This window comes from Erpetoichthys calabaricus, chromosome 1 (genome assembly GCF_900747795.2).
Source record: "Erpetoichthys calabaricus chromosome 1, fErpCal1.3, whole genome shotgun sequence".
NCBI lineage: Eukaryota > Metazoa > Chordata > Cladistia > Polypteriformes > Polypteridae > Erpetoichthys > Erpetoichthys calabaricus.
The window spans coordinates 126464651-126608829 of record NC_041394.2 but is presented as its reverse complement, the minus strand read 5'-3'; the positions used below and the strand labels follow the sequence as shown (position 1 = coordinate 126608829).

Sequence of the window (144179 nt, the reverse complement as noted above, 5' to 3'; positions counted from 1 at the left end):
TACGTTGTCTTTTGAAATGGAGCAGGTGTAACTGATTCCTGCTGTCCTCCAACCCCCAACTTCTTTCCTACTTTTAAAAATTAGCAAATGCCTGTTTTGTGCTTTGGAAACAGATGAACGGTGAGTTAAATGACAAATATAATTTATCAACACACAGACCTCAATTGAGCTCCTTCACCAGGTCATGATGGCAGTTTACCCTGATGGCTAAACAACCACAGTTGACCCAGAAGGCTGCTGGTTCAGTCCCACATCTGACCTACCATCTGACTGTGAGCCAATCACTTACCCTTTCTTGAGCTTCATTTGTAAAATATCCCGTGCCTTTAAAAAGTATTCATCTACTTTGCGCGTTTTCACATTTTATTGTTATACAATATTGAATCACAGTCGACTTGATTTGGCTTTTTTGACACTGATCAACAGAAAACAATCCTTTAATATAAAAGTGATCTAAATCAATTACAATAAATTGATATTTATTAATATAAAACACAAAATAATTAATCACATAAGTATTCACCCTTTCTAGTATGACGCACCTAAATCATCATCACTTTTCCCACATGTTGTTATGTTACAGCCTTATTCCAAAATGGATTAAATTCATTTTTTTCCTCAGAATTCTACACACAACACCCCATAATGACAATGTGAAAAAGTTTACTTGAGGATTTTGCAAATTTATTAAAAATAAAAAAACTGAGAAAGCACGTGTACATAAGTATTCACAGCCTTTCCCATGAAGCTCAAAATTGAGCTCAGGTGCATCCTGTTTCCCCTGATCATCCTTAAGATGTTTCTGCAGCTTAATTGGAGTCCACCTGTGGTGAATTCAGTTGATTGGACATGATTTGGAAAGGCACACACCTGTCTATATAAGGTCCCACCGTTGACAGTTCATGTCAGAGCACAAACCAAGCATGAAGTCAAAGGAATTGTCTGTAGACCTCCGAGACAGGATTGTCTCAAGGCACAAATCTGGGGAATGTTAACAGAAAAATTTCTGCTGCTTTGAAGGTCCCAATGAGCACAATGGACTCCATCATCCGTAAGTGGAAGAAGTTCGAAACCACCAGGACTCTTCCTAGAGCTGGCCGGCCATCTAAACTGAGCGATCGAGGGAGAAGGGCCCTTAGTCAGGGAGGTGACCAAGAACCCAATGGTCACTCTATCAGAGCTCCAGAGGTCCTCTGTGGAGAGAGGAGAACCTTCCAGAAGGACAACCATCTCTGCAGCAATTCACCAATCAGGCCTGTATGGTACAGTGCCAGACGGAAGCCACTCCTTAGTAAAAGGCACATGGCAGCCCGCCTGGAGTTTGCCAAAAGGCACCTGAAGGACTCTCAGACCATGAGAAGAAAATTGTCTGCTCTGATGAGACAAAGATTGAACTCTTTGGTGTGAATGCCAGGCGTCACTTTGGAGGAAATCAGGCACCACTCATCACCAGGCCAATACCATCCCTACAGTGAAGCATGGTGGTGGCAGCATCATGCTGTGGGGATGTTTTTCAGCGGCAGGGATTGGGAGACTAGTCAGGATAAAAGGAAAGATGACTGCAGCAATGTACAGAGACATCCTGGGTGAAAACCTGCTCCAGAGCGCTCTTGACCTCAGACCGGGGCGACGGTTCATCTTTCAGCAGGACAACGACCATAGCACACAGCCAAGATATCAAAGGAGTGGCTTCAGGACAACTCTGTGAATGTCCTTGAGTGGCCCAGCCAGAGACGCTTCCCATCCAACCTGATGGAGTTTGAGAGGTGCTGCAAAGAGGAATGGGCAAAACTGGCCAAGGATAGGTGTGCCAAGCTTGAGGCATCATATTCAACAAGACTTGAGGCTGTAATTGCTGCTAAAGGTGCATCGACAAAGTATTGAGCAAAGGCTGTGAATACTTATGTACATGTGATTTCTCAGTTTTTTTATTTTTAATAAATTTGCAAAAACCTCAAGTAAACTTTTTTCATGTTGTCATTATGGGGTGTTGTGTGTAGAATTCTGAGGAAAAAAATGAATTTAATTCATTTTGGAATAAGGCTGTAACATAACAAAATGTGGAAAAAGTGATGCGCTGTGAATACTTTCCGGATGCACTGTATATAAAGGTTATTTGGAAAGTAGTAATTCTCTTCACATTCACATTGGTTTTCCAATTTTCTCCCACTTCACAAAATCCATAATGCTGGGTTATTTGTCCCCTCTACAGTAGATTGTGTGAGTGTGCCCTGTTTGAGCCTGAAATGAAGAAGGTAGAGGAATGATAAATGGCTTAATGTGTTGGGGTGGAATAATGGTTTAATCCCAAACCGCATAACCGGGTGACCCTGACCAAGTCATAAACAGTGCTTTCAAGCACTATGGTGTTGTGATTCACTAGAGAGCAGTAGATGGGAGCTGGTGTGGAGTTTGCGGTAGCTCTATGTTTGTGTGTTTTTTTTTTGTTCCCCACACCGGAGTTTAACTGCTATCTCAAAATTAGAGCGCTTACCATTCCAGGACTGGCACCTACCTGCCTTGTGTTCGGTGCTGCTGTAGTTGGCTCTTGTTGACAATGACTCCCACTTACAAGATGGATGGATTGTCTGGATGCTGATCATCACACATTAATTAGCCTAAAGACAAAGCCCACAGGGCCACTTGTGTGTTGGACAAATGAAAGATACACTGGCATTGTCGTAAAAAGCACTAAGCTGTTTATCATGTCTGTTGGCATGTTATTATGGATGCTATACTCTCCTCCTAAATCAGCAGTCCAGATTCTTTGGACATTTATTTTACATCACTTGCACGGAGTTCAGACTTCCTGAAATGTTGATATTGAAGTATATTTCTCTGTGGACATTTTTTATCTGGTTTAATTAAATCACTATGTATAGAAGTTCGGGGGAAGCAGCAGATACCACACTAAGTGTGGTTGAATCGTTAAATCGCATATCTTTACAGCCTTGGGCCATGCACTGAACTTGCTGATAAGGGCAAAATGAGGAGGCTTGGTACAGGCCAGCATAACCTTCCACTGGAGCTCAATTTGCTTTCATCTCAGTGGGGATCCACTTGAGAACAGCACCGTGGAAGTATTAAATCAGCAGAGACCTGATTGAACACTGACAAAATGAGATGGTTGGTATCAAAACGAGAAAGATGGAATTAAGAGTAAGGTTGCATTCAGGAAGGCCACTATTCTAATACAAAACTTTCAATTAGTAACAGTGCTTCAGCTCCTTCAGAGGAGCTTAAAATAATTCAGAAATTGGCAAAATGTAATTTTATTCATCAAGTGACTCCATCTAAGGATGGCAGTTTGAACATTATGCTTTTCAGTCAGTGGAACTGTTTTTTTATGAAAATATAAAGTACTAACCTGGAATGCAATGGACATATTTTGTTGTGTAAACATTCTATCGATGCGTCATAGTAATCTTCTGATTGGTACTCTGAAAGCCTTTAAAGACTTGTGAGGAAAGATCTGTCATTTTAACTCAAACGGGCCCTGATGCTTGTGATATTGTGAAATGAAAGACTCTGAGAGATTGCTGGAAGTCAAGCCAACCTGGAGGAGGCAGGCATACTAGAAAATGATACAAACAATGTGTGGCCATGATGATGTCTGGTACTGAGATTGTTGTCTGATGAAGAATCCCAGTTTGATCAATCCCTACACTGAGCTTTGGCACTTACTACTGTTTATTGTGTTTCTTCCTCTGTTTTAGAGATGTACCATCTTCAAATTGTGAGGCCAACACAGAAGAAATGTGAAATAATGGAACAGAGAAAAGAGAATGAATATATTATTCGGATTTAAACTTTAACTTGGAGACTTGTAGATCGTCTAATTCGTGTTGCCATCAGGAAAAAGTAGTGTTTCTTCTTAATGAAGTGGCATATCCACAAGAATTAAAAGATTTGTTGTTTGGTGAAAGTGAAATCCGCGAGACAAAATTTTAAGTGGGCCCTGATGCTTGTGATATTGTGAAATGAGAGACTCTAAGAAATTGTCAGAAGTCAAGCCAACCTGGAGAAGGCAGGCATACCAGAAAATGATACAAACAATGTGTGGCCATGATGATGTCTGGTACTGAGATTGTTGTCTGATGAAGAATCCCAGTTTGATTGATTTTCTCTCTGTTTATTGCCAGTCAGGAGTGATACTAGCGTAGAGAGAGAGTTAGGATAATCTAAATGAAAGGAATGAAAATATGAATTACACCATTAAAAAAGAGAAAAGTCTTAATTGTAATAATTGCCCTGAACTTGCTTAAGTCTTCTGAGAGTCTGGCCTTTTCCCATTAAACTTTTCCTATAGTCAATGAACTTTCTTTATGTCAATTCCTGTGACTAGCTCTCTTCATTATCTGGGTACTGACATCTTCCCAACATTACTAAATAATAGAATTATAAGATTTGCTCACTACACGGCCACCTTTCCTGCTGTCTTTCCATTTCAGGCTGCCCAATGTTAAAATAAGTGTGGTCCCTTGTTCTGATGTTATAAATGCTATAGATGACTTGTCTTAAAGATGACTTAGGTAGCCTCCATTAAAATCTCCATCAAAGATGTGGTAAATCAGAGGGTAGAGTCTCATCAAATGTTGAATTGTAACATTTGGCTTGTGTTCTGCACCTGTTTTAGAGCTGGTTGATGCCCCCTGTTAAAAACATTCCCCCTGGGATTGCCATCTTCTCTAGTATACCTGTCCCTAGATTCCTCTCTCTCTCTCGGTCTCTTCACAGTTCTATAATTTAAATTTTTTGCTACCAATTTGAGATCCTTAGTATCCTATATGTTGACTTTAAGGTGCAAGGTTGAAAAACTTCTACATTATTGTTCACAAATAGCACTTGAACACTCATATTGTAGGTGTGTGTGAGGGATCTCTGTTTCACCTTCTAGCTAGGATGCCAGGCCTATGTTGAGATCTATACAATTTGTGGTTCATAAATCGCAAACAGAATTTCATCTAGTGCAGCAAAGGTGAGCAGTCCTTTAAAGCAGTGCTCCGCAACCTTTTCTCACCTACGACACACCAAAGTTCTTCCTAGAATTTCCGCGGCACGTCAAAAGCTAAAATATATAGCAGTGGCATAGCTATGGGGGCGGTCCGCTCCGAGCGCCAGCTATTTAGGGGCGTCCAAACTACGGTAGTTTCCTTTTTTTTTTTGTTCCTTGAGGAGGCGCAAAAGAAAAAAATTCTTTCAGCTTTGGGGCGTCAAATTTTTCACCGCCCCGGGCAACATGATCTCCAGCTACGCCACTGATATATAGATATTAATTTAATACACAAATTTTACAATAAATTTTCATTTTTTATTATATGTATACATTTATTATAAGTATACATACATAAAAACTATACTATATTTACTTTTATGCAATCTTAATAATTATTATAACATAATGACTGATTAATGTGATACCTGCGCTTGTTTCAATGAACACAAAAGTTTTATATTCAGCTCAATATTTGACAGCGCAACCCGAAGTTCTTGGTCAAGATCTTTTAAGCATGACCGCTTATCATTTTTAATTAACACAAGAGTTGCTTGTCTTTTTTGGCGTAATTGGGATGGTTTGAATTTAGATGGCGATTTAGTTTACTGGGTGCCATTGTCTCGTTTGATAGCTGATCGCCGCAAATGATGCATTGTGGCTTTGGAGCCGTTTCGTCACCACACCACGAGAATCCATATCGAATGTAGTCTTCTTTGGTTTTTTTTGCAACACTTGTGCTGGGTTCTTCATTATCTGTACGTGAAGACGAATCTTTTCCATGTAAAAATGTATCCATATTTAAAGGGGTATAAAACTAAATATGAATCACACGAAGAATGTTAACCATACACAATTCAGCAACACAACTAATAGTAATGAATGATAAATACTGTCGCAAGACGAGTGAATGCGACGTAGCACGACTAATACGTCGGCTTGAATTGAATCTAGGTGAGGGAGGGCACGGAGCGCTCTGGCTATCAAAGCATACTACGGAGTTGTCTGGCGAAGACGTAGGGCCTACGTCTTAGGCGACAGGCGCCAGGCGGTGGGATTTATTATTTCAGAGAAATGACACATAAAATTATTAAACCTTTAAAAGGCTATTTACGCGAATATTTCATTGCATGTATTCCCGTTATTGTGTTTCTAAGGAGGACCGTTGAAATATTATTTAGTTAGAAAATTGTCTTATTTGACCGCGTCACACCTGCATCGGCTCAAGGCACACCAATGTGCCGTGGCACACTGGTTGCGGAGCACTGCTTTAAAGGATAGTAAGTCAATTCAAAGAGCCATATACAGAGCAAAGAATCCATATTTCGGCACATATTGTATGTATTGCACATGATTTTACCTTTTACTGCTTTTGTTTTATGGACGACAAAGCCATGCAGCGAGACCTGGTTCGGGTGACTTCAGTTTTTAATGTGTGTGGTTTGTTTTAATTAGTACAGTATCTCTAAATTGTCTGTGTGCGGATATGTCAGACAGTTATAAATGGAAGCTTATTTCTGTCACACAAAAAAAAAATATATTGAGTTATTTTGCAAAAGTATTGTGTTGTTTCTGAAAAGATACTGTCAGCTGTAGTTGGTATCATTGAGCACATGCATGCTCCAGATGTTGTGTGAAGGACAGCTTAAGGATGTGACCAGAACTGAACAAAAGTCATAGGCATACATTTAATCCTGCATGAGCTGAGGGTTAAACTTAATCCAACGAGTTTAGAAGTATCTACGTCTGCAACTGTTCAAACATTTAAACAGAAAAATAATGGGAAACATTTATTTTAGCCCCTTCCTGATAATTTTTCCTCGTTTTGTTTCTGTGACAATTTAAGGTATTGTTTTCCTGTTTTGGCATCCAGGAATGCTGTCAGCACAGCCATGAGGAGGTGTTGGTTGCAGTATTAGATAAAGGGTAAGTTCGGTATTTTTCAAGGTGAAGTTATTTCTTTGCAAACATGGTATATATGCATTTGCCATGCAAAATTGTGTTCTAAAGTTAAGTGTTTTTTATAAATTAAAAAAAATTATCATGCCTTGGCACTTTACATTGAAGGCTATGGGGCATGGATGAAAAATTTAAACTTACCAAATATGTTCATTTTTCCAAGACAAGGCTATTGCTGAGTATTGATCAACGTCTTATGATTACATTTACATTATAAAATAGTTTATACGTGCCATTTTTGAACTGAAAACACCAATTTTGTGGGATTCAGCCATTTTTAAAGAAGCTGAAGGGTTGCAGGCGTCCACAACAATCTTTCACACCAACAGTGAGTGGTTTCCTTTTGAAAGACGCAATCGCAGTAAACCTTTCATGTCATCTGGTTAGTCTTATTTTAATTTGTTTCTGTATATAAGTGAGAACTCACAAAAGCAAACTGAAAACGTATCCTTACCACAATAAATACATAGTAGCAGGAATAGGCGATAAAACGATTATTTCCAGATTCTTTCTGGAAACACGGAAGGCACTGATCAATGCTCAACAACTGTATTGGCTTGCAAAAAATAGACATATTTGGTAAGTGTTTATGCTTTTCCTCTCTGCCTCATAACAGTGCAGGGAAGATATTTTTTTTAATTTATAGAAAGTGCTTAACTTTACAGTGCTATTGTGTGTGGTAAATGCATATAGAGGACATTTGTGAAGAAATAACTTTTACTTGAAAAATACCAAACTTATCCTTTAAGTCCAGAGGACAGCAGCAATCCTATCTGTATGTTAATTTTACAAATCATGCAAAGAATCTCAACAAAAAGGTTTAAAACGCTAGGTTACTGACTTCACCTTTAATTTCAATTTTTGGATTACCCTTTTATGAAAGTTTGCCTGATCAACTGGGTCCAACTTGTGTTTTCTGTTCAACATGTTTTACTGTGTGCTACTTAAGAAAAAAAAATATTATCAACAGTTTGCTCTTTTGATAAAAAGATGCCCTCACCAATCATAACTTTTGGAATGTGGCAAAACTAGAGGAGTGTTACAGTAATTAAAAAAGAATTTAATGAAAAATCAACTGGCTGGCTGATAAGGACTAGAGACAAAGAAAAACTCAAAAGAAAACGCACTGTTCTAATTTCATGTTACTTTCCTTGCTTATTTTCATATCATCTGTGAAAAGATAAATGAAAAAGATTTGAGCTGACCCTGTATAATATAAATGCCAAGTTTAAATGCTTTTTAGCAATAAAATATAGTATGTCCTTCAGGACGTGAGTCCAAGACCAGAGATGGCAAAGGCGACACTTCCTGTTAAGTGCAGGCCAGGCTAGAAGAGGCGGGTTCAGGGGGATGGACACTGAAAGTGATGTTAGAGGTGGCCAGCCTGTCAGTCATCCGGTCTGCAGAGGGAGGAAGAGAAGAGGCGTTAGGATACACTGCCACCTTGTGGATTGGCATTGAACTACCACCACCAGAGCCTTTAAATTATCTCAAAGGTGCACATACTGTATGTGACAAACCCTATTAGAATAAACATAATGTAACATGATGTCTTTTTCTAACAAAAGCTCCTCATTTCTGAACATTCTTGCTATAGATCAGATAGAGGCTAGAAGTAAATAGAGTATTGCGCTGTAAAAGAATAACAACAACATTTATTTATATAGCACATTTTCATACAAAAAGTAGCTCAAAGTGCTTTACATAATGAAGAAAAGAAAAACAAAAGACAAAATAAGAAAGTAAAATAAGACAACATTAATTAACATAGAAAAGAGTAAGGTTCGATGGCCAGGGGGGACAGAAAAAACAAAAAAAAAACTCCAGACTGCTGGAGAAAAAAATAAAATCTGCAGGGGTTCCAGGCCACAAGACCGCCCAGTCCCCTCTGGGCATTCTACCTAACAAAAATGAAATAGTCCTCTTTGAAGTTAGGGTTCTCATGGAAGGACTTGATGACGGCCATGCAGACTTCTGGCTTTTAATCCATCATTGTTGGAACATCATGGTACTTTGAGTAGATGGTGGTGGCGCAAGCCACCACCAAAAGGACACTGGAAAAGGAAACAGAAGAGAGAGTAGGGGTTAGTACAGATTTTAGATCCACCATGAATAGTTATTATAATGAATTGGATATACAGAGTATCAGGATTAAGTTAAAGTGAAGTTATGAGAAAGCCATGTTAAAATAATGTGTTTTTAGCAGTTTTTTAAAATGCTCCACTGTATTAACCTGGCGAATTCCTACTGGCAGGCTATTCCAGATTTTAGGTGCATAACAGCAGAAGGCCGCCTCACCACTTCTTTTAAGTTTTGCTCTTGGAATTCTAAGGAGACACTCAGTTGAGGATCTGAGGTTGCGATTTGGAATATAAGATGTCAGACATTCCGATATATAAGATGGGGTGAAATTATTTAAGGCTTTATAAACCATAAGCAGAATTTTAAAGTCAATCCTGAATGACACAGGTAACCAGTGTAGTGACATCAAAACTAGAGAGATGTGCTCGGATTTTCTTTTCCTAGTTAGGATTCTAGCAGCTGCATTCTGCACTAGTTGCAAACAATTTATGTATTTTTTGGGTAGTCCTGAGAGGAGTGTGTTACAGTAATCTAGCCAACTGAAAACAAACGTGTGAACTAATTTCTCAGCATCTTTCAATGATATAAGAGGTCTAACTTTTGCTATGTTTCTTCAGTGAAAAAATGCTGTCCTAGTGATCTGATTAATATGCGATTTAAAATTCAGATTACAGTCAACAGTTACCCCTAAGCTTTTTACCTCCATCTTGACTTTTAATCCTAATGCATCCAGTTTATTTCTAATAGCCTCATTGTATCCATTATTGCCAATCACTAAGATTTCAGTTTTCTCTTTGTTTAGCTTGAGAAAATGACTATTCATCCATTCTGAGATACAAGTAAGACATTGTGTTAGTGAATCAAGAGAATCAGGGTCATCAGGTGCTATTGATAAATACAGCTGTGTGTCATCAGCATAGCTGTAGTAGCTCACGTTGTGCCCTGAGATAATCTGACCTAATGGAAGCATGTAGATTGAGAAGAGCAGCGGACCCAGGATAGAGCCTTGTGGAACACCATATAGGATATCATGTGTCTTTCAGTTGTAATTACCACAACTAACAAAGAATTTTCTCCCTGCCAGGTAGGATTCAAACCAATTTAAGACACTGCCAGAGAGGCCCACCCATTGACTAAGGCGATTTCTAAGAATATTATGATCAATGGTGTCAAATGCGGCACTCAGATCTAAGAGGATGAGAACAGATAAATGGCCTCTGTCTGCATTTACCCGCAAATCATTTACTACTTTAACGAGTGCAGTTTCTGTGCTGTGATTTGTTCTAAAACCTGACTGAAATTTATCAAGAATAGCATGTTTATTGAGGTGCTCATTTAACTGCATAATGACTTCCTTCTCTAGAATTTTGCTTAAGAAAGGCAGGTTGGAGAGGGGTCTAAAATTTTCAAGAGCAGAGGGGTCGAGATTATTTTTCTTAAGTAGGGGTTTAACTACAGCAGTCTTAAGACAGTCTGGGAAGACCCCCGTATCTAATGACGAATTTACTATGTCACGAACATTATCAATTAGCATGCCTGATACTTCTTTGAAAAAATTTATTGGTATTGGGTCAAGGACGCAGGTAGAGGGTTTCAGTTGAGAAATTATTTTATGTAAATCAGGTAAATCTATCCTAGTGAAAGAGTTTCATTTGTTTATAACTCAATACTGGGGTTTAGGAGGATCCTTAGTGTTGGGGAGATATACAGTACTATGTTATTTCTAATATCATTAATTTTTTGTTTGAAAAATACAGCAATAGCCTCACAGGTTTTACTGGAAGTACTTAGGAGGCATTCCTTTGAGTTACCTGGGTTTAACAGACGATCAATCGTCGAGAATAAGACTCTGGGATTACTAGCATTGTTATTTATAATCTTAGAGAAATAACAGCGCCTCTCAAGACGGACTGTGTTATTGTATTCTGTTATTTTAACTTTTAATATTTCATAGTGGATAGTTAGTTTAGTCCTCCTCCATTTACGCTCAGCTCTACGGCATGTTCTCTTTAAATCAGACACTCTTTGGGCCTTCCATGGTATAACAATGCTAGATTTTTTAACTGTCTTTACAGGTGCAACTATGTCAACAGCAGCTCTCACTTTAGTATTAAATCTTTCCACCTTACTATTTACATTATCCTCGCTATTATAGTTAGCACTATAAACGGACTGATTGCTTAGAATGTTTGTAAGTTTTAAGGCTGCTGATGAGTCAAAGAAGCGTTTTTTTTAACAATATGCTTCTCATGAATGTTTCTATCATTATTTCTATATTAAAAAGTAGAAGAAAATGGTCTGATAGACCAATATCAATGACCTGCTTTATATCAACTTTTACTCCTTTAGTAATCACCAAGTCTAACGTATGACCTGCTTTATGTGTAAGCTGATTAACGAGCTGTCTCAAATCAAGAGTCCAGGAGGTTCATAAATTCTTTTACTTTTTGGTCACACTGATTATCTATATGAAAATTAAAGTCACCAACTATTAAGAGTGTGTCATAGTTCGTAATTAAAATTGACATTAAGTCAGAGAATTCCTCAAAGAAAGACGTGTTGAATTTAGGAGGTCTATCCACGGATAATACTAGAACGTGAGAATCTCCATGAATAACAATGGCGAGATACTCAAAGGACTTGAATTTACCAAAACTGACATCTTTAATAAGACATCATTTTAACCGGTTTGAGTAAATGTTTGCCAAGCCACCGCCTTTCTTTCCTTGGCGATCCGCACAAGTAAAACTGTAAACCGGAGGCGCAGATTCGATTAAAACAGCTGCGCCATCTGAGCTAAGCTACGTTTCATTTGGTGCAATAAAATCTATTTTTCTATCACTAATAAGATCGTTGATAAAAAACGTCTTGTTAGTTAAAGCTCTAACATTTAATAGTGCCATATTTAATGTTTCGGAGGGGCAGAGATGAATACTATGTGCGTTATTGATATTTGGAACAGGAACGAAGTTATTTTTATTAGCGCCGCTCTGTGTGTATTTGTTTGTTTAATCTATAGTCTGTTTTTATAGTTTTAATACATTGTTCATTTAAAGTAGTAATTTTAATTAAATTATTGGTGTTTATGCCATATTGCCTAGATTTTCTATGTGCATTGAGATTGGTTATTAGAGTATTAATGTTGTGCACTTTTACGGAAGATTTTATTAAACAATTATCATGTCCTAGCACAGCAGTAGCATTTCAGAAGGGGTTAAGAGTAGAGATAGATAGTCAAGATAATTGATGAATTATCTTAGATATGTTTTCGGAGAGGACCCGGGCGCCAAAACTGTTCGGATGCAGGCCATCTCACTTGAAGAAAACGAGGTCTTTCCCAAAAGAGGTCCCAGTTGTTGATGAATCTGATGTCTTGATTCTTGCAGAAGCCCTGCAGCCAGTTGTTTAATCCTAGCAGACGAATGTAGTACTCGTTTGATCGTCTGACGAGAGGTAGTGGACCCGAAATGAAGATCTTTGCCGATGGGGTCCTCTCCTTCGTGTCTTTAATTAGTGCTGCGAAGTCAGCCTTGAGGATTTCCGACTGTCGGTGCCTTATGCCATTCACGCCGACACGCAAAACAATCGCTCCAACTGCCCTATTCTTGTGCTTCTCGTAGATTGCCGGCGCACGTCTCATCACATCTCAGACATGAGCACCGGGAAAACAAGAAACAAACGATTTTCAATTTGGGCATGCGATATTGAGGTTTCTAACAATAGAATCACCTACCACTATTACATCACCAGGGGCTGAAGGCAAACTGGGGATGCAGAGAGGGTCGAACTGGTTCTGAGTCGAGATGCTCGCCTCTGCCGATGGAGGTGTTCTGGCCTTGAACCCCCACCTGCATAGCTGAAATCGGTGTCGCTCCTACGAGGCTCGGGGGTAAAGTTCACTTGAGCGGCACAACACGGGGTTGATGTTACACCAATTACAGATGGCGAGGACGGTTTATCCAGCAGCCGAGCCTTCAGATCCCTAAGGTATCTTCGTCTGGACAGGAGTTTCTGAATCTGTTCGTCGAGTGCCTGGAGTTCTTCTACGACGACGGCAACGTGATTCATCTCACTGTCGGCCATTGTCTGCTTCTGCTTCCGCTTCCACTTCGTGCCCTAGGAAGAATGAGAGAGAGAGATTGGTTAGGATGGCTATTTTGGTAACAGTGGGAAGAGCATAATCTGTTGACCTTTGCTCATAACTAGAATAATTCCAAATTGTTAAACAATAAAACAGAAGACAAATAAAATCCCATTTCCCTACAGGACCTGAAAGTCCATCAGAAAGGTGAGTGGCCCCGTCCCCTTGCCCACCTCACCAGCACCACCAAAACACTCACATGTCACCTCCAGTCTCTCACTCGTAGTGATTGTTACTTTGCTCTCCTACCAGGCAGTCTTCCCTCCAGAGGGTCCTTCCAACACCATACTTAAGTGCGCTCTGTGGCCTGAAGAGGTCTTAAACCTCATGTTGATATCACTTCCAGAGACACTAGGCTATTGTATCTTGTAGGACCTCTAGATTTAACACTTCCCTGGAGACCTGGGTGTTCCTTAAAGAGCTACATCTCCATGTCCATTCCCCAGCTATCCATTCACTTAAAAGTCGAAATATGTTCTTACTGTCAGGAAATGTGTGCTACATCCCTAGCAAACTGGTGTTAGCTAATTTGGAATTGCCAATTATAATAACCATAAAGTGTTTTGGGATGGTGGAGGTAAACGGGAGTACCTGAAAGAAACCTTACAAAGACACGAATAGAACTGTGCACACTGATAACTTGAAAATGAAGCTTTCCTTTTCCCTAAATTAATACGCTTACGATGTGTAAAATTAGACATAAAGTGCATCCTGACTCACGTCACTTCATCACCTTGAATGTCAAAGAACTGATTCACAAAGTAAAACAAAATAAAGTTCTAGCTCATCTCACTAGTATGTTTTAAAAGAATACCTGTTTGGTCTTTATAAAACAGGATAAATGAGATAGCTGTTAGGTTCAAATTTCCACAACAAAAGTAGAGGATCAAGGAAATGGAAATACAAGGCAGTCCCTTTTATAACATTCCAGAAAACTCCAGATCTAGGAGCTTGCTATTTAAATGTACTTGATAAACTATACAGATCTCAGCTAATTCTGGCCAGCCATCACACGGGGGTCACACTGAGTGATTTTGTTTTTTCTCTCTCCAGCTTTTGCTGCCAAGAACTTCTATGGGTAATTGATTTTAATTATATGTACCATAGAGAGGATTTGTTGTTCTGTAAAATAATTGTGCACCTTGTCCCTGTTTCCATTGATTTAAATATATATTTTACTTTTTTTTTTAATTGGAAGAGTTAGAATCCTTCAACTTGCAACATTTGTCAGGTTTATTTTGGTAAATATTTTATTAAAAGATTAAATAAAAGATTAAGATTATTAAAATGACGCCTCTGCAACATCACATGGACATCAGGGACAGTGCCTCTGGATTGGCAGACCGGGGTGGTGGTCCCCCTCTTTAAGAAAGGGGACCAGAGGGTGTGTTCCAACTACAGAGGGATCACACTCCTCAGCCTCCCTGGAAAAGTCTATTCGGGGGTCCAGGAGAGGAGGGTCCATCGGATAGTTGAACCTCTGATTCAGGAGGAACAGTGTGGTTTTCGTTCTGGTCGTGGAACAGTGGATCAGCTCTACACCCTTAGCAGGGTCTTGGAGGGTGCATGGGAGTTTGCCCAACCAGTCTACATGTGTTTTGTGGACTTGGAAAAGGCATTTGACCGTGTCCCTTGGGGAATCCTGTGGGGGGTAATCTGAGAGTATGGGGTACCGGACCCCCTGATAAGGGCTGTTCGGTCCCTGTATGATCGGTGTCAGAGCTTGGTCCGCATTGCTGGCAGCAAGTCGAACCCGTTTCCAGTGAGAGCTGGACTCCGCCAGGGCTGCCCTTTGTCACTGATTCTGTTCATAACTTTTATGGACATAATTTCTAGGCGCAGCCAGGGCGCTGAGGGGGTCCAGTTTGGTGGACTCAGGATTGGATCACAGCTTTTTGCAGATGATGTTGTCCTGTTTGCTACATCAGGCCGTGATCTTCAGCTCTCTCTGGATCGGTTCGCAGCTGAGTGTGAAGCGGCTGGGATGGGAATCAGCACTTCCAAATCTGAGACCATGGTCCTCAGCCGGAAAAGGGTGGAGTGCCCTCTCGGGGTTGGGAGCGAGATCCTGCCCCAAGTGGAGGAGTTCAAGTTTCTTGGGATCTTGTTCACGAGTGGGGGAAGAATGGAGCAGGAGATCAACAGGTAGATCGGTGCGGCATCCACAATGATGCGGGCTCTGCATAGGTCTGTCGTGGTGAAAAAGGAGCTGAGCCACAAGGCAAAGCTCTCAATTTACCAGTTGATCTATGTTCCTACCCTCACCTATGGTCATGAGCTATGGGTAGTGACCGAAAGAACGAGATCACGAATACAAGCGGCTGAAATGAGTTTCCTCCATAGGGTGTCTGTGCTTTCCCTTAAAGATAGGGTGAGAAGGTCAGTCATCCTGGAGAGGCTCAGAGTAGAGCCGCTGCTCCTCCGCATCGAGAGGAGTCAGATGAGGTGGCTCGGGCATCTGATCAGGATGCTTCCAGGACGCCTCCCTGGTGAGGTGTTCCGGGCATGTCTAACCGGGAGGAGGCCCCGGGGAAGACCCAGGACACGCTGGAGGGGCTATGTCTCCCGGCTGGCCTGGGAACGCCTTGGGATTCTTCTGGAAGCGCTAGAAGAAGTGGCCGGGGAGAGGGAAGTCTGGGCATCTCTGCTCAAGCTGCTGCCCCCGTGACCCAATCTCGGATAAGCGGAAGAGGATGGATATTTTATTAAAAGAGCTACTTAACTTGGGTTAAAGTAGCTGCCAATTGACAGGCTAGCTGTTGGCTACCTGCTTTTTTGCGCTGCCTTATTTATTTCCAATTAACAATTTAAGATTTCCAATAAACAAATTAATTGAAATAAAAATAGAAACTAAAAAGACTCCAGTGCAGTATAAGACAGCAATAAAGAACAATATTTCTGCATTTCAAAGACAACTTAAAGAGAACAATTTTTAATTTTGGAGAGCTCAGTCAAGTCATGGGGATTGACATCATATTAAGAAACTGGTTGGAATGAAGAGCTGCAGTACCTGAAACATGTCAAACTAGGGCTGAACATTGCTGTTTTGAAATATAAACTTCTTAAATACTGATGGTAAAGTGTTGCTAAAATAACTTTTTGGTTAGAATATGTGCAAATTTTTACCATTTTACAGTTATGCAGTGGTTACAAGTGGCTGATATTTTATTTGCATTGCAAGATCAATGCCATTTATTGTCTCTTTTATTATTGCATCACTGAAAGCAATAAGAAGTGCTGTTGTCTGTGTTCTTTTACTCTACCTCATGGTATAAAGGAGTGTTGCCTTTTTGCCATTGTTATTTAATTATCTTTTTTCTGTCTGCACAGCAATCGCATTACCCTTTGAGAATTAAGTTATGTAAGATCTTTCACATTTGTCAAATAACCACCTTGACCCGAACTGGCGGGTATCCCAGTCTATTCCTACCTACAGTGGATTCAGAAAGTATTCAGGCCCCTTTCTACACACTTTATTATGTTATAGACTTAATTTTATACAGATATATTTGACATTTTTGCCCACCACTCTGCACACAATAACTTATAATGACAAAGTGAAAACTTGCTTTCAGAAAGGTTTGCAAATTTATGAAAGATCAAAAACTGGAATCTCTCATTCATATTAGTATTCTGATACTGAATCCAGTACTTTGTAGAAGCCCCTCTGGCAGCAATTACAGCTTTGATTATTCTTGGATAAGTCTATTACAGGCTTTGCACAACTAGATTTCTGCAGTTTATCTGATTCTTCCTGGCAGAGCCTCTCAAGTTCTGTTAAATTGGGATGGAAACATTTGCTAACTGCCATCTTCAGGTTTCTCTGCAGGTGTTCTCTGGGGTTTAATTCTGGACTTTGGCTGGGCCATTCAAGGACAGTCAACCATTCCAATTGTATTGACTTAAAACGAGACAGTGAAAATTTAAGAATGGGATCAGGAGAAAAGACATGGTCAAGGGCAGGCAGATGTCAATACCAAAAAGATCGAAATCCAAAAAAAGTGAATAAATTTAGCAAAAAAACAGTAAGTCAGTCAGTGAAAACAGCTAAGTGAAATGAAATAGTGAATCCTAATATTGGATGCTCTGGAAACGTATGAGCTGACCTTTATGCTGGTGCTCTAGATGACGGGTGGCAGAGACCATAATGGCAATGCCCAAAGCTAACTCAGCAATAGATGGCCCTCAATAAACAAACAAAACAGCATTGTGATTGGATTCTGTAAAACGTTTTAACCATTGCCAGTTTTACAAAACCAATTTGAAATTTAATTCCTCAGGGTTCAGACCCCCAGAATCCATGTAAGACATCTACCCGACAACCATAGAGAAGGCAGGAACAATCAAAGAAAGTAACACATTATAAGACCAGTGTGGTCTTGACTGTATGCCTCAGATCATCATCATGCTAAGAGGTGAATCGTTGCCCACCCATCCCCAGAATTGTTTGGTTATATGCACCCTGCAGAAGGTTTTCTTCATGGACCTCTCTGTATTTGAATGCATTCATCTTCCATTAACTCTGACCAGTCTCCCTGTCCCTTCCACTAAGAAACACCACATAGCATGATGCTACCTCCAACTGGCTCCACTGCAGGAATGGTGATAGGAAGGTGATAAGCAGTGTGTGGTCTTCACCAGACATAATGCTCAGACATTTCGTGTTTGAGTTTCCTCTCATCAGACCAGAGAATATTTTTCCACAGTTATCCACTTCACCATAAATGCCTGATAAATGAAGTGCTGTTGAGACGGTCATCCTTCTGACAGGTTGTCTCATCTTGGCAGAGGACTTCTACAGCTCTGTTCGAGTGATTGTTGGGTCCTTGCTAACCTCCCTGACTAAGACCCTTCTTACCTAGTTACTCAATTTGACCACATTGTCATCTTTTGGAAGCGTCCTGATGGTTCCAGCTTCTTCAAATTCCACAATTATTGAGGCCACTGTGCTCCTGGGAATGCTTAAAGCTTTAATAACGGTTTTATAATTTTGCTCTGATCTACGCCTCATCATAATTTGATCATGGAGGGCTACAGTGTGGTCCTCGGATGTCAAGGCTGGGTTCAATGTCCTGACATGCAGAGTGTATTATGGGACCGGGTGTGTACTTTTCTAATGATCCTTTGGCACAGATGGACTCCAATCAAATTCTAGACACATCTCAAAAATAATTAATGTAAACAGGGTGCACCTGAGCACAATTTAGAATGCATTGCAAAGGGTCTGAATACATCTATGAATGAGAAATTTCAGTTTGGGTTTTTTAATAAATTTACAAACCTTTTTGAAAAATTGCTTTTGTCATTGAGCATTATTGAGTGTAGATGATGGACAAAAATGGCAACTTTATCAATTTAAAATGAAATCTGCAACATAGTAAATTGTGCAGAAGGTGAAGGGGTCTGAATATGTTCTTAATCCGCTGTATTTAAATTTTATTAACCCTCATTTAGTTAGAATGTAAAATGACCCTGCCAGAAAAGTAACTTATTCACCGGTCAAAGACTCTGCCAAGCTCAGCTTTCCTGCAGCAGGCTGATTGCTCAGCCTCTGGGCTCCTGGATTGTGTCATAAATTATTCAGTTAGAATTACTCTGGGATTTGAGTCTTTCACTGCATAAACTCCCCTGCGAGCTCCGTTATTTCTGCACCGCAGTCTTTATCCATTGGTTTGAATCTCCTTGTTTACTGTACTTTGATTCATGCTATTACTTTACATGTCCTCCCCTAATTGAAAACCACACCTGTAATGTCTATCACAGCGCAGCACTGATATCCTTAGGGACTTACCATGCATATTGATGACGCTTCTGCATCATTTGAACAAGTCTCTGAAAAATACAGTGCTGTTCAGAAACCACACAAGAAAAAAATAGCTTTCTGGGCAGTAAGTGTTTATTTACTTGTGAAAGCACTAAATATCACTCAAACAAATGGAAACAGGCATTCATACAATCAAAAGTAGCAACAACAACTGCTTTCCAACACCCCATCCACATTCTGTGACATGATGAGAAGAGCCCAGATGTGATTTCAAAAACCTCTCCTTAGGGCTTCCCAGCCATTCTCTTGTGTTCTTCTTTTAATAAACTCCTTGAAGTCACTTCAGTTATTTCTGTCCAGTGTCTCTGGACTCACTAGTATGAGGAAAACCCCCACATATGAACGCGTATTGATGTCTAGTTATGCAACACTTTGAGCTTTTTGGGGTTTCCCCCAATTTTTCTCCCCCTTGTCCCAAGAGGTCTTCATGTTTAGGCCTAGTGATAAGGAGTAATCCAAATAGGTATCTTCAACTAAAATGATAAGAATGTATCATGTATGTATAATGAACATCAGTATGCCTCATCCATTGGATTCACTAAAGAGATCGGTGGTCTCTCAATGAACTTGCTGTAAAGAAGTTAGTACTTTTAGCTGTCGACTACCCATTTTATCGCTAATCCTTCCTTCTCTAACTTAGCGAACTTCTTCACTCGGTCAAACAGCTTCTTACTGATGAATAAGATTGGCCTCTTTTCATCACCCTACCCCTGCATCAAGGCTGTTTCCGAACCTTCCCCTGAGGCGTCAACCTGCAAAATAAAAGGTTTTGTAAAGTCAGGACATTGCAATTTAACATTTTCACAAAATATCTCTTTCAGTGTTTCATGGTGTAGATCCTTTGAACAGATCAGTAAGTGGTGCTACAATATCAGAAAAATCGGTGATGGTCTTCCTGTACCACCCCACCAAACCAAGGAATGCCCGGACCTGCTACTTTTTTCCATGACACGGACGATTCTTGATTGCTGCCATTTTGTCAGTTTGGGGTCGGATCAGATTGCCCCCTATGGTATACCCAAAGTATTGCATTTCTTCTTAGGCAATCACTGTTTTTTCAGAGTTAACCACAAGCTCAACTGTTTTTAGCCTCCTCCCAGGTCGTGCTCTATACAACAACATCATCTATGTACTCTCTGGCACATGTCTGCTCACTGCAGTACCTTTTCCATGAGGTGCTGGAGGTTCACTGCTGCTCCATGCAACCCAAACTGCATGACTGTGAATTGGTACAGACCTCTGGGAGCCTTGAAAGCAGTGAGTGGTTTTGCCCCTTCTGTGAGCAGAACCTGCCAATAACCTTTGCAAAGATGAATCGTCGTTAAATATTTTGCAGGACCTAGCTGCTTTACTAGTTCATCCACTCTAGGCATTGGGTAGGTACTGAATGCTGATATGACATTCAACTTACTGTAGTCCATGCAGAACCGCATCTGTCCATTCTTTTTAGGAATGAGTACTACAGGACTACACCAGTCACTCATCGAAGGTTCGATGATTCCTAAACCTTTCATCTGTTCCAGCTACCCTCAAAGGACCTCTTTTAGGCATGCAGGGGTCCTACAGTGTGCTGTTCTCACTGGACCTGGGGAGGTAAGGCAAATATCATGTTGTATTATTGAAATCTCACCAGGCAATGATCCAAACAGACCCTTGGGAATCAACTGTTGCACTTCTGCTCTTTAAGTTCCTTCTAGATGTTCCAGTGACGGCCCTTCTTTGGTTTCTCTGCATGATGGTAAGTACTTCTCCTCTGTTCCCTCTTCCACCGGAACTCTACAAATTAAAAACTGACTAGAATGGTTAGTATACTCCTGTCATGGCTTCAGTATATTGATATGGAAAATCTGCCTTGGTTCCTTAGGGTGGTCAGACATGTCAATCTCGTAAGTGACAGGACCTTTGTGAGCCACTATTGTGTATGGCCTTTGGCTAAAAGACTACTCTCTGAAGTAGGCAACAATAACGGTACCTTCTATCCAACTGTGAGTTTTCAGTCTCTGACCGCTTTGTCATATCATGCTGTCTGCTTGGCCTGTGCATTCTTCATGTTTTACTTCACAAACTATGACAGGTTGGCAAATTCCTCCTGTAACTTAAGAACAAATGTTAACACATTTTCTGTCTCTACTTCCCTCTAGGGTTTCCTTTAGTATGGAAAAGAGTCCTTGCACATGATGGCCATACCATTCATTATACCACGACTTTATTTCAAAGCTAACAGTGTCAGATCAGGGGGAGCATGAACATTACTGAGAGAATAAAACTTTACACAGGCTGTTAGGACTCTAACTTATGTGTGATTTTTTTAATTTGGTTTTTATACAGTTTCAGTTTATTCAGATATCTCACTCTCAGGTAAACAGACAACTCTGAGAATTTTGTTTCTGACTTCAGCTGCCTCGGTGGAGAATGGGATAGCAGGTTGCCTGCCTGCAGCCGACTGACACATTTGCAAAATAAAGTCAGTCATTATCCAACCCACTATATCCTAACACAGGGTCATGGGGATCTGCTGGAGCCAATCCCAGCCAACATAGGGCACAAGGCAGGAACAAACCCCGGGCAGGGTGCCAGCCCACCGCAGGGCACACACCCACACACCAAGCACACACTAGGGACAATTTAGGATCGCCAATGCACCTAACCTGCATGTCTTTGGACTGTGGGAGGAAACCAGAGTACCCGGAGGAAACCTACGCAGACACGGGCAGAACATGCAAACTCCATGCAGGGAAGACCCAGGAAGCGAACCCGGGTCTTCTTACTTTGAGGCAGCAGTGCCACCGTGCAGCCCTACAATGTCAACTGCAATGCTAGAAAGAGGTTCTTCCACTACAGGCAAAGATATTAGTGGATCATTGTCTTCTCTCTTCACATGTCCAGCTTTCTGACAATTTTCACAGGCTTTCATGTAATTCACCACATCTTTACACTATCCCAGCCAATAGAAATGTCATGCCAACCGTTCAAATGTCTTTACTTGCCCCAAGTGTCCTGACTAGGGAATGCTGTGACTAATGTGTAGTATTTTCTCCCTCAGATTAGATGGCAACACCAGTCTCTGTCCATAGTCACCTTGATGATACAGGAGGTCATCTTTAATAAACTTTTCTCCAGTCTTAGACTGCGAACCCTTTGTGGCCTTCCCACAGCAGCCACGTAGACTGGGGTCGTCCTGTAAGTCACAAATATTTCCCATGAGACCCAAAGGCAATATGGGCTCACCTTGCTTCTGGGAAATGCCCCAGAGCTTCTCACACCTTTTCACACCTTCTCTGTCTATGGGCTTTATGGACCATGCCTCTCCTGTCAGCTTCCCCAAATGGCAGCACATCCCAGCCATCCTGGGCGTTTTGCTTTTGTCTTGCCAATTAAGACTGTTGTAAATTTTCTAAATATTGTGGTGATCTAATACCAGCTAAGTAGATTTGTGCCATGCTTGTGTTTCCACGATTAGCATAGTTGTGCCCTTTCTGGCACACTGGCTGCTAGAATCCAGTGCTTTAGTGGAGGTCACACTTGATGACATTTGGGTTTATTTTACATTAGCATCAATGGTCTAAATCTATTAATAACAGTTGCTTGGATTTTTAATTACCGTATATACTCGCGGATAAGTTGGGACTTGATTTTACAGCATAATTTCTAGTATTTTATAATGTCGATCGTATAAGTTGAATGCGGAAAACTCATGCTATTGGTCCAACGGATTATGCTATGCTAACACCCTCCTGTGAGAGAAACCACGGAGCACACTGACTTTTTTCTATGTGGGTGCGGCAATGCACTGTATCAGCGGGTGCTCCTAACCTCTCTTTCTCTCTCTCTCTCTCTCTCTCTATTGTGCCTACGTGACCACACGGTAATACTTAATAATTACACTGATTTGTGTTTTTTGTATCTCACATCCTCATACACCTTTATCGTAAGAGCATCCCTTATCTACGATGGAATGTTCGATCAAAAGAAAATATGAAGCTGGTCTTAAATTAAACGTCGTTGAAGTAGCGAAAGAAACTGGAAACTGCGCTGCTGCAACAAAATTCGATGCGTCTGAGAAACTGATGTGAGATTGGAGGAGGCAAGAAGATGTAAAAACATAAAATTAAGTGTCGCATTTTTGAACGGGCATATAAGTCGGGGACTAATTTTATGATCGCTTTTTCGGGTTTCAAGACCCAAATTATAAGTTAGTATATACGGTAAATTTATTTTTCAATGAAAAACTTTTCATTTGCCTAAAGTACTTAGAACTAGAGGTAAATAACTATTTATCAACAATGCTATGATCCTCAGGATTACATAAAAATGTTTTAAATGTCAATATAAGGTACATATTATACTACATTAATGCACCTGACTAGTATGTATTTATCAATGCCATTTCATTAAGTACTTTTGGCCTCAACCATTATTATTAGCAGAAAGACTCTGTTAGCCTCTGTTAGTGATAATAATAATAATTTGGGATTTGCCAATAAGAAATTACTGTACAACATTTGAAGTGAAATATTAAATTGAAAAAAAAAAACAAAATGACACTATAAAGAAAAGAGTTTCCATAAACCTGAAGAACAAAATTATATAAATGATGTCTCAGGTTACTATAAATTCCATAAGATAAAAATAGCTATCTAATTTAAAGAAATGAAATGTGTGAAGAATTCTGTATTAGAACAATTTTAACAACAACGGGCCTTTCATCCCAGCAAAGCTTGTCATTCCTCTTTATCTAATTTCTCCAAAACATCAAATCGAGTATTGAAGGGCAGTAATTTTCTTCTGTCTGCTGCATTACTTGGTAATTTACTCCATATGTCTACAGTAATTTAACTTTCTGTAGCAATAATAATAATTTCAGGTGCATACAGTTAAGTAGAAAGTCTGTTTGTGGCATGTTTGACTGAGACATATTTGTAAATGTCTTAAATTATTAATAATCAGTAATTATTTGGGAATATTTTATGATACAAGCATACTGGACTAAAATCCAGATATCCATCTTCTAATGTGCCTTGTTGGCTTGTGTGCCGTTTGATAGCATCATGTTTTGCACGCTGTGATTGATTATAGTGACAATCCTTATTTAAAAGATAATGAATCGGAATGAGTGACAAGATACTTTGCCTGCAGGATATATACAGCTGGTGAAGAAATTTTACAGAGTGAATGTATTATATCGCAAAATGCGATATCACAAAAAGTCTTTACTGAAAGATGCATTGTGAATGCTATTTTTTATTGTTAAGCTTCCAAACATCACAAATACAGTATAGAATTTTTCACAAAATGATAAAAAAGAAAGGTTATCAAATACATTGTGATATTTTTTGAAGTCAAAAACTCTGGATTTTGTTTTGTTTTTACTGTTTTCCAATGAGTAGCCATACCATCAAGAAGCCTTATTAAAAACACGTTCCCTATATCTAAATGATGGCCGCACATTACCCTACCAGAATATATATGTCTGGTTATGGAATTATTTTGTGTATATATTTTATTTGCAATGACTATACAAATAAAATAAAAGTCAGGGTTTAACAATGATTAATGTTATTAGCCTTGATTTAACATTGATCCTTGTAATGGCCTATTTTCCGAATTGGTAGAAATGAAAGATATTATGTCTTAGGAAAAGGAAAAACATGCACAACAAAATTCAAGAAAAACGAATTGATTTATTATGAACATTTTCCAAGTCTTGACAGTCCAATTACAAAACATTGAACAATATGAACTATTTTCAAAGATTTCTGCATAAAATCATGAGCCTTATATCAGAAGTTCTTCCCTTCTTGCACTGCTGATGCTGTTGTTATTGTGAAGTATGCTGATAGTCAGCAGACATGTTGTGAGATCAATTCTGTTAGAATAAGCAGTAGGAGAATAACGTACACATAAATGTTTGTGACTAAAAAGCACGAAAAATATTTATTTTATAGTCATATGTGCAAGTACAAGGAAGTGATGTATATACTAGTAGTAACATCTATTTTAACAAAAATCTCTTAGCTGCTAGCCTTGAAGATGGGTTTGGTTTCTAAATCTCGTGATCTGGAAAAACATGAGGATATCAAGCAAGGTTTTATGTTCTATCTAATAGGCTGAGAAATAATGAAATGTGACTGGAGAAAAAATTGGCCTCCATTTTGATATGCAATCAAGTTAGCAAATTGGTGACAAGATTTCAAAGCAAATCAAGTTGTTATTGGATAAAAACCTTTCCATCAGTAATGATCATAGTTATACAAAAGCACTCAGGGAACTCTTAGAACTTGTAGTTGCACGGAAACTAAATTAATGATTTTAAGAAAACTTCTTCCAACCTTTCATCTCGATACAATGCCAGTCTAAATCAAATGTTACACTCATGTTTCCACTGTCATAATGATTATAGTGCACATTATTCCTTGTTAGAGTCAGTGTTGTGGCATATTGCATGGCTAAACTAGGTTTACCTGAAAATAAACATCAAACAAGTGAGAAACATTCAGTCAGTTGTCGTGATATGTGATGTCTGCAGTCCACAATTAGCATTTGGAGATATGGTGCTTCTGTCCTGGGCCAGCAGAGAAGAATATCCATCTAAGTGTAAAGTACCAATTCAAAAATATTTTCATGACACAAATTACATTCTATAACTAACATGCACATAATAAATAGCTGATAGATAGATAGATAGATAGATAGATAGATAGATAGATAGATAGATAGATAGATAGATAGATACTTTATTAATCCCAAGGGATAATTCACATACTCCAGCAGATTAGATATCCATAAATCATAAGCCACACTGTCAAAATACATTAGCAACAGCAGGTATTGTATTTTACAAAATAGCGTTTTTTTCACTACTTAAAATAGAGCAACATAACTTAATGACAAGCACGTTTGAAACGTTCAAAATGCTTATTCATCACTAAGTTGACAGTTGTCAGAAAAAAAGTACAAAATAACAAAAAGTCTTGTATTGCACAGATGGCTTTGTAAATAGGTGTAACCCTCCAAGTTGATTCACGATCTCTGGCACAAAGGCCTTTTTGAGCTCAGCAAGTGTGGCTTTGCTCCTCTAAGTTATACTTGCATATTCGGTAGATTTTGTCACAAATACACAGAATCCTAACATTATGAATATTGTCCTTGTGATGTGTAGTGGTGCTGTCCCACTATGTAACAAGTTGAATTGTTTGTCATTTTTAGGTCTGCAGATCTGTTTGTCCTCACAGGTGGCGCAGTGGTAGTGCTGCTGCTTTGCAGTAAGGAGACTGTGTAAGATTGTGGGTTCGGTTTCCAGTTCCTCCCTGTGTGGATAGCGCTTTGAGTACAGAGAAAAGCGCCATATAAATGTAATGAATTATTATTAATATTGATTTTATTTTTAATTTCTGCATCATATTCTTATTAATGGGGAATTAAACCATATTTGACAACTTAGCAATATCAATTAGAATCTACTCAGATACTTTCTCGGCTGCAAAACCTCCCTGTTTTCGTGTAATTTGCTAATGTGATTTCCTTCATGGACAGGCTTCTTACATGGTGATTCAGGATACACATTTAAAGACTGTTTATTCATACAGAGAACTTAGCATATTTCCAAATGTTTCCAATTTTTATAATAGATCTAAAACTCTTTTTTTTTGTTCATATTTGTGGATTTTGACATTCAAATCTGCAACAAGAAAAATTGCACAATTTGGTGACTAACCTTGACCCTCCCCAATAACTGAATGTTGTTCTTTTATAATTTGTTAATACCTATCTACCATTGCTTATAAGGATATATTTTTCTTAAAATAATAATGAAATAATACATTTTATTTACATAGCACCTTTCCCATGCTTAAAGTGCTTCACAAATATTCAAAGGAATACAAAATAAATAAAAGTGAAGATGACACAGAACACATTAACACAGCACACAAACTAATATCAAACAAACATTAAACAACAAATAATTAGATTAATACATGAAAGTCAAAGCTCTGAATTAGAATAAACAATATAACAGAAAAAAGGGAAAATATGAAAAAATAACACAATTTGTGCATGCTTACATGTGTGAGTATAAATGTAGTTGATTTAATGACCAACCTCGACAAAGAACAATAGATAGGATAAGAGAAGATTTTATTATAAGTTTTCGAGCCAGCTGCTGAAGGGGCCCTGGCCATTCAACGGCAGTTCAGATGTAACAATTCCAATCAGACGACCACCCTGACTTGAGCTGTGTGCTGCTGTAAAGTAAACACCCAGATGAAGTCGTCTCATTCAGAGGGGTAAACTCCTCATGTTTTTTTTTTTCTGTTTTTGCGTGACATTTCAAGATTGCAATCCATAATGCATCAAATAGTTTTGGTGTTTTACCACTGATGAGCCATATGTTAAACTCTGGTGCACACAGAGCCAGTGCCGGAGTTCATCAATACAGAGCAGATTTGATACATTACTTCTGCGATCATAAACCACAAACGGGATGGTGTAATTCAGAATTAAAAGCACTGCCTGGTGATGTCACAATCCTGTGTGAAAACCTTTGACATACTGTGGCATTTGAAATATATTAAGATTATTCCAGTTTGACCATTTGCTATCGGTGGCGCTTTTTCACACAGAAAAGTCCATCACAATAGTATTTTAGCATAGTTGAAATTCCAAAAAAGAGTCAATGTGACAAAAGACAGAGCATCCATGTGGAGGGTCTTTTTATGCTATACAAGATTGCTGAATATGATAACAGAGCGGCGCAGCAGGAAAAGAAAGGCTGAACACAGATGAGCGCTGACAGTGACCCAAAGAGTCTCCAGGGGAAATGCACACTGATGCTCTTTCAGGTTTTGAACCTGCAGATCATGTTTCATGATATTGTACGATACATGCAAATGAAATTACTAGATAAGGGCAGACTTGAGTGTAAATCACCCCAAAGCAATTGTCCCAGTATTCTTGATCTGCACGGGAAAGCTCATGTCAGTGAGGTTTGCATAGCACTACAGTTGAGTGTCCAAAAAAAATAACATGACCACACTTTAAGTTGGCAGGTCTAGTTAATAACTGAAAGAATCCACGTGAGAGCAGGCATTAGCCCAGCAGCACTGGCTGGAAGCCGGAGCAGATGGAGCTTCAATCCAATATGTCCAGAAGATATGATTTTAATTGAATCGCAATCCAAAGAAAAATCAAAAATCTAGTGAAAGAACCTGAGAAATAGTGATAATATGTAAAGATGTTTGACGCAGAAAGAAGCAGCGGCAAGCATGCATCCACAAACCCTCCCTGCAGCAGAAATCATACTTTCTGTTTACTGAGGGCTTGATGAAAGAATGAGAAGTCAAACTCAGGCCAAGTAGTGTGACTTAGCAATACCAATATTTTCCAAAAACACATTTTCACCGTTTGTTCAAAATATAATAAACATTCCTTTGGCTCCACAAGATAAGTTTGTAATCATTTTTTTTATATAATTTCTTTGTACAGAATCCTTTGTATATTATTTGTATTTCTTATATCACTTCATATAGTCCAAAAGTTCATACATCAAATAGCATGATCACCTTCGAGGTGGGTGCCAACAAAAGTTCATATAAAGGGTAGAAGAAGGGCATCAACTAAAGTCAACATAAGAAGAAGAGCGCTAAACTTTGAGAAAAGTCACCTAGAACATATCATTTAATTTTATTTTTCAGATGGTGGCATAGACGGCAAGATAAAATTGAATGCCATTCATGTTACTTACAGTACAGTCTCAAATACTAGCAGCTGCTTTTGTCATACAAAATCCTTTGTAGAAGTTGTTTTGCACATTATTGATGATTCATATTATGCAACGTAGGATGAAGATTTTGTGCTGTCAGAAGAAAGTGACAAAACAGTGTCAAAACCGGAAATGAATTTAAGGCTTTGAGAACTTCCTTTAAAATCCGTAAACTTGGACAATCAAGAGATTCAAAATGGTGATTATTAAACACCTTGATGCAAATTGGACACGTCTGACGTTACCATGAAAAAATAAAAATGGCATTGTAATTGGATGAAAAATAATTATAATGATTATGTATAAATCAATCAGATACAAAAAAATAGCACAAGGATTAGATTACCTGACCCCAAAACACATAAGAAAATACAAGACTTAAAAATTACATTAAGATAACAGAAAAATAAATAACTATGAAAGTCAGCATTGCAACACGTATTGTTAACAGTGTGATTAGCAGTGCTTTATTTGTCTGTTTTCCACAATTTGAGCAATTTAAAAGAGTGAGTTTTTCTGAAAAAAAAAAAATCAGCATACAGTCAAGATGATGAAAGAACAAAACAATTCAGCCTGAAAAGATTTATAAAATAACGGCTTACAAACATTTGTAATTTCTGAGATGATTTTCCCAAGATACGAACTTAGTGATATGTGGTGGCGAATTTCAGTTTTGCATCATTTTACTTTAGTCAATGGAATCATCTATTATATTTTTAGCACTCTTGAGAGAGAAGTAAAATTTAGTTAGCCTTTCATTTTAAACACATTTCAGATTCTTTCCTAATTTTTTGTATGGTCACGTGTCCATTCTGTTCTTGGCTAGCTGTACTCAGAATTTTAGTAAACACAGCAGTAGTTTAAAAAGTCCTGTATGGACCATCATCAAAGGAGCACTGCTTTAATTTCTATCTCACTTCTTATGAATAAATTCCTCCATCCATTTTCAAAGTGGAAACATCACTTATTTTGCATTTCTTGGGTGACTTTGTAGTACTCAGTAAAGAACTTTTCTGTTGACGAATAATGAAGGCATAAAATTCTTTTTGGCTCTGACAGCCTGACATAAACATTTACCTTCTCGCCTTGAGTTTCAGAATCAACAGTTAGGTTTTTACAAAGAATCCAAAGGCTTAAAGCTCAAAAGACATCCGTGTGATTCAATGAGTGAAAGTCATTCAGGTATTTTGGCTGCAGAAGTACAATTTCTGTGTCTTGATTGTCTTATCATACACTGAGGATCTGCATACAGTAAAGGATCACAACCAAATTATCTTCTAAAATACAAAGCCAGGATTGTTCTTTGTATTATTAAATGTCAAGAATGAGTTGATCTCAGACAGAAATGCTCCATCTCTTTCTTTCTCTTTCCTGAGCCTGGCAGACATCCCAGTCTGACGCAATGTATTGTGGCTTGATGACATATCCAATGAATTGATTTCACAGATAGAAACCAAGACATCACTTAAAAGCCAACAATAATCAGGTAAAACAAGGATGGATCTCTTTTACTTGACTTCACTTTCATGATTCGTGGGTGGGAGGCATGAGGGGGTCAGTGACACTCAGTAATAAGGGGTCACTGTGTTGCTTATTCACAGCTCTGAAGAGGTGCACCTGGGGGAAGGAGCTGGAGGCATGCGGTTCAAGTTCCCAGGCGATTCGGCTAGTGTGTCGGCCCATTCCTAACAGGCTCTGCTCTGTAGGCTCCCCAAGGTGCTGTGATTCCACCGTCGAGATGCCCACTCTCACTCCCCGGCTGCCAAAGCAGTGGCCTCTCCGGCAGATGATCCCTTGCATGAGCAAACACAAGAGGTGTTTCTTGAAGTTCTCATTGAGTGCTGCGTACACCACCGGATTACAGACAGAATTGCTGAAGCCAATGACTTGCACTGCTGCATAAAGAAGGAACTCTTGCTCTTCATTCATGTGCAAGTGTCCTGAATGCAAAAACACAGAATTACTCCTTAGGCATAAAATAAAATATGTATTGCTATATATCTACATTGCAAAAAATGAAATCTAGGCAAGTGGAAAAGTATTTATATCATGACATTAAATCTTTCCTTATGGGAAGAGTTTTTTCCTTGTATTTATTTAGCTTACTTTAAGAAATCTTGTCAAGTAAATTCAGTTTACCCCTTTGGCAGATTGGCAAAACAACTCTCATGTAAAGTTTTTTTGTCTAGATATTGCATATGCATTTTTTGCAGTGTATAAGGGATGTGATGCTGCCAGACATTCTTGCTCTGAATCTACTCAATCACTTAGACTGGCAAGGCAATTGTTTCCATGCTAATTATTGATAAATTGACTGAAACTTTGGAGTTTAAGATTTAGAGCTTCACTTGTTGTTAAAACATATAAGCATAATTTAGCATTATTTGGCATAACGGCTTCAATCCAAACCTTAACTCAAAGTTGGTTAATGGATGTCACACAATACAGGAAACTCTGCTTGGGTCATGTTGGCTACTTTATTAATATAAGTTCATTTGTGAAGATGGTGTAGATGACTGTTTATTCTGTAGTTCTCCTTCTCAAGTCTTTACCATTTCCGTACTTATTGACAACTAGTTATGCTTTCCTTATTTGTCTCTTAAATGTTTTGTATAAATTATATCCACCACAACTAAATTGTAACATTAAGTAAAAACGACCAACCTGATGCGCTTAATTTACTAAAAAAAAAGTCCAATGCTGAGGATGAGTCTCCCTGGGAGTTAAAGGAACTAACACCAGCACTAAATGATAACATGAAAACCAGGCCATCTACAGTAAAACTGACACACTAAAGGCTAACCAAGGTACACCAAGAAAAGATTTATCTCTTGCACAAGGCACCAACTCAGCTCTGAATACGGCAAAGCAACTTAACATTTAGAGACATCTCTGAAGGATTTTTAAATAGCTGAAAATGCACTTGGGATATCTCTAAACAGCTTCCTGTCCATTTTCAGGTATCTGAAATGCATTTCAATATTCATGAAATGAACTTCCTTCTTATTTCTAGATATACTAAATGCATTTTAACATATCTTAAAAAAGATTGCAAGTCTTCTTGAAGGAACAGGAGATGTTACAGCAAGTGAGTTTGAGATTTCTCAAAATGAATTTTAGACATCTTAAAATGCATACAAGGTCAACATGAGTTATCTCAAAATGCACTGAAGACATCTTAAAATGTAAAGGATATCTCTTATTTTGAAATCCTGAATTGAGTTGCAGATAATTTTATTTTAAGATATTTGTTTTGCTGTTATGTTCATAAGAATTACTTCTGAATTCTTTGAAATGGCTTCAGTTTTTTGTTGTCTGTCACCTTCTCACTCACCGGTATGAGAAAACCCCCACAGTTAATATGCACAATGACTTGGCTTGATTTCTTGTTGAGGTTTTTGGGGTTCCCTCCTTTTTTTGGCCATCTGGTACCAGGAAGCCCTCATTTTGTTGGCCAGTTCTGACTATGTGTTATGCAGAAAATTACACCCTTAAAATAAAGAGTGAAGCAAAAGTGTCTTCAGCAAAAATGATCAGAAAGACGAAGCTGTCCAAGGGTTTGCCCCCAGTGAAATACGAGGGGTCAAAGTTACTCCAAAACCTTGAAAAAAAATAGAAATTGGTAATATGGGCCTTTTTCTACTATTTCAAGTTTGCTGATCCTAAATATAATATTTTTTGATATTTACAAGTGGTACTAGCCTTCCAAGATCCACTTCCAGAAGGTTACAGATGACACATTTCAAACATAACCTTGTGGGATGTTGTTTAAGACTACAACGAATATGATGTTACTTTTTTATTTTCGTTCTTTTACTAAGGATCTAGCCCTCTGTGGTCTTCTATCAGAGGGTGAAAAATGAGAAATTTCAATCACAATTGAGAATATTTAGACTTTACAAATTTCAATTGAAGCACGCATTTTAATATTATAAATATATGACACAACTATTCTTGTTTATAATGTACTTCTACTTCATGAAACAAATCAATACATTTCTTATGAACACCCTTATGCTAATTAAGACTTTCTTTCTACATTTTAAACTGGCTTGCCATACTGATATAGTTCACTTGAAGTTACAAGTTGCATCACTGTGCATGTACAAGGGTGAATTGCAAGGACATTCCACAGGCTAATGAAACCGAAATTACTGGCCAGAGTGAAGGTGCTGAATTTGATGACATGGAAGGATTCTTTGGCTGCTACTCCTAACCCTTTCAGAACTTGACCCAGAAGAAAAAGATTTTAACCAAGTCAGGCCAGATGCCACTATCTGCTATCTATGTTCTTCATCTACTCTGGTTGTTTAAAAATTTTCTTTGTTAAGTTCAGGAAACACTTAACTATATTTATCGTAATTGATATGGATGATTTCAACATAGTGATTAATTCCTCAACTTTGTTATTTATGTGAGGTGCTGTATCCTGATGGTCAGCAGACATAGTTTACCTTTATCTGAAGTAACACTACTCTGCATCAATAAAAATAATTTTATTCCTGTACTTTTTAGAGTAAGGATGGTTCATATTGCAGTTTTGCTGAGCTGTTTATTAAACCTGTTAAAAGTCTTTGTTGTTTTGTAGGGAAGAGAGGCAGGGATCTTTAGCAAGGTAAGTTTATTCTTCCTAATATTTGCATTGGTTAATCACAAGGTGGACCTCTACTCAAGTTATAGTCAGAATAATATAATAATCTTCATAGCATAATTTTATTCTTATATTCATAATGTAGCCTTGACTCTTAATAAGATAATTTTATTCTTATAGTAATAATAATATAGTACTGTCCTGATCTCAGCCAATGTGTAGTTCTTAAATGTGAGAGATAAGCAGGATCAGAATATAAGGGAATGGAAAGTGGAAAATAACTAATTTGAAATTGGTTGAACTTGAAACTAAACTTTATTACATATATTACCTTCAGAATTGTCTGTAGACAATTTTTAAAAATCAATAGTATTTCAAACATGATGTGTCAATGGTGAGTTGCTCCCGTGCTAACCATAAGCAAAGAGGCTTATACTCTAAAAGGCAGAATACTGTAGTTCCTTCAAGTTTTATATGGCCGAATTCATGTAACCTTAAGTAACTGATATGTGCAAGTGGCCATATCTGTCAAATAATTATAACATTACTCAGTAACAGCACAGAGATACTAAGCACAATTTTGTGTTTAAAGAATTGGCAAGTGGCCTTGGCCACTGAAGCTTCATTGGTTGCTAAAGAATGGACAGTCCCACAATCACTCAGTTATCTAACATTCGGTGAAATTATAGTATATGTCTAAGGTGAAGACCTACAGAGAAGATATTGGACTTTTGTTTGGAGAATTTTGTAACCTTATTCATGTTCCATCTTCTGCTTGGAACCTATAATGTATCTATGAAAATGCATATTATACTGTACAATAATATACTTTAACAAGTAACATACCAAAGTCTGAGAGCACCGACACCAAGTGGAAAGGTAGCCAGCAGATCACAAATAGCAGCACCACCACAACCATCATTTTCACTGCACGTTTTCTCTTCCTATATCAGTGGGAGGAATGAGAGGACTGTATTACTTGATGGAGTTACTTGCCCATATTCTTGTCTCTAACCTAGTCAACGTAGACCCTTCTGACCTGGAACAGGAATTCATTATTCCAATCAACACTCATGCCTAAACATTGCAAAGTGGTGCCGGTAAATGTGGTAAAATAAATTCAAAATAACATATTTCAAAACATTCCTAGATTAATAAATAATAACCAAAGTATAATTCTAAGCCTGGAAATATGTTCTTGACATCGAGAAGTAAACAGTATTAATGAAACCCTCACACATCTCCATCTCTTTAGACTGCTATTCTAGATGTATCTCTTGAGAGAGATACTCTAACCTGAATTGTGGGTGCTGGGCAGTGCCTTGTCCTCCATAAAAGCTTTGGTTCATGATAAATCCCTTAAGGTGACTGAAAGTCAGCGTGGAATGTGGGGCTTCAGGATCTCCAAAGTTTACATCCCAGACATCCTCTCTGCATGTAGTACTGACAGCATCACTTGTACTTTATGAAAGTTGTGAATTTGGGAAATCAAAGTACACCTTAGAATGTAAGGTCAGTTATAAAGTGCTGTAGTCCAGAGGGGTGGCAACTGGAGCACTTCAATTTGATAGGCATTATTCAATAATATAGCATCCATACTTTGGTTTTGCCTATTAGCTTCAAGGACAAAAATATACATAAACAACAGGTGATGCTATAACTTGGCTATTGGTTTCTTATTGTTGAGTAACTCCGTTCTTGCCCTCCTCCTAAACTGACTGCAGCAAAACAGACAGTGGTAAATTCTAAATATTTTATTTTAAATCAAAAACTGGCACCAAAATACCTCTTTACCTATAAAATATTATTTGTGCCAAAACTAAATACAATCTCGTTAACTATACTGAAACACAATATATATGTTAGTGAGCTGTTTAGTTTTGTCACGGTTTTATCATGTCATAATTAAAAACATATTAACCAAATGATCAATTGCTTTTCACTATGACACACAATTTCTGTGGCAGTTTGCAATGCAAAAGTGCAATGCATTTTAATTCATGTTCATAGATCGCATGTCATAACTAAAAGAAAAGCAGACGTATTGCATTTCACTTAGCGGTAGCTCCCCATGTATTGCATTTTGATTCACGCTTTAATTGTAAGTATTACTATGCTTCTGTGCTCAGGTAGTTTTTTGTTATCACCCCAGCCATGCCAGGAGATGAAACAATACAATTTAAAATATCTCAGTACATTTATACATTTTTATAAATCCTTCTCCCAGCTTTTCAACCATCATGGATTTTAGAGATACTGTTACTGTATCTCATCTTCTCTCTATCTATCTATCTATCTATCTATCTATCTATCTATCTATCTATCTATCTATCTATCTATCTATCTATCTATCTATCTATCTATCTATCTATCTATCTATCTATCTATCTATCTATCTAAAAGGTCCAACATCAGTCTGTCTGTCTGTATATCTGTCTGCTTTTCACAAGAAAGCTACTTAACAGATTTAGATCTAGTTTTTTTCTACAATTTGCTTGAACATTTGGTTGATTTTGTGACTTCTCTCATCGCTCTAAGAATCATAGTTCTCTTGCAGGAGCAATATATTCACGCTAATCCGAGGCAGAGGCTGCGGGCCAAAAGGAGGGGGAAGTGTGGCGTCATGAGTGGGGAGCCGGGCGGGGGCTCCTCGCTGACGTGCCAGCCTCCAATCGAGTTGGTGTTTTGGAATGTACCTTGCCTCTGCTTAGCTGGTAATACCTGTTTGTTTATTGACTTTTAAAGTTTGTCCTGTTTCACTACTACGCGGGCTGAGCTGCGGGGGACAGCTAGTAGTAAATAAAATGAACTGGGCTCTTTTGCTGGCTGTATCTCTACCATCGTGTTGTCTGAAAGAATAAATTTCAATACATTGTTTTAGAGGTATTTCCTAAAAACATATCAGGACGATAGTTTCCCGTTTTATTTTACTTGCATTTCTATATAATAGTTATATGGTAAAATACACCCAGAATGATATACCATCCCATTTGAGGACAAGTGTGCAACAGCATTTTAGTTTCACCATTCAACACATGAAGGATGCACATGAACAAGACAAAACATTTGTTAACAAATTTTATCTCCAGTCCAGAATCACACCTGTTCCGGAGATGCTGTCAGATGGACACCTCACCTGTTGTTTTAATCTTATTTTTTTAGCCTGTACACATTTTGTTTTGGCTAGAAGTCCCAAGGCATGTAAGACCCAAAAAGTTGCACAAGCACTACCATTAATTCCCACTAGACCACAAACTCCTGGTTAGATATACAGGCAAACACAGAAAGCTCATAAAAATAAAAAGGTTTTATTCTTCACAAAAAAAGCTCATCCACACAGTTGAGCTCTGTAGAGCACAATGGCAACATGGAGTTGCCTAAAAACACAAGCCAATTCAAGGTGAACACGGTCCTAATACAGAAATACTGAAGGCAAAGTGAAAAAACAGAACACAGAGGTCAAAAGTCCAGAGAACTGTTGGGAGACCCCCCGCATTGATAGGATGGAGGGCAGTTACTGGCAGTGATTGGCAGGTAGACCCACCAAACACACAGAAAATAACCCAGAGAGCTTAAATACATAGACACAACAAAGAACAATGCAAACAATCAACAACAAAATTGAACAAAACAGTTTTAAGACATGATTGTGCACCTCAGCCAGGGGAGGAGCTCCGGCTGAACTACAACATATTTATAATGAATGTTGTTCATTTTTATTGATGTCATGGCAATGCCATTTTGGTGAAGGCGCTATCATCTCTGTACATTTTTGACATGACTACAGTCATACTGTTGTTAAGAGCGTCACCCCATTGATACCATTTAATCAATTTAAAATTGCAGCACACTACTTCAGAGCGTGCAAGTTTTTGGATTCTATTAAAAACAACCATTTCCGAGTAAGAATAGTTAGGTAAAAAGTTTCAATTGGGTACTAAGATCACTTTGCATACTTTTTAACTTTTATTAATGTATTGGGTTTTGAAGGTTAGGTTTCTAAGTTTTTTTTTTTTGTTATTTGACCCACTCCCTGTTTAAACAACCATTCTTCATGCCTGCTCTAGAAATATTTAGTCTTCATTTATCCATTCATTCTGATGTAAGCCTCCATTCTCTTTATATAAGTCATTATAAGCTCAATTTCTGGCCCATACTGGTGTCAATACAGTCAATTAAACGGGTGTAATAGTTGACCGTCGATATTCACCTGAAAAATAATTTCTGAAAAAGAACTTAGCATGGCATCCTAGATCATTTTTTGAAATATGACATAGTATGCAAGAAAAGCTTCTGGGGCAAGAAGTAATATAGTAATATTGTTCCCTTACAGTGTTCGGACCTACTGTATCTTCAGTTCCTAACTGTGGCGCTTCCTGTGATTTATTTCTGAAGCTGTGTGCAGACACAGCAGTATGTTCCCACCATCTAAAACAATACAATTAGGTTGACTGGCCAACGAGTGAATATGAATATGAATATGCCCCCTAGAGCAGAGCTTCTTAATCTTAATCCTGAGGTCCCTCCATGGCTGCAGGCTTTCGTTCCAACCAGATTCACAATCAGTGATAATAATGGATGTCATTTAATTTGCTGGTCATTTTTTTCTCTTCTTTTATTCTACATTCAGAGAAGCACAATTGTATCACTTTTACATGTAAAAAATATTTAGGCATTATAAAGAATCTAGGGGTATAATTGTGCCCAAAGCACCACAGCCACAATATCACAGGTGAGAAACACAATCAATAGAAATATCACTCTTTATCTTCTCCTCCACACCTCCCAGCAAGCTTTGTCCTCCTCCACCCGACTCTGGCTTGCTTGCTGGTTCTTCAGCAGTCTATTATATAGCTCTTGACCTGGAAGCACTGGCAAATTACGTGGGAGGAAGAACAGAAGCAGACGGAGAACTCGAGTTTTTCATCAGCCCAGAAGTACAGTAATCCCTCCTCCATCGTGGGGGTTGCATTCCAGAGCAACCCGCGAAGTAGAAACCATATGTTTATATGGTTATTTTTATATTGTCATGCTTGGGTCACAGATTTGCGCAGAAACACAGGAGGTTGTAGAGAGACAGGAACGTTATTCAAACACTGCAAACAAACATTTGTCTCTTTTTCAAAAGTTTAAACTGTGCTCCATGACAAGACAGAGATGACAGTTCCGTCTCACAATTAAAAGAATGCAAACATATCTTCCTCTTCAAAGGAGTGCGTGTCAGGAGCAGTGACTGTCACAGAGATAGAGAGAAAAGCAAACAATAATAAATCAATAGGGCTGTTTGGCTTTTAAGTATGCGAAGCACCGCGGCACAAAGCTGTTGAAGGCGGCAGCTCACACCCCCTCCGTCAGGAGCAGACAAAGAGAGAGAGAGAGAGAGAGAGAGATAGAGAGAGACAGAGTTTGTTTTTCAGTCAAAAATCAATACGTGCCCTTCGAGCTTTTAAGTATGCGAAGCACCGTGCAGCATGTCGTTTCAGGAAGCAGCTGCACAAAAGATAGCAACGTGAAGATAATCTTTCAGCATTTTTAGACGAGCGTCCGTATCATCTAGGTGTGCGAACAACCCCCCTGCTCAATCCCCCTACGTCAGGATCAGAGAAAGTCAGCGCAAGAGAAAGAGAAAAGTAAGCTGGGTAGCTTCTCAGCCATCTGCCAATAGCGTCCCTTGTATGAAATCAACTGGGCAAACCAACTGAGGAAGCCTGTACCAGAAATTAAAAGACCCATTGTCCGCAGAAACCCGCGAAGCAGCGAAAAATCCGCGATATATATTTAAATATGCTTACATATAAAATCCGTGATGGAGTGAAGCCGCGAAAGGCGAAGCGCGATATAGCGAGGGATTACTGTACTTCTGGATTTCCGTCCTCATGACTCAATAGTACTTCTGGGCTATACAGCAAGCACGACTCCCCTGGTCCTTCCATAGCACCCACTGGCGGCACCCATGGCACCCAACGGCTGAGATAGCGAACTCTAAGTCCCAGGATGCCCTGTGGGAATCCGGGACACCGCTATACTCCAGGGGAGCTGCCATCTAGCCTCTTGGGGAAGGCAGTGTCCAAAAGTAGCTGTCTTCCCCCATCCTTTCATTCTCGGGCTGTCCCAGCTGGGTTGAGCTGCTCACAACGTGTTTCTGTTTTTTTAATATCTTTAAACGTTTAACTAATTTTTTTTTTTATTATTTTGACCTTTTTCTGTGTAGTTTGTAGTTTTCATTGTATCCTAATAATGGCAATTAAAATAAGCATAGCAGACACCTGGGAAAAAAACATTGACTGGTGAAAGGCTGCAACTACTTTAGCATCAGACCTACTAATTTGTAAATAATGCTTTAAATAACCAGAAAACTGGAAAAGAACAATGAACATCAGGATGAAAATGTTGTTAAGTAAAAAATACATTTCCTATATAACTTTTTAGTATGTTTTAGTAAAAATTTACCAAACTTAGTTTCATAATTTTTGCATTGACTCCAAAACACAGAAACTGGGTAATAACAGATCACTTCATTTTGCTTTCTGTCCAATTAAAAACTAAAGTTGGTTGGAACAAAAATCTGCAGCCACAGCAGGTCCCCAGGACTGAGACTGAGAACCACTGCCCTGATCGCCATGTTTCTGTGTTAATTGTTAAATACATTTATAATGTATCATTGTACTAGAGAAAGTACCTCTAGATTGTGTTCAGTATATAAGAGTACTGGATAAAAGAAACATCTGTTTGTTACTGCTTTATACCCAATGATGTTATGATAAGCTTGGGGTCTGCATGTCTCTGTTCTGAATAAACAACTTCAGAAAATGAGCATACTATATTTCCGCATCAATTCATATTTTGAAATCTCAGGTTAATAAAAGGGAAAGGTAGCATATTTGTACACAATAAAGGCATAGTCTAATAAGGACAATAAAGGAGATAATTTTCTGATGAGGTAGGACTTTCATTAGTCATGCGCTACATGACTAAAACTGGTGCTCAAACTGCTATGTACAGCTGGCCTTTTTTTTTTTAACTACCATCTATTTATTTTTAATTTCTTATTCACTATATTGATTGATCAATTAAAATAACTCTTTGCTTCTATCTATATCCTGAAAGTAATTGTGGTAAAGGAAAACACATGCTAGCATTTCTTACCTGGTAATTTTGTTAATTTCAGATCCTGGGAGTGCTTGGAACATGACATCATGGATACGATGTTTGCACCATAACTCATGGATGATCTTTCCATAGAGGATTCCCATTGTCCCCATAGGAACTAGGAACATAAGTACTAGGAGAACTGTGGTGTAGACTTGCCTCTGCCAAGGAAGAGGCCATACTTCCAGGCAGCAGGTATAATGGACGTCAAACAGAAAATCATACTTGATCTGGATGGGAAGAAAATGTGGATTAGTGGCACTGTTGTTATAGATAAGTCTTCTCAAAAAGGTGTTTTTGGGTACTGCAGGTAGTACGGCCTAGAGGCTCTGGTGTTTTGTGATACTGTGAAACTCAGTTACCTTGCCTGGGTCATGGTCTCAATCTTTGTATCACCGTGCTTTAGTTGGATAAAATATTTCTGTTAAGCCAGTTTCATTAAAACAATGCATATAATGCTGTGAGCCAACCAGTGGCATTTCTGGGAATTGGAGGACTAATACTGAACACAGGCAAGAAATGTTATAACATTCAAGAGAAAACCTCAAGTTACTTATGGTGCATAGTCCCTATGTCAGTTATCCAGCTGAATGCTCTCATTAAACATTGTCAATAAATACTCCTAGAAAATCCGAGTACAGCATTCAGATGTGATTGAGATTTTGAATTGAAGGCAGGACTCTTTACCAGTGAATAAGGATTAGAAGTAGATTTTCAATTCATAAGTTTAAATTTCAAATGCACCACAAGTTCATTTTTCATTCTCCGTATTCAGTTAACACTAGAATCCCTGAAACCTAAGAAAAAACTCGTAATCCCAGGCCATCTTAAATTGCTTCGCACCTCTCCATCAGCGTCCTTTGTTTTGCAAATGTGTTGATCAGCACAAGCAGCAAGCAGTCAGCTATCCCATCCCCCAACCATCTCCTCCAACAGAGCTGAAGTCAGTCACAAACTTCTCCCAGCTCAAGTCACTTTATTGTGGTGTGAGGTGCCTGGAGTTGTGTAGGGTAAATAATATATTGTTATTTTCAATACATACATTTCATGTGTGTTCCGAATCTACAAAGATCTGTGTCAGTGTAGGACGACATGAAATGTGAGGCAAGAAATTCTGAACACATACCTAAAACAGAACATTTTTCCATGTTACCCTAATAATTACGTGAAGTGTATAATGTGTGCACTTTTATTCAAGAATATAACCATAGATAAAAAAAGCATTTGATTTACATGTTGCTGTCAATGAGTTAAAAACCCAAGCTCAAATGTCAATTGACAGTTGATACTGTATGTATTCTTAGTTGATGCAGAGGTCAGAACTGCTGCCTTATAACTAAAAGGTTCCGGGTTCAAGTCCGGGAACTCCGCATTTTGAGTAGTGAGTTGCTATTACAGTAATCCCTCCTCCATCGCGGGGGTTGCGTTCCAGAGCCACCCGCGAAATAAGAAAATCCGCGAAGTAGAAACCATATGTTTATATGGTTATTTTTATATTGTCATGCTTGGGTCACAGATTTGCGCAGAAACACAGGAGGTTGTAGAGAGACAGGAACGTTATTCAAACACTGCAAACAAACATTTGTCTCTTTTTCAAAAGTTTAAACTGTGCTCCATGACAAGACAGAGATGACAGTTCTGTCTTACAATTAAAAGAATGCAAACATATCTTCCTCTTCAAAGGAAACAGAGAGGAAAACAAACAAATCAATAGGGCTGTTTGGCTTGCGGTACAAAGCTGTTGAAGGCGGCAGCTCACACCCCCTCCGTCAGTAGCAGGGAGAGAGAGAGAGAGAAAAACAAAGTCAAAAATCAATACGTGCCCTTTGAGCTTTTAAGTATGCGAAGCACCATGCAGCATACTTAAAAGCTGCACACAGAAGGTAGCAACGTGAAGATAATATTTCAGCATTTTTAGACGAGCGTCCGTATCGCCTAGGTGTGCGAACAGCCCCCCTGCTCACACCCCCTACGTCAGGATCACAGATAGTCAGCGCAAGAGAGAGAGAAAGAAAAGTAAGTTGGGTAGCTTCTCAGCCATCTGCCAATAGCATCCCTTGTATGAAATCAACTGGGCAAACCAACTGAGGAAGCATGTACCAGAAATTAAAAGACCCATCGTCCTCAGAAATCAGCGAACCAGCAAAAAATCTGCGATATATATTTAAATATGCTTACATATAAAATCCGCGATAGAGTGAAGCCGCGAAAGGCGAAGCGCGATATAGCGAGGGATCACTGTATTATTACTATAATATAATAAAAACATACATTTGTTTTGAGTCAATAACACCCGGTGTAAATTTTGGCTACTTGTAAAAGTTAGTGCTTTTTTATTATTCAGTTTTATTCTGTCAGTGATGTTCACGTGGTACAACGAATCTGCCTCCCCCTCTCTGTGTTGATGGAATTGATCTCCATTCTTTTCACAATAGCAGCAATGACCACAGTTGCTGCTGTGGCTGATGCCTGCTCAGAACTATTTGCTGTACCGGCAATTAAAGATACGCTGTCTTGTGACTGCTATCAGCCTATCACACAGCACTTGCATTTTGATAACAAAGACACCCATGCAGAACGTGACATTTGAGCTTGGGTTTTTAACTCATTGACAGCAACATGTAAATTGGATGACTGTGTTTTCGGTTATATTCTTGAATAAAAATGAATGTGTATATTTGGACTAGTCTTCACACATTATGCACTTCACGCCTTTATTAATACAACATGGAAAAAAGTTTTTTTTAAGCATTTTATTGATTTTATTAAAATCAAATAACATTCTATACAAGCAAGTCAAGTTTAACAAAACTAGGTTCGAAAACAAATCAAGCCCCACCCATGAGAAAGAGAGCTAGGCCAGCAGAGTAAAACTTTAAACTAGTAAAAATAAGTAAATAGATAAATTAATAAATGAATAAAAATAAATAGAATAAAAAGAGGGGCGATAATGTGCTTCCTCAAATTTAAATGTTTATTCTAAAATGTTATTGATTAGATCCTGACGGGTTTTGAAAAAGTTTTGTACTGATCCTCTAAGTGAGAATTTGATTTTTTCCAATGTCAAATAATATATAACATCAGTTACTCACTGAGTTAGAATAGGAGAGTTAGGATTCTTCCAGATGAGCAAGATAAGTCTACGTGCCAATAGTGTAGTAAAGGCAATTACAGTTTGTTTGTCCTTCTCCACTTTAAGCCCATCTGGGAGTACACTAAACACAGCTGTTAGTGGATGATTGTGACACCAAGGCTGTCTGAAGGCATTTAAAGATTTTGGTCCAGAATGATGTTAATTTGGTGCGGCCCAAAACATGTGGCCCAATAAGGCTGGAACTTGATTGCAAATTTCACAGGTTGGATCTTGCCCTGGAAAATTTTTGAACAATTTTAATCGAGACAGACATGCTTGATATATAATTTTAAGTTGAATAATTGTATGTTTTGTGCATATGGTGCTGGAATGAATTCTGTGCATTGCTACCTTCCACTCCTTTTCTGAGATGTTGAGAGAGAGATCCTTTTCCCACTGTACTCTGGGATCTTTGAAAGGAGGGACTGTAAAATGGTTTTATGTATTATGGAGATGCTGTCTGAGTCGTCAAGACTGATCAATATTTTTTCCGGAATAGAGGTAGGTGGGAGGTGAGGAAAATTGGCCAGGCTTTGTTTAACAAAGTTTTACAATTTGAAGGTAGTGAAACAAATGTGAAAACTGCATATGTTTGAGAGGATGGAAAAAGATGGTTCTCGTGCATAAGTGCCACAGGTAATAGCTTCTCTATTTTAAAATACTTCCTATATTGGTTCCATATTCTGAGTGAGTGAAGCACAATCGGGTTGTAGTATATTGGCAATGACTTGTACTTATTGGGGTACAAAGCAAGGAATATAAAGAAGTACTGCAGGATTTTATTTCTATTGTGGAAATAATGTGTATGTTCATCTATTTGTGTCAATTTCCAGGTTTTTATAGCTTATATATCTGCCACACAGTAATAAAATTGAAAGTTAGGTAGAGCCATGCCACCTTCTGCCTTAGGTCTTTGTAGTGTTGCCCTTTGGATACGTGGATGTTTTGAATTCCAAATAAATGAGGTTATGGTTGAATCTGATTTTTTTAAATGATTTATTGATGTATATTGAAATGTCTTGAAATAGAAAAAGGAGTTTAGGAAGGAAATTCACTTTGACAATGTTAATTCTTCCAGCTAAAGTGAGATGAAGAGTTGACCATCTATGCAAGTCTTGCTTAAGTTTTTTCCATACAGACAGCAGAATTTTGTTGATAAAGAGCTTTATGTTTACTTGCAATGTTTACCCCTAGGTATTTAAACTAATCTGCGATGATAAAAGGGAAGGTGTCCAATCTAATATTGTGTGCTTGGGAATTCTTTGGAAAGAGCACACTTTTATTCAAATTGATTCTGAGACCAGAAATCTTTTGAAATTCTGTTAGTGCTGTTAGGACTGCAGGTACAGTATTTTGTGTGTCTGATATATGCAGTACCATTTCATCTGCATATTGAGAAATTTTCTGTTCAAGCCCTTCTCTGATAATCCCCTTTATCTCATAAGCATTTCGACAGTGAATTGCCAGTGGCTCCATAGCGATTGCAAAAAGCAGTGGTGACAAGGGGCCTCCTTGTCTAGTACCATGTTCTAGTTTGAAGTATTCTGAATTAATGTTGTTTATACAAACTGAAGCTTCTGAACTGGTATACAGTAGTTTGATCCATGCACAAATGTTCGGGCCAAACCCAAATTTCTCCAATGTAGTGAAAAGTAGTTCCATTCAACCATATCAAATGCTTTTTCTGCATCCAACGATAATAATATCTCCAGGATGTTAGACTTTGTGGGTGAATATATTACATTAAACAGGCATCGAAGATTGGAAGCTAAGTGTCTACCTTTAATCAATCCAGTTTGGTCTTGTGATATTATTAAAGGAAGCACTTTTTCCATCCTTCTAGCTAGGACTTTGGAGAGTATCTTAACATCATTATTCAGAAGTGAAATTGGTCTGTATAATGCACATTGTAATAAGTCCTTATTTTGCTTAGGAAAGATGGTAATTAATGCTTGGAGAAAAGTTTGAGGTAGAATTTTATTGTCTCTAGCTTCTGTAAATTTTGCTAATAAAAGGGGAGCTAGCTTAATTAAGAATTTTTTATAATATTCGGCAGGGTAGCCATCCGGGCCTGCTGCTTTCCTACTCTGAAGTGAGTTTATAGCATCTAGTAATTCTGATAGTGCCAGAGGTTTATCCAATTCTTCTGCACTGAGAGTATCTAGTTGTGGTATCCGTAATGCATCCCGAAATACATTAGGTTATGTCTTGTCTTCTTAAAACTCAGTAGAATATAAAGACTTATAGTGGTTTCTAAATGTGTGCATTATATTTTTATGGTCAATGGTTTTGTCTCCATCTGTGTTAGTGATTGCTGGGGTTGCATTGCGAACTTCCTGCTTGTGGATTTGTTGAGCTAAGATTTGATTAGCTTTCTCTCCATGTTCATAGTAATGATGTCTTGATTTAAAAATGAGTTTTTCTGTTTCTTTAGGTGTCAAGAGGTTGAGTTCTGAATGCAGAACCTGTCTTTTCCTATAAAGTGCCTTATTTGGACACTTGGCATGTTCTTGATCTATTCTGGTAATTTCGCTGATTAGCTCTGATACCTTCTAGGTTTTCAATTTACTTCTGTGGGAAAGATATGAGATAATCTGTCCTCTTAAGAAAGCCTTCAGGGTTTCCCACAGTATTCCTGCAGACACCTCTGAGGATATATTTGTCTCTAAAAAGAAATCAGTTTGCTTGGATATAAATTCTGTACAGTTCTCGTCTGCTAATAAATGTGGGTTAAGACACTAGCTGATTTAATTGTAGGCAAGAAATTGTTATCTACAAGAAATAATCAATTCTTGAGTAGCAATAATACTCTGGTGAGTAGAAGGAATATGTTTAATGGAACAACATAAGCCCTTTAGTCTGAGGTTTCAGATTTGTCATTCAGAGACAAATACATTTTTTAATCTTAAATTTTCAGGTGAATTGCCTTGAGATAAATATTTGAGATGGCACAAATTTATAGTAAAGTGCTTTTTTCAGCTTGGGTTTTTTTGGCGGCACATCTTCATAGTAAGGTGCTTTTTCAAGTTTGCATTTTTATGATGGCACACTTTCACAATAAAACTGTATTTGTGAGTTTGATTTTTGAGATGTTACACCTTAATAGCAAAAGTGCATTTTCAAGATTTGACTTTGCCTTGTAGTCACAGTGCTTTTATGAGTAGTGAATGTTCACAAAGAATTTCCGATTTTTGGATGTGGAAAGAACAAGTATATAGATACTTTTGCCAGTCTCATACACTTGAGACTTATGTTTGTGTTTTGCACTGAGTTATTCTTTCCATGTTATTGTGGTTTGTTCTTTGACACCTCAAAGCCATTCAGCTCTCAACTTGAGGTGTTGCAGTTTCAGTTTAAGCAGTTCAGAGCCAGAATTTTTCCTTGGTAGGAGGTGGTTGTCAGGCTCTCAGTTTACTGAGATGTTTATGTTTAAACCTATACGGCTGTACTTTGCCAGATGATGACGATGACAGGAGCGTATCAAACAGATCTAATACCAATCGAGGGAGAGCAGACACAAGCATCCTATTGTTAAATATGTGAAGGTTGCCTGAATTGGCAGGTAAATTACTGGTAGGTAAATTAATGTTAATGTTAGAGAGATCTTCGTGCATAAAGGAAAATTCTGATATAACTCCATCAGAATTTTTAGACCAGAAATACCACTGAAGCTGATACAAAAGGCTTGAATTACATTACAGTGCACATTATGCAAATTCCTCTAATTTAGGTGTCCCACCTTTGTTAAACAATGTTGAATTTTCCCAATCTTATATGTGACTAATTGCAAAGAAATTACAAGGACGTTGTACTCTGCACAATGCTGCACACTTTGCTGTATACAGTAAGTTCATCATTATAATGTTAATCACAAATCACATCCCACCACTCTTACATGAACATTCTCGATAGTCTTAAAGTTTGTATTAGCTATGTACTGTTTGTATTCTGCAAAATATCACATCCAGTAAAAAATCCAGGCCTCACAGACAGAATGAACAGACTCTAGCTAAGAAAGAAAAATTTGCATACTGTTTCTGTAAATTATAGTGTGCTTGCAATGATACTGCGAAAATACTGCTGGGTGGTATTGATGTAAATTTTAGTGTTTGTAGAAAACATACAAATCAGCGGTGAGACCAGATGCTGCCTGCTGGATGAAGAAGACCAGTAAGATTAAGCACTTGTTGTAGAGCTGTCATTAAAGTATGTTGTCTATGTGGTGCATCTTAACTAGCCACCTACAATGGAAATAATCTGAATATTTTACAAAACTTGAAGGAAATTAGAAACTCAGTTAAACATTTTGAATAATTGTAGCTTTCTGCTAGGAAATTCAACAGTGATATATACACAAATTTGGAAAGCCAATATTACACTAGCAGTCTTAACAGACATGGAAACTGTCAAGACTACTACAGTTATAAGATGTAAGTGGAATAGTTTACAGTCACAGAGAGCACAACTAATAATAAAAGAGATTTTCACACATCTTGAATAATGGATTCTACAATGAGTTTAATATCATACAAAAAGTCAAGCAACCTTATAGAAAGCCCACAAATAAAAGATAATGACATTAAAATAGATAAAAATAAAGCCAATAAAATAACAACAAAAATGGCAGAAATGACAACACAACAGATGAATCTGTAGCCAAGAATAAATATTACACGTAACTGTCTGTTTTTTCCCATTTTACTTTTGGACTATAGCCTAATTTGTTTTGCTGTTGATTTTCTTTCTTCTTTTCATTGTAGATCAGTCTATCACCCTGTAGTAACTGTCATTTATCGAACTGTCCTTACATGAACAGGAATGGGATCTTAACTATTTCTGCACAAAGCAACAGTATAATAGAATTGGGGGATTGTGCTAGGGAAAGTAACAGACATTTCTGGCAATTACAGCACCAGGATAAAGACACAGGTGTCACTGGAGAACAGCGAGCCTGGTAGAAGAACATTACCAGGAACGAGTGTTACTGTCACCTTTAAGTCACAAGGACTGGGAATGAGGGAATGGCTGTATGAGCCACACAGGTCTGCGGATTTAAGGCACAAGTGAAATCTCAGCCACTGGTGCTGATTCTTTGTTTATCTAAGCAAATGTTAGACATTCTTTAGTTCCTCTTTGGTTACTGGTGGCAGATGATGCCACAAAACTGATCAGAGATTGACGCGAGAAACCTTCTTTTTGTACTTTCTTATGGTGGCCGAGGGAGAAAAAGGAAATTAGTAAATCTCAGCTCAAAAATGTAATGAGAAAATCCACAAAATTGAAAACCTGCAAAGTGTTGCGAGCTATGTTAATGTAGGTGGATGATAGGGATGCAACATTATAAACATGGAGGCAGAGAATTAGAACAAAAGAAATAAATTAGTTCTGGGAAAATCTGATTGCCTTTCATACAGTATGTACTGTATGTAAAGTAACATAACATATAACATAACATAACTCTTCATATTTTCCCATTTCGATGTGTGGTCTTCTCCAAACAGCATGGGCCAGCACCTCCTCGCCAGTTTTTCCACCCACCTCTGCTTTGGTCTCCTTTGCTTTCTCTTTCCCTGTACTTCCATTCCCATCACTTTTTTGTCCCCATATTCATTGTATCTCCTCGTTACATATCCATACCATTTCAACCTACTTTCCTGTGCTTTATTAGATATTTCTCCTTCTTTTATTGTACCTCTGATTGTCTCATTTCTTATTTTGTCCTTTTTTTCTGTAACTCCACACATCTATCTCAGCATTCTTATTTCTGCCTCATCTAAGTTCTTCTCCTTTTGCTCCCTTTACTGCCCATCTCCCAGCTCCATACATCATTGCTGGTCTTACCACTATCTTAAAAACTTTACCTTTAACCTTCGCCCTAATTCTTCAATCACACAAAACCCCTGATACTTTCGTCTAATCTTCCATCCACACTGCACTCTATGGTTTATAAATTTGCACTGTAGACCTCATGTGCACATATGGACGTTACTACATGGTACTGACATTGCTCGTCTGTGAAATGCAGGCACTAGACTTTCATCCATCACTCTGACTTGTTCATGGTTAGAACTGTACACCCAGTGTAAGTGTCTGAACTTTGTTCCTGCTACTTATCCAATATTCGGATCACACTCATTACTATGGCTGTGTGACGATGTGGGTTCTACACCATGCTCCTATTCAGCTTCTGGGAGCCCTTGAACCCGACACCGTCGCTATGCAGTGAGGCACAACAATGAAGTAAGGGGATGGTGCAAAAAGTGCAAAAGTGCTTTTATTTAAAATCAACAAACAAAAAGTGTCCAAATTAAATAAAGTGCACTGCATCAACAGTCTTCATTAAATAAATAATCCAATAAAACAAGTGAACTAGTGAAGGTTAAAATCCAATAAATAGAAAAATCCTTTAAAAAACAATGAGGTTAAAATAACGGCTGGAAGCTGTCCTTTTTAAACCACAGAGTATGTATGTTAACATAATATTAATAAAAAGTAAATAAAAATACAAATAAAAAACATGGGTTAGCTAATTTTCTTTTTTTTCATAACATCACCAAATTTCAGTCTAATTATTCAAAGCATTTTTGAAATTTTGGTTTGTTAAGTTTTTTTTATTGTGAGGGCTGGTTAACCCTAAATGTTGATATATCAAAATGTCCTTTCTTAGAGGGTTCCTACTGCCGTAGATGTACAATCCTGACAAAAATTCAGCTTTTTAACTATATAGAAACTAGTGTTTTTGTTGTGATGTCAGTCAGTTGGTCCAATTTGTATTATATACAGTGTATATATATATATATATATATATATATATATATATATATATATAATATACAGTATAATGCACAAGTTTGGCTGTATCACTTTGATTTTTAAATTTTAATTTTATTATTATAACGGTTATGTCTTCGGGCCACCGCTTCAAACATTTACTTTAGTCGAGGGCACAGCCTGTTATATGATTCATATTATGGGCATAGCCATATTGTTTTCTAGTAACAGCACTCGTGGCCAGGTATACATCTCATGCTGTCATATTTGATGTTGCTGAGGCATAAATAGTACATAAATTGGTGTCATGATAGTTATGGCATCCTAGTTTGCAGATTTTCTTTATAAATCAAACGTAATGTCCAATAATTCTTTAAATTTAGGTTTTCTTTCTTAATACTGAATTACTGGCTTAGTTTTTTTTTTACGTTTTAGGGTTTTGAAATTTGATATTTTGGCTTCCTTTGCAGTGTTCTGACCATTTACCCTCTTCCCAACAGTATCTTTGCTTTCTTCCCAAAAATACAAATACACTTTTTTTTATCTCCTGAGCCTTTCATTCTTTATTTTCCAAACTTCTAATACCTGTACCCAACTCACTGCTACCTGATTTATGAAACCTGCTCTCTGTTGTTCACCTCCGTTACACTGAGTGCCTTTTTTCATGGCCACTGGCCTCTGAACTTCCCCTTTTGTTCTTTTAAGGTGATGAGTCTTCTTACCTCTACTTTGTGAGCATACCACATTGGAGATGCAATTGCCAAGGAGCTCAGCCACACACCAGCTACAGAAAAAGAAATGGATCAAAAATAGCATTACAGACCAAAATCAGTTTTTGAAAGCAGCATAATACTTGTGAGGATTGCATGATTAATTTCAGTCAGTAAGAAATGCATCAATTGCACTTGAACAGATGAACATTGTATCTCTGAATGATTTCTCTGTGTCCTCCCACAGATGTCATAAACATCATGAAAGACTTAGTCAAGCTTAGGGTCTAGCTAGTGGCATGGTTCAGGAAAGCCCTCTGGACTACTTGCATCCACAGGAAGGTCAGACTTGAAATATTTTGAAAAATTTCAGCTGCAAAACAAATATTATCCTGAGGGCAGCAGTCTTTTAAATTGTGCCAAGTGTTAAATGAATAATCAGTTTCTGATTTTAACTGGCAACAATGAACTGTATACAAGTGAGAATGCATGGAGGTGTTAAGATAAAATACTACAACAAAAAAGAAATCTGCATATAATTATCTGTTGGACAGTTAAATAAATACAGCACTTCTTTGATTTAAAGGGTCTAGGTGAAGTCCATACAGGTTTGAAGTTGTATTTATATTTTTGATCTTTGATTGTTTAAGCCTCATGGTGCCTTTTTAACTAATTTAACATATGTATGAAAATATTAGTGAATAACAGTACATTGAGACAGAAAATGCTCTTGATTCAATCCCTGAACAAAGAATAACATTCAGGAGAAATCCAAAAGCACTGGGTAAACAAAGGAAAAACTCAAAGTGTAACAAAAGTATAACAAAAAGGAAGCAAAATAATTATACTGCAACCTCTCCAAGCCTACCCATATAAGTCAAACAGGTGGACTGGACAGTCTCCTTGCCCACCGATGTATACAGAAGATCACTGTTATCACCTTCTATTCATCTCTCTGTTGTTCACATGGTGTACCTTTCTTCTGCCAGTCATATGTCAGCCCTGGCTCACCCCTCAGCTCTATGATCCTGGAGTCACTTGTCATCCTTTAACTGTAACATGGACACTTGGCTCGACCTCACACTCAGAAGTTGCACCCATGAGCCGTCCACAGCTTTAATGAGACAGATTTCACATACAGCCTTATATTGGTAGCGGGGCCGTCTTAACATGTGGGCACGCTGGGCAGTTGCCCGGGGACCCCACAAACATAGGGGCTCCATGCTAATCTATGTATGTTGTGAATTGCTGAGTGCTTGTAGAAGTAGGGGCCCCAGTGCACTTCTGTGCCCGGGGGCCTAAAATGCTGTTAAGATGGCCCTGCCTAGTAGTGAATCAAGAGTATCAGCCATTTCTTTCCTAGCAAGTAGTTCTCTACATTATTATAGATGTCCCCATTAAGTGCTGTGGAGATGTCACCCTGGTGACACCTGCTTGTTTTTGCATTTTCCCATTCACAAATGCACCCACTACTATGTCAATACCGTAAATATAATCAAACAGGGCACTTAATTCTGGAACTGTACAATACAAAAGTGAGTCCAAAATGTTTATAAATCATAAAGAATAACAAACGTCTAAAGACTTCCAATTATTGGCCTCACTAACAAACAAATCCCAAAGGTATTCTTAGTGAAAAAAACTTGAATACTCCAAACTGCATTAATTTTGGTAGACATTAACAACTTTGGAGTGTGGCTATTTGTTTGGTTTAGCAAAACACTTGAGATGAGATTTACTGTTTTGTAATGAATCACAATACATGTTCCGTTTCAGAGGGAATAAAGCTAGCAAGCATTTTACTTTTATAATTAGGTTTAAGAGCAGCTTAGATAATACAAACGGCATCAGATAATTGAAGCAGGGAATGTGTCGTGACTTTTGTTTTGTTTGTCACTGTTTATATTAATGTTCTGTTTTTATTGGTTTAGGATTTTAATTATTATTGTTTCTTTTCTGTCTGTAGCTATCTTTTCGCGATAGTTTTTTAGGGTTGCTTTGCTTGTTGTCAGTCACGTGACTTGAAAGTCATGTGTTTAATTGTGTTAAGACACAGGTATTTTAATTAAACCCTTTTTTTGAGTGTGCCTTGTCCTTTTTTTTAATTAGGGAACGTAGGAATGTTAGTTTTGGCTCCTCTGGCCTTTGCTTTATTTCTAGGTTCAGATGTTTTGAACAACATTTTGGGCTTGAATTTTTATTCCATTGTCCTTTTAATATTCAACCTTATTGTGTTCCATCTTTGCATTATGGATGTGCACCCAGGGGCCCCCTTTTCATCTTACTACTACACGATGAAATCATCTACGGGGAAGGTCGATGAAACAATTGAGTGTCCACACATCAAAATCAAAAAGGGGGACCTCTTCACCATACTTGAGCGACACAAAATCAAGAGTGGGAAACAACCGTTCAGCATGAAACAACAGAGTGTCTGTGTGCAAACTGTTGAAAGGGAATCAACTCTCTGCTCTGGTGCTCTTTTCATTAAATCACTCAGGGGCCTGTGGGGGTATTAATCTGGCCTTGACCTCAGATTGTCTTTTGCCATCAGTTTAGCCTTTTCATGAGTCTTATTTCTTAACGTCACATAAAATCTTGAGAACATTATTGTTTAGTGTGCTTACCGCATGGCTGCATAGGAAATAAATCAGTTCTGAAATGCTTTCCTTATCTACTCTGGTTATTTACAAAATGTGCCTTTTTCGAGTTGTAATATAAACTTTGAAATGAGCGATTCAGCTCATGTGACCTCAGATGAACTACTCTTGCGTCATTAAGAGGGAAGGATAAATTCCAAAGTTACCACCAAATATGAAAATAGAGGACAAACTGTCATGGAAATTATCAACCTCTGGATTCAAATGAAAAATGCATAATTTGCTCATCATCTGCAATGGCTTCAAAGAGTACCACTGTACATATGGGTATGTTCACAATCAGAAGCATGTGATGTTATTAACCCATAAGTGATATTAATCCATGAGCAGCTGAGGCACCTCAGTTAAAGCAAAAGAAGATCATTTTGTTTTGTGTTTAACCAATAGCTAATAAAGAAGAATAAGAAGATAGAAAAAATGTTAAAGAAACAATAAAAAAGTAATATTAAGCGTTTGTTGAACAAGAGAATTCTGGGGGAAAGAAAAGTTATATCTAGTGTATGGGAAAACCGAAGACAAGAAAAAACCTTAAGTGTTTGATATTGAAATTCTTACCCTGGATTTCTTCTATCGTAAGTTTGGCTTCTTGCTTAATTTCAATGACTTTGTTAAACGAGCTTTACTGGCTTTTACAGTGAAAGGAACATTTCATTTGAACTTGCCTATAGTTTAAATAAATATACAATATGTGTTCTGTTTTACACGAGAAATCAAAGAGAATCAGACATTGTCAAAAAAATATGTGCCAGGTTGAAAACCATAAGTCAAAAACTTTTTCCAGTCCTAAATGCCAACCAGTAAATCAAAGCATGTCAAAACAAGCAGAACTTTAGTAGCCATGTAGTTTTTAAGCAAAAATCACCACCTAGAGAAATCTCACGTGACGACTTAAATACAGTTGTTCTGGTGATATTGGCAAACACAGCCTTCCCAGTGGATGATGGTCATTGTCATTGTACCAGGAACGCTATCTATATATCAATCAGTATCATATGTATTGATTTTGGGTGTTATTGTAAGTTATTTTTTGTTATGCTTTGTTAAGTTGTTTTTTTACCACCTCTGTCATAGTTTACTGAGCCCTATATTTATAAACTGCACTGTATAAAGTATTAGGTAGAATTGTTTATAGATCTTTACATGTTCACCCCTTTGTCAACATTTTCTTCCAGTAGTCCAATTTTCTCTCACAGCCCAAAAATCTGCATGTTTGGTTGACTGGCAACTCTAAATTGCCCCAAAATGTTAGTATGAGTGTCAGGACTCATCCTGGCATCTTTTCATTAGAGTGTTTTGTTTTTAATCCTGCCTCTTTTACTTTATTTGTTAATTTTCTGTAAGTATTAGTTACGTTTTGCTTATTGTGTGTCTGACCCATTCAATTTTTGATTCCAATCCTTCGCAAACTTTCACATTTATCATGAAGTACTCATCTTTTGTGAGTTGTTATTAATGTAGTCAAGCTTGCTGCTTCTGACACATTTTGTGTTAAGGTTTTTTTTCTGGTTTGTGACCCTAGCTTTTATTTTGATTCATATTTCAAGTTATTGTAACGATCCCCAAGTTGTGAAGACTGAGACACACACCGAATGGAAGTTTAGCCCAATATGTTTATTTAACCACAAATGATTCACAGCCATGCTTCTAGCAGACTCGCCTTCCACTGTTAAAGATGTGAGAAACATCTTATAAAAGGGCAGTTACTTAAACTTGACAGACCATTTCACCTGTTTCGTTTCCCCAATTGTCGTCCAATGTTGCATGATGTGTCCTTCTCTGTCCACCCATTACTATCTGCAAGGCTGTATTTATAATGCCCTGGGAGTCTCAGGTCTCTGGTTCCTGGAATGCAGACCTCAGCATACCTGGGAACATTTTGCTACTGTGCCTATCTTTAGGGTGATATGCTAGCTACTACAATATACTGCATGTCTAAGGTAAACTAATCCATACCTTTCTTAATTAATATTTTTTTCAGCTTGGTTAGGTATACTTTAATCTTTATCTATTGTGGTATAGATTATTTCATTGTTAATTTCTAGCTTTAGATGAAGTGGCTTTATTTGATATACTATTCTCTGTTACTTTGCTTTCTAGATTTAATAACTAGGATTTTTTTTTATATTAAGCAATGCAAAGAATAATAATAATGAATGTGTCAATACAGTAATCCCTCCTCCATTGCGGGGGTTGCGTTCCAGAGCCACCCGCGAAATAAGAAAATCCGCGAAGTAGAAACCATATGTTTATATGGTTATTTTTATATTGTCATGCTTGGGTCACAGATTTGCGCAGAAACACAGGAGGTTGTAGAGAGACAGGAACGTTATTCAAACACTGCAAACAAACATTTGTCTCTTTTACAAAAGTTTAAACTGTGCTCCATGACAAGACAGATGACAGTTCCGTCTCACAATTAAAAGAATGCAAACATATCTTCCTCTTCAAAGGAGTGCGCGGCAGGAGCAGATAATGTCAGAGAGATAGAGAAAAGCAAACAAATCAATAGGGCTGTTTGGCTTTTAAGTATGCGAAGCACCGCGGCACAAAGCTGTTGAAGGCGGCAGCTCACACCCCCTACGTCAGGAGCAGAGAAAGTCAGCGCAAGAGAGAGAGGAAAGTAAGTTGGGTAGCTTCTCAGCTATCTGCCAATAGCGTCCCTTGTATGAAATCAACTGGGCAAACCAACTGAGGAAGCATGTACCAGAAATTAAAAGACCCATTGTCCGCAGAAATCCGCGAACCAGCAAAAAATCTGCGATATATATTTAAATATGCTTACATATAAAATCCGCGATGGAGTGAAGCCGCGAAAGGCGAAGCGCGATATAGCGAGGGATTACTTATGAATACCTGGGAGTAATAATAGGTGACAATGGAAGATACAGTATATGAAGAAATCAAAATAACCAAGGCAAGTAAAGTATATTATCAAATTAACAGCATTCTAACAGGGAAGAAAGAATAAAGTATAAAGGTGAAGATGCATCTATATAAAACCATATATGCACCAACAATATTATACACTGCAGAATCTTGAGTAATACTGGACCAGCAAAGATCTAAAATAACAGCAGTTGAAATTAAGTACTTAAGATAACTAATATGTAGAACAAAAAGAAACAGGATAAGAAATGAAAGAATCTTTGATGTGGCGAAAATGCAACCACTTGTGGAAACCATAGAAACATAGAATATGTTTATGGAAATAAAAAATGACTGTGGTATGGACATATAATAAGGATGAGCAAAACAAGGTATCCCAAAAAGGTGTCTGAAATGAAGGGTGAAGGAAAATACTGAGGGGAAGATGTAGATAGGTATGGGAAGAAAAATGTCAAAGAATCAGCCAGAAAGAGGGATGAGCATGGAGCAAGTGAAGGTCCTGGTAAAGGATAAGACAAACTTATCCTTTTGTTTGTTTTGTTTAAATAGGTTCTTCATAGTTTTGACAAGGGAAAAATCATGACACTGAATATGTTATTATTATTATAATTATTATTTATGAGACACCTAACCCATTCAGAGTTACTGTTTGCCTTTCAAGGAAAATTGTTGAAGTAAGGTCAAACTCTCTGTAACTCCAAACTGGACTATCCTAGTTTCAAATGGTAGAATGGTAAATAATGCATATTCTTAATCAGTAACACACAAAACAGAAAAATAGTACATGTATATTGGTCTTCCAGGCCGGTCAGTGAAGTGACTTTTTCGAGGCCTCACACTTCTCTTGTGATGTTTAAATCTCCAAAATATGGCATAACTAACTAAATGAATGAAAACAAAAGAATCAAGAGCCAAGGATGAAACTCTGGCCAGACCTTGATGTCAAACTGACACAGTGTTATATCATGAGGGAACATCTTGGTTTCACTAAGACTCTGCAACAGATTAAACATTGTTACTGGCTAAGAGCAGATGAAGAAGAGCACTAATATTGTGCCATAGTACAGTATCAATAGAACTTATCCATGCCCATGTCATCCACAGCAAACTAGGCCCACGTAATTCAGTCCAACTTTGTTTGGGACCTCCTTCGTGGAAAATTCCAGTTCATACTACTTGCTAGCTGAATTCTGTCACTATTGGTTGATCTTCTAATACCTGTTTCAAACACTTCCCTCCAGCAAATGGCTTTGTGCAGAGAAAGCTACAGTAACACAATGTGTCAGCTAAACAGTTTTTTTCAACATTTTCCAATTATTCTTACTAATCAGGTCTGAACTTCTACTCAGTACCAATGTATACCTGCACACTAGACTGACATTTTAATCCTACTATCTCTTTTTTTGTCTTGTATACTGCATCATATTTTATCATTTTATATTTTACCTCTTCTATATATCTTTTTATTTGGTGCTGACCTTGTATATTGCACCAATATTACCAAAACAAATTCTTAATACACCTTAGTGCACCTGGTCAAAAAAGTAAATTCAATATCCTGTACAGCATAGTTTCTTGGAACTGCTTTTGGGTCCCGCAGAGTCGTGACTACCATTGTATTTAATTGCAAAGGGTTACAGACAGTTTGCAAAAAGTTGCTGCAGGCAGTTTAGGCAATTGACAATGTTCTAAAGATGACTGTCAGCAGCTATACTCCAAGGGGAAACGAGGATGACTGTCATTGGCAATTCTGGGTCTCGAAGACACTAACAAGGGCACGATGGGGTCGTGAAAAAACAAAGTTTAAGTAACACTGCTACAGAGAATTGTCATCTTTTCCAATCTTTTTTTAATCAAAGTATTTCAGTTTAAATCATTTTCTAATATGAATCCTGTAATTGTTCAGAACTGATGTGGTCTGCTTTGTATTTATCAGCAATCTATAGTTGCGACTTTGGATGTATATAATCAAATCTATATATGTCTCTGCTACAACTCCTGCAAGGAGGGCTGCATTTTACACCATCAAAGGTACTTCTCCAAATCTGATATCAGATATAACTTTTTGTTTTCACATAGACTGCTGATGGTCACTCTTATACTTATACCCCTCCAAAGGAAGCTGAAGTCAAGCTTTAAAAATGACTTGTGAAGCATGCCACCCTCCAGTTTCACTAGGCCCATCTCACTACAAAAGGCTATGTACTATAAACAACAGTAAACTTTCCGCTGGTTTAAAACATTGGCATCTAGAAGAAGTGCAAGAATCTACACCATCTTTGTTTGCAATGGAGAAAAAACTCCTGTTCTAAATCTTCTCTGTAAGTTCCTCTCGGTACTCCAGTCAACACTATCATTAATTCAGGAGCAATCCTATCTTCACCTTTTCCTAAAGTTATAGAACCAATGTAGAACACATTATAAGACAGAGAAGCTTTTTTCCTATGCATGATAATCACCTATTTCAAAATTTTTAACCTATTTAATATTCAATCTATGGAAAATGCTTGAGATTACAACATTTACAGATCTCTATATTAAAAATACATTTGGATCCTTTGAGCAATTAAGCTCTAAATTTAATCTTGCAGTGACACACTTGTTCTGCTATATACAAATTGTTAAAAGCAACATCCAAACTTTTCCACATCTTTCATCAGTTCTTATTCCAGATACAATTCTGGCTACTTTGTAAGATGATTCAGACAGCATCTCCAAAGCATATACAAACTTTCAAGAAATTTACACTTTGTTAATTTTAGTGAACAATTGGAAAGAGATTTTTCAATTAAAATTTCAGAAAAGGAATGCAATTCAGGCATTCATAAAATATATGTTAGTACAATATGCATCCAGCATTCCATAACTGAAATAAACATTCCTTATTGGTTACAATGCACTGACTAAAGAGCACCAACAAAAGGGCATGCTGACAAATACACACAGGAAAAAAACTGTGCAGCTAGAGGACTTTAATTTAATTTAGCTGTAAGTTTTGTGCTTTGTGATGAGCCTGCTGCCTTTGAAGATTTCTGAATACGTTTCCAGTAGAAATAGTTGCATCCAAATTAAGACATGTCCAGCTTAATAGGCACCTGCAATGGGTAATACCAACATATGGGCAGACCTTTAGACTTTTTCCAAGAGATTGCACATAATTTAACACTATAAACTGCACAGTACAGTTACCTTTTTATTTACATGGTTTTGTGTTTTCACTTCATTATATGTTTGTCCTTGAGTTTTTTTTATTTGCCACATTTTCTTTATTTCATTTATATTTCTTTTATAGTTATTTTCGCGCAAATAGAATAATCTTTTGTGAAGAAAAATCACATATAATCTCTTTAATGCATAAGTGTTCATGTTGAACGTGGCATTAATGCCTGGCATGTTGTTTCCAGCTCAAAGTAAAACAAAAATGGAACTGGGCCAAATGAACACTGCAAGTAAATAAAGACATGTATTCACGAAGAATCTTAATTTTGCTATGGTTTAATCCTCTGTTAACAGACTTTAATTTACTGCGCAGCGGATGGTTAGTGAGCACAGCTCTAATGTGTATGTCGGCGCTCTCTCACTTGATAACTTCATTTGCATGGTTAGTTTGCACTGCGTGGCCTAAATTATGTTTTGTACCCTGCAAAGCTTAATCCCATTTACATTTGAAGTGTGTGCTTTTGATTTGCGTTAGCCACTAAAACACTGACAGATGTTAAGCTAAAATTCTAGTCCTGCTTATTAAAGAACTCAAGTGTTGAAGTCAGAGGGGGGATTTACTAGCAGCAAGTATTTCTCATGATGTTATTTTATCCTCCATGCATTTATCATTGCATACTTTCTGTCGGTACGGATTGTTGCCATCCTTTTAACCTGTGTGCTTATATTGTGCCCACCTTAATCACATATTCCACTGTGATGGCCTGGGTTGGCAGCAGCTGCCTTAACTCACTTGAACCTGGGACCATCGATAGTCATGAACTGAGATGAGCCACTGTAGTGAGGGCAGTAAATGCAGCAAGGGTTGAAGCAAAGCACTAAATTGCTTTAATTTTCACAACAGTGCAAAACAGTGCAGTGCTCCATCCAATAAATAAATCTATACAAACAGGTGTGGAAGTTAAAACCAATAATAAATGTTCTAATAAAACAAGCTTAAAATTCTAGGCAGCATCTCTCCATTCATTTAAAGAAATTGTGAGCCTCAGTACTTTCTTCTACATCCCGACATCTCCTCAGCTCACCGTTTCTGGCCTCCTCAGCATTAGAACAATCTTGACAAAAACAGGCCATTCAGTCCACCAAAGCTCACCAGTCCTATCCACTTAATTCTTCTAAAATGCAATCCCAGATCAAAATTTCGGACAGTATGGAAAATGCAAATTAAAAAAAAAAGTAATTCTAAAATTTACTTTGACTTTTATTTTATTTGAGACATTTATGAACTCAAGATATTTCATGTTTTGTCTGGTCAACTTAATTTCATTTGTTAATATGCATCCGTTCCTGCATTTCAGGCTTTCAACACATTCCAAAAAAAGTTAGCATGGGGCAAATTAGGACTAGTAATGAGGTAAAAAAAAAATTAAATAATGATGTCATTTCAAATAGGTGATGCCAACAGGCGATTGTATTTATGATTTGGTACAAACGCAGTATCCACAAAAGGCTGAGTTTTTAAGGAGCAAAGATGGATAGAGGATCTCTAGTTTGTCAACAAATGCATGACAAAATTATTTTAATGTTTAAAAACAATGTTCTTCAAAGAAAGATTGGAAGTTTTTTGCATATTTCTCCCTCTACACTCCATAATATCATTAAATGATTCAATCAATCTGGAGGAATTTCAGTGCATAAATGGCAAGGGCGGAAGCCTAAGATGAGCACCCGTGATCTCCGATCCCTCAGATGACACTGCTTCAAGAACCGTCACTCATCAATAGCTGATATAACCACATGGCCAAGGGATTACTTGGACAAACCTTTGTCAAGTACTACAATATGGAGTTACTTTCACAAATGCCATTTAAAACTTTATTATTCAAAAAAAGAAGCCTAATGTTAACCATGTCCGTAAGTGGAGTCAACTTCTCTTTGCTTGAAAGCATCTGGGATGGTTCATCACACAATGAAAATGTGCATTGTGCTCAGATGAATCAGATCTTTTTTGGAAGAAATGGACACCATGTGCTCCAGGCCAAAGATGAAGAGGACCTTCCAAACTATTATCAGCAACAAGTCCAAAAGTCAGGGTCTGTCATGGTGTAAGGTTGTGTCAGTGCCCTTGGCAAAGGTAATTTATACTTCTGTGATGGAAGCATTAAAAGTACATTCAGATTTTACAGCAATATATGCTGCCTTCAAGACAACTGCCAGGGACATCTATGCATTTTTCGACAAGACAATGCAAAACCACATTCTATACACATTACAAAGGCATGGCTGTGGAAGAAGAGGGTACAGGTACTAGACTGGCATGCCTGCACTCCTGACCTGTCTCAAGTAGAGAATTTTGAAATGGAAAATGTGACAATGACAGCCTCTTACTGTTGCACCCCTTAAGATGTGTTTGCAGGAACAATTCGACAAAATAACACCTGGAACAATTCATTGCTTGTATCCTCAGTGCCAAAATGTCTTTTAAGAGTTGTGAGAAGGAATGGCGACATGACAAACTGATGAATGCTTTACCGTCTCAACTTTTTGTAGAATATGCTGCAGGCCTGAAATGTAGGAATGGATGTATATTAACACATTAAATGAAGCTGACCAGACGAAATATAAAATATCTTGGGTTCCTTCTGTCTGGGAATGAAATAAAAGTCAAAGTAAATTTAAGAATCACTGCATTTTGTTTGTTGTTTTTCTGCATACACGTATTCTAAACCATTTCAAAATTTTCTGATTTAGGGTTGTAACATCAAGTCTAGTTTTGAAAGTTCCTAAAGTCCTATTGACTACCACACTACTTGGTAGATCATTCCACGTGTCTATGGTTCTCTTTGTAAAGAAAAACTTTCTAATGTTTGTGTGAAATTTACCCTTAACGAGTTTCCAACTGCGTGTCCCTGTGTTCTTGATGAACTAATTTTAAAACAACAGTCTTGATCCATTGTACTAATTCCATTCATAATTTTAAACACAGCAATTATGTTTCCTCTTAACCTTATTTTGCTTAAACTGAAAAGGCTTGGTTCTTTTAATCTTTCCTTATAATACATCCCTTGTAGCTCTGGAATCAGCCTAATCGAACTTCTCTGGACTTTTTCTAGTGCTGTTATGTCCTTTTGTATCCTGGAGACCAAAACTGTACGCAGTACTCCAGGTTAGCACTGGAGTTATACAGTGCATCCGGAAAGTATTCACAGCGCATCACTTTTCCCACATTTTGTTATGTTACAGCCTTATTCCAAAATGGATTAAATTCATTTTTTTCCTCAGAATTCTACACACAACACCCCATAATGACAACGTGAAAAAAGTTTACTTGAGGTTTTTGCAAATTTATTAAAAATAAAAAAAACTGAGAACTCACATGTATATAAGTATTCACAGTCTTTGCTCAATACTTTGTCGATGCACCTTTGGCAGCAATTACAGCCTCAAGTCTTTTTGAATATGATGCCACAAGCTTGGCACACCTATCCTTGGCCAGTTTTGCCCATTCCTCTTTGCAGCACCTCTCAAGCTTCAACACAGTTGGATGGGAAGCGTCGGTGCACAGCCATTTTAAGATCTCTCCAGAGATGTTCAATCGGATTCAAGTCTGGGCTCTGGCTGGGCCACTCAAGGACATTCACAGAGTTGTCCTGAAGCCACTCCTTTGATATCTTGGCTGTGTGCTTAGGGTCGTTGTCCTGCTGAAAGATGAACCGTCGCCCCAGTCTGAGGTCAAGAGCGTCTCTGGAGCAGGTTTTCATCCAGGATGTCTCTGTACATTGCTGCAGTCATCTTTCCCTTTATCCTGACTAGTCTCACAGTCCCTGCCGCTGAAAAACATCCTCACAGCATGATGCTGCCACCACCTTGCTTCACTGTAGGGATGGTATTGGCCTGGTGATAAGCGGTTCCTGGTTTCCTCCAAACGTGACGCCTGGCATTCGCACCAAAGAGTTCAATCTTTGTCTCATCAGACCAGAGAATTTTCTTTCTCATGGTCTGAGAGTCCTTAAGGTGCCTTTTGGCAAACTCTAGGCGGGCTGCCATGTGCCTTTTACTAAGGAGTGGCTTCCGTCTGGCCACTCTACCATACAGGCCTGATTGGTGGATTGCTGCAGAGATGGTTGTCCTTCTGGAAGGTTCTCCTCTCTCCACAGAGGACCTCTGGAGCTCTGACAGAGTGACCATCTGGTTCTTGGTCACCTCCCTGACTAAGGCCCTTTTCCCCCGATCGCTCAGTTTAGATGGACGGCCAGCTCTAGGAAGAGTCCTGGTGGTTTCGAACTTCTTCCACTTATGGATGATGGAGGCCACTGTGCTCATTGGGACCTTCAAAGCAGCAGAAATTTTTCTGTAACCTTCCCCAGATTTGTGCCTCGAGACAATCCTGTCTCAGAGGTCTACAGACAATTCCTTTTGATTTCATGCTTGGTTTGTGCTCTGACATGAACTGTCAACTGTGGGACCTTATATAGACAGGGGTGTGCCTTTCCAAATCATGTCCAATCAACTGAATTTACCACAGGTGGACTCCAATAAAGCTGCAGAAACATCTCAAGGATGATCAGGGGAAACAGGATGCACCTGAGCTCAATTTTGAGCTTCATGGCAAAGGCTGTGAATACTTATGTACATGTGCTTCCTCAATATTTTTATTTTTAATACATTTGCAAAAATCTCAAGTAAACTTTTTTCACGTTGTCATTATAGGGTGTTGTGTGTAGAATTCTGAGGAAAAAAATGAATTTAATCCATTTTGGAATAAGGCTGTAACATAACAAAATGTGGAAAAAGTGATGCGCTGTGAATACTTTCCGGATGCACTGTAAAGCCTGAGCATAACCTCCTTTGACTTGTACTGTAAACTTTGTGCTATATACTGTAACCTTACGTTTTTGTTAGCCTTCTTAATGGCTTCTGAAAACGGTCTGGCAGTTGATAGTGTTGAGTCCACTAGGACTCCTTTATCCTTCTCATAAGGTGTACTCTCGATTTTCCGATCGCCCATTGTGTATTCAAACCTAACATTTTACTTCCTATATGTAATACTTTACATTTACTGACATTAAATTTCATCTGCCACAAGTCTGCCTAAACAGAGATGCTGCCCAAGTTCCTCTGCAAAGATTCAACTAATTCAAGATTATCTGCCAATCCACCTATCTTGGTATCATCTGCAAACTTAACCAGCTTGTTACTTATATTTCTATCCAAATCATTTATATGCCCTAGCACTGACCCCTGAGGGACACCACTCTTAATGTCTGCTAATTCTGATGAGGTCCCTTGCACCATAACCCTCTGCTTCCTATGTCTGTACCAATTTTGCACCAATGTACAAACAACACCCTGCTCCTACTCCTTTTAGTCTCTTGCCCAACCTCTCATGTGGAACCTTAACAAATGCTTTCTGAAAGTCAAGGTAAATAATATTATATGTTCCACTTTGATCAAATCAAACAACGTTTTGTTGCTTCCTCGAAGAATTCCAGCATGTTAGTAAAACATGACCTCCCACTTCTTAACCCATGCTGACCGTTTAGTAAAACACCTGTTCTTGCCATGTGTTGCTCAATCTTATCCTTAATAATTCCTTCCATTAATTAATCTGTGATGTATGTTAAGTTTACTGGTCTACAGTTGCTTGCATCTGCCCGAACACCCTTTTTATATAACTGGATATTTGCCATTTTCCAGTCCTTTGGATTTTTCCCAGTGTTCAGTGACTTACTAAAAATATGTGTTGAGTAAATATTATCTAGTCCTGGTGATTGTTTGATTTCAGCCTATTTAATCTGAACAGTACTTCTCCCTCTAAAATTTCCAAATCAATCATTACCTCCTTCTTATTCCCTTTTACCGCTGGAAGGTTATCTACTTCCTCACTTGTGAAGACTTTAGAGCATCTTCTCTTTCACTGTCTGTATTTTTTAATTTTCCAATAGTATTTCTGATACACTTCACCACCTCCTTGACTGTTTTTTTACTACTAAAATACTGAAAGAATCTCTTTGAGTCATCTTTCAGCTTATCTGCTATATTTCTCACTTACTGCCTTTTAACCCCCCTAATATCTTATTTAATAGTTTCCCTCTTGTTCTCATATGCCCTATGATTCACACTGGAGTTATTAATCTTATACTCCTTTCACAGCTGTTTTTTCCTTTGCAGCTCTTTTTCAACTCTTTATAAACCCACTGCAGAGTTTTTAAAACTTTTTATACTAATTCCAAATTTATGTATGTTCCTGTCCTGTATTATATGTGAAACGTTTTTAAATCTATTCCCCTGCTCCTCCACTGTCTCCATACTTTAAAGCTTATCCCAGTCTATCCTCCTTAGACGTTGCTGCCCTACTTAACAGTTAAACTTAACAATTTTAGTCTTTGTGCTCTTGAATGTTGGTGCGTTAACATACTATGTTAAAAAAACAGTAACTGATTACTTTTCAAAACTCCTGCTCTTGTGCTCAACTATTTGTAAGGTTATCCCAATTCATATTTGGGTAGTTCAAGTTACCCATTTCTATTATATCCCCCTGTAAACTTACCTTTTTAATATTACTAAAAATGTGCATTGAAATTACTGTCAGCATTGTGTGGTCTATAACACACTCTTAAGATAAGGTTGCTTTCCCTAATGCTTTCCAGATAAAGCCACATGTGCCTACTAAGATGGGGCTCATTGTTCAACTGAGAAGGACTTGCATTTAAATTCTGTTTGACGTAAACAGCAACCCCACCTCCTTTTCTGTTCTGTCTGTCCTACCTAAAATGTGTATCCCTCTCTGTTATACTCATCTTCATCGTTGTTATTTAGCCAGGTTTCTGTTATTGCTATAATATCATAATTATGCTACACTACATACAACTCCAACTCACTTGATCAATTTTTGATATCTCTAGCATTAAGGCCAGCGATTTTTAACGTGTTACTCAGTTTACGTTTGCATTTAAACTTTGGGTTATAATTTGAATTACTGTGCATTTTTAATTTTACACTATTGTTTGTTCCTTCATGTACAATTCTAAACTGGCCTGCCATAAACACCCTGTCCACTCATACCCTAGTTTACACAACCCTCAACTAACCTGCTCATGCGCCTCCCAAACACACTGGTGTCCCTCCAGTTCATATGTAACACGTTGTTCCGGAACAGGTCCCATCAGTTCCAAAGGGGTCCCAATGCCCCATGAATCTATGCCCTTCTACCCAATACCAAGATTTGAACCACATGTTAAGCCTTCTAATCTCAGTCTTACCTGAACTTGCACATGGCTTAGGCAAAGTTTCAGAGAAGACTACCTTGTCATTTCTTGTCCTCAGCCTGGCACTTTAATCTTTAATTTCGGATCACAGAATTGAAAGACTACCCTTATGTTCCAACATGGACAATGACAACTGGATCCAGCCCCGCTCTGGCCAAGAGCCTATCAACCATTCCTGGGAGGTCTCCCACCTGTGCACCTGGAAGGCAACACACCATGTGAGACTCTCTGTCTCTGGAGCAGATCTGTGTTTCAATCCCCCTAATGACTGAGCCCCCAACTATCACTACTGCTGTCTTTCTGGGAAACTGGTTTTGATGTGACCCATTGGGGCTCCTCATGCTTACTTACCACCTCAGAATCTTCACAATCTTCACATCTCCACAAGGACCTCAAAATAATTTGACACTTCCAATTCTGGGATAGATGTCCCAGGACAGTGTGCACCCTTCACCTTGCGCCTTGTGACTCTAACCCACCTATCTCTACTTGTCTAGTCTGGTGGACACCTGGGGCAGGTCCACCAGTTCTCTACTACAATGCATTCCAGCCATCTCCTCCCCCAGTTCAACAACCCTGAGCTCGAGATGGTGGATCAACTGGTATCACCTGCAGATTTAGCCATCATAGAAGACTGGCTCCTCCAATCCATCCTTTATAAAGTCCATCATCCAACAGGACTGGCATTGCACTGGCCTCATTAATAAAATATGACTTTAGATTACTAAAACTGCTCAACTTTTTTATGGTAAAACTAAAAATAATTTAAGTAAAAAAAAAAAATTAAAGAACTGCTACAGTTATTTTAGACATTCTGACCCCTTAAGCTCCTGTAATACACCCCCACCTCAACTGCCTGCTGTTTGTCCTTCTATGAGGTTAACTTTACCTGCTGTTTGTTCTTCTATGAGGTTAACTTTATCCTTTTCTGTCTGTTCTCCTAACTTTGTGCCCCTCTTATTCCTTGCTTTAAATCTCCCCACTCGCACCATTTGTATAACTGTAAACCAAGGACAAAGCAACTAGTTGTCCTCTGCACGATCTGGGTTACCGCATATCGTGCTTGTTGCACAATGTTTAACATATAACACCAGGCTTTCATCTGCTCTTCCTCATACTCTCCTGATCTATCTTCTCCAGACTGCGTCTGCCACGGCAGTGATTCCGAGCCAATGTTGTTTTTCAAATCTGAAGATGGGAGCTAAAGCAGGACGATCGCCTGTGCCATGGCTCCTAACAGCTCCTATTCTGAATGAAGTCTTGAGACTGTTCCTGCCTTCTCTATAGTAATAAAGTACATGTATTTTGCTTGAAAACCTGGACTCATCTTTCTGTCTCTTGTGCAACCTGTGACCCAAGCTTGACAATACCTGTATAAAAAAACAGTGCTTCTTAAACTGCAAAAAATATTGTATTTGGAAATGAGACGTTAGATGCAACTTTTTTTAATAGAAATACAGGTATAAACACGGAATGAATACGAGACATTAGATGTAACTTTTTTATACAAATATAGGTATAAAAACACAATAAAAATTAGATGTTAGATGTAATTTTTTTTAAAAAGAAATGCAGGTATGAAAATGAGACGTTTGATGTAACTTTTTTATTATCAGAAATACAGGTAAGAGCACAGAATTGAAACAAGATGCTAGATGTAGAGTTTTTTTTAAAACAAGTACAGGTATGAGCACAGAATGAAAATGAGATGTTAGATGTATTTTTTATAAATAGAAATACAGGTATGAACACACTATGAAAACAAGTTGATAGAAATATTATTTTTTAATTGAAACTAGGGGGCTCTGCCCCTGCTTACTTTGCTCACCAAACCCTGGGGACAGGAGCTGTGCACCTGCTATCTCGCAGCTGTACTGCTTGAAGGGCATCGGGGCATTCCTCTATTAGAGAAAGCGATTGTATTTAAAGAAATGGTATACAGAAGAGTATGCGTGGCGTGGGAGGAAGATGGTTTGGTCCTTACTTATTTAAGATAGAAAATCAATTACAATTTCACTACAACTGTCTATTTTAAAGACTAATGAATAATTAAACATAGTAAAAAGTATAAATAAAAGTAAAAAAATATAAGTAAAATAATAAAATGTAATAAAAAGTAAATAAGAGATTAAGAAATTTGCATTAACACTTCCTCAAAAACAATATTATGAATTACTTTATCCTCTAACTTACATCCATCCATCCAATATCCAACCCGCTATATCCTAACTACAGGGTCATGGGGTTCTGCTGGAGCCAATCCCAGCCAACACAGGGCGCAAGGCAGGAAACATACCCCGGCAGGGCGCCAGCCCACCGCAGTCTAACTTACATTCTATAAACATTTTTTTTTGCATTTCTGTTCACATATTGTTCAGGATATTTTTCTCTTTTTTGTTTATTGAATGATTCTATTTGTTTTTGATTTTTATTATATGCAGCTGTTTTATGTTCATTTTGGGTTTTTTTTGATGTTCATTATCAGCTCTGCCACTGTTTTTCTACTGCAATCAAATTTGGATGTTCTTGAATAAATAATGCTTTTCTGCCTTTCCATTATAACCAACTGCGTTAAAGGGCGAGTTACCACTGACATTGTCACAGGGTTGTACAGAGAAAGGATGTGCACAGTAGGAGTAATGATTGTGTGAGCAGTGTGGAGGGGAGTGATCAAGACTAAATAATGCAGACAAGACCGAAATATTTTTTAATATAATAGAGAGATACAGGTATGAACACAGAATGTAAACGAAACATTAGATGTAACTCTATTTTCTTAACAGACATACAATGGTAAAAATACAGAATGAAAAGAAGTCGTTAGACGAAGATAAAGGTGTGATTCCAAAATGCTTTCACCATGTTATTTTTCTTCATTCTGAAATCAACTTTTTCCAGGATTGATCTTTTTTTTTCCAGTGTAAACTATTGCCGTTTCTCACTTTTAAAATTTTTTTTTTGTTCCTCTCAAAGAAAACCTTGAGAAGCAGTATGAAACGCGAACAGTACATTATCTGCACACATCACAACTACCCACGCAGATGCTTGGTGGAGCACTGACTCTGAAATTGGCTATGTGAACTATGTCGCGCCTACATGCTTGCTGAGCCTGCCCATGACCGGAAATTTTCAACAGAGTGTTCTCTCTCTCTTTGAGATAACCTGTTTCAGGGTTCCTCAGACGTGGTGTGGAAAATGTAGGAGGGGCATTAAGTATTTTTTGCATCACATCATTACCTTCGGTGGTCATTTTTTGTTGGAAAAACATTTCTTATAATGAAATTTACATTTCGTTACAATGAGATTCATTTAACATGATGTTCTATGAATGTTTGTCCGGGTCCACAAAAAGTATTTGTTATTCTGAAAATTGTGTTACTTTGGTATTCGCTTTAACCTGTATTAGTAATAATACCAGATACGTTAAATGTGTGCTATTAAAAACAGGTTGTACTACCCCACACCTGTTAAGTCTGTGGTGAAACTGACAGAGAAGATGAAAATAGTAAATGAGAATCAAGCTGTCTATACTGTATTTCAAAAAAGCCATGAATTATCAAAAATTAAAATCAATAAAGCAAAAGAACATTTTTTTTAAATCAGAAAGTCAAACTTTTACATTGTTGACCCAATGATGTCACAGGTCACACCATTCGATCATCTCATTGTGTCAATAGTATACAAACAATTTAGAAAACAGGTACTCCCTTGAAAAGCAGCATGATGCTGGAAAAGACACAAACCAAAATCAGCATTGCCAAATATTACTCTCACATGAAATGCATGTACAGAAATGATTTCTGCAGTGTTCAAAACCCCTAATGGGGAAACCAAACTCTGAAAAAGACTAAAAAAGACAAAAAAAATATATGAAAACCAGTCATGACTATACCACACTAGATGCATAATGAGTATTCTGTTTATGAGGATCTTTTCAAATATTTTTAAAATTTGGCAAGAGCACAGTAATATAATTCTAAAGTAAATGTGCACCTCAGATTTTAAGTTTTTTTTTAATTATTTTTTTTTCTAATCTGCTTTTTGGTTTTCAGCATTTTTCTTTTTTTTTTTTAAACAACATATTTACTTTTTTTAATTCATGGTCGTTTCAATTGTATTCTTTGAGTTTTCATGTTTTGAACTTTTTTTGCTACATAAACTTTACATTTTTCTTAAGAATTTTGTTGTTTAAGCCAGGGTTTATGAATTGTACCCCTCTCTCTAATGAGGGATGTTTCACTTCCTCTTTTGCCTGTTCTGGTCTGCCAACCATAAAAGCACAGCATTACAACATACCATAAGTTTTGGACCATCTGAGGAACGAGGCACTCTAGTGTTGTTTAGTCTGTTTCTTGTCCCCTCTAGACACATGCGCACACACACAGATTGGATTCAGAATGTTTTCAGACTCCTTCATTTCTGCACTCTTTAATGTGTTTTAGATTTAATTATAAACTGATAAACTTGCCATATAAACTGTATGTATGTGTAATGGCTAAAGTATTGGATGGTCAAAAATTTGTATCTCCATCCTTTAAGCATTCTGTATTTTTTTCTTCTACTTTGGGAATTTCTGTGTTTGTCTTATCTCTTCCTTTCAGAAGCAGCCCTGTAAATATACCCTTTAACAGCTGCTGCCAGTGTGTTGCTATCTCATTAATGCAGAAAAAAATAGAATGAGTTTAACATAAAGAATGACATACTAAGCATTAAAGTTGATATAGCACCTACTTCAAAATAAATCACTACACAAGAATCTTAACAAAACATATATTCATCATAATGCATTTTACACAGCCAAAGTGCTGAGCGTGTTTTTCATAGAAGCAAAACTACTACTGACAACACCTAAATTGGGTATGAGGGAATTCTAGTGATAAAGAGAACTCATTTAATGAAAAGCATTATCAAAATTGCTGTATTTTTCTTTTAAGATTAGTTATTTCTTTTTTCTTACCAAGCATTTTAGTGGCCCGAATAGCAGAGTATATGTTTCCCAACTGCAAAGGATATAAAATCCCTTGAAAACGTTCTGCTGCAATACAGGTCATAGTAAGGATGCTCGTCGAGACTGCTGTGACCTGAAGAAAGGGTACCAGCTTACAGAGGAATCCCCCTGTTAAAGAAAAAAAAAGAAATTTGAACTAAGTAAATGAGCTAGCATGGTCTTTTAGAACCTTATGCAAATTATTATTTTTTTATTATATCAATGCGGTATAAAAAAAAAAAAAAGCATTCATCCATTTTCAAAACCACTGCATCCTAGCGTTATTGGGTACAAGCCATAAACCTGTTGAGGACAAAGCACAAGTCCATCTCACACTTAATTTTTAGTGCCAATTTAGTGAGGCCAATTACCCTAACAGGTACAGTACTTCCTTCCAATAAGGAAAACATAATTGAGCAAATCCATAAAGACATGGGTAGAATATGCAATCTCCAAACAGGCAGTGACTGCCAGGGAGAACTTGATCTTCAAGTCTGCATGGGTCTCCTCATTTGTCAACTTTTTACTGGAATTGATATATTATCTGGATGGTTTTAAACACCATGCAGCCAGTTTTAGAAAACAGCAAAATGGATAGAAACATATACAGTACACATGCATAAAACCAAAGCTTATTCCCAAAGAGAAAGACAAAAATGTTTTCTTATAAGCGTTTTTCACAAAATTAAACCGCAGTTGGCACATTATTTACCAAGGACAGCAATTTATCTTGCACTTACAATACCATATGTCAGTTTACTTTCAATCAATAAACAATTATGTTTGCCAGACTATTCTTTTATAGCTGTTTCACACCATTAACTCTCATTGCCATTTCCTCAGAGATCACCAAGTGTTTAGTTTTAACTATATAACTAAAGATTGCTTTTAAAGGCATTTGATATCTTGACAAAATACATAAAACCTGATTTTGTACATTTTATTTAAAAATTACATGAGCTGCAAGGGGTTGATTGGTTTAGTTATGACTTTGTACAGTATAAAGCATCCAATGATCACTTACTGCTATTTAATAAGATGTTAACATAGACAGTCAGTCAGTCATTTTCTAACTCGCTTAGTCCTGAACAGTGGCGCGGAGGGTGATGTCACCTATCTCAGCTAGCATAGGGTGCAAGGCAGGAACAAACCCTGGACAAGACCCAAGTCTATTGCAGGCCAAGACATTAACATAGTGTGTATTTAATGTTAATCAGCCTTACAAAGTACAAATAAAATGGTTAATCATCCCTTTATGCAATGAATCTGTTTAATCTTAATAAGCTTTGTGATAGACTGACGCCCTATCCACAGCTATTTCCCACAAGAGTAAGAGCATAGGAAGAATATAAGAAATCTGGCAATCCAAAGGATATCACTCAGTCCATCAAAGCTTGTTTGTTTGGCTAATAGTTAAGCTGTCCAAATATCTCATGCACATCCTTCTTAAAGGTTCTCAAGGTTTCTGCTGTAACTACAGGTCTCAGTAATTTGTAACAGATTCACACAATTCTTTGTGTAATAAAAGTGCTTTCTGGCTTCAGTCCTAAATGCACTTCCTCGAGTATGTGACTCTCATTTAAAGTGAAACAATTCTGCTGGATCTACTTTGTCAATGTCTTTGAGAATTTTGAAGACCTGGATTAGGTCCCCTCGCAGTCTCCTCTGTTCAAGACTAAGCACGTTTAACTGTTAGAGTCTTTGTGAGTATGACATGTACTTAAGTCCTAGGATGCACTTGGTTGCAAAATATCAACTTAAAAGGCCATTTACTAAAGTTATCATGGTTTAAAATTGACAGAATTGGCTTACATAGGACATAATGGCCTTCTTTATCATGATCTGATCAGCACTGGATAGTACTTGACCACATTAGCATCTATGTGTAAATGCACTTTTGAGTGTATCTCTCGGACGACATTTCAAGATGGTCAGAAATGGATAATGGCCAGATTTAACAAAAGTGTAAAAGGAAATAATAAAATGACAAGTATCCATGAATCTATGTATCTCTGTGTCCATTTGGTTGCTAGGTCTCTGTCATTCCAACAGATGGCGCATCACAGACATTAACACTGCTTTTACAAGAGTCATACCAAATGGCATATAACAGAGACATAGGCATTGCAGTTGTCATTGCAATATATGGCACACGTCAAACATTTGTAGTAATGTATTTTATTGCTATAAATATTTGTAATTTGTTGGAATGACTGATGAAATGCATTTTATTACTACATACATTACAATGTACACTCCAATAAATCGTGCACTGGAAAACGTTCATGCTGAGGTTAAGTTGATTACTTAGATTTCATCCCATCTTAGATGGGTAGCACAGCTAGTGTAAGTATAAGCTGATATGAATTCTGTATAGTGAAGGTGACTTCAAGTCAATGCCTGTTCACAATGTGAACACTGCAAATGCAAATGACGGGTTTGAACACAAATTGGCTAAATTATATTCTGATTCAAACCAGAGATGAACATATGCCAGGCAGACTGGGTTCTTATACATTGTCATGGATACCAAACATGGACTAGCATTATGGTCAGGACTCCTGTTTAATGGAAGGACATGGAGAGAACACTCTCATGAACTATTTGTTCCCCAACACAATAGATGATAGTCTCCCAGGGCTACAGATATTACATTGATACCCACAAGCCAGGCTGGGAAGCACTGTTCTGTTAGACAGCCCTGCTGAATTCCGTTGGTGCCATAAGGGCGAGCTACAGGGACAAACTGTCGATAATTTAGGGAACATTTGGTGCTTTAACACTGGAAGTACTCCCGGATCTGGCATAAAAGGGCTCTGACACCTCACTTCAACAAATCAGATTCAGGAAGTAGAGGATGAAGCTCACTTGGAGAAGTGGAAGGAGAAGAATGAAGAAAAGGAGAATTGTTCTTGGCTGATCCTATTATTGATATAGAGACATTTTGTTAAGGTATTGTGAAAATGAAATTCACTTACTTGATTCCAGAACTTGTACCAATTTTGGTCTGCTTGAGTGGTTGGGGTGGCTCAGTGTTGCACCCTACAGATCACAATATTCATACAATGTCTACTACTCAGAAGAGCAACATCAGCCATTCTGTTTGTATTTTCACTTTATGAAGCTGGATGATGTGAAAAAATCCATCCTGCTTTTTGGCAACATAAGTTTTGTCTTGTCATTCAATGTCCAGTTAGGGATTCTTGATTAAACTCAACCCATCTTTCAAGGTTTATGGTGTTTTACAATAGGGCAAAAATTTTGTTGTGTAATATTTTTAAGACCAGAAATTGACTTGGTCATTTTTTCCAGAAAGGAATAAATTCAAAGTGCAAAAGTTCACATTTCTTGGTGTGAAGAGTTCTGTCACTTGTAGTAAGCATCCCACAGGAGGGCATGTCCTGGTTCAAGCATGAATTGGAATGATCTGTCACCAGTCATGTATGCTAATTTAGATCATAGAGACAACAACAGGCTATGGTGGAAATTCCTTTGTGATGTCTATGTTATGTGCCCGTTGCAGAGCTGGGTTAAGGACTGGAAATACTAATAGTTTGATATGCACTACATTACCTTGCATGAACAGAAAGTAAGAAAACATTTTAGGACTTGACTGTTCTGTTGATCATTTGTATTTCTTTTGTTTTCATCTATCCAACCCTGCAGCCACTGAAGCAACTTCATCCAGCATCAGGCGCCAGGCACAAACCAGCTCTTTTTTCACTTCTCCTTTGATCACAGGTAGCAGTAGGCAGTGGTTCAGACCCTGTCAGGTATCACATTTGTAAAGTAACATTTAAAGTTAAAAAATGAGCAATGATCTTCATAATGCCTTAGCCTTAAAATAATACATTGGTATAATTGTGTTTATCTAAATATTTGTGTTATGCTTTAACTTTACAACAATATTATGACACTATCACTTAAGTGTTATCTCACATAATTCTTTACTTTAATATAACAGTAATGTTTTTAAAGGATTCAGTGTGGTAATGAAAGAAAAAGTGAATAGAGAATAGAGGCGTTCATAAATCATGACAAAGAACTACTACTTCATACCATCAGAAACCTGGACTTAATCTGATGTCTGCTCAGATCCTGTGTCTGTGCTTGTATTTTTCTGAGTACCTTTGTTTCCTCTACACCTTCGCCATGGTTTCACTTAATATTATAAAGGACCTTTACAAGTAAATGCAGAAAGGCATTTAAATTAAATGTGGACATTATCCACCTTAATAAAAACACTAGCAACATTCTTTTGGCTTAAAGAGTGAATCACATGCTTGAGGACATCAGTGGAAATTAAGGGTAAGTGCATTTAAAACTGAAGCCATGAAGCACTTTTTAACACAAAGAGTTGTGGGAGTCTGGAAGAAACTACCAAGGGTGAGATATTGGAACAGCTTAGGTATTAGCTAAAATAAACTGGCTTGATGGACTGAATGGCCTCCTCTCATTTGTCAAATTTCTTATGTTATATTCTAAGTGTATGTGTATCTCTTGTTTGTCAAATGCCATTTGGTATGGGATTCGTTAGAGCAGTACTACTGTTTACGATGCACCATCTGTTGAAATGCTTGTTATTACTACACACATAGCAAAACACTTTTCAATCCATGGTGCCCTGCAAATATTAAAGCTGAAAATACTGAGGCCTAAATTGATTACTTAGATTTCCCCCCATCTTAGATGGATAGCACATCTAGTAGCATACAAATTCAGTAGACTGGACTTTGATTTACACTCCAGCTATGGGTTAGTGCTGATGAAACACAGACACAGATTCCCAGTGACTGCCTGCGTTGAGCCAGCACAACCATCCATGACGGGTTTTGCTAAGTTCTCTCCTTTCTTCATGCATTCAAAGTTAGTATATGGTAGGTGTAGTAAAAAGGCGCTATATTGTGCCCGACCCGACACAGACTCACACTGAGGCACGTGTAAAAGCACAAAGACTTTTATTTTTCTTCACCTGTGGGGCACGTCTTCCCCGTGAACCCCACAGGCAATACACAGTCCCGAAGCACTCAAGACAAACACTCCTCTGGCACCACCACTTCTCCCGTCTAGCTTCGCCCTCCACCTCCCGACTCTGGCCCCCGAGTAGTGGCAGCTGGTTCCTTTTATAATTTACCCGAAAGAGTTCTCGGTGCTTGATTGGCTTGTTCCGGCTGCACTTCCGGGTGTGATGCATACGTGGCCCACAGGGCTGCAGGAGTCCCAGCTACAGCACCCCCTGGCGGTGCCTGAGGGACCCAACAGGGCTGCATCCAACTCCAACTCCCGTGGAGCCCTGCGGGAGCCCGAGACACCTATCCAACCCAGGGGGGCGGCTATCTAGCGTCCAGGGGGAGGTATTGCACCATCCAGGGCTCCTCCCCCTGAAGATACAGTGCAGGGGCGTCCCAGCTGGGCATGGACGCCAGCCGGGTGCCATATAGGTTAACTAACAATTCTAAACTGTGTGCCCATTCAAGGTTTTTTTTTCTGGCAATATTTTAATGCTGCTGGGAAAGATACCTAATTATGGAAAAAAGTGCTTTCAGATGATAGGTAAATAGATAAATGTACTTATTTGGAAGAGCATTATTGCAATGAAAGGATTTCTCACTCTGCTTTCTGCTGAGTCTTTTATTATGTGTTAAAATGTATTTATTGCTTGCTCATGAAATTGCATTTTCTCACATACAAGTAACTGGCAATATTTCTCTTAATGGTGTGAGTTAACTTTACCATATTTGTGTACTCGTACTACAACCCCAACAATTCTGCACTCATTCATGCTTTTGTCTCTGCAACATATTACCTCATGCTTTCTTAGCTAAGACAGTAAATACTGGAAGACCTAAGGAATATGTCCAGCTTCTGAGCATCTCAAATCCGTGTTGCCCTTCCTAATTCTTTAGTTCCTTCTGGTCTACTGATGAACAACAGAATATTCTCAAAAGGATCACTTGTCTTATTGCGGCGTGGAAGCTGTCAACCACTGGAAGGTGAATGCGTCACATCTCACTTTGTACCTTTTAAGTCCCCATTCAAAAAAATTCTGTCCTTTAATATTGATATTCAAAACCTTAAAATTGTACTTTGAAATATGTGTGCTCAGTATGCTTCTAAAATGTATGCAGTACTTTGGGGGGGGGAAGAAATAAAGAACAGATTTTTCAGTTTTAAAAGTAAGGCATATTGAAAAAGGATAATTTTAGTGTAACAGTCAAAGCAGTTTTGAATCCCACCAAATCGTAATGAACAAGCTCTTCAGTGGTGTAGAAATATCCTACCACAGCATTATGTATGTAAATTAAATGTGAGGTTATTCAGAAAAGAGAAATGCACATGACCGGGAGGAAATTGGCGATGACATTCACGGAGCGGTGAAGGGAATCAACAGAGGCTGTCATTAAGCTTGAGCTTTACTGACGTCAAAACTAAAATTGTACACTAGGTGTGTTGATTTTGTCTACAAAAACGAAAGTAGAGGCAATAACAAGCGTTTGTACAGAGACACCCAAATTAGTCAAGTATACACAAATGAAAAGCATTTAATCAATGTGAGCAGTTTCATATAGAAATGCAAAACAGTAAATAGCAGTACACTGGTGGCCACAGAGACAAAAAATTCACCTTAGTGAAGGAGGCAGAAGATGCTTTCTTACAGAAAGGAGGGAAAAACGGATATGCTTTGTGAGCAATTTATTATTTTAAGAAGTACTAGGGTGTTGTACCGTGTTAGCCATTATGAATGTAGAGAAAAACCAAGCAAAATGACACCTTTTATTGGCTAACTAAAAAGATTACAATATGCAAGCTTTCGAAGCAACTCAGGCCCCTTCTTCAGGCAAGATGTAATACAGAAACTGGAGTTCCCTATGTTTATATACACACTCTAGGACAAGAAACAACATTGGTAAATATTTAAATGAGAAATTTTAAATGTAAAAAATTAATAGATTCATTCAGCCTAGGGTTAATTTAACAAGAGAGAAAAGAACAATGTATTGTCAAGATCTCTGGATAAGATAACTGTCCAACAAAGTCTTTTGAAGTTTGTAATGAGTTTTTTCAAAACAATGTGGGTCTGTAGACAGGTTGTCTGTCATTCTGAGAGATGTAAACAATCCTCATATCTGGCCATAAAACTCTTGTCTTTATTCAATCCATGTTGTAAAGTATTAAATTTTAGCATGAGTTTAACTTCCCATTCTTTTCTCTCTTGCTGTGTTTTGAAGTTGCCCATAAGCACTGTGACTTTAAAGTCCTTCTCACAGTGTCCATGGCTATTGAAGTGGGCCGCCACAGGAACATCTATGTTGCCATGTTTAATGTGGAACCTGTGTAAATTCATTCTCTAGCAGAGTGTTTGTCCAGTTTCTCCCACATAGAGTGCAGTGTCAGGACATTTCATGCAGAAAATTAGATAGACTACATTAGATGATCTGCAGGAAAATGATCCCTTTATGTGATGTTCAAGTCGGCAGTGTGGTATAACTATACGGTCTGTATCATAGATGTGGGCACATGTTTTGCATCTTTTCTGTAGGCATGGAGATGTGCCATTTTCTGTTGGTTCATTTAGGGAGCCTCGGACAATTAATTGTTGAAGGTTTAGTGGTTGTCTGTATGCCAGGAGGGGAGGTTCAGGAAATACATTTTTCAGTGTTTTAAGAACAAACTAATCGATATAATATTTTCAGTCCTAATACACCCTTCAAAGAAGTCCGGACCCAAACCATATTTATAATGTATAACAATACCTCATCTAAATCATTCAGGAGCACATCATCTATTCTGGAGTGTTAATAAAGAAAGAAGAATAAAACATTACACACAACATACACCAACAACCCCATTCTGACCCTCTCCCCTGGGGAAAATAAATAAATAAACGTCAGGATTGTTTGACCTCAGTTGCCATTGTCCACAGATTCAGTGATTTTTACAGTGAATTTAAAAAAGTATTCAGACTCCTTCATTTTCTGCACATTTCACTGTGTTGTAAATGTATTTTTAAACTGGTAAATCTGACTTTTTTACCCATCAATCTACACTCAATATCCCATAATAACAAAAGTGGAAACATTTTCAGAAATATTTTGCAAATTTATTGAAAAATCAAAAACTGGTATCTGTTCAGACTCTTAATTCAGTAGTTTGTAGTAGTCCCTTTGGCAGCAATTATAGCTTCAAACCCTTTTAAGTAAGTCTCTACGCACTTTGCACACCAGGACTTGGGCAGTGTATCCCATTCTTCCTAGCAAAATTCTTACTCTCATTAGATTGTTTAAGAATAGTCTGTAAACTGCCATCTTCAGGTCACTCCACACCTGTTCTATGGAATTAAGTCTGGGCTTTGGCTGGACCACTCAGAGACTATCAGAGACTTGTCTCAAAGTCATTCCAGCATTGCCTTGGCTATACAGTTGGGTCATTGTTGTGCTGAAAGGTGAATGGCCGTCCCATTCTGAGCTCGCATGCACAATGGAGCAGCTTTTCTTCAAGGACCTTGGATACATTCACCCTCCCCTCAATTCTGACCAGTCTCCCTAATGAGAACAGGCAGGTAATGGGCAATGTCTGATCTTCTCCTGATACAGTGCTTGAAGTTCTGCCCAAATAGATACATTTCTGTCTCATAAACTAAAGAATCTTTGTCCTTATAATTTCAAAGTCCTTTAAGCAGTAGTTAACCACTCTACCATAAATGCTTCATTGATAGAGTGCTACTGCGATGGGTGTCCTTATGACAGGTTCTCCCACCAAAGCAGAGGACTTCTGAAGCCCTGTTAGCGTGACTATTGGGTTCTTGACCGAGGCATTTTATGCCTGGTTTCTCAGTTTGGATGGTAAACTGTGGGAAGAGTCCTGGTGATTCAAAATATTTCCTTTTCACAAGTAATGAGGTCATTGTGCTCCTGAGAACACTCAAAGCTTTAGAAACAGTTTTATACCCGTATCCTGATCTATGTCTCACCACAATTTGATCACGGAGGTTCATGGTGAGCTACTTGGACTTCACAACTTGGTTTTTGTTGTGACCCTGCAGTGTAACACTTTGTATACACAGGTGTGTGCTCTTCTAAACGATGTCCAATCAATTCAGTTTGCCACAGGTGGACTTATGACACGTCATAAGGATAATTAAAGCAAACAGGATGCACCTCACCACAATTTGGAGTGACACAGCAACGAATCTAAATACATCTATAAATGAGAGATTTCAGAGTTTTATTTTTAATACATGTACAATCCTTTCTCAATCATGTTTTCACTTTGTCATTCTGGAGTATTGCTTGTAGATCGATGGGTAAGCATGGTTGGAATACGTTCTAGAGTTACTGTACAGTTCATAATTGTGGCAGTGGATAATTCCGAATGGATGAAACTAAATACAAATATGTACCAAAGATGAACTGTTAACAATTTAGGAGTTCTGCATTTTGACACTAAACAATCACTGTGGCACCTATAGAACCCAGAAGAACAACTGTCCTCTCGTAATAACTGAAAGAAATGACAGTGTGGTCTGCTAAAATACATAAAGAAGGGAGAAATGTAATAGTAGTATGAAAAGTAAAAATGAAAATACAAATTGGAATGCAGTAACAATAGAACAATCGGATCCCCCTTGCAAAAATTTTACACTTAAACCAAGTTAAGAGCAGTGGGTGAATGGATTAAAGGTCTCTTTTATGGATGCTTCTGATGGCTAAAGTATGTTCTATGCATGGACTATAGCTGAGCAAATTGAGATTTTTGTTTGAAAGACATACAAATTTTTCAGCATATGGCTGTTTTTTTATGAAATAGGTCATTAGTTTGAACAGAAGTGAAGCAAGAGAAATGTAAAAGGATTTACAGAATAATGAACAGATGGCAGAGACAGAGATATAAAGCATACAAATGAGATTTATATTGTATGCACTCATCATTAGTTTTAAAATCAAAGGAAAAATGAAGTGGAAGTAAGACGTGCTCGACTAACTTCTGAAATGTGTATACTCCATACTCATTAAAAACAGCATCAAAAGTAAGCACGCCTTGTAGATACTGTAATAGCTCTGAGAGCTAGATTAGCTAGGGATAAGTCACCAGTTGTGCTTGCAATTCTTCACCAGCAGCAGGGGCACCTATAAAAACAACCTCTCAATCTACTGTGATTCAATGTTGCAAAAAAATAAAATGTGAAAAGGTGAGGAGATGAATACTTTTTAGTACTACTGTACCACACTTTTTGTAATACAAAATAACTGAAGAAAAAGGATAGATAATTACACAGACCAACTGGACACAAAATGCCAAATTGGTTGGCATTAAAAACCTGCAGCCACACTGAATTATTGGAATCTAATGGGAATTGACTTTGCAACCAGCATTTTTTTTTCCATAGTTGTAAGTCAACTTTAGACTATGTTGTAAATCTGCAGTGTGTAAAAACAAATGTAACACGGTTTGGTGAGATTCTTTGTGTCTACATACGTCTATAATAAGTAACTAGAGAAATATTGCGAACAAAAGCATGAAACGGAAAGTATACCACAAAGGCAGAGTTTATAAGTATAATAATTCAGTGGGAGGGATAATTTTAATCAAAATATTGAAAAAGCAAGAAATACACTATGATGGATAGAACAAAGTAAAGCAACAGCGACAAGTATGGCACTTAACATCCAGAATTTTACTTCATACCGATAGACAGCATGTTGTAATTAAAAGCAAAGCAAACATATTTCATTTCACTTAGCGGCTGCTCTGAGTGCACTGCATCTGAATGTCAAAACTGAATATAACCAAACTAGCTATGTGTGGTCTTCAGGATAAAAAACAGCCTGAAGACTCCCTAGCTGTTTTACTATATTGGTGAACTTGCAGAGACATCAGTTAAGTGGGCCGGGACAGGTCGTATCTTGTCCAAGACAAACGTGTAGTTGAGTTCAGCTGTAGCATAAATTGAGCAGGACAGACTGGAACCTATCTCAGACAAACGTATGGTAGTTCATTCTGTGTATGTACAATGTGCATGTATCACAATGTTGAATTTATCTGCTTGGGTTGAATGAGAAGTCAGGTGCATACAAGCGCCGAAAAAATTTAAAAGTGCATGCAAGTGCCATCTCACTAAGTGCATGTCACACTTGAGTAAGCTTCTACGTGTTCTGTAGAATTCACACCAACTCCCATGACAGTGGTTAAGTGGGAGTAGAGCGGATTACTCCATACACACACATGCACACACACATCTTTCGTAGTGAGAACGTAGTGGTGCATGAAAGCACCATCTAGTGGCTGTGGTTGATTATGATTAGAGCGCACTGCTCCATACACACACAGGTCTTTCGTTTATATATGTCTAATAATCAATCAGCATCAGTTTATTTTCTGGCGGTAAGCATGGATTTCGTCAGTGCAGAATGATTAATTGAAACAGTGAGAAGTACGTTTCAGGTCTCGCTGAGAAAGTTTACTCTATTTTAAGTTATTTAAACAATGTGTTATGCTTGCCTTATATAATGTTGTTCCATTCTTCTTCTGATAGTCTTGACTGATACATCAAGAAGTTTAACAATAGCTGGTATTGTCATCCCCATCTACAGTTACTTACAGACTATATTTGGGGAATATCTGTGTAAGGATTCCCTAGCTGATGATCTACATGATTGTATGCTGCCAGCTTTTCAGGACATTAGCTCCTGAATGCATTCTTAGGATGTTTGACTGTATCAGTTGAAAATTATCCTCCTGTTGCTGGTTCTGTTATACTGGAACTTTCTAGCAACCAGTCGAAACAGAACAGGATAAAATCACTGTTTTTATTGCCAGCTTCCACCCGTTCATTGAGACCTCCTGTCTTATCAACTCCCCGTTTGGTATCTTTAGTGCTGAATGAACAAGCCTGTGATTGGAATGGCTCTTAAACCCAAGATGCTGCTTGCCCTATCGTTTGATGCTGATAGGTCATTTGATTACATTCAGTTTTGGCATGATTAATGTGTTGTCTTTTATTAAAATGTGAAACTCTCAGAAAAGCTGCTAAGCAAAATGCAATACATTTGCTCTGCTTTTTAGTTATGACACGTGATCTATGGACATGAATTCAAATGAAAGACGCCTTTATATTGCATGTTAAACTGACACGAAAATTGTGTGCCTTGGTGAAAAATAAAAGTATGACACGATAAAACTGCAAAAATTAAATGCACCTCTTGTATATGCAATGTAATTGATACATTAGATTGCATTTAACTTGGCATGGATAATCTGCCATATTATACACAATGCACTGATATAAAGAAAACCAAAGGATGATTCCTTCATATTTTGCGGATTGTGTGATCCTGAAAATGTGGAGTAGTTTCTAAAAATCTGTGAACTGCAAAAGGCAGAAGATGAAAGTATGCTTGTGAAATATTAAATGCAAATCATGAGAGTACATCACCTCTTGTGTTAGATGCAACATCACATCAAGTTAAACATCTTTCAGAAAGAACTCTTTGTCTCCTATTGTTAACTTCACTATTAGCAAAAGAGAAAATATTTTGTGAACCACTAACTGATCAATGGAATACTAATGTCAAAATTATTTCGAACCATCTAGAATGGTTCCCTGGCACCAACCCTTAAAGCAGTGGTGATACTTAAGGCACCTAACCCACAATGTTATATTAAAATCCACATGCTTCATAACACTGCGCTACAGAGGAATGCTGAGAGAAGAAAGAATCCTCAAGTAAATTTGTTTTGAATTTAAAGGAATACTCCACCCAAAAACATATTTTTTTTATATGTTACTCACCCCGTGTGCTTTCCAGTGGTGGCTGAGAAAAAATGCTAATATCATGTTTTCATGCTGCACGGAGAGAACTTAGTTTATGATGTAATAGAACTCAGTAGTGACCAGTGCTGTACAATGTCAAGCAATGTCAAAAACATCCATGGAAGAAAAAAAAAATCTCACTTTACTTGTGTTACATAATCTGTCTGTTATCCAGATGGTTGTTGAAAAATGTGCAAAAGACAAGCTTTTTGAATATTGTTAGTTACTTCTTCTTACCATCGTGTACATGAACAGCTAACCCAAAAACTCACGGGAAGGACTATTTGAATTGATGACTGGACTCTTGACCAATGAAATAAGGGAGAGAGGCAGGCGTTTAAGTCAAAATGTTGCTCCCATGACTCCATGGGTTTACTGCTTATATACACTGAAGTAACTATTTAAAATATTTTAACAAAAAAGGCATTCATTTTACATGTGAATTTCCCATTGGGATTAACAAAGTATCTATCTATCTATCTATCTATCTATCTATCTATCTATCTATCTATCTATCTATCTATCTATCTATCTATCTATCTATCTATCTATCTATCTATCTATCTATCTAAACAAGCACCCAATATAAAAAATATGTGGATTTTGCAACAGGAGTAACACAAGATTTATTTTTTTGTTTTCCATAGACATTTTTCATATCACTTTCAGTTGTACAGCATACGTCACTATTAAATTCTGTCATAAACTGCTTTCTCAACATTCTGCGTGAAAACATGAGATTTACATTTTTTAAGCCACTACTACAAGGTAAATGGGGTAAGTAACTTTTAAAAAAATACACATTTTGGGTGGAGTATTCATTTAGGAAAGAGCTTAGCATCTCAGAACACCCTTCTAACCAAATGTGCATATAAACACAATATTACTGCATTAAGATTATTTTTGAATTTCCACTTGAAGAGACATCATTTATTTGACAGATTAAAAATACAGTATCTCAGCACATAAAAAGCAGAAAAAGAGACAGTCCAATATGCACAGAACTTGATTAGTGGAAGACTGGTTTTCCTGTTGACTGTTACATCCAAAATGCTATCTTCATTAAACATTTTGCTCCCACAAATATTTAATGAAGTAAAGGCTGCCATGAAGCACAAAGGATAAGGTGTGAGCTGATGCTACAACATTTTTTTCAATCAACCTGAGTCCGGTTAAATTAAATGGTTTCTTTTTCCAAGACTGCAATAAGGTTTTCATAATGACTGACACAGAGGAATTTTGGGAGAAAGTAAATGCGTGTGCATCAACCGGCTAAACTAATGTAAAATTCAACTGGTCACAAATACGCTGTGTGCCTAGTAATTACCTGTACAGTGGAGAGCAGAGAGAGAAGTCTTAAAAGCATGCAATCATTTAAACCTCAAGAATGCTGTCTAATTTCAGTGAGCTGCTTTTCGTCACAAGTCTTGACAAGCATATCATTGAAAAGGTTAGCAGAAAAAGGCCTTTTAAAAGTAAATAACTGTAGGTGATTTAAAGTGGCAAGTTATAATTGTTTATGCCATGTGCTTGAAATAGAGAGTGTGCCCACTGCTGTCAACTAAAAAGCAATTGATTTTGCCGATGTAATTGCTACACATTTCTAATTGTTTTAACACTTTGCTTGTTTGTTTTGCAGTTCAGTTGTACAGTTTACACAGTCAGGCAGTTCACACTCTAAGGTAATATTCACACCACTAGGTGGCAGAAGACACACTTTGCCTTCAGTTTGCAAGCTGGCAATCATAGATGACAAGACTTTTCCATATGACTTACTGTCTGCATCCACTTTATTAGACTTCTGTAAAGTGGAAGTATTGGGTACAGATCTTTCCAGGCTGCAAAAACCTGTCCAAAAACTATTAAAAGAAAGTGGATAAATTATAACGAGGAGAACACTCATGTTTAGAAGACAAATAAGCGGAAAACACACTATTATTAAACTGCATCTGACTTTTAGGCTTATGTCTGGACAGCGAGGTGGGGTGGCTCTCTACCTCCTTCCCTTCCCAGTAATACAAATAGCATTCACTCTGTCACATCGATTTCCTCTCTATGTCCACTTTCTATCTTGATTGCTTTCTTGTATTATGGTCTCATTGGGGCCTTGTCACTGCGTGCATCTAGTTTTCTGTTTTTGTTGCCTAACTATGTCCTTTATCATTTTCAGTTAGGTTTTGTTATGATTAGAGTTTATTTTGAAATTGTCTATGCTTTTCATTTGTAGAGTTTATACATGTAAGGAATTTAATTCTGTGGTTATGTTCTTGATTAGAGTCTTCATTTAGAAATGAACTTTTATTTAACGCCACTTGTTATGGGTTGGCCATTTTGTTTTTTCAGTCATCATGATGCGGATCCCGGTTACTAGGGGAGTGGCCTCTAGGGTCATGACATCGGAGATAATTGGTGAAGGGTTAAAAAGTCATCTTGATGGGCGATTTGTATACAAGAATGGACTAAACTTAGCAACTTGTGATTCTTTTGCTTTTTGGTTATTGATTCTAGTACTTAGGGGTTTACCAGGGCCTCCTCCTGGAGCCTGGCCTGGAAGACATACCCACAGGTAAGCGCCTGGCAGCCGGGATCCAATGGGGCCCAGATGGGCACAGCCAAAAAAAGCAACGTGGTACTGCATTCCTGTGGACCCAACACCTGCAGGAGAAATGGGTGCCAGGTGCAATATGACCTGGGAAACAGTATAAGGCAGAGGCCTTGGTGGAGTAGTACCCAGACATATAAACTGACTCTTGGGACATGGAGTGTCTCCTCTCTTGGAGGGAAGCAGACGGACTTGGTGGGTGAGGTGGAGAGATGCCAACTAGAAATAGTTGGGCTCACATCCACTCACTCACTTGATTTTAGGTCATGTGTTTGCATTAAGCTGTCTGTCAGGCCACACAGAGCATGTAAGTTAACATAATATTAATAAATATCGAAAAATATGTATTGACAAATAAAAAACAAGTTTCAGCTTTCCTGTTTTCTTTAAAACCAGCAATTTAAAATCAAATCAGTCAAAACATTTTTGAGGACTTTGGAGTATTTAGTTTTTTTATTGTAGGGATTTTGTACACCTAAATATTGCTATATTGAAATGTCCTTTCTTGGTGTATACCTTTTGACCTATATGTACATTCCTGCCAAATTTCAGCTTTTTAACTAAACAGGAAATACATTAATCCTTTGCGAGAGGTGGGAGTTAGGGTAGCAGGACCCCCGTGAGTGCGAAAATCCGGTTTGAGTCCATCATTACTATATGTACTAAGTTTATTGCACTAAATAAGACTCAAAATGTTATGAGATACGCAAGATGGAACAATCATTGCGCAATAAAATGATGTGTGTGAGGCTGGCTGCTGAGACTAAGATGCGTGACGTCCCTCAGGCAAATTGCGTACTTCGCCAGTTCCTTAGTGAACTTTTACAAAATTTAACTTATAAAAATTGTTTTTGTTTATTTATGGTAGTAAATGACAAAAATTAATAATACTACAACAAAACAATAAGCACAAAAGGACAAAACATTTACGACAGTCCAATTTCACAGATGCAGATAATGGTGCAGTAGTTATGAAATGAAATCCCCTGACAACAGCCTTCTAAACAGTTATGTAAAGTTTTGTCCTACTGTCATGCTGATGTATATAAAGATTTGTAAAAGTTGGGAGCGCTCTCAGATGAAGACGTTTCCCAACTCAGATGAAAATACCATAAAAAAGCAGGCACAGGGCAAGAATCCAGAGAAAACTGTAATCCAGTTGTGCAATGGAGCGTTTAAACAAAAGACTCCATCCAATGTTAATCCTGCCAATTTGTTACAATTCACTTGTAAAACTAGCTCCTTTATCTTTCACCAAGCAGCCCTTGTGGCAACTGCCAAACCTGCCCAATGGTGCAGTACTCCTGGAGTTGCTATGATTTGCCATTTAATTAGCATAGGTCGCAAAACTCGCAAAATAATATACATTTAATTATTGTTGACAAACCTGTAAATCAGTGAATAATAAACTCATAAACCACAAGGGCCAACCTGTAGTATTTATGTTGGTGAGTGAGAGAGTCAGTCAACTTTGCATTATATACAGTATTTAGATTTAGACCACTTTGCAAAGATCTGCTTTCACTTTGATATTAAAGAATATTTTTCTGTTGATGCATATCAAAAATGCCAAATTAAACTCACTTTTGATTCAATTATGTACAATAATAAAATGCAAAATCATCCAAGGCGGTAATTATTTATTTTAATAAACTGCATACATACTGTATAATATTATGTATGGTTTGGAAACAGCACATTCTGACCCAAGTCTAGTGTTGTAAATAGAGTCAACATTCCTTAAAATTTTTTCTGCGTTTATGTTTTCTTCAAACTATTTCTTACAACTACTGTATTTTAAAATTTCCATTAAAATTTTACTTTAAACCATGGTTTCATTTTTTCATAATATTTTTCAGTATAGCTTCATTGTCATATAAACGGAACATAGGAGAGAGTTTAAGTGGTCACACAGTCATGCTTCTGATAGGTTAACACAGATCCAGGATCTTCATATATATATATTTCATTGTATTGTATCTTCATATATACTTAATATTTACTATACATCATATTTCGTGTCATGATGAACCCATGGGGACTGCAACTGCAGCACAAATGTACTGAAGCTGAACGGGGGGTCAGGCTTTAAGATGCTCTGGTGGGAGTATGAGAATGCTGACAGAAAGGAGTTCCCTCCTATGGATCAAAAGGTCCTTTTAGTCATCAGCCAGGTAAGCTTGTCGTTGTGGGGGGAAAAGGGAAGGACTTGCCTGGCTTGAAGGTGAAGGGGGAGTAGAGGCCAGAGGTCGAGAAAGAACCAAGGCAATGAGAAGAAGAGAGTATTTCTGTGGTTTGGAACGTGGTTATTAGCTTCTTTAGCCACCTCACACAGTACACACTGGAAAGCAATGCTAGGTTTATTGTTTTATTTATTTCTCACTTTGTATTCTCCCTAATACGCAAAATGCTGTTTTTAATGCTGCTAAGTTTTTTTTGGTGATTTTGGATTCAAGAGCTGGCCTGTGGTGACTCCACAAGTTAATAAATATTACACAACAACCTCCCAAAGCACCTCAAGGCACCTGTGGTTCTCTAGTATACATTATGATGTCAAAACAGAATTCCAATACTAAAACTGAAGCTCAGCATAATCCGGGTCTGTGGTTGCAATTTGGTTTACAATTGATTTTCAAATAAAATAACCAACTACTCTTCTTTCCACAATTGTGTTTCCAGTAGCAAATTACACTAAAAAAATTTTTTTTTAAGAAAATCTATTTCTCCCAGCGGCAGTTAAATTATTAGCATTTTTTAACATCTTGCATGCATGTTCATTTCTTAAATATCACTATTAGACGCATGTGTGGGTGTTCTGATGAAAACATCTGTCACAAGTACAGTATATCACAAATTGGTATAATAGACACAAAAAGAGAGGTTACAGCAAGGTGAGGTAACCTGCTTTTCTTGTTCAAGTAGTTTCTTATTCATTTATATTTTCTCTACGGTTTTATTGACATAATGCATACAATTTATTCTATTTATTCCATCTGGTTAAAAAGGTCTACCTTAACCTAACTGTAGCAGATGGGTCCAGTCTATCACACTGTCATTCAAGGTCATCTTAGTTACAGTCTTAATGTACTTTATTTTGTTATGATTGGTTTGTTAATTATCAACCTTAATTCTGTTTTACTGTGTGTTTAATATAATTCGCCTGTTTATGTATATAAAGGCAGCATGATTTAATAATTTAGTTTTTGCATTATAATAGTAAATATGTGTGTGAGCATTCTAAACCCACTGTTCAGTGAAGAGCACAGTAAAAAAATAAATGAAACTGGATTTACATTTGCCAGTCAACCTACATAGCAGCATGCCTTTGGATTGTGTGAAAATAGCAAACATTACACAAACTCTAAACTTAGGACTCTCACTGCAGTGAGGTAGCAATTATACCTTCTGATGGAAAGGTCCACATTTGGGGTTATTAGTATTTAAATAGTACCAGTCATGTACTATGGCAAGAAGGTAAGAGTAATGTGAAACTATCGAGTGTTGTGTGAATACTGGTCAGTGGAAAGTGCTGGTTGAAATCAAGTTGCCATATGTAATCAGAATAATAAGTTTAATATCACTGTACTATGTACAAAAATTATTTTATCAATCCACTCACATGTACAGGCCAGGCCAAAATTAGCACACAGGGGCTCTCAGCATTTAGAACTGCTAAGCAAGCATTTGAAGAGACAAAGGTACAACGATGAAAATGGGCATTGTACTATTTCTGTATGTTAGAGATAAAATTGAATCCTCTCCTTGCCTTGTTTGGAACCTAAGTAAGGGCCTGCACATGGAGAAAACAGTATAAAAGACTTGGACAGCAGCCAAAAACCTTGAAGCCGATGGACTGATGGAAGATTACGTCATCAGTCCTGAAAACCCTTCCAGTGCAGCGATGGAAAATGGCAGACTGTATACATTGAGATCCCACCTTGATAAAGTATTGTCATGTGGCTTCCTCCGTCTGTAATGCCGCGTAAATCGTCATTAAAGAAAGCTAAGGTATTTTCTCTTATATGATTTCTTACCGCCATATCACTATGGGAGAGATATCGCCTTTTAACATTATATCTATATAGTTTCGGGTTACTTAAAATGCTGCAATTACGAAAGAACTTATTCCAACTAGGGAGCTATCACCCCCTAAAGGAAATACCATAAAAGAACACTTCATACATGCTTATCAGCAAAAGGACCAGGGACAAGTTTGCCCAGGGCACAATGCTGACATTCTCGTGAGATACTAACCATCCATGGTTTCTTTTAATCTGTGGGAAAAGTATACCCAGGGCACAAATGATGGATGACAGGAGCTCTTTGACATTTAATTTCTTGGTCAAATAATTTCCAAGAAGCAACAGCAGTAGCCTGCTATTGTAGGTGCTGGTATCTCAAAACATATCCCTATTGTGCTGGTTTGTGTAGAGTTCATGATTTACGGCTGAATTGGTTTGTTGTATTTATTACATGTGTGAATACAGTGGTGATCAGCTCCAAAAGGATTTGTGGAAATTATTTCTTTCACATCATCATCAGATTTGTGGATTTAACATAATGTTTATGATATTTCAGGAAAGAAAGGATGACTTGATCAAGATCTTCAGAACTGTCAGTTTGTTATCTTTGATGATGCTGTTAATTGGAGTTTTTGGTTTGTTTGGTTTCTGGAGTGATTCTCAAATGAGAATACATATCTTGGGGGCAACCCATTAAAAAAGTGTGTAGTGAATAAAGGTAAAATCCTGTGCTGCAGATGCTATATCCACAGAGCTTCTTCCTAAAACACCTGCCCCTAGTTTCTCCAGTCTGTGCGTTTTCAAAAGGTTGATGGGGTTTCATGAAGAGAGGAAATGACACTAAACAAAAGACTTGACACTTGCATCAAGACTTGACTTTTGCAGCAGGTTATGGTTATTTTTATTTTTAAAATGTACAATGTGCTCTCTGCACACACAACACACATTAATATGTCTAATAGGACTTTTGACTGTAGATGGTTCATCTTAATCAGAAGTAAGCTGTTTGTCGGACCAGGTTAACTAGAACACCTCTGAACTTTGCAGTTCAAAATCACTGCTCCTACTTTAAGTGCTGCCTACATTAGGCATTGGATTGGGTTAGAAATGTGACACTGAGTTACCTGTCTAATTGTCCCCACTCAATTTTAAGCAAAATCCACTCATGGTTATCTCCAGACATATGCATTATATGTTTGGTTTCAGCGAGACTAGGATGACCCTGACACAGACCAATTTTATTTATTCATGCATTCATGTCTTCAATTAAAAGCACTTATGGTTGTAGCAATCAAAGCCTTGATGGGGTGATAGATGCATTGATGGTACAGGGAAAGTAGGGTTGAGATTAAGACCATAGCCATTACTTTAAAGTCGTTTATGTTCATATTATATATATATATATATATATATATATATTGTATATTTATATTAGGCCTGGGAAAGTTATATTAATTTTTGCAATTAATGTGGCTTGATTAATGCATTAAAAAATATTGTCACATACAGGGCTGGCCATGAACATTGTGAAACAATAATACAAAAAAGTGTGTATCTAAAGAATTAAATACACATCCACTACCGTGTTTATATACTAGGTTTAAGTATTTTATGAAATTTTTATTTGAAGGTTTAAAATTTTGTATTATGCCGTTCGCAGTGTTACTCCACATGTCAGTACGTAGCACAGGTGTTCATTTTCTTCATTTATACATACTGACATAGGCGCGGGGGTGTGGTGTTTGTGGCAGTCCTGGTGCAATGCTAAAGAAAAAATACAAAGATAAAAGTTACGCTTTTTTTTTTCGTTTAATGTTTCTGTAAGAAAAAATCAAATAAATTTCATATCATGTAAGTGCTAAATAAGTTATCATTGACTGGCACTAAAACCAAAATAAGTTGCTAGTACCTCTGTATTTAACTCACCAGTCTGCCAGGCAGCTTACAGTGCTAACTACCATAATATAATACAAAATTTTATGAAACAAAAATGTAATGATTATCCCTACCCATTATTCTAGTTTGTAGTATCTTCTCTAATTTATGCAAAAAATGGAACATAGCCATCCAATTAATGCACTGTTTCAGTTTTTAAGCAAGATAGCAGCTATGGAGGATCTCTTTTAGCATGCCAGGAGCAAAGGTGTAGGTGGAGAAGTGTTTTCTAACCGTTTTTCTGTGGTGCCATGTTTTTATAAACCAAAATATACCAAGGCACACCATGATTCTACCAACCACAAACGCATCAAATCTGTTAGATATGCTAAACTGTCAGAAGGGTCAGGAGAGTGGGCAGCAAAAAAAAGCAGCTTGCAGTAGAGTATAATCATCAAGTCATTGATGGCAATGATAGTACTTTTAACACAGGTTTTAATGTTTGCCCATTAAAGAGATGCACATTCTTTCAATTAAATCAGTCTTAGCAATGTGTTCAAAGTCAACAACTATTTTAATCATTTTTTACTTTGATATGTCTGTGTCTCACATGCTATACCCACTTGAGAATTAATACATTGGCTTCATTCTCTTATTGCCTGCTTTTCAACTTGCCTTTTAGAAAAGCATTCAAATTCAGGTTGTACTTGCTCATGTAGTATTAAGTTTAAACTATGCCATTAATTTTTTTTTTAATTCCTTTGTGTTGATTTCTGTGTTTATTTACTTAATGATTATGTATTAATTTTAAAATTACATGTTTTAATGTTAGATGTGATTAATCACAAGTAATTACATACATTTATGCATTTAAATAGTTAATTTGTGTTGACTGAATCCCAGCCCTAATTTATTTACATAGATATATAGATATATCAATCCATCCAGTATCCAACCCGCTATATCCTAACTACAGGGTCACGGGGGTCTGCTGGAGCCAATCCCAGTCAACACAGGGCGCAAGGCAGGAAACAAACCCCGGGCAGGGTGCCAGCCCACCGCAGGGCATATATAAATATATTTGTAAATAAATTAAAATATTGTATGTGTGTATATATATATATATATATATACAGTAATCCCTCACCTATCGCGGGGGTTACGTTCCAGAGCCCCCCCGCAATAGGTGAAAATCCGCGAAGTAGCGACCTATATTTATTTTATTATTTATACATATTTTAAGGCTTTATAAACCCTTCCCACACTCTTATAAACCTTTCTCACTCTCTTGTTAACCTTTCCCACACTCATATAAACACTTCCTATGCTCTTAAACACTTTCTGCATTCTTAAACACCTCAGACCAACACTGCACGCAGCGATCAGACGTCAATGTGTCAGCACTTGCTTTGTGAAGGGGGGCAGCTGATCTCTCAGCAGAGCAGAAATGGACTTTGTGCTGCTTCTGCCAAAATGCCTGCTTGTCGCTCTGCAGGTTTGGAAGGAGGAGGAGGGTGTGTGTCAGGGCTGAACGCACGTTCGCTCAAACCCCCCTCCCCGGAGGCGCAGTAGCTCCTGCCACTTCGCATTGTCAAGGGGGTGGGGAGCTGAATGAACGCTAAGGAGAAGCGGACTTTGTGCTGGCTTTGTGCTGCTTGTCGCTCTGCGTGTCAATAATTTAAAAGCCTGTACAATCAGGCTTTTAGGTGTACATCACCTATTTTCCTGTCTCACTGTCTTGTCTTGCGTGAAGTTAAAATGTTTTATAATAGTGAGATGTTACTCATATCCTTAGCCCGACATCCACATATCATATGTGTTAACAAAGTGTGTTTTATAAGTTTACATGTGTTTAAAGCATGTGGGATGGGTATTTTAAGGCTTAAACTATAAAAATGTTTATTTATATGGTCTTTCTATATCGCAGATTTTCTCCTGTTGCTGATGGGTCTGGAACATAACTTCCGCGATAGGCGGGCAATCACTTGTATTTAAAAACCCGCGAAGTCGTGAATCCGCGAAAAGTGAACCGCGAAGTAGCGAGGGAATACTGTATATATATATATATATATATATATATATATATATATATATATATATATATATATATATATATATATATATATATATAAATACACAGCATTTAAATTTATACACATACATAACTGAAGTCTCATTATTATACATAAACAGAAGCTATGGAGTGTACTGCTGTATAGCAATATTCATGTTGTACTGAGTTTAACATACTGCATAAACATCAAAGGTTGACAAAATGGTGTAGTAGTGAACCATTCAGGAATTCTAAGCTTTTGACAAAGTAGGCCAAAGAAAAACATCATATATTCATTTGTCACCACATACAGCACTTTTAGATTTTCTTGTGATTAGAGTGGTTTATTTCACAAACATGAGTAGGTTAATTTCAAGTAAGTAGTAAAAGGAAAAGGGAAAGTGGCCAAAGGGACAAAAAAACATTGCATCTGTTATGTGACTAATATTATGACCTTTTCAGAATTATTCTTATTTACAAGGTTATTCTTTTCTACATGTCTCTTATTGGAAATACCTTTAACATCCAGATACAATGGCATTTAAATAAAATTAAGAGTTATAAATCGTCAAATTAAGAAGTTTCAAGGTAAGGTTGTTATGCTCACTACTCATAGCACTGAAGAGTGGTGATTTGTTAAATGTTGATTAGCATATGCAAATAAGTATTTCACTAATTCTGTAAACGTGGCCTTATAGCTTAAAACCCTGTCAAGATTTAAACAAAATCTTGTCTATGTCTGAGCAGTGATCAAGATGATTTATTTCACTAGCCTCAGTCTTTGATCTTTCATAGCTAAGTGTGGTGGCTTTTGAGTCATATACAGCAGTGGTTCTCAATGCTTTGTCCTCAGGCCCCCTGGCGCTGCAAGTTTTCGTTCCAAGCAGTTGCTCAATTAGTCAGTCATTGTTGTCCTTTAATTGATCTCATTGTTAAAGTAGCTGATCCATTTTTTTTCCTTTTGTTTCACATTTACAAAAGTGCAGTACTGTCACATTTACGCTTACAGGAAATTAAGACATATTTGTATTTTTTCCATATCTTTAAATGTTTAGTTTGTTTTGTTATTTTTGTTTCAGTTCTTTTGTGGAGTTTGCTCTTATTTATATCTGAATACTAACAATTAATTTTGAGTAAAGCAGACACAAGCAAAATGACTCTGAAAAGAGCAACTACTTCAGTGCTACCCACTTATGTGCTTATTAATAAATAGTTGTCTAATTAACCAGAACAATAAAAAATTAAAAATAAGTATTCAAAGAAAAAATTACTCATCTAACACATATACATTTCTGCTTTATTCAGTAAAAATACAGTTTAACTAGACTGTAAATTTCAGATGGTTGTCAGAAATTGGGAAATAATGACTTGCTTAGTTAAGGTAGGAGTCCAAGAGAAGAAATGGGTCGAGACAAAAACCCGTAGCCACAGGGGACACCCATGACTGAATCTGAATGCTTAGAGCCACTGGCCTGATCTTTACAATAAAGACAGAAAACCACTTCAAGCAGCTCAATGAAAATGAGATAGAAAAGCACGTTAAAGAATGATACAGGAAAATATCCAACTCACTAAATATCCCTTGGAGTACAGTTAAAGCAACGAAATAATAAAAAGAGAATGATACAGCTGTAAATCTTCCCAGGCCAGGCTGTTCACAAAAATGTAGTGAATATGCGAGAAGAAGACTAGTGAGGGAGCCTAACCAAGAGATCTGTGATAACTCTTAAGGAGCAGTGGGTTAGCAGGAGTGACTTCATACACCGATTGCCTGGGTGCTTCGCAAGTCACAATGTTATGGAAAAGTGGCAAAGAAAAAGTCAATGTTTTTAAAATAACTTACAGAGGTTTTGCCAAAAGACAAAGGAATGGGGACACTTAACACAGCCTGAAGATGGTTTTATGGTTTGATTAGACCAAAATTGAGCTTTTTGGCCATAAGTCTAAATGCCACATTTGATGTAAGCCAAACACTCCATATTATCAAAAATACACCATTCCCAGTCTGAAGCATGATGGCGGCAGCATCATGTTGAAGGGATGTTTGTCAGCAGAATGCCCTGGATGCCTCGTGAGGAAAGAGGGTAAAATGAATGCAGCAAAATATAGGGAATTCATGGAGCAAAACCTGATGCAGTCTGGAACAAACCTGCAACCTTAGGAAGAGATTAGCTTTCCAGCAAGACAGCAACCCAAAGCATAAAACTAAAGCTACACAGAAATAGCTTAAAAACAACAATGACAATGTGCTCTGCAGATCTCAGTCCAACTTAGAATCTGTGGCTGGACATGAAAAAAGCTGTTCACTCATAATCCCAAAGCATTGTGATACAGCTTGATCAGTTTTGCAGAAAAGAATGTGGAAAATCTGCAGTGTCCAAATATACAAAGCTGAGAGAGACCTGTCCACATAGACGGAGAACTGTCATGGCTGCCAAAGGTGCATCTACTAAATACTGACTTGAAGAGGGGGAATCATTTATTTTATGTGTTTATATATATAACTAATTTAGGTCACTTCGCAGAAATCTGATTCCACTTTGACATTAAAGTGCCATTTTCTGTTGATTTGTGCCAGAAACACCAAATTAAATCCAATGTGATTCAGTGTTGTACAACAATAAAATGTGAAAACTTCCATGAGGGTGAAAACTTTGCATAGGCACTGTATGAATGTTTCTGCTTCTAAAGCAATGTTTGTATTAATTTTAAACAGATAACCTGTTGTGGTGATTATTCCTTCGGGAAAATAAATCTTCACAAAACAAGATAAAGTTTTGGGGACCGCCCCCATATATTGTCTTATGGACAAAGTGAAAAAAACGGATCAAAGTCTTTTTCAAGTGCAATGAACAATTTTACTTAGAAAACATGGCGTTTATATATGCAAAGAATTATGGGGACAGGAAATGGTTGGCAGGAAGTGACGTTGGAGACAGGAACCAGAACCAACGTCATCAAAGTGAGACAGAAGTGGAGTAATCTGAGAGGGCTCGAAGTAACATCATCGTGGATCACAGGAAGTAACGTCGTCGTGGCTATTTTTGTACCTGGAAGTGGAGGTGATTAATTTCCTTCTGTTTTTCTGTTGAAAGAAGAGATTCAGGTGAGTACCATGTGATGACTCCTTATCTCGCGATAGTTCACTCACCTTTAGGCTTTTTGACTGCCTCTTAATCGCACGTGCATGACATGACCCCCCCCCCCCCCCCCAGCCCAGACCCATCACTTCGGGTGACCTGCACCGAGAGGTCGTGGATCCAGGAGAGAGCATCTGCATTGGCCTGCAAGGAACCCTTACGACACTAAAATGATAAGGTTGAAGATCCAAAAACCACCTAGTGACGCGGGGATTAGACTCCCGATGAAGGGACATCCACTGTAAAGCGGCATGATCCGTCACCAGAGTAAATTCACGCCCAAATAGGTAGTACCTTAGTAACGTGATAGCCCACTTAATCGCCAAGGCTTCTCGCTCCACCGCGGCAAACTTGGTCTCCCAGTCCAGCAGTTTCCGGCTGCGTTACATAACGGTGTGTTCAGCACCTTCGACGCACTGGCACAGCACGGCACCAAGTCCTGTGACCGATGCGTCGGTCTGGAGGATGAAAGGGATAGAAAAATCAGGAGATTTTAATATAGGTACTGAAGTAAAGGCCAACTTTAAGTCACCAAATGCTTTATCAGCCGAAACATCCCATACCACTTTCAAAGGTGCTCATTTCCTTGTTAAATTAGATAAGGGCGCAGCAATTTCGGAGAAAAGCGGTACAAAACGGCGATAGTAACCCACCAAACCCAGAAATGCTTGAACCTGCCTCTTAGTCATCGGACGGGGCCAATTAATGATGGCATCAATTTTACTACATTGTGGTTTAACGATACCCCCAACCACCAAGTAGCCTAAATATTTGGCTTCTCTTAATCCAAAAAAACATTTCTTTGGATTAATATGAAGACCCGCTGACGCTAGCATGGAGAGTACCGTTTTAACATGCAATACATGTTCCTTCCTTGTGCTGGAATAAATGACTACATCATCTAGGTAGGTGGCACTATATGAATTGTGGGGCCATAGCAGTGTGTCTACCAGACGTTGGAAGGTAGCTGGTGCCCCGTGCAAACCAAAAGGAAGGACCCTGTATTGCCAATGTCCACTGGGTGTAATAAAAGCAAGAAAAAGAATAAAAGAAAAAGTTTTTTTCTTTAGTAGAGGCCGCTAAGGGAATTTGCCAATATCCTTTCGTCATGTCAAGAGTAGTTAGGAATTGGGCATTCCCCAGCCGATCGAGTAAATCATCCACTCGTGGCATGGGATACACATTAAAACTTAGAGACCTGATTAAGTCGATGGAAGTCATTGCAAAACCTCCATGACCCATCAGGTTTAGAAACCAAGACAACTGGACTAGACCAAGGGTTTTAGCTTTTTTCAATAACCCCTAATTCTAGCATTGGTCTGATTTCCAACTCTACTTCCGCTTTTTTTGCCTCCGGGAGCCTATAAGGTCTCTCTCTGACAATTACCCCAGGGTTAGTAATGATGTCATGAACAATCAACGCAGTTCGTCCAGGTATTTCGTTCACAACTTCAGGTACAGACAAGATAGCCATTTCGAGATCTTGTCGTTGTTCTGGAGTCAAATCAGGACCAAAATTAAGGTGGGAATGTGACATAAAAAGAGAATGAGGCTGGCCAGAGAAGGGATCAAGTTCCCTGTCCTTCCATGGTTTCAGCAAATTAATATGATACACTCGTTCACTCGGTCAATAATTGGGTTGTTTAACCAAATAGTCAACAAGGCCTTTCCTTTCCTTAATTTTGTAAGAGCCTTGCCAATGTGCTAATAATTTAGAATGTGAAGTTGGGACCAGTACCATTACACGATCACCTGGAACAAATTCCAGGATGGTGGTGTTTCTGTTATAATAACACAACTGCGCTGCTTGTGCTTTTTCCAAATTCTCTTTTAGAATAGGCCTAATTTTCTCCAATCTATCGCATAATTGCGCGATATATTACGGAGTACGGTGTTCAGGTCCTGTTCTTCCGATATTTTGAAAAAAAAAAGAAAAACAATCCTGCTCGACTACGCCAATTGTGGTGATTATTCCTTCGGGAAAATAAATCTTCACAAAGTTTTGGGGACCATCCCCATATATTGTCATATAGACATATAGTGAAATAAATGGATCAAAGTCTTTTTCAAGTGCAATGAACAATTTTACTTAGAAAACATAACGTTTATATATGCAAAGAATTATGGGAACAGGAAATGGTTGGCAGGAAGTGACGTTGGAGACAGGAACCGGAACCAGCGTCATCAAGGTGAGACGGAAGTGGAGTAATCTGAGAGGGCCGGAAGTGACATCATCGTGGATCACCAGGAGTGACGTTGTCGCGGCCATTTTTGTGCCCAGAAGTGGAGGCGATTAATTTCCTTATGGTTTTCCGTTGAAAGAAGAGATTCAGGTAAGTACCACGTGATGACCCCTTATCTCGCGATAGTTCACTCACCTTTAGGCTCTTTAACTGCCTCCTAATTGCACGTGCGTGACACTGCATATGAATTTTTTGTTTATTTAAGCTGACCTCAACAAATGCCAGCACCACAGGAAGAGTAAATCAGATTTTCTTCTTCATTTTACAATATAATTTATGGCCAACTAAAAGACACCACATGAACTTCCTAAACCTGGCTTATCAATAGTTGACTGGATTATTATAGATCACAGAAGGTTAACTTTATTATGCTTTTAGGATTTTCTTACCAGCCAGCCAATTGGTGGAGAAGTGCTGCATAAATGTGATTGGGATGCAGACAAGAGAGATGAGAAGATCACTGAGGGCCAATGAGCAAACAAAAAAGGTGCTGGTGGACTTCAAAGCTTTTTTGCGGCAAAGCAGGAGCAGTACAGCAGTATTTCCTCCCAGTGCTACAGAAAATATTGCCATGTATAGAATACCAAAAATTGGCTGAAGGATACTTGGTAGTCTTGGCACAAAAACCAAGGGTTGTAATTGAAACATTGTAATGAATTGGCCTCGGGACAAGTTGTACTTCTGTAGCAAGAGTTCCAGCACTTCAGGGGTGATGTTCATCTTTCAGCGTGAGGTACACCAGTGGTCGGATGAATAAGCTTTGCTAAATGGCAGGCAGCTTCCAGATCAATGGGCTTTCACTGAAAAGGCATTGATATTATTACCAAAGATCTTTTACTGTTTGAAATCGAAACACAAAACAAAGTGCGTGTGTTTAGTTGGTTATGTTTTGTTTCATTCTCTGGCTCTACATGTTCTCACAAAATCCTGCTCTGTTTTGGACAATGTTCAATAAAGCTGGGTGTCGTTCATCACAGATTAAGAATATAATAATGATAAATATGAAAACAGCAGCAATATACTTTAGGATAATATTCTTCATTCTTTTCCTGTCAGTTCCAGCTGTCTTTTCTTGAATTGAAGAAACTTAGAATAATTTGGTACTTTCTCAACCGCCCTCTGCTTTGGCCTCATATACCAGAACATATGACTAAGGAGACGATGAAGAAATCTGTGCTTCTAATACATCCTTTGAAGTACAATCTCTATTCATTTGTAAATACCAAAGAAGAGCACAAAGATGGTCATATATTTTGTCACTTGTAGAATCTTAATACAGCCAATGCCTGTAGTGCTGCTATCTCTGCTGTATTGGATGACTAAAATGCTATGAGAACACTCCCCAAACAACAAATTCTGTCATAATATTGGATGCCTAATGGTGGTCAGGCTGCAAATCATTGTGTGCCAGATTAGCATCATTCACACACAAAGACAGAGCACCCTTTTTACAAGTCATAATACAGGCCACAGTCAGATTTATTGGCAAGAGGTTATTCTGTTTTTCCCGACATGTCCGACGTGTTAAGATTTGTCAGCAGTTTGGTGCCTCCTTGTGCACTTAGTTAAAGAATCAGACTGCTTGGTGTCACTGGTGGGCCAATACTATGCAGAATGCAAAGCCTACATCCAAGTCTGAGAGCAGTAACTGGTTAGAATTCTACATTAACTTATCAGCAACAAAGAAGTAAATTGTATGCATAATAAATTTGCACAATGCCTGTCACTGTGATTAATCAATACAGTTAAATGAATGTCACCCATCTTCTGTGGGATAATTTGGTTGAGACATATTGATCAATACTTTTCACAGATTGCAATGTGAAGTTCTATTTTCTCCTGGGATGCCTTAACCTTCATGAGTTAGTTAATAACTTCTGGAAACAGATGTGAGTGATGCAGCTCCTTTAATTCTGCTTTATATGCTTGCCCAATGCAAATACGTCCTGCACCTGAATTGGCTGCCTGATTCTATTATCGATTCTTCAAAGTGCTGTACTCCAGACCTGAGAAAGAGAGAAAAGAAAAAAAACAATGATGAAGCAAGTACGTGAATGGATGAACTAAAGCAGCGTTTCCCATTCAAATATCTTTTCCTTCTAGGCTAGGGGGGGGAGTCTACACCTGACATGCTCCACTCACGTACCACTACCATTATTAACAATAGGAACTTGTGACCCACCAGCGGCAGCCCACTGTTCGGGAAACACTGAGCTAAAGAACTTTTAGAGTATATTATACAACTGTAGCCATTGAAATCCTGATGCCTGTCATATTAAGATGTTGTATAATTAACCCTTTCGGCCCTGACATCCTATTACTAGTACATATATGCAGCCGTTTTTGTAAAGCACAGATACATTTGCAGCTGTTGGAACCGGGCATGCTACTATTAGCGTAGACTGCAAAACATAGAAGTGAAAATAGACGTTTCTGGACTGTGCGCACCACTTTTAATTTCATTTCCTCAAGGAGATTGAAGTATTTGGCAGCTATTGTATAATAATAGTGATCATTTTTTGTTTGTTTTTTTTTTCATTTTTGAGCTTTCTAGACACCCCAAAGGTAGAATATCTCACAAAATAAGTTTTCCCATAAAAACAGAAAATCCAGGGCCGAAAAGGTTAAGAAAAGGATTTATTTGCTTTAACATTTGTCTACTTACTCACAACTGAAATAGCTATGCATAAAAGAAAAATACCGTTAGTACAAAAAGACTGATAAAAAAACAAACAAATAAATATAGGATCTAAACTCATGAACAACATGACACTGAAGAAACTGAAGAAGTCAATTATTTTGTTTTTTAAATGTTCTTTATTCATAAAATTTAAAAGGAGCAAGACACGTCTGCTGAATGGCTAAATCAAGTTAGCCTATTTTTTATAAGCTCTTACAATTTTTAAACAAGTGTCTGGAGCCTTTACCACTTCCATATTTCTTTATGGCTGACACAGTACTGACAAGTTCTAATGACTTGGAGAGATAGGGCTTAAATCTTAAATTAGTGTCTGATGGGCCATGCAAGTTTTCTCTGCCTCCAAGTCATCTTCTAACACATTTTTAAGGTATAATAAAATCTAGAACACACAGTCTATAAGGGTCAGGCATCTACAAAATTAGACATATGTAGAGTCTGTGTGGGCCATGCACTGAATTCATGTTAACAATGCATAAGGCCTGAGAGAAAATCCAAAACAAAATTAAATAACTGATTTTTAAGTTTGCCACTTCAATGTCAGAGTTTGTAACTTGCAAAATTAACTCATAACAAAATAATTAAAGCTACTCCATGTTTGCCTCTGCATAGTCAGCACAGAGAAGCTGGAGCTCTTCAAAACAAAGGGGCATAAACAACCGAAAAGTGAGACTTAGAGCAAAAGTTGCAGGTGCTCAGGTATCCTCACAATGCTGTCTGCGCCTGCAGTGCATGAAGTGGAACCAAATTATTGCCGGTGCTCTCTTTATGGCAAACAAAAAGTTTCCCTCATTAAGTTGTATTACAAGAAACCGTGCTGTGTGGATGAAACTTACATTGCTGTGTTGTAGCAGCACTACTTAAATTGCCTACAACTCCCAGTATTCCTGGTAGTGTTACACCATTGGGCAGCTTCAGAGGGTGTGGGAGCTGTTGGGAAGGAAGCTAATTAGGTGCTCCCTTTAAAAAGGAGCTAAAAAATTGCAAAGAAAATTGAACTCGCTGGTGTTTATTTGTTTCTACATTTCACACTCTACTGGATTACAACTACAATCACCGTGGACTACAGTTTCTATCTACTTCTTCTGTGCTTTCTTGTCTATGTGATTTCATCTTGGCCGGATAAATCTTCATCTGGGGAGCACTTCCAAACACACCAAATCTTCACACAACAACTAGAATCTGGTAAGACAAAACTTCACATTTCATTCAGAGCGCTGTTCACAAGAGTTTTCATTCCTCACACCATCTCCATCTGCACCTAATGTACTGGACTGTGTTTGGACTTTATTGTAAGATAGTATTTTTTACTGTGTAGTGCCTGATTTTTCATTCAGTTTCATTTGTGCAATGTGTGTAAACTATTATTGCAGTTGGGAATTAGGGATGGATTTTCCATATGTATTGTTTGTTTAATCCTGTTTTTTGGCCTTGCTTATGCATTTGATAGATACTTTATTACCTATTCATTCAGTCTCTTTATACTATAAGTGTCTCTTTGTGAGTAGTGTGTGCCTTGTCAAGGCTGGGTGTGTTCCTGGGGTCCCGGTAATAAAATAAACAAATCACTGGCTTTGATCAGTGTGGATCATAGCATCCTGACAGTGTCATTACAATATAATAACAATTAATCAAAGAGCTTCCCTTGTGAAGGCTTCTGAAGAGGTACTGGTTGTCACTGGTATGCTGATATGAGGTGCCTGCACAGTCAAACGTAGATCTTCATAATACAATGGCAATTGGTCAAAGTGCGGGGATTGGGTGAAGATTTCTGAATAAGTGCCAGTAAATGCACAGTTAATCCACATCTGTGTGTTGATTTCTTTAATAGCTAAGAATATTGTATATGATCAGCCTAACTGACACCACCTATTACCTGACCTCAGATGTTTTCTGCCAAAACATAAACACAACATGCAGCAGTTGCAGCTGACACAGGTACATATTTCACAGATTCAATAATTTTATCCACTTATTTATTACTAGCAAGCTTGATTAAAATGCCTATAACACACCTTTTTAACACTCCATATAGTGAAGCCTTTATCCATGTAACTTAGAAGGAAGCACTAGTTGCTTCTTCTTGTTGATTAGATAGTGAATATGTGATGGCATTTCAAAGACATACTTTTTTGGAACATTCATCATCAAAGGTATAACTGTCTGTATCAATGTTCCTCTTAAGACAAATTTTTGCTAGCTAACTCATTTTGATAGCTAATCTGTGAATTTTGAATGCTGCTTCCTGGCTAATCAGTGACAGTTATGTGAATGGGTACAACTCCTATGAATTTTCTTAAAAAAATATGAATTTAAATTGCTCATTTGGAAAAATAATAACACCAGAATGAAATCAGTGAAACATATGTTTGATGATTCTTTATGTTGCGTAGATATTAATTTGACAGCTTTGAACTGACTCAACATGTGTGTGTGATTTAAATGAGTGGGTGATGGGAGCATTTAGGAGTGAAAGATGAATTTTCTCTTTTTGCTTTTAAGCGTGATGTGTGTATGTGTGTGTTTGTGTGTGTTCATGTGAGGATGGGGGCGGGGGTTGACTTTACAGAAGGTCCTGTCCCAATAAGTACTTGCTATGAGAGATGATGGCCCCAGGAAAAATCTACTGATTAGATAGATAGATAGATAGATAGATAGATAGATAGATAGATAGATAGATAGATAGATAGATAGATAGATAGATAGATAGATAGATAGATAGATAGATAGATAGATAGATAGATAGATAGATAGATAGATAGATAGATAGATAGATAGATAGATAGATAGATAGATAGATAGATAGATAGATAGATAGGTAGATAGATAGTTTATTAATCCCAAAGGAAATTACAGAGTGATAGCAGCAGACAAAAAGGACACAAATACACGTATAACAAGAATTATGTATAAGTAAATTAACAAAGAGTAGGTATTTACTACGTAAATTCATTACAACAATACAACTTTAATATTGCTCTACACTGAGTGCAGGCTCAGAGAGCTGTGGCCAATTCTAAGTTAAATTACTAAATAAATAACTGGTGCACATATAAATGCATATTTGTTAAAACACAAAGAACAAGATAGAATTGATTGAACATAAATTGAAACCAACAATATCTGTCCATTAATTAACTGATGAACTATGGCCAGTTGGCAATTTAAGAGATTAAAATTGTAAAAGAGAATGTCAAAAACCAAGTCACAGTACTGGAAAACTCAGCCAATTGGCCATCTACCCCCTCCTGGGTTTTCTAAAGTGGAATCTGCGTTGGCTGTCCATTCTGATGACAGAATCTTTATATCCGATGATTCCAACACTGCTCTAACCAAGATGACTTTTCTAAATGCAGGAGAGCGGCCTGGCAGTAGACCAGTGGCACTACTGTTTGTTTTAGAATTACACATACTTATAAGTTACAATTTCACAAAGCATGATTGTCTGTTAAGATGTCTGCTCAGTACCATTCAGCAGACATTGAACAATACTGACTTGACAGAGAGGTAACTCATTATAGAGCATGATAGCTGTGGGGAGAAACAATCTCACATAGTGTTCCTTGGAGCAACACAGTTGTTTAGCCAAAACCTCATATGGGGGTGAGAGCCATTGCTCAGAATAGTAAGCAGCTTCCTGTGTGACCTCTGTTCTACCGTATTTCCCCGAAAATTGGACCTACTCCAAAAATAAGCCCTAGTATGCTTTTCAGGCTGCTCTGTAATATAAGCCCTACCCCAAAAATAAGCCCTAGTCAAGATACTGTAATCAGCTGAAAAGTAAGGTGCCTATGGCCAGGTTTATACTTCACACGATGTGACGCGTGTGCCAGAAACATCCATTAAATTCCGAGGACACCTTGCCACAATATCTCTGAAAAGGATGTTTAATGATTACATCCATCAATTCGGGGATGCGCTCATTCCAGCAGCATCGGTGCAAGACAGAAACAAAATCTCTGGACAGACATCAGTTCATTACAAGGTGAACACAATCACACACATACACTGGCGTCATTGTAGCTTCACCATATCCCCAACCCTTCATGTCTTTGGATGGAAAACTGAGCACACTGTGGAAACCCACCAGGATAACATGCAAACTCCAGGCAGGGATCACAAGGGACGTGACTCCCTGCGAGACAGGAGCGCTACCGCTCTGCCACCGTGCCACCCCATATGTATAACTATTAGCAGTATTTTATCTGTAAAATGTAACATACATATTTTTAATGCATTTCATCATGAAAGTGATATCAAGTATAAATCTAAGAATTCTAAATGTGCAGAGAGCTGGAATATTACAAATTTAATGTGTTCTGTGTGGTGATGCTGCTGTCAGGTCAGAAGGAAGCCCCAGAAGCACGTAGCAATTTAACAACTGGGTCAGTTTTAAGATGACATTTACGACAGTCTGCTTTAATGATAAAGTAAACTATGAGGTTAAAGCCGAAATTTCCACTTTAATCACAAAATAGACATTTTTATTATGTCCTTATTTTTTTTTCCTCTGTGGCTCAAATATGTCGCCGTATATTCTGATGGTATATTGTAAAGGTGCAAAAAAAAAAAATGGTATGTGAGACTTTTAAAATGTATCGTGTCATTACGATCGGAAACATGCGACGCTTGAATATAAAAGCACCACGAATGAATTTGTATGTCGGCATTTTGCTTCACCACATCGAACCATTCATCAAACATCAAAGCATGTACATTGTCTCTGGAGGATCCTAAAAGTGGCTGGAGTAGCAAGAAACTCAGGCTGAAATTCAGGGTTTGAATGTGGAGAGTTATGACAATATTCCAGAAGAAGATGACATGACTGTATTTGGATAAATGTATATTGTTGTACATGAATAAATATAAGATATCCCCCGAAAATAAGCCCTAGTGCATGTTTTGGAGCAAAAATTTATATAAGACCCTGTCTTATTTTCAGGGAAACACGGTACCACTTTCTCCAGTAAGTCCCCTGAACTAGCCGTTTTAATCAGTTTGTTTAGTCTGTTGGTATCACCAATGTCATTTGCCCACTACAGCATTGAAAAATACATTGGCTGCTACAGAAAACACCACTACAGTAGAAAATATGTTATCTGTGGCATTCATATACCAAACAATCTCAGCCTTCACAGGAAATATAGGCCACTCTGGCCATTGTCTGTGTTGGTACTCCACTCAAGCCTATCATTCAGATACACCCCAAGGTATTTGTATGTCCTCACCAACTCCACATCTGCACCATCAATTAGAACCAGGGGCAGAGTGGGCATTACCTTCCAAAAGTCTACGATGATCTCCTTTGTCTTACTGATGTTGAGCTGCAGGTTGTTCAATTTGCGCCATTCAACAAAGTCCTTCACTAATATGCTGTATTCATTCTCTTTCCCATCACTGATACACACAACTATGGGTGTCATTGGAAAATTTTTCCATATCACATGATTAGGTAAGGTTTCTAAATTCTAAGGTGTACAGGGTAAACTAGACGAGAGCCAGTACAGTTCCCTGTGCTGGCCTGTGAAAGCCTTGCTACTCCTGAACATGTCTAATACACAGTTCTTAAGCCACACAAACTGTGGTGTACCAGTAAAGTAGTCCATTATCTAAAATGCATCATCCTTCACTGACCAGAGCTACTCCCCCATCAGTTTGGGCTGTATGGGCTTGAATGTACTACAGAAGTCTAAAAACAATATCTTCACCCTGCTACCCCATTTCTCCAGGTGTGAGTAGACTCTCTTCAGCTGATAGAGGACAACATCTTCCATACCTATGTTGTCCTGGTAGGCAAACTACAGACGGTCAAGTGCTGTTCTGATCAGGGGTTGCAAATGACCCAATATTAGCACTTCCAAGGACTTCATAATGTGTGATTTTGGGGTTGGTAGCCATTTAAGAGTTTCCGCTGAACAATCTTGGGAACTGATAACACACAATATGTTCTCAATGCTGCTGGAACCCTCAAACTGAAGATACACTGAAAAATTACACACAGTTGCCCAGCTCACTCTTTAGGTACCTTAGAATTAAAACCATGAGGTTTGCATTGCCATTGTTTCAGTAGTTTCTTCTTCATCTGGTCCACTGTGAAGAGCTAGGTAGCAGGCTGGTTGGCAGAATAGTGTGTATAAATCATTATTGCTGGTGTATTAGGACAGAGACACTAGCAACTGGTATGCAGAATGGGCAGTGAGAGCAGCAGAGGGTGTGTGGACAGTGGTATATGGTCTTCAAGAGCAATGTGGACTGAAGTGAGGGCACAAAGGAAGTTAAACCCCACAGATTGCCAAGACACCTGAGTGTGTAAACTGTGAGTAGGAAGGCAATAGTCAGGCCTGTTAAAGTATTGTTTTAACTCATTAGCCCTCTCCCTACTTTCCACATCTTATCTGCAATTAAACTGTTTAATCTTGTTTATAGTTTGCATGTTCTCTCCATGTCTACATAGATTTTCTTCATGGTATTTCAACTTTCCTTTCCTAGAGCACAGATGCTGATGTTAGGTTTAAACTGAATTAGACTGGTATAAGAGAGAGTTTAGGTGTACTCTATATGCGATCATGCATTAAAATAAGCATGTGCTGAAAATGGATGATAAAAACAGATACATGGCTACCATGACATTTTTGTTCTTAGTACGCTTGATTCTTATGGATTCTTATGGTGTTTCCAAATTCATGACCAAGGCAATGAGATATCTAACATGTCACTATATATTATTCTTTATTTAGTTGACACCTTTCCAATGAAACTTACAAAGACAATACATCAGATGCAGCCATCCAGAATAAGTGAGGAACACTGTGTTATCTTGTGGTACTCTGCCTGTATTGTGATTGCACTAGCTTGAAAATCCATGAGGTGAAGCAGTGGAAATGAGTCACTGCATTTTGCAGATGACAAAGTCCTGCTGGGTTCATCAGGCTGTAAACTCCAGCATGAATTGGGGCAGTTTGTGAAGTGTCATAAAGGATGAGGATCAGCACCTCCAAATCTGAAGCAATGGTCCTTGGTAGGAAAAGGTGGACTGTCCTCTCCAAGTGGGAGGTGAGTTACTGTCTCAAGTGGAGGAATTTAAGTAGCTCGGAGTCTTGTTCACAGGTGAGGAGAAAAGAGATGATGAGACTGACAGACAGATAGGGGTGGCAAGTGCAATTATTCAGTTGCTATACTGATCCATAGTGGTGAAGAAAGAGCTGAGCCAAAGGGAGAAGCTCTCAAATTACCTATTGATGTACATCCCTACCCTCATCCATGGTCATCAGCTTTGGGTAATGACCAAAAGAATGACATTGTGGGTACAAGCGGCCAAAATGTGCTTTCCCATGGGGTGGCTGAGCTCTCCCTTAGAGAGGATGAGATGCTCAGAAATTCGGGAGATCAGCTGACACTATGCATTGAGAGAAGCCAATTGAGGTGGTTTGGACATCTGATAGAATGCTTCTCAGACGCCTCCCTGTGTAGGTTTTTACGGGCAAGGGCAGGGCTCGCCAAGATGTTTAAATCTCCAAGATGGCCTGGGAATGCCTTTGGTTCCCACAGTATGAGTTAACAAATAAGGCTAGGAAAACAGACGCATGGGCCTCACTGCTAAGGCTGTTGCCCTACCACCTGGTGTCAAATAAGTCATAGAAAATGAATGAATGCAGCAGTAAAAAGTTTAAACGGTGTTCTACCAGTAAAGAACCAATTCAAACCCCAGATAAGACTTAAATGACAATCTTTTCTTAAATTACGGAATTTAAAATTAACAATGTTTAAACTTACTGTATAATGTTTAATCCTTTATTAAAACAAACTATATAGCAGTAAGAACATAACTTGGCGTTAATGATAAATGCACTGAATAATTCTGCTTGATAGTAATATAAATATAAAATTGTGCATTTAATCAGAGAAAACGTATCACAAGTGGTTGCTTTGGAAACAGCTTGACGTTAATTTTTCTTTTTTAACAACTTTTTGTCCTTGGGTAATGGGTAATAGACTAAGACATTATAACTAGGTACTTCAAAAGCTGATCAATGCATTTTCTATTGTTCTGTCTCACACATTCTTGCAAATCATCTACACATCAGACAAAATGGAGATTAAAAAGGAAACCGATTGATGCTGTAAGACAAAGTGGGCTTTGCCCATTCTGCTAGGCTCCAGTGGCACACCATTGTTAATGCAGCAGATTTGACAAGGATACAGACATTCAGCTTCACCTTCACCCAGCCTGCGTTCCAAAATAAGGTATTGAACTCTTCGTACCAGGACCAGCCTATAGTTCATCTGATAACAAACATGTAAATCAGAGTTGAACTGACATCTTTGCAGATGCCCCTCTGCAAAGGTTAAGAGTCAGAAGGTACAAAATGGAGTCCCAAGGACAAAGACCTAAAATTTGACCAATGACTATTCTGATGGATAAATAACTTGTCAATGAGAAGGCCCTGATTTTGTAACTGGAAACGACTTTCGTCCATTCATGGGAGATTGCACTATCGGTCATAAACCAGTTGCATTCATCTCATGAGAAGGAACACTGAAGGGGTTATTTTGGGTTTTTTGTTGATATCTCTGATCATTTTTATCTCCAAAGTCTTTGTTATCATGCACTTGCAACCGCAGATATGTTTGTTTCTAACAGAATGTACATCCTTGTACTTTGTGATGATGCAATGTACAGCTGTTTTGGAAACTGTAAAATGTTGGGAAATGATAGTATAGCCTTTCACCATTAAAATGGGCATGGATTACATTCTTTTTGAGGTCCAGGCTAATGGTTTTTGGTTTTTGGCATTATGAAATTACTTGTTACATAGACTGTAAGAGTTGTTCCTGTCAATCTAGCCTTTAAGTGACACTAGCCCTGCTCATTTGAGTCCATTAATACTAGAATCCCTGAAGTCTACGTAAAAACCCAGGCCACCTTAAATTCCTTCGCACCTCTCCTCATCAGCATCTTTTGTTTTGCAATTGTGCCGATCAGCACAAGCAGCAAGCAGCCTGCTATCCCATACCCCCCCACCCTGACAGAGCTGAAGTCAGTCACAAAATTCTCAGAGTTCAAGTGTGTTTATCTGGGTGTGAGGTACCTGGAGTTGTACAGGGTAAATAATATATCGTTATTTGGAATACATACATTTCATGTGTGTTCCGTGTCTGCAACGATCTGTGTAAGTGTAGGATGGCAAGAAATGCTGAACACATACCTAAAGCAGAAACTTTTTCCATGATATACAAATAATGATGTGAAGTGTATAATGTGTGATGACTTTAGCCCAAATATCAAATAAACACATGCGCTTTTATTCAAGAATATAACCAAAGTAAAAAAAAATCATTCGGAAAAGAAAGTTGATATGTATTCTTGGATTGTGCATAGGTAAGAACTGCTGCCTTATAACCAAAAGGTTCCGGGTTCGAGTCCGGGTGCTCTGTAGTTTGAGGAATGAGCTGCTATTTTTATTACTATAATATAATAAAAACATACATGTGATTTGAGTGTGTAACACTCTGTGTAAATTTTGGCTACTTGTAAAAGTTAGTGACATTCATGTGGTACAACAAACTTGGCCCTCCTTCTCTGAGTTGATGACATATACCTCCATTCTTTTCACAAGGGCAGCGATGACCACAGTTGCTGCTGTGCTTGATGCCTCCTCAGAACTATTTGTTGTACCGGCTATCAAAGATATGATGTCCTGTGTCCGCTATCAGCCTATCATGCGGCATTTCTGCTTTGACAACAAAGACACCTGTTCAGAATATGTGAAAAACAAGAGGTTTGCTGCAATTTCAGACATGTTGCAATGTTTTGTTGAGAACTTTATTTTGAGTTACAACCCAGGGCAAAGACTTTCAGAGTCTGTGGACATAAAGCTTATGAAGCCGTTTCTGGACAAAGGAAGAACCGTAACAACAGACAGCTTCTTCGCAGTGCTTTCGCTGGATAATAGACTGCTGCACTGCAACACAACTCTGCTTGACACCATAAGTGAAATGGGACTTTCACCTGCAGCTATAGTCACTTTAGTACGTGAGCAATTGGCCACGCTAATGTTTAGATCTGGCAGTGCCATGCTGTCGGTATTATAATATACCTGGGAAGTCTATGCTAGGGTACATCAGATCAGGAAGAACAATACAGATTCTGCACTAGCAAACAAAAAAAATGACTAACTCTTTGTCTTTGCACACTTATTTGAGAGATTATAGCAGTTTGTCATACTGTCTACATGTGCTTTGAGAACTTATGATTTTTTACCTAGTGCCATCTTATGGGAGATAACACCATGGAGTTCTGACTACCTTACATTTACCCAAAGTGGTCACAGACAGAGTCAAAGAGAGACAGGGGAAGTTTATAACAGATATCTTTTATTGGATTAATTTTTGTAAATAATATTTAAATAAGATGATAAACAAGAACAGCTAAATCCACCTGCTTTTGCAGGTATATTTATCACAAGAGTTTAACATTGAAGCCATTCAGCTTTTGGACTTTCTTCAAACTGAGTCTCTTGACCATAGCTGGATAAGAAATACAGTACCTCAGCCATGGGCACGAAACACGCATTTGTTCTTGTTGTGTTTCATAATGTTTATGTGATCCAACACTCAGTCAAGAGAACCATTCAAAAAATAAACTAAATTAAATTAAATTGTCTTCACAGCTCTTTTTTTCAAAAAGTTACCGGTAAATCAGAATTAAAAGTCTAACGAAAATCTTGTTTTTTAGTGTTTTGTCCTTTGCTGCCTCTTTTAACGTGCATAGGTGTGTTTCTGAGCTAACAGTCAGCTGCAACATAAAAATACATTATTTTTCAGGGAGCTTCTCTACACAAAATCCAAGCTTTAGATTTACCAAAGATATGTCTTGGATCCCCTGCTTTCTGTGATTTTCATGGACAAGAAATCAAGGTGCAGCTGAGACTAGGAGAGTTTACAGGTTGGGGATACTTTCCTCATCAGTTGGAGTCCCCAGTGTGCTGTGTACTTCTTCATGACTGAGACTGCTGACAGCAGTAGCAGTTTTGAAAATATTGTACTGGAATATGCTGGTGAGGAAGGAGTCCTTAGACTTTCACTTTACCATTCAGTTTACATCTCCACCCTCACAAATGGTCATTAGATCTGGGTAGTGAATACGAAGAACATGTTTTGAGTATGAAATGCTAAAACAATTTTAGAGCAGAGTAACTGAATTTACAAGCCGTGACAGAGTGAGTACCTCAGGAGAACAGGAGGAACTTAGCATAAAACCACTACGTCTCCAGATCAAAAGGCAACATTTAAGGTAGTTTGAATATATTGTATGAATGCTCAGTGGGTATTTCTCATAACGATTGTGCCAGGCAAAACCAGAACACAGAGGGATTACATTTCTTGGCTGGCCTGAGAGCACCACTGAAAGCTGCAGAAAGAGCTGTAGACTTTTACTGAGGATAGGATAGGCTGTTCAGGTATCTTGGTGAACCCTGGGAAGCGTCGCATGACATACTGTATACTATATGACATATACTATATGATATACAGGATGAGTCAAACAGGAGGATCAAATAGCATCGCACATCTTGTGCAATACTATTCATGTGCAATTAAGGTCTTATGTTGAATGTTTGTGTTCTACCTTATTTCTTCTTATCCTTTATCCTTTTTTTTTTAATTATATTTTATTTATATTTTGACATCGCATAGACTGCACCTAATTTCGTTGTATTTGTTACAATGACAATAAAGATATTCTGATTCTGATTCACTATCCCACATTCACTCTTGATGTGAACTCCGCTATGTGGAAATATGATTTAGACTCCATTTATTAGAAAGTCTGATTTAACTATGACATAAATCTGGTGTTTTTATATGTAATTGGATTTTTCTCAAATGAGCAAAGAAATTACAGATTGATGGTAATATACAGCAGATGTATAATTGTTTTCTAAGTATCACCCTTTAAGAAGACTTCATGTTCATAGATTATTCACAGAGTTCATGATCTATACTGGGATTCTCCATCCCCATTAAAAAGTGCCAAAGTGGCTAAAGGTTTTAATTATACGTAATCCATACTCATAAATTGTACTTCTGTGTCATATTGCTGATTCTAATCTAGGAGTTCCTAACAAGATTTAGCCACCTTTAATAAAGTAATGGCAAACACCTTATTTTTCTGATCTTGATTGTTAACATTTTGCTTTTATTCCTTTTGAAATGTTTTAGTTATTTAAGCATTGGCTTGATGCAGATAGCAAATGTCAAATGACACATTAAGTGGTGACTTGTATTTATCATTCAGGGTCTTTTCACTGCTCAGTGCTAATTTTCATTATGACTTAACCAAGGGCCACAAAAGCCAGAGTAAACAGTGTGTTAGTCTGCAAAAAGCCATGCAGCCCAGGCACAATACAAAGAAAATGGCTTTAGACCATATGAGATTTTAATGGTTGAAACATTACTTGTTATTGAACTTCATTTAGTTTGTCAAACAAAGGAAAGTGAAAGGCACATTACCAGCACCTACTAACTGCACTCTTCACTAATGCACCATTCGGGAAGTAAGAGACAACCACTGTTATTACAAGACAGGAGTAAAATGACTCTATTGAGCAGTGTAAGAATCACAGTGACTACCTGACACAAAACACAACCCAGAAAGACAAAGTAATTTGAAACATACTTTATTCTTGTGTAAATGTGTCAATCCTTCTGCTTTGCTTTTCAAAAATCAACTCAGCATTTTCTGTAATTTCTTAAATTGTGTTGCACACCACCATAGCCTTATTACTGCTGAAAAATGTCAGCTCTTGCACACTTCCACACTCGCTCAAACACAGTAACTTCAGAGTCACCAATAAACTTATCATGCATTTTGAAATCTGAGAGAAAACTGGAAAGGTCAGAAAGAGTGCATATGTTGTCATGTCCAGGCACAAATGTAGCCAGTTCAGTTCCTGTCTCTGCCTCATTGTGTGACCACAAAAAGGTCACTTAACATGCCTGTGCTCCAACTGTTAAAAAATTCCTTTAAACAGTTATAATGTGTCCAAGTCTTGTAAATGGCCTAGGTAAACTACATCAGCCCAATATATATAATAATGAAATATTTAATATGAACTATTTAATTGTAAAAGCATGTCTTAAGGACATAAGACGGAAATACAGGGATCGTATAAAAGTTCAACAAACAATGCACTCATTCTGAGAAAAGATCTAAGCCTGCAAAGCACACTGTGTCACTCTAGATATTAGTAAAGGTGCAAAAGGTAAGCATGTATCTTTATACTATACAATTATCTATTTAATGCCATTAATTTACCACAGTATGTTTTTTAGCCTAATCAATGTTTTTCAGCAATGTAAAACATAAATCAAGTGTAGAATATTAAAATTGTTCCTGTTCTTGTTGTGTTTCTCCTAAATATTTAAAATAATGTGGCTTATTCTGCTTTATTTCATGTCTTTTTGCCTAACTATATACTATGCGGCATTTAACAAGTGAAAGTGCACTCAGTAAGGGAACATTAATTGTACCGAACTGAACAGAACTGAAGAGCCCTGTGTTCAAATCCTGGCATAGACACTCTCCTGTGCAGAGTTTTTATGTTCTTGCAATGTCCTTATATTTATCCATCCAAGTACTCCAATTTTTTACCCATATTCTGAAGAAGGATAAGTTAATTAATAATAATGATACATTTTATTGATATATGGCCTTTCCAATGCTCAAAGCTCTTCACAAACATTCAAAAGGGGATAAAAGGGATAAAAGCATATAAAAAGATCAAATCAATAACAGATAGAAAACTAATATCAAACACTAAATACTAAATATTTGATTAATAATATGTAAAACACAAAGTTCTAAATTAGAATAAGAAACAACAAGCAGGAAAAATTGATAAACAGAAACCATGAAGAAATGACATAATCTGTGTAAGCTAAAATGTATAAACACCAAAGTATATATTAAACCACCTCTAAGTAAGTCACTCAGTCACATCACTTTAAAAAGGCCCATTGTATTTTTTGAGCACAAAATTTAAAGTACACCAATACTATACTGTATGCGACATCTGCAACCAGGCTGACGTAAGAGGCTCCAGAAAACAGTCAATAAAAAAATCCAATGAACACTAGACACCTCGTTCAACCAGGTGCTGTACAAGAAGCCGGCCAATGTGGAAATTAGACTCAAATATATTACTGCTACAATGTTTTCTTCAGTCCCCTTTTACTAAGGAGATTATGGGTCCTCCCTGCATGGGGAGCACTTTGAGTAGTGAGAAAAGCGCTATATCTCTCTATTATAAAAAAAATTGTGGAAGAAGAGACGGGATTGTCTCAGAGACACTTTCACGTCCCGCGAGATGACAAGAGCTTATGCAAAGAGATTTAGAAAAGTCCTGTGTGGTTATGTCAGACACATTTCTTGTAGAGAGAAAGAAACAATACTCACTCATGGGCGGTTATACGTTGCATTGTCACGATGTAATTCCAAACACGGAATCAAAATTCAGTGCAATACTGATGAAAAGGTAAAAGCGAAAAGTGATGGAATATATGGACATAGGTGATATGACAGAAGTGCGCCGTGCAAAATGCAGATCACACGGCATGGCAGCAGCAGTAAGCCAGCAGCTGATTGAGCAAAAAGGAGGTAAAAAAAAATGTACAGTGGAACCTTGGATTTCGAGCATAATTCGTTCCGGAAACATGCTTGTAATCCAAAGCACTTGTATATCAAAGTGATTTTCTCCACAAGCAATAATGGAAACTCAGATGATTTAGTCCATAATCCAAAACTATTCATATAAAAATGATTAATACAAAATATAAAATAGAAATACATAAAACAAATTAACCTGCATTTTACCTTTGAAAAAAATCATGGCTGTTGTGAGGGAGACGAGAGAGAGGAGGGTTATTGTGTAAGACAACTTTCACGGAATCCCTGCTAACTGTTGCCTCACTGGAATCTTCTTTTTTTGCGACTTTGTCATTGGATAGGTTCCTTGTTATTTGCTTTTGCCTGAAGAGTCGCTACACTTGGACACAAAATAAAAAAATGCTTTACACACTGTAAGGTTTCTAAACTTTTTTGGGATTCCACCCAACGGGGTAACACGAAGAGGGTCCCAAAGCAACCACAGGCTTCCAGCGCTGTAGCAGTTCGCCATAAAAGCGAATCCGCAAAAGATCGCGGACAAACATTATAAATGCGCAGGGCACAGTATTACTTGGCCACTAACCTGGCCATGACCCTACCTGACTTCTGTGTCTGTGTATAGGAGAGTGGCAGATCCCGCTGCAATAAATAACCATGCTGTTCCAGTTTCAAGCTGAATAAAGCTGGTTTTGCTAAAGTACTGAGACTCAGCATTCGTGTTTTGGGGTGCAAGACAGGGACTCACACGTTACAGCACACACACGTGGTCACAACGCTATAGTAAACAGTATACGCTCGTATGGATTTTGACTATATGAGTGAGGCACGCCGACTGAGACCGAGAATTACCCACAATCCCACAGCGAGAGAAAGAGAAGAACCTTCAGCTCAGTTGTGATCACGTGATGCTCAGCAGACAAAGCGTATACGCACTATTCATATTGTAAAACCTTGCTCGATTATCAAGTTATTAAAAATTTTAGCTCGTCTTGAAAAACACTCGCAGATGAAGTTACTCACAATCCAAGATTTTACTGTATGTGTTTCCCATTGTATCACCGTTTAAGAGGGGGTGTCAGAGGAGTGATGACATCTCCTTGGGGTGCGTTCAGCCCCCCACTTCACAACGCAAGCGGCAGAGACGCGAAGAGGTTAGCGCATAGTAGTGATGGGAACTCCGGCTCTTTTCAAAGCTTCGGCTCTTTGAAATGCCTCATTCACAGCTCTGTTGTCATTAAATGCTATCTTTTTTCCAGAGCAGTGGTTTCTGAAAGCACAGTGTTGTACTCCATCCTCAGATATATAGTTATGGAATAATTGTTTGGGACAAAGTTTTTCTGCTAGGGAGAACATACATGGGCAGGCCCGGTCTTAGGTATTATGGGGCCCTAGGCAAAAGGGGGGTCCAGGGGCCCCCTGAGGGGCCCCTGGAAGCTCTGTGAAATGCGTGAAAATTAGACCAAGGAGTCGATCCGGGGCCCCCCGGATGCCGGGGCCCTAGGCGGTCACCTACTTCGCCTATGCCTAAGGCCGGGCCTGATTGGGACAAATAATGCTGTAGTATATTTAAGTATATATGACAATTGCTCACTTGGACAATTTGTTTTGGGGGCCCCCAAGAAGGCGGGGGCCCTAAGCTATAGCTTGTGTAGCTTATACGTAAATCCTGCACTGTACATGGGGTTTAAGGCCTGTACAAAAGTTGTAAATCCTCTGTCCTCCACAATGGAAAATGGTTGAAAGTCGCTAGCTATCATTTTAGCCAGCTCCTCATTGACACTTATTTGTTTGTTTGGCGTCATTTGTTTTGGAATAAATGTGCTTATTTTGGTTTGAACCTAAGACCGTGTTATACCTGCAGTTTTCGGTAAGACAGTGGATGCTGCAGCAGAAGTACTTGGCTCTTTTCCAGGGTCAGTGGATGGCAGGAGAGAGGGCACGCTCTCCTCCAGTTGCACGGATGGGTGGGTGGTTCTTATATGTCTGTGCAGGTTTGTTGTTGATCCTGCTCTAACGGATATTTTCATATTACAAATTCTGCACTTAGCTTTGCAGTCTCCAATATCACTGAAATGCAGCCAGATGCTGCTTCTTTTTCGGCTTTCACTCATTTCTTCACTCTTCTTTTTTTCTTCACGGTGCACTTGCATTTAAATCTGGCTCCTCGTCTGTCGCAGCGCCTGTACCAACACTCGCTGTCTTCGGAGCGTCTGCCCCCCTTCCTTCTTTCACATAATGGTATGATCCTAGTCCAATGTGTTGTTCGTGAACGAGCCGGCATTATGAGCCAATGTTCTGTGCGCCCATATAAGTAAAGTCCCGCCCCTGCCGAATGGATTTTCAGCAGAGCTGAGCAGGAGCGGCTGAAGCTTCGGCTCTGCTCGACGGGCATCGGCTCCTCTCGTTCGCTTCAAAGCATCGGCTCTTAGAGCCGGCTCGTTCGCGAATGACACATCACTAGCGCATAGCGCGGGCACAGGGCGAGCAAAGCAAGTAGAGGGCGAATAAAATTTCTCAGACATTTGCCAAATTCAGCTTTGTAAAGGTGTAGTATACTCATTCATATGGAGAAATATTACAAACAAAATTAAATACATAAACAAATAAATATATGTCACTGCGGTGGGTTGGCGCCCTGCCCGAGATTGGTTCCTGCCTTGCACCCTGTGTTGGCTGCAATTGGCTCCAGCGGACCCCCGTGACCCTGTATTCGGATTCAGCGGGTTGGAAAATGGATGGATGGAAATATGTCAATAAATAAATACATAAAAAATATTTATGCATAAATAATGTTATTAAATATGCTTTGTGGCATACTTTTTTGTTTATTTCTAAGATTATTTTTTCATTTATTTACTGTAGTGACAGTACATGCAATATGAAATAAGGTTTTTTTTACCCAACAAAGTTGAAGGGAGGATTCTAGTGAATACTGTTTTTTGAATTGCTGGTAGAGGGGATGCTCAAGGTCACAACTTTTCACATGCCTATGAGACACAGGACTCCTAAGACAAGCAAAGTGCATGCTCAAAGTTGTGACTGTGCATGTCCGTGGTGAATATGAATGGAAGAAAAACTTATCCAGAATTACTTCATGACGTATCTACTTTAATTCAAGAAGCCCTGAATTCACCATCCTCCCAGGAGTCCACACCTGACATGCGGTGTCTGCTTAAAATGTATCACTTGACACCAAAAAGTACCAATTGTTCGCCAACCAAAACATAGTATTTGTTAGAGCCCACTCAGCTTTTATGAGTGAAAATAACAGCTTTTATTTTAAGCCTTATTTTATGTGGTGTGCAATGTCACAGAAACAAACAAATAAAAAAATAAATAGTCTAAAATGTATTTGTATGCTGTAGCATTAATATTACCCTTCACTGGAACCAAGGGGATTGGCACAAAACCTGAAAAAAAAACAGTCCCAGATGATTTGCCATCCTCCACCAAACTGTACAATAGACACTATTCTGTCAGGAAGTAGCATTCTCCTACTGTCCACCAAACTCAGATTCATCCACCAAACTACTAGATAGTGAAATGTGATTCATCATTCCACAGAACACATTTCCACTGATCCAGAGTCCAATGGCAACATACTTAACACCACTGCAGCCAATGCTTAACATTGCTCATCATAATCTTAGGCTTCTGTGCAGCTACTTGGCTATGGAAGCCCATTTAATGAAGTTCCCAACACACAGTTCTTGTGCTGATGTTACTTCCAGAGGCAGTACTGTACTCTGTTGTGAGTGATGCAACAGATGATATGTGATTTTTATCCACTTTGTGATTCAGTACATGATTTCTCTTCTTTGTGACTTTGCATGGTCTACCAAAAAGTAAACTATGAGGTTAAAGTGGACATTTCGAGATTAAAGCCAAAATTTCCACTTTAATCACAAAATACACGTTTTCACCATGTCATTAATTTTTTTTCTCTGTGGCTCAAATACAGCGCTGTACATTATGTTGCTCTTGTGAAGTTGCAAAAAAAAAAAAGACGGCACAAAAGATGGCATGTGAGACTTTTAAAATGTATCATGTCATTACGATCGGAAATATGCGATGCTTGAATATAAATGCACCACGAATGCATCTGTATGTCGGCATTTTGCTTCACCACATCGAACCATTCATCAAACATCGAAGCGTGCACATCGATCTCGTACGATCCACATAGCAGCTTTCTGTCACATGTACATAGTAAACAGAGATTCTGACTGTCACTTTCCAACTTTTAGCACACTGCGCCCCCCGACATTTTGCTGGTACTGCACGTTAATTTCTGAGGACCTGCTCAGAAGACGCATCAAATGAACAGTGAGAACATGTGGCAGCCATGATGTATGCACGTACGCGTTCTGAGCGTGAAGTATAAACAAGCCCTTAGACTTCATCTCTGGGTCCTTCGACCTGCTGTTTTTCCACCTGGCAACCATACAGACTACCTACAGTCATTTTTTTTTTACTGTAAATCCCACTCTACAGTTAGTACTATTAGACTACATGAATTTATGTGAAAAGGGAAAAGATTCAGATTCAATATGAATGGTATTTCAATGTCTTGAACTTTATATAGTTGTCTGCTCTAACCTCTTGACCCCTGTAAATAGCATAATGGCAGACAGACTGACAACATTGGCACAGCAACAGCTAAATTAAGGGAATGCTTTTACTGTGGTTGATTCTTCAATCTTATGTTAATGTGGATTTAACAGTGGTTGGGTCTGAGACAGACTGTGAGTTTGAATGAATAACTTCAAGTGAACATGAGTAGAGTAAGAAGTTAAAATTATTACAAAAAAGTCAGATGGAGATCTCTCTGTTGGCTGTTTAATAAATCTTCCTGATGGCCCTAACAACTGGGCAGTAGGTTTGTTGCACTAAAAAAAATGCATTCATACATAAAGAAATAAATAAAATATCTCATCTCAGTCCTTACTACAGCATTAAGTTACCAGAACTTCTGAAGTGGAACACTACAACAGCATTAAATAAAACTTTACTTAAGGGAGTAATATATAACAATCAAAAGTTTAATAAACCAAAACACCAGCCATACCAGATGAGCAGACTGACTAATAAGATGCCACTGCAAAGTAAATTATGAGTTAAGGATGAAATTGACACCACTGAATTTAATTTTAGATAGATAGATAGATACTTTATTAATCCCAATGGGAAATTCACATTTTACTGTGACTAAGCTGCAGCAGATTAAAGTTCAGCGTCAAAAAATATTTTAGAGCCTAACAGAATTTATTGATTGCGTGCCTTTAGTGGAAGACTCCACAAGGTTTCTGGAATGATTTATTCCAGAGTCGGGTACCTGGCAATGATGGCTTGTCGGATTTCACAGGAAATAAGAGTAAATGGATTTAAGCTGGAGCGTTACAGAGAAAGAAGGTGAGACAGGAGGAGAGAGGGAACAAGAAGGATGGAACAACTATACAATTATGATACTATGAAATAACTTGATAAGTGAGAGTATTACTGTGTGCGAGCAAAACAGTATGCATGTTTAAGTTTCAAAAATGACATATGCATCAAAAGGAACTAATGTATTGATCTAATTGTTATTGCTCAGATATGATTACCAACACTTTGATAACCACTACACTCATGGTTGATTACCACAGGTGGTTTGTGGACCACAATTTTAGCTCATTTTCATGCCAGCTGTCCTGATTCTGCCATATTATAATTTTAAACTGTTAATTTACTCCTATGTACTATTAGTTTTTGCCCACTGTTATAGGCTCTTTATGTCCTTTTCAATTAATAATTTATTGACCCATCTTGCATTTTTCTTGTTATGCTATTGTCTTCTATGCAGGGATCTTTGTAACAGTGCACCTTGTGAAGGTGCTCAGTAAACAAACATTATTTAATTTCAATATAAACAAGAACAAGAATAATTCGTCTTTAAAAATACTGTATGTCACATCATCACATTACACACATACTGTAAGTAAATTCATACAGAAGCAAATCAGAGATAGCTTTAAATCTAATAGAGTCAATGTACCTGAGATAGTACTGTTCTAGCAGAGAATCAAGACTGGAGTATGTAAGACAGTACTAAGAGGAAATGATCTTCAGGTCTAAGTTATGTCTCTGTGAACAGAACAACAAGATTAGTACTAAATTAACTAGTCCACAGCTAGTCTTTTTTTGGCCTTGTGTTTTTTCTCGGTTTGCTCTGCTGGTTGTCTGTTTGCCAGTTAATGGTGGCACATAAGCAATTAGCGTCTCATCCTTTCTCAATTAATAATGTGCCACTGCACATTCCTCTCGATTTAAAATGATAGAGTGCATGGAAAAAGTAAGTTTAATAAAAACTAATTGCAGTTGTTAAGCAGCATTATATTGGCCGTCATTATTGTAAATGTTATTCACTTCAAGCATATGAAAAACCCAGAAATGCCTATACTGAAAGTAATGAAAGAGCCACATGTTCATAGAATCATATCTGAAGAATTATTGTCTCATTGTACCTCATGGGAAGATCTACCATCAGAATAATCTTGGTTGTGCACGCCCTGGGGAAAAAAGTGATGCTGGAATTTTTCTGTTTCAGCAATTCCATGCAGCACATGTACATGGCTACTCATATCTTATATCATCCCACTTCGGTGTAATTTAAGCATGAGTAATCGCCAACCCTGTCAAATGTAATGTATGAATAACACTGCACTCAAACCTCTGAGAGGGAAGATGTAATGTACGAGTGATCACATGCTCAAATCTCCAAGCAGGGGCACCCCAAGGCTCATTTCATTTTTAAATGTGATGTTCATAGAGTGTAAATATATACATGTGACACCACAGGGCCTGTAGAGGTCTTAATCTGATCTTGCTGTAGTTCAATTCCCAATTACAGTATTACTGCAGAAGAGTTTATATTTGTCATTTAATATGCACAGCTTTTCCTAATCATCAAATTGATCCAACAGTCACCAAAGTTTATAAAATACTTAGCCAGCATCGGGATAGTATTCATAAAGAATTTCTCATCGCAAACTTCAAGTGCAAACTTCACAGTAGAGCACAACATATAATACATGGTGTGAGAGATTTTATTTAGAGGACACCTGCAAAAGTATCTCCATTACACTAGAGTGGGATTAATTATGTTACAAACTTCCCCAACTGAGTGTAACTATTTAGACTCATGTTAAAAAACTGGCAGCATCTTTCAATGTGCACTTCCAGAACTGGCAACCCAGGCTCGGACACAAGTGTGAATGCAATACTGGGTTTGCATTCGTGTGAAACTCTTATGGGGAAGAGGTTCCCACACCAGAACCATTATTACAAAGCAATACAATGCAGCACTTTGGTATTTTTTTCTCAGTCTCCCCCACTCCATCAGCAAGCTTCATTCACCACCTCTTGACTCTGGCTCACAGATTGAAGCAAGACTGTTCCTTTTACCTTACCCCCAGGAGTGCTTCTGGTAGTATGAAATTGTGGCTTGGAAGCACCCCGTAGCTCCCCCAGCAGACCCCATTGAACCAAACAGGGTTGTCTCCTGACGACTACAACACCCAGCATGCCCTGTGGGTATCTGTGTGGGAATCCCAGCCTGGGTTTGCTGCCATCACGTGTCTAGGGAAAGGGACCAGTACAAGTAAACTCCTTTTCCCTGCCCTTCCATTATAGTCGCCTCCCAGCCAGGTAAGGATTCCTGTTCATTCCCAGTCTGGGAACCCGCCCATACAGGCCATCCGTCACATTATGTTGCCCAATATAAATATTTCCATGCACCATTCACCTTTTACTGTGGCTTTGAGTTAAATATATTTGATTCAGTATTACGCTATGTTTCAGTCATATTTGTGTTTTTTAAATCTATAACAGTCTGTCTGATGTGTGTGAAATTAATTCTCTAACATTACCCACCATACTCCATCCATCCATTTTCCAACCCGCTGAATCCGAACACAGGGTCACGGGGGTCTGCTGGAGCCAATCCCAGCCAACACAGGGCACAAGGCAGGGAACCAATCCCGGGTAGGGTGCCAACCCACCGCAGGACACACACAAACACACCCACACACCAAGCACACACTAGGGCCAATTTAGAATCGCCAATCCACCTAACCTGCATGTCTTTGGACTGTGGGAGGAAACCGGAGCGCCCGGAGGAAACCCACACAGACACGGGAAGAACATGCAAACTCCACGCAGGGAGGACCCGGGAAGTGAACCCGGGTCCCCAGATCTCCCAACTGCGAGGCAGCAGCGCTACCCACTGCGCCACCGTGCCGCCCCACCCACCATACTGAGTCTGTCAAATATGCTCACAAGGTGGCCTAAGTTAGTATACAACTTTGTTCCCGTTCTCTGACTCCAAGATGCCCACTGCAACGCAGCCTTGATCCACAGTCCATCTGCAGCTCTGGGCTCACAACAATAGCACTAGATCTTAAATCTACTCGTTACTATAAATGTGGAGTAAGACCTATACAATGTATTCAAACGACTGTATCAGGGAAAAGTAAATGAAACAGTAACCATATTACTACCAATTCATAAAAACTGGCGAGATGCAAGGTTTTGAAACAAGTGACTGCACAAAATCAATACTTTAACGGATGCTTATCATATTCGGTGGTCAGCATTGGTATCTCACAGATCCCGCATCCTAGGTCTGAATCCCAAGCTTGTTTGCTGTCTGGATGGAATTATCCCATGTCTGGGAGTGTTTTTCTCTAGTTCTTCTATTTTACTCATTTACCACAAAAATTGGCCCTGTGCACTAGCTTCTTGCGAGTAGACTGCTTGTCCTGATTCTATACTCCCTGGACTTCCAGCTATGAGACTGATTTAACCCTCATTCTGCAGTCACTTCTGGCTGAGCTCCAGAAGTGCTTCCATGCTCAGATGTAGCTACTACAAACCTGTAGGAAACATAGCCACACTCCCTCCTTCATGAGTAAACAACTGACAAGAAAGAAGCTCCTCTGTTCTGGTCTGAAGATAGACAGGGAAAGAGACATGTTGTATACTCAAATAAACTCATGTTACTGCTATTTATTGAGAAAATAATTAACATGCTTATTTTAAGGTGTGGAAGTAAGCCAATGCAGATAAAGGAAGAGAAGGTGTAAACACAATAAAGTGAATAACTCAGATCCCTGAAGTTGTTAAGCTGCAGTGTTATCTATTCTGCTGCTTGATCTTTTCTGTATAAACACTGAATTTTTATTACACGTCAAAGGTAAGTATATACAGTATTACAATTATAGAGAAATTTCTGAAGTATTTTAACACAAAGATGTCATGTAATTAATTGTTGATTCAAAAGTAAGTGAATCCACAGACGCCATGGAAACACCTGTCAGTCTTCTGCTGTATTAACCACCTGCTTTAAATACAGTAGAAGTCACCAATGTTAAAATAATTAAAGTTTTATTTAAAAATTAAACTAACTTGAAAGCATAAATGTGACAATATACTAACTAATTACAGTATGTAGAGTGAGGACTTAAAAATTTAAAAATGTCATGGAAAAGTGAGGCAATTTTAAAATAATTATAATAAATTATATTTTCCAGTAACACAAGATGGATTTGTTATTCAATTGATTACATACAAATACCATTAGAATATCCTGAGCATACCAAAAGTAATTTAATTCATTGTTTTCTGCTTAGTATTTCTGTATTTATCCTGCAGCATCTTTTCAGTAAAACAAATCAAAATACAATATACAGTAACAAATATGAGCTTTTAGCAAAACAGTTTGTTAATGTACTGTATATAGTGAACAATCCATAAAATGGCATTTTAATTATTCTAACTTTTATTATTTCTAACTATGTAAGCAATTTACACAGAAAATAAAAACTGGTAGGCAGAATTACAGTAAGTGGGAAAGAGACCGACAGAATGTTGAGAAACTGTAAATGATGGTAAGTCAGTAACTGACCATGAGCAGATATAGTCCACTATAGCACATGATCACACACACACACACACACACACCACACTCGGCCAAGATGGGCTCCTCAATCAACCAAACAGCATGTCTTTCGACACCCTGACGAAGAAACAAAAAAGTGAAAGAAAGAAGATGTAAACTTCACAGGAAAAAAAAAACACAGCCTGGATTTAAACCTGATTAAAATACTGACTAATGTGCCACAGTAAAGTGGTTTTTCAAACAATCATCCATGACTGTTCTCAGTTAATCCACCATGTCAGCCCTGGGTGGGCTGACAATCCATTGCAGTGCACATTTACCCCCACATTTACACACATTTTTATGGACCAATTTAGTATCATCATTTATCTTAAAATTTTCAGCACTGGGTATAGAAAATAAAACTCAGAAGATAAAGGAGAATGTGCAAACTCAACATCCAGAGTTACTAGTCTGTGATTCACACCTAAGACACTGAAGCAGTGAAGCAGTAATGCTAACCACTGCACCGCCATGCCACCTACATTAAATTAAATAATTTCTATATTTTACATTCTTGTTGTAGACATTGCAGAAAATGTCCTTTGTAATACTGCTTAGTATGGAAATCTGTTCATTCTCCAAACTCATTTATCTAATGAATATATGACTGCTTTTACACAAACCCCTCAAACAGTTTCCAAGGTGATGCACATGTTTATGTTTTTATTACTACAAACAGGTAGTAAGTCAGTTGTTTTTCTTTATTACTTTGATGAACAATAAACAAAAAAAGTCCAGTACTAAAATCAACAGAACACAAAAAGAAATCCGTGAATGTAAAATACAATAATAATAGTGGGTTACATGAATATTAAAACGCTTGAGCTCTGGGTTTAATTCTCAGCTGGGGTATCTTATGTGTAGGTTCTGCATGTTCTCTCACTTTTCTCTAACACATGCAGTCGGGTCAATTAGTCTATACTATGCTATACTATATACCTTGTATACTAGTATGTACTTGCACGCAATAGGTTAGTGTCCCATCCAGGGCTTGGACTTGGGTCTGCTAGAATTGGTGAGGATCACCAAGACCCAGACTAGATAATATGGTAAGAGAATGTATGGGTGACTGGACGTACTCTACACTAAATCAGCGTGCATGTCAATGTGAATTACTGCACTTATTTTAGACAAAACACAACCTCTTCTTCAATAAATGGTACAGACAAATAGTTCAGAAAAAAACAAATGAGAAGCCAGTTAAGGTAAGGTTTATTATCATGAGAATGTGAAAAATAAAATTTCACATACAGTATGTTGTGTGCTTAGTCCACAATGTTTTGTTTATTTATCAAGAGCACACCACTATGGCTCATTTTTGGGGATGCTGTTGTAGAAGCTTAAATGAAGGTCATTTACAGATGCCACTGTAAAGACCATGAGATAACATACAGGAACCTTCAGCTTCCAGAATACAAAAAGGGTTAAGAGCTCAATTCTACACCAACTGAATGTTTGCATAAACTTGTCTGAACATCTTTGTTTTCATGAAGTCTACTAGAATAACTGCTGGCTGTGAATTCCGTGTCCATTTATGTGGCATCCCTTCTAGGATTTGATCCTAAAGTACGCGTTTAAATGTTACCATTACATTCTATGGTCCCACAAACACCCACAACTTTGTATTGAAGAAAACAGTTTTGGAAAACATGCACGATGACAGAGTGCTTAATAGATTCCCAAGACAGTCATCACCAAGTGTGAAGGCTATATGTATTCTACTATTGTTCATGTGGGTTTTCTTTTGGAAGTCTGCTTTACTTCCACAACAAATGTAGTTTAACTGAAGGCTCTAAATTGTTCTGGTGTGAGTGTATGTACATAAGTGTGCCCTGTGTTGGAGAGGCATTCCATTCAGATTTGGTTCCGGCCCTGTATCTACTATTGCCTAGACAGGCAGAAGTTCTCTGGTACTGGAAGTAGTAAATAAAATGTTATTGATCGATCAATAGATAGACAGATAGATAGATAGATTTACAGATCCGTTGACCTCTTCTTCCACTGAAGTCTAGACGTTTTTTATTTACAGTTTAGTTTTTGTTGGGTTTTCTTATGTTGAGGAGGACTTAATTTTAATCAGTTTCATTACATTAAATGCATTTCATATACAGTATATCATGTTTGATACATTGGCAGTTGAGCATAAGTCACTGCTATTTTTTCCATAAGCCTACCCAGATATTGAGATCCAAAATATATTGAAAACTGCAGTGTGTAATAGCAATGTAATAACAATATGCCACATACACATTTTTACATGCAAAGCTCTTGATGAAGTTTCTGTGCTGCAAGGCATATCTATGTATGGCTCATGGTCCAGATGACAAATCTGAATCTCACATGTATTTTCTCAAGTAACACATAGCATAAAACTAGGCAACATCTGGAGATGAATGCAGTCCACAACATGAATGCAGTGAATATGTACATAGCAGTAAACAAATGCCAGAAACTCCAATTTGGACACCCCATATAAAGAATATAGATTTTAAGGCTGTATACATTCAGATGTGTGTTTTATAGCCATTACTCTATTTATTTTAATACTATATTTCAGTATGCAAGCACATGTGCCATCTCCTTTGTCTCTATCACTTGGCAAACTTTACAGATTTCTTATTGTAAAGTATTTATTTCTTTATTTGTCATTGCTACTTATTAAACTCAACCAAGCATATACTACTTGCTCTAGAACAACCTCAAAAGCAAAAGTTAAAGTTCTTAATAAAGAAAAGCAAGCAAAACTAATTCCCAATGCAGACAAGAGTGTTTACTCGGAATATTGCATGAAAGGAAGTATTTTCTGCTTAAATGTTATTTCATTCAGTAAGTAGTTACATGAGCATCCAAGCATACAGTATTTCCAAAAAGCTTTAGTTATTTTCTTATATTTCTTTTACGCTTACAGCAATAGGCACTGTGCACTCATCAAATAGGTGCTATTACAGCTAGTTTACTATTATTAATCAATCTCTAATAAAAGTTATTTATTTTAAATTCCAATATATTTTACAATAAACACAAAATATTAAAAAAAAAAGCTTATTTGCTATACATATTAAAATCAATTTGGGAATTTTTTTGTGCTTTTTATTTTCTTTATAGTCATTTTAAACATGGAATTGATAGAAGACACACACTACTTTTTATATAATTTACATTTTTAAACACTTACAATTTTCTTGAAGGAATTAACCTAATTGTTCAATTTATACCAGAAAATTAATCGTACTTGAATGAATGACACTACAAAGGTCAGAATACTTAAGTTAGGTTAAATATAAAATGGTGGTTCTGGGTTGTATTTTCCATACCTTTGGTGAAGTAAGACTGCCTGTTCTCACCATATCTGTGTGGGTTTTCCTCCTGTTACTTTGGTTTTCTTTGCATATTCCCAAAGATCATTCCAGATTAATGTGGCTTGAATGTGGTTGCCTGCACGAAATTCATCAGCAGTGGACTGCAGCCCTGCGCAGGGTTTATTCTTGCTCTCTGTCTGATGCTTCCAGGATATAATTTTATGTTCTTCATCCAGTAAGTACAGGGTCATGGGGGTCTGCTGGTGCACCTAACCTGCATGTCTTTGGACTGTGGGAGGAAACCAGAGCATCCTGAGGAAACCCATGCAGACACGGGGATAACATGCAAACTCCACGCAGGGAGGACCAGGGAAGCGAACCCGGGTCTCCTAACTGCAAGGCAGCAGCGCTACCTACTGTGCCACCCATTTTATCTTCTAATATGTAAATATTGTCTTGAGAATAGTATGCTATAAAATATAAATGATCAATAGTTCTTCAAAAAGATCATGGGAAATGGATGGAAAGTCGTTAAATGTAAATTTCACACAAATGTGAAAAAATTTTGCTTCACACAAAGAACTATAGATATGAAACAAGTAACCAACTAGTGTGGTAGACAATAGCACCTTAGGGACCTTCAACACCTGACTTGATGTTATTTTGGAGAATTTTAAGTAAACTGAAATGATAATGATTTGTTGAACTTGCTTAACCTACTGCTGCAGTGGCCAGGTGAGAGGAGCAGTCCACGCAGCAGCATCATGCAGAAAGTAGGAATGAACCTTGGAAAAAGTGTTAGGCTGTCACCATTACAAGCAATAGAGTAAGTAATTATTTTAGTGATATGGAGATTATTACATTATTACAGTATTTTACAGATATGGTGTAGGATGTACTGTTACTGTCCATAGTAACAACAGAACATTTTCTCGAAGTGCCTCAACTGTATTGCAGTTGATGTATGGCTTAATTACCACGTCTTGTAGCTTACAAGACTTTGTTACAGATATATCATCCATTTAAATATATTCTTGTAAGAAGAACTCTTCAGTAAACGATATAAGGTGTATCTCTGATATAAGCACTGCTACCAAAAATGATTCAAAGTGTACGTTAAAATTAATGACTAGCTGGTTCGCGAACGATGGTAAAACTTATCATTTTGAGTATTTATGTATGTTATTTTTATTATAATGTACAATTCTGCAAATCCACATCAGGGTCGCGGGGAGGTCGGAGCCTATCCAAGCAGCACTGGCCGCAAGGCGGTAAACTGATTTCAGCCGAGCGCCAGTCCATGGCTCACTCACGTTGATGCCTACTCGGGAATTTGAAATCGCTAGTTAGGCTAAGCTGCACCTCTTTTGGGACCGGAGATAACAAAAAAAAAAAAAAAACCTTCGTACACAAACGGGGAGAATGTACAAACTCCACAAAGTAAAAATGTGTAAAACTGTAAGTATATTCGATTCTGGTGTTCATAAAACGAAATTGACGGATTATGGAAATTATTACGTCTCATTCTAGACGTCAGTTTCAGTAAGCACTTCTCCTAATTACGTACATGTTCAAGTTTGAAATATGAACAGATGCGGTGAACGGTGGACGAGTATTCAGCCGCTATCCCAATTAGAGTTTCTGACAAAGAGCCGCCAGACTCGTCTTAAACTCACGCTGCACCTTGCTAGCGTTTTTCTAATTTGCCGCACTTCCACAAGACCATCCAATGTAAATCAAAAACTTTATTAGTTGGCACATCTTAAACAGTACCAGCCTTTGTAAAATGAGTGGTTAATAAACTCTGCTGAAATCTAAAGCATTGTTGCGACGCTTGTGTTTTCATTGAAGCCTAAAGAGTCCAAATGTAAAGTGAAAACTGGCCATACCTGGGAGACGAACAAATCCACGACCAGCTACTCCAAATTCAGGCGGCGTAAATCCTCTTCAGGCTTCGCTTTTGTCTTTTAGGTGTTATAAAAAAAAACAGATCACACATTGTGTATGAACTGCACCTGTTATGCTCCTCTTATGAAAAGCGGCGAAAAAAATCATTTGGGGCGCTGCACACCTCCGCGCGACAGCAACAGGCAGAGAGGGGTGGGCTTTGCTTGTAGCGCTCGGGCTAACGCAGCCAGTGGTAAGTGTCCGATTCTAAAGAGCCTTTGCTTTTTGCACTTTGCTCACGGAATACAAGAGGGGGTCTTTTATAAAGCGCTTTCCAGCATTCAAACCTCCCTGAAAAAAGAGGACGTAGCACATTACATTTTTTTTGTGTCTTTCCTTACTGTCCCTTCAAAATTAATTGGCACAAATCAAGAAAATAAATACTGTACTTAGCACGTTGGCATTTTATATGAAACTTATGAGAATATATTGATGTCAACATGAAGGGAAAGGATGGAGAATTCCAATATGGTATTTATTTGCAACAAAGAACCACTTTTGAAGTTGTGTCAGCTATTGAAATTCACTCTGTGTCATACTGTGACACACACCGGAGTGACAACAGCATCTCCCAGTTATTCTAACCTCTCCAAGAAAGCACATATAAGCGATAATTTTCTACAGTTGTTAAGTAAATCATAAACATAGGAGAAGAAACAGCATACGTTCTCCAAGGTACTCCATGGGGTATTGCGAACATCCTTGATCAACCTTACAGTACTGCTGAAATGTACACAATTTGGAGTGGTGCTGCACTCCACCTGTTCTTATTTTTTAGGAAAATATATAAATTAAAAGAGCATGAAAAATGCTAATGCTTACTAATGTTAATTTGCTTTGGTGTTGACTTTTTGTAAGTGTAGCAAATGTAATACTATTCAAGTAATCAAGGTAACATAAATTACATCAATTATGCCACATGGCACCGGGGCTGTTACCAGGGGTGTAGCACAGAACTCTGGACCCTATACATAAGCAGTCTCTTTTTATTCCAGGTTTTGAGCCCCCACTCCCTTATACTGGGCCCTGGTTAATCATTACCCTTCCCCCCCCCCCCCCCCCCCCCCCCAGCACAACACCCCTTTGTGAAGCAGTCTAATTTATATAATTCCTTTATATTATGTGAACAAAATGTCTGGTCTGCAAAATATTGAGTTAGACATCCCAAATATGTCAGTTTGTGAAAAAGGGATACTTTATCAGTTACTTGTGATTGACATTGTGAACCAAGTATCACAGCCTGCTTTTGCTCAAACTGTAATAAAAATCTATGCTAGCAATTACTGTATATTCCTAATTTGTCTTAAAGTCTCAGTCAAATATTTAATAATATTTGTAGTGGTTAGTGCTGCTTCACTAACTTTATTCCCATATCCCCAAAGATGAGCAAGCTACACTCTTAAAAATAAAGGTGCCAGAGTGGTTCTTCAGAGTGATGCCTTAGGGGAACCAATTTTGGTTCCCAAAAGACCCATCCACATGAAGATTCAAGAAAGAATGTTTATTTATTTAGATCCAAAACAGACTCCATACAGTAAATAACTATGGTAACAAATTTGTGAAATAACAATAAGTCATGATTTTAAAATGACTTTTGCTGCATACAATAACATTGGCTAATTCCAGGTTTTCATAATGTGTTAGTGTCATGTTCGATGGCCTATCATACATTAAAGATTTCATTTTTTTTCTATACATTTGGAAGTTTTTCAAATCACAAAGAACCAACTTTATACAAGAAGAATCCTTCCCAGAATTAAATGGTGCCTTGTCAAACAACATGCCATTAAAGAACCATTATTTTTAAGAGTGTCATTTTTTTGGTGATTACTGACTTGCCCAGGGCGAGTATGGATGTGCTCATGAGTGGATCTTGCAGTGGACTCTCTCCATAACCAGGTTGTTTCCTCTTTTGTTCCCAGTGCTGCTCCATATAGACTCCTGTCACGTGCAACTCTGAATTAGATGAAACAGGTTTGAAAAAATAATTGACTATTTAATAAACCTGGTTTTACAGGGTCATTATCTGAATTTTACAGTTTTAATACAATGCTAGGTGATACAAATTTAACCACTGTGTGTAGAGTTCCTTCTAAAGAAGTAAGTGAAACTAAATCTGCTTCAACTGATATTGTTTTCATAGTCCTTTCATGTGGCTCAGAGTACTCCTACTTAACTTCAAGGGACCACCATGGAGAAAAGGAAAACAGAGACTTTGCTTAACAAAGTTCTTGTAGAACATATTCCTCTGTTGAGTCTATGGTACTTTGGAGTAAACAAAGTGTGACTGCCCTTATCCTATAATATTTTAGTGTTCATTCTGTACAAGAAATATTCTAACTTCCTGTTTCTGTGCATGTCACTACTGATAAAACATATTTCAGGTACAGTACTATGAAGCTCTTTGGCCAGAAGATGTAGCTTTATCTGTGTAGTAGTGGTGGTAAACCCATGCCATGGCAGTTTATTGAGAAGAAATAAAAGTAATAATGACTCTGACATATTCAATCGATTCACACAACTGAAAAACAATTTTGCCATGTGAAACCAAATCTTTTAGCTACATTCAAAGGCTAACAGAACATCCTTTGGACTGGAAGAAACATCAGTCATTCTTAAGCAATACCTCTCATTACAGTATCTAATTCCTTCAGCAGTTTTATTTATCCTTGAACTTGTGTGAAGGCAGGTGTATTGTGGGTGGTCAAGTCTTCATACAAAATGAATGGTGAAGCAATTGTTAGATTTGCATGTGTGAACTTGTACCCGGACACAGACAGACGCAGACACGAAATGTCCCAAGACACACGTTTTATTCTTTTAGCACAACACACAGTGCACCAACCAGCCACAATGCTCAGTCCTTTCTTTGACTCTTCTGCCACCTCCACTCCTCACTCACAAGCTCTGTCTTCTTCCACCTGACTCCAGCTCCCCAAGTGGAGTGAGGTGGCCTCCTTTATACTGCACCCTGACGTGCTCCAGGTGCATTCTGATTAATATCCAGCAGCACTTCCGGGTGTGGCGAAAGTGCTGCATGTGAGTTCAGCTCCTCTTCTGGCAGCACTTCCACCACACTGCTGCATGCCAAGGCTCCAGAGCTGTCCAGGCGCCCCCTGGTGGTGGCCACGGACCCCCACAGGGTTGAGCTTCTAAGCTCCAGTCCTGTGGCCCTGATGTAAACCAGGGGGGCTGCCTTTTCATGTCCCCCGGTCTTCTCCTCAACAGGGCATCCCGTCCGGGCAAGATCCGCGGCCGTCCATCACACATGACAGCAGGAACCCATTAGTATAATTTGGTGTTTGTATAATCTTAGGTAATTATATTTACATCACTAATGAAGATACTTATTGATAAAATAGGTCAGACATCATTATGATGCTGTGGACTGACAAATACAGCCAAGTGTCAACCCCATATGATTTAAAGACAATATGATATTTCAAGCAACATCACTTAGTAGAAAGATAGAAAGACAAAAATAACATCCCTAACACTGAGCCCTGAAGGATGTCATAAGAAACTTTAGATAGGAAGTATGGAGTACTGTCACAAGATTTCTGTACAGTTTGACAACTAGTTGTGTGGAGGGAAAAGTGGAAAGGTATAATAGCAAAAAGTAATTACAAATTACTGTAAATATTACTGAACTTTATTACCCCCAAACTTGTTGCCTTTAGTACATAACTGTTGTTGATATGGGATAGCTTCTTTGCATCCTGTATTCTTGTTTATTACCTTCTTACACAAAGATCTTTAAGCACTACATAACTCTAGTAACAATATGGCCCCATCCAGGGCAGCTTGGAGTCATGACAAAAATAGTGAGGGGAAATGCTTGATGAAATGTAAAGTTAAATGTAATGGAAGTGAAGTGAAATCAAATTTTTAGTTGAAAGGCAAGCATGCTAAGTATCACGCCTCCATCAGAATCTCTGTGGTGCTTCTTTTCTGACAATTGATCACAGCGGTATTTCTTGCCACTTACCTTGACCTCAAGCTGAGTCCTCTATTCAGCGCCCCAGAGGGCAAGGCTGAATGTTATGTCAAAAACTTGACCTATGGTGAGAAGTAACTGGGTGTGAAATTTAAAGTCTGTGGCTAGAAACTAAGCTGTGCATAAAGAATAAACAGTGGTTTATTCTTTATGAAGTACTATATAATGCAAGTTCCACATAGACAGATAAAGATAGCATTTTATTTATCACAATATTTGTAGCTTTTTCTAGACTGGATGATGCTTGAATGTCATTGAAGGCACAATGAAGGCGGTTTCTGTGCAGAAACTGTAGCAAAATCTAGATTGAAGCTTTTGAAGTTGGAGGCGGTGTCTAATATAAGATTATAGTTTCATGTCTGATAATTTCCTATGGACTTAAAAATATTTGAAATTGGTGTATAATTATTAAGTGCACTCGTGTCTAAATTTAGATTTTTTAATATAGCCTGATGTTAATAGTTTTAAAGCTTCTGGGAAAGTACCTTCTAGTAAAGATATTGAAAATGGACAATGTAGGTATACCATTAGAATTTTATTTAAAGCTTTTCTTATTTTAAAACTGGGCTAAAGGGAAACATTTGTTTAATGCATTTTGCTAACCAGCAGTAAAATTTTCTGTAAAAGACTAAATTACAACTTGAGGGTATGTACTCTCATATCCTCTTTAATAAAATCCCTGTGTGCGTCCATGTGTCCGTGTGTGTGTGTCTTCTGGTGAAGTGCGCATGCGCGGGGCATGGTGCGATGCGCGGGGCATGGTGCGATGCGCGATATTACTGTCAGAGAAAATTACAGGCGTTTTACGGAAATACAAACCAGTATTACAAGCCAGTATTACTGTCAGACAAAATTAAAGGCATATTACCGACGCGCACGCCTGTATTACCGCCAGAGAAAATTAAAGGTATATTACGGACATACAAGCCAGCGGACGTACAAGACAGTATTACTGTCACAGAAAATTAAAGACACACAATACATGACGGCAGCCCACAAAGAACGGTCAGCTCAGCAAGTAAACATCAACAAAAGAAAGGCTGAAAGACAAAGAAAAATACAACCAACAATCAGAATGAGGTCAAGGTCCCTTGCCATTTAATATAGACTGTTCCTACTGTTTATACACTACTGTTCTAGCGCCCATTATTGTATCGGGCTTAATGACTAGTATATATATATTGTGAGAACTGATCCAAACACCATCAGACAAACACCAGGGCTTTATGAGACTTGGGGTGCCCCCTGGCTGTAGCCACAGGCCCCCACGGGTTTGTACCTCCTTGCTCCATCCCCGTGGTCCCCTGTTTATCCAGAGTGGTTGCCCCCTTGTGGCCCGGAGGACGTACTGACTGCCTTCCAGTCCTTCCAGGCATCCCAGCTGGGTCTGGCCCCTAGACTCCTGCGACAATATATAATATATAATATATATATATAGCGAGAGAGAGATGGAAATGGCCACAGCGCATTTAAGGGGTTGGCTTGTCTGTGTCAGCACCCAGTCTGCCCAACCTCAGATACTGCCGGCAGTCACCCACAAATCAAAAGGGGTGCAGACAGCGCGGGGGCTTTCTTTCTGCCATGGAGAGACCCAGACTGTCACTGCACTCCAGAACATAAGGAAGACCTGGAAAAGGAAGATCAGGTCTCCAAACAGTACAAGAAGGGCAAGGCGTAGCGGATTTTTCTGTTCTGCTTTCATGTCCATAGGGCAAGGGGGCGACGAGGGGAGCAACATTTTTTTATGAGTGTTTTAACCTGGGCCATGGCTCCCTCCCCCAGACCTTCCATTATAGGGGTGACCCGGCCAGGCAAGGGCCCCGGCCGTCTGCCACAGTGCCCCTTCCTCAGCTGAGTCTTATGGAGCGAAGTGGCCCATCCCGCAAAGGTTGTCCTCCTACATGATGGTGAGTCAACATGACCTGGACCACAGTTGCACCATAAAAAGACAAAGCAGAAAAGGGACGGGGAGGCTGTCCGTTTAAGAGGCCATGGGTTTTGAGCATGGAAGTTCAACCCTACTTGGGCCCATGGCCGCCACCAGGGGGCCCCAGGAGAACTGCTGAGCCCTTGTTTGCAGCACTTCCACCACAACTGATCATCTAGTGCACCTCTGGTTGCCTTATAAAAGGAACCAGTGGCCACTACTCCGAGATCCAGAGTCGGGGGAAAGTGGATGAAGCTTGAGGGAGGAGTGGAAGTGGAAGAAAGCGAGAGAAAGAGAGAGAGAGAAAAGGACTGTGGACCATGCACTTTGGTGCTCTGTACTGTGCTGTGCTCTGGGCAGTGAAGAAAAGCGCTTCCTCAGTCTTGAATAAACGTGTGCTGTGCAACATTTGTGTCTCTGCCTGTCTGTGTCAGGGTTGTGATGGCTGGAGTGCCTCGGTATTCCACAATATATAACTAAGCAAAATAAACATTTGAAAAGATTCCTAACTACCTTGGTTCATTTACACATAAATAATCTAGAAAGATCATTTGTTTTTCTTGTTTTGTTGGGTCAAAACTAGGACAACAAGCCTCTTTGTCCCTATTATGATCAGTGCTGACTTTTAGGGTCTTATTGCTATTTTACATATTAGACACCATTTTTCATAACAGTCCTTGGGGTCATGGGTCACAGCCTGCATTTTTAGGGGTATGGTCTCCAAGGTTGTGACCTCGAGTTCATCAGCCTGATGGGATAAAAGATTAGAGTATTAACCAACTTTTATCCGATCTGTGAAACCTCTCTATGCTAACTGATCTTCATGTCTTGCCTGGTTTTGACTTCTTGCCTTATTTTTGACTTTGATTCTTACCTCTCTTCTTGGTTTTGGTCACTTCATTTATATTTTATTTGTTTTGTTTTGCCTTTTTTTTCCTCCCAGTTCATCTCAAAACTAGTTATCTGTTTTCTGCCAAGCCAGGGCAGTTCCTCGTTCTTATATAGGCAGAGTGTGATGACACAGCTTGTCATCTGATCTCCACTGCACATGACCAGTCATGGTTAAAACAATTATAATATACAATGTATAGCCATGCAAAGATAGTTGCCAAATGGTGTCACCAGAATAATGGTAAAATAAGACAGAGTTTGCAGAAATGGAGAAAAGTTGTTGGTTTTGTAGGATGTGTGAAAAATAGCAGAGCTGTACAATTTATGAATGAAGTTCATAAATCAGAGATAGTCTGCATTAAAAAAAAACGTACACTTTTTTGTTGTGGTTTGGTCATTGTGATAGACATATTTTTATACAAATAAGCCAGACACACTTGCTGCAACAAAAAAACTACAATTATATATAACACTAGCAAAATACCCGCACTTCGCAGCGGAGAAGTAGTGTGTTAAAGAGGTTATGGAAAAAAAAAAAGGAAACATTTTAAAAATAACGTAACATGATTGTCAATGTAATTGTGTTGTCATTGTTATGAGTGTTGTTGTCTTTTATATATATAATATACACACACACACACATAAACATATATATACATATACATATATATATACATATCTACATATACACATATCTACATATACATACGTATATACACATATACACATCCACATAAACATATATATACATATACAAATTTACATATCTACATATATATATATATATAGACATACATATATACATACATACATTCACATATATATATATATATATATATATATATATATATATATATATATATATATATATATATACTGTATATATATATATATATATATATATATATATATATATATATACTGTATATATATATATATATATACTGTATATATACATATGTACTTATTGGCTCCTGTATTTAGGATATGGCAGGTTGGATAATGGACGGATGGACATCTGTATGCATAGCCGTATTTGCCCGTTTTCGTTTTTTTTCTTTGTTCAGTAATATTTCAGTAAACCCGGAGCTTGTCAGTTCAAATCCTGTTACTGACACCACTGTGTGACCCTGAGGAAGTCACTTCACCTGCCTGTGCTGCAAAAAAGAAAAGTAATGTAACAAATTGTACCTCAGATGTTGTAAGTTGGTGGAATAAAGGCATAAGTAAAATAGATAAATATGTATTATACACATAGGATCTAATCATTTATTTTCAGTTAAGTCATCTGCAGCAAACTTTTATAAATGAGGGTTTCTGATTTTTAGATAGTGCAAACTGTTTCTTTTTCATTGACGTTTTCTCTTGGAGAGCTTTTTTCATTTCATTGAAAATGAAAGCAGCAGCTGCCAAAATATGTAGCTTTCTTATTAATTTTTCAACATTGTGTAAAATAAATGTATAAAGTAACATAAAAGGTTTAAATACTGGTTATTCTTTTACACTAAAATATTACTAAAGAGATACAAAAAAAGTAAAATGGATATGTTCTTTTTCTTTAAGGAGATTAAATATTACTGAAGAAAGAAAAAAAAAAATTAAACAGCCAAATGGGGCTATGCATACAAACTTAAAAGGTTTAAATAAAACAGAAATATATATTTTATTTTTACTTGCTTAACTTGTGGAGGGTGTATCCTGTAGCAAAGCCCTAACTTTTTTCGTAAAAGCCCGTTTCAGTAAATAAGTGTTAAAAACAGGTGTAAGGATATTGACAATAAGCTACGCAAACCCAGGAAGACATGGAATCGTTTAAATCAAGTATCATTACATCTTCCTTTCTTAAAGAGAAGTAAGGCAGTACTTATAAGCTTACATATTTATATATAGACATACATATATATATATATATATATATATATATATATCTATATCCGAAGCCGTGCAAGCACACTCTTGAGAATGCAACGTATAGTTGTACAGAAGAAAAGCAATCTTGCCTCAAATGAATGGCAACCTTTTTTAGGTCTATGAACTTAATTTAAACTTTAGGTTTACACGGTGCTTTCTTTCCGAAGTACCTGCACTCATGAATATGTCTGTATGTGTCAGTCGGTCAAATCCACGCGCTTCGCACCGCCGAAGTACCGCTTTTAAATTTTTATTAAGAAGAAAATAAAACGTTTTTAAATTGAGGGAAAATATACTAATAACAGTTTGTTAAGGATCTGTTTTTTTGTGAAGCTGCCTTTACTCGAGTGATCACTTCGACCTGACTTGGTGGCCAAGTATAAGCGTTACCTAGTAGGTAACCACCCATACAATCAGATTGTGAATCAGACTACGAATGCCGTGAATGTAATTACACACTCACTGCACTTGCTTACGGTAATCGAACCTGGGACGTCAGCGCTAGAGGGGCTTAGCAGCGGTGAAGTATTGCTTTTAAATTTTAATTAAGAACAAAAGAAAACCTCAGAGGTTCGATTCCCGAAAGGGAGTGAAGAGAGTGTCCGGTTACTTACGAGGTAACGCTTATGGTTGGACAGCAAGTGACGTAACATCAGCCACGGTGCCTTCAGTTGTGAGAAGCAGATCATAGAATGATTGAAAATAGTTTTGCATTTACCTTTTTAGTAAAAGGCGCGCTTTTAAGCCTGAGAAATCACCCCGTAAATGCACACGTTTAATTGCACATGTGTTAATATGTATGGTTACACAGTATTAAAAGACAGTGAAGAACGTGATTTACCTTTGTTCCCGCGTTTGATAAAAGGCAAGCTTTTAAGCCTGAGAAATCACCCCATAAATGCACACGTTTAATTGCACGTGTTAATATGTATGCTTACACAGTATTAAAAGACACTCAAAAATTAACGTCATTTACCATCAGCCACGGTGCCTTCAGTTGTGAGAAGCAGATCATAGAATGATTGAAAATAGTTTTGCATTTACCTTTTTAGTAAAAGGCGAGCTTTTAAGCCTGAGAAATCACCACGTAAATGCACACGTTTAATTGCACATGTGTTAATATGTATGGTTACACAGTATTAAAAGACAGTGAACAACGTCAGTTACCTTTGTTCCCGCGTTTGATAAAAGGCGAGCTTTTAAGCCTGAGAAATCACCCCGTAAATGCACACGTTTAATTGCACATGTGTTAATATGTATGCTTACACAGTATTAAAAGACAGTCAAAAATTAACTTCATTTACCTTCGTTCCCGTGTTTGACTCGTGCTGTAAATCTGTTCCTTGTTTTTAGTTCACGTGATTACGTAGGAGGCGTGATGACGCGATACGTGACTCCGCCTGATGACGCGATACGTGACTCAGCCTCCTCCATTAGAGTATATGGACAAAAAATATGTTCCAGTTATGACCATTACGCGTAGAATTTCGAAATGAAACCTGCCTAACTTTTGTAAGTAAGCTGTAAGGAATGAGCCTGCCAAATTTCAGCCTTCCACCTACACGGGAAGTTCGAGAATTAGTGATGAGTGAGTCAGTCAGTCAGTCAGTCAGTGAGTCAGTGAGGGCTTTGCCTTTTATTAATATGTATAGATAATAGAAGATGGGCACATGCAAATAGATACACACATATATATAATGATATACACATGAAGGACAATAAAAAAAACACAACATAAATTTTTAGCTTAGTTGAACCTTTTTTCTCTTACATAAAATGACATATGAATTCTTTCTCTCAGTTTTGATAGATCTTTTTCTCTCCGGCATGAAAGGGTAAATAACCTACATGCTGATGTTTCAATTAATGTGGTCAAGATAGATAAGTTCTTTAACTAGTTCTTTTATTTACAACTAGTTGCAGCTGATAGTTTGTTCTGTTTGTGTGTGTAAGATGCTGTTCTGAACGTTCCTATTGGATTTAGGTAGAGAAACTTATAACAGCTAAAAATGTATCCTTCAAAAAGTTATTTACTTTTCAGTTACA

At 38.0% G+C, this 144179-nt stretch overlaps 1 protein-coding gene across 1 annotated transcript; it reads right to left on the bottom strand.

The window, feature by feature from the left end:
* Positions 1–29774: 29774 nt before the first annotated feature.
* LOC114649978 (pyroglutamylated RF-amide peptide receptor) lies at positions 29775–133539 on the bottom strand. Its single transcript, XM_028799427.2, has 7 exons — positions 133350–133539; positions 101209–102825; positions 72044–72202; positions 51126–51187; positions 40497–40729; positions 34197–34294; positions 29775–30699 (listed from the first exon to the last, which is right to left on the bottom strand). Exons 2-7 carry the CDS (start codon positions 101537–101539, stop codon positions 30284–30286), a joined length of 1299 nt encoding a protein of 432 aa, XP_028655260.1. The 5' UTR covers positions 101540–102825; positions 133350–133539; the 3' UTR covers positions 29775–30283.
* Between the last annotated feature and the right edge of the window lie 10640 nt (positions 133540–144179).

Bases quoted from the DNA above. Each gene is read 5' to 3' on its own strand.
- LOC114649978 (XM_028799427.2), bottom strand. From the start codon at position 101,539: ATGAACATCACCCCTGAAGTGCTGGAACTCTTGCTACAGAAGTACAAC. The intron at 51,188-72,043 runs GTAAGAAAAAAG...CTTTTTCTGTAG, and splicing joins TCGGGCCACTAAAATGCTTG to CTGGTGTGTGGCTGAGCTCC. The intron at 40,730-51,125 runs GTAAGAAGACTC...CTTCCCATCCAG, and splicing joins GGTATGCTCACAAAGTAGAG to ATCAAGTATGATTTTCTGTT.